We start from the raw sequence: 144,072 nt of genomic DNA, 5'->3' as shown, positions 1-144,072 counted from the left end.
GAAAGTAAAACTAGTAACAACATATTTTTTATTTTTTTATTAGATTTTATTAGATTGATCTATGAAAAAAAAATTAATAACATCAAACCCAATTAGTCCAGTCATTTTTTAAAGCATGTTGGATTTTAATGTTGGATTATATGATAGAAAATCAGATTATGATGTACTAATTTTTTTGTTGATATGCTAATATGTAACAATAAATGTTACTTAATTTGTCTATATCTGATTTTCTATTTATACATTTTTTATTTTTCTGTATATGTGTCATTTCTATAAATAACCTTTTCTGTTCATTTTTTACCCTCTGTAGGATTGACGCTTGTGAAAAATTAAATGTATGATTTAAATTAATCGAGTGGTCGGCTAACGCACAAGCTTGTGATTTATTTGTGTTAATATCACTTCTGTGAGATATTATTCTACTGTGCAATGTACGAGAAGTTTCTCCTATATAAACTTTATCACAGTCTGAGCAAGGAATTTGATAAACAACTTTTGAACTTTCTTTGGTCGTTAGAGGATCCTTAGTTTTAGTGTATAAATTTGCTATAGTTTTAACATTTCTAGTAGCAATTTGTATGTTTTCTAATCCTTTAAATAATTTTAGAAGTTTTGGTGTTAAGAATGGAATATAAGGTAAAGATCCAAATGTTTGTGATGTTGCTGGTACTAAGGTGTCAACTGGAGGGTTATTGTTTTGGCTATTATTTATTTCTTGGCTTGCCGTGATGGAAGGTGGAGAGGTTGCAGTACTAAAAATTAATTTATTAAGTAGGCCTACCGGATAAGAGTTTTCCATTAATATGGTTTTTAGTCTCTTCAAACTCTGTTCTCTATATGTTGGATGAGATATTTTTATTACTCTACTTTTTAGTCCCAAAATTAAGTTTATTTTCATTCTTGTAGGATGTTCTGAATAATAATTTATGAATCTATTGCTAGAAATCGGTTTTCGATACCATTCTGTTTTGAGACTATTATCTTCAGTGCGATGGACTATCATATCCAGAAAAGGGAGACTGTTATTTTGTTCTCTTTCAGCAGTGAACTGTAATTGGTTACATTGGTTGTTAAAAAGATTTAAAACCTCATTCATTTTGTCATTAGGTACTGCTAGGATTAAATCATCTACAAAACGTTTAACAAACGGAATATGAAAAGGTATTATTTTTAAACAATCTTCAATAAGATCGTCAAGAGCGTAGTTGCAGATGATTGGCGATAATGAGCTTCCCATAGGAGTGCCTGATGTTTGTTTGTAATAACTATTATTAAATTTGCAGATGTTGGTATCAAAGATGAAATGTAATATTTCTTTTAGTGTATTTAAATTTAATGTACAATGTGATTGGATCTCATTCCAGTGTTTTTCTATGCTGTTTAGAATTAAATATGATGGGATATTGGTAAATAGAGATACCAGCAACATCACAAACATTTGGATCTTTACCTTATATTCCATTCTTAACACCAAAACTTCTAAAATTATTTAAAGGATTAGAAAACATACAAATTGCTACTAGAAATGTTAAAACTATAGCAAATTTATACACTAAAACTAAGGATCCTCTAACGACCAAAGAAAGTTCAAAAGTTGTTTATCAAATTCCTTGCTCAGACTGTGATAAAGTTTATATAGGAGAAACTTCTCGTACATTGCACAGTAGAATAATATCTCACAGAAGTGATATTAACACAAATAAATCACAAGCTTGTGCGTTAGCCGACCACTCGATTAATTTAAATCATACATTTAATTTTTCACAAGCGTCAATCCTACAGAGGGTAAAAAATGAACAGAAAAGGTTATTTATAGAAATGACACATATACAGAAAAATAAAAAATGTATAAATAGAAAATCAGATATAGACAAATTAAGTAACATTTATTGTTACATATTAGCATATCAACAAAAAAATTAGTACATCATAATCTGATTTTCTATCATATAATCCAACATTAAAATCCAACATGCTTTAAAAAATGACTGGACTAATTGGGTTTGATGTTATTAATTTTTTTTTCATAGATCAATCTAATAAAATCTAATAAAAAAATAAAAAATATGTTGTTACTAGTTTTACTTTCCTCCTATATAAAGTGTATACACTTTACATATTTCATGACATATTTCAAACATGACAACATAACTGAAGTTTTTAAAAATAATTTTTCATACCTATGTGCATAATTGTCCTTTTAGTAAAGTTTCAAATTTTTTCAATGTAATCTCATGACTAGTAAGTAATTAAGAAAATTGTAAGTACCTACATAATTTTTATAATTGTATATTTTTGTCAACAGATGTCTTGAAAAAGAATTAAAATAAATTCGAAAGCTTGACAGTAAGTCAAAGAGTTTTCTTTGTCTTGTGGGCCAAAATAGACTGCATCCTCAAGAATCACTGCTTGATATTTGAATATACAGTCAAGAATACCATAATCTTATATATATATATATATATATATATATATATATATATATTTATTTTTAGCATCTCATGACGTCCCCCCATGTTAAACTGTAGTCTCTCGTGGCGTCCAGGTCTTCGTGGACTCCGATATACGGTTGCCACGAGGATTTTCTCTAAAATTTATCGCAGGTGAAAGGTACCACTTCCTACACTGCCTGAACAAAATATTGGCCGGATGTCCTCAGACACGTTATCTGTATAATAATATACACATTATTTGGGGCAGTTGCCGTCAGGCGCGCCACGTTCGCTTGCTGTATATATAAAATCACTTTAACGGTTTTGATGACGTCCAAATATATATTTATTCATTTTAAGGTTGTCGCGGAATCCGTATATTTCAGTTTATGTCCTCATGGCTTCTACTACGCTGTTGCCACCTCAAATGTTGGTATTTAGACTTCGGATATTTTTATAAATGATTATTGTAGTATTTTAAAACAATTATTGTGACAGATTAATGATATTCTCTTTGTATAATTAACAGTGTATTTCTTACTGCAAAAATAAAAACAAATGAGAAGTATGTTCATTAAAATTGATGAATTTATCATAACCAGTTGCCGAAACTGGTGGTCTAATTGCTCAATTGTAACATATTATAGAAGTGTTAGAATTTAATTCTTAATTCTTTATTAGAAGATCCAGATTTAGGAATTAGAACCACAAATACATTTAAAGAATATAAATAATTTGAATCTATATTATCTAAAGAAGGCAAAAGAGACATCGAAAACAGAACACAGCAGGGCAAAATAGCGGTAAACATTCTAAGCTCTCTACTATGGTCTAAAGAGATAAGACAAAAAACAACAATCTATCGTACCTTGGTAGAGCCTATTTTGACTTATGGAGCAGAAGTTTGGCAGATCGCAAAAAAAGATAAAAAGAGAATAGAAGTAGGTAGTAGAAATATATTATCTAAGGAGAGCGTGTGGTATATAAAAGATCGCATCAGGAAGGAGGACAAAAACTGTAGATTTCAGTGTAGATAGAATTAAAACGAGACAACTAGGGTGGTATGGTCACGTCAAACGAATGAATGAAGATAAATGGCCAAAGAAAGCTTTAAATTGCATACCACAACAAAGAAGAAGAAGGGAAAGGCCTTTAGTTACCTGGGAAGAACATGTAGAATACATCATGAGAGATAAAGCCATCAAACAAGACGAATGGATGGACAGAAAAAGATAGCGGTCGAAATGCGAGAAGTAGCAGAGGCTGTAGGAACCTCGCTTATAGATATATAGATAGAATTTTTTATTACAATATTTTTAATAATATAATTTTTCTATTCTCATATTATAATATATCAATTATAATGTCACCACCTGTATCATAGATAGAATCAGATAGATCATTAGGTAGAACTAAAAAAAGCAGGACGAACTTCTCCAGGAAGTACATAAAATAATCTCTATTCGTAACGGAACATCACAAGAAATATGGGAGACTTTTAAACATTGTGTAACAACACCAACTGATCATCCAAAGATAAATACTCCTGTGAAACGGAAACACTGGATAACAGATGAAACCTTTCAGATCATTGAGAATAGAAGAAATCTTTGTCAAAGTGGTATGCATAGTGAAAGGGAAGACCCTAGTTTAAGAAACCTCAATTAAAAAGTAAAGCGAAGATGCAAGGCAGAAAAAAACTGTACTATCAAAGTATATGCAAAGAAATTGAGAGACATGATCAGAATAATCAGCCGAGAGATCTATTTAGAAAAATACGCTACTTAACAAAATAATTCAAAGCCAGAACTTGGGCCATAGAAGACAACACTCGAACACTGAGAACAATCAGAGAAAATATAGCAGAGACATGGAGATCGAATTGCAGGGACCTATATAAACATGATTAACCCCAAGAACCTATTAACCAAATCTTTGGTGAGGAAGAAGAAGAACCTGATATACCTACTTGAAAATAAAGTAAGACTAGCGATCATTAAGCTCAAATATAATAAAGCACCAGGTCCAGATATGATAACAGCAGAAATACTCAAAGCCACAGAAGAAACTGGCGTAAAATTACTTCATCTACTCTGTAACCAAATATGGCAATTATGGCATTCTAAACAATGGCCTGAAGACTGGACAAAATCTACAATAACAACAATTCATAAAAAAGGCAGCTTCCATAAATGCGACAATTATAGAACTATTTCTCTTATATCACATGCCAGTAAAATAATACTACATATAATCAATGAGAGACTAAAAACATTCCTTCAAAGAGAAATTCCACAAGAACAAACTGGATTTACCAAAGGTAGAGATACTCGAGAACACCTGTTGAATATAAGACAGATAATCGAAAAATCTAGGGAATTCAATATTCCACTGTACATATGCTTTATAGACTATCGTTAGGCGTTCTACAGGGTCAAGTGGAGACACTTATTATACTAAAAGAAGTAGGCGTACCCCAACACCTTATTTCGCTTATAACTGAACTATTCGAACACACTATTGGATCAGTTAAAGTGCTTGACACACTTTCAAACGAATTTCATCCAGAACAGGGTATCAGACAGGGATGTATACTATCTCCACGATTATTCAATATATATGAAGAGCATATTATGAGAGGAGCACTTGTAGGATGGGAAAAAAGCATCTCAATAAATAATCATAAAATAGACAACCTACGTTTCGCAGATGACACATCCCTTCTTGCAAATAGTCAATCAGAGCTGATTGATCTTATACGACTGGTTGAAAACAAAAGTCAAATATTTGGTCTGCAATTAAACATATCAAAGACATGCGAGTAAGGGCCAAAATAAAGGTGAAATTAGCCAAAGACAAAAACCGAAAAGTAAACACAAGAAGAAGATACAACGTGGGAGCTCTTAAACAAGAAAACACAAGAATCGAATTCACAAAAAGACTGAAATTAAACCGAACAGCAGTTTCCCAACATGAGGAAACAGTGGAAAAAATATGGAAGAACTTCAAGGACATTATGCAAAAACTGCAAACGAAATTATAGGGATGAAAAAAAAAGTGAATAAAAATGGATAACCGGAGACACATTGTTCTCCAGGGAAATAAGGCAAAAATATACGTTCGGAACACTTGACCGGCCAGGTTGCAAATGGATTTTTTGGATAGGTACTATAGACCTATTACATTATAAATACAAAAATGTCCGTTACAGTTCGGACGATAATTTTAGTTATTAACAAATAAGGGTCAAAAATGTCAGTTTTTGAATTTTGGTACGATTATTTGTTGCTTCGGAAGTTGCAAAATAAAACTTAAATTTCGAAAATAAAAAATTTGCTATAACTTTTGCAAAAATAAACTTAAGACTGATATTACATGAAATATTGGGTCAAATAGTCTATGTCCAGTCCAGATAATACACAAAAAAATTCAAGTCGATTCGTCAATTAGTTTACATTTTATTCAATTTGTTTATAAAAAAAAGCTTTTCTTTACAATGATGAAGCATGCTTTCTTCATCAAATAATAATGATATAGCCATTTTGTGGAAACAGCATGAAAAAAGAATACTTATGTTTTCAAAGTTTTTAAAAAAATAATATAAAGTCATTTTTATCATTCCGAAAATATTTTAGTAGTCATTTTTGGCTTATAAACAATTTGAATAACTTTGTTAGTATTGGCTGCAAACTAAATTAATCGACTTAGGGATGGGAAAAACCTACCGGTTATAACCTAAAACCGGTTTTTTTAATTCGAAACAATCGGTTTTACCGGTTTTTTTTCCCGGTTATAACCGGTTTTTTCTTTTTAAAGTAATAACCGGCGAAAAACCGAATAAGTTACCTGTGGAAAAAAAATTTATTTAGAGAAAAATTAAGAAATTTCTATCTATCTTCGATCTCAATCATGTGTATTATAAATAATATGCGAAGTAATAAGTAATTAACCCAAACAACCGTAATTCAACTTTTATTTACTAATAGAGAACTGGACGAAATTGTAACATCAGCTTTTATGAAACAATTTTGGGAATAGGTATATAGTTTCAGATGTTAATATATTTACATAAAAAAGTAAGTGATCTGCTTGAAATCGATATTCCAACCATCATCTAAAAAATTGTTTATATTTGAGTACTTGAGACTTGAGACTCTTGTATGAAATGTGAATATGTACCGAAATACGATTAGGAATCTCCAATATGTAATTTTTAAATATTAGGAAATAAAAGGTAGGTACAGTGGCGTAGCTAGGGTGGGGCGGGGGGGGCGGTCCGCCCCGGGTGTCACCCCTTCAGGGGTGACACCCGAGAGACCCGATCACAAAAGAATAATGATTTAAATCATTAATGATTTAAATAATTAATTTGTGACTTTACTCACGTATCAATCTAAAGTTCGATATTATTTTGTGAACACACGAAACCACAGTATAAATAGGGACACTAGAACTGCTCTGAGAAAAATTGGAAGTAAAATCGTAAAAAGAAGTAAAGAAGTAAGAAGTAAAAAAGGCGCATGGCGAACGCGCAAGGTTCCCAGTCGCTAGACCGCTAGAGTACCACTCTCGCATTGCTACGTACCGGTTAACTTTCGGTAGTACTTCTTGAGATCAAAGTGCCTACATGTAGAAGAAATTTTACTGTTCCTCTGTTACTGTTCCTCTACTGTTATTCTGTGACGAAACCGAGAGAAGTCGAGGTCTAAGAAGCATTTCTTGGATTTTTTTCAGTTAAAAGGAAAAAAGCAGTTAATCTAAGTAACGAAATTCTCAAGAAGCTTGAAATTGATGGTGTAGAAATATTATGAAATACCGTTCACTGGGATACGATAATGCAGCTGTTATGAGCGGCGTACATGGAGGAATACAAGCTATTATTAAAGCAAAAATCAAAAAGGCCATTTTCCTCGGATCTATTGATCATTTAATTCATTTATGTGGTCAGCACTCTTTTGCACAAAACACATCTTGTGTAACATTTTCCAGAACTGAAGAAGCAATTTTTAAGTTTTTTATGTGTTTCCATTAGCTGCTAGGAAGTGCTTATTAAACACAGCAAAACATCTGTTAAGCGACTTTCCACAACGCGTTGGAGTTCTCAGTCACTGCGCACTATGCTGGCTGCAGTTAAAGTATTGGCAGAACATTTTATAGTGTTGTTCCTTCAATTTACAAATTCTCTCATCAACAAGAAAATTTATACACCAGAGGTGCTGCACATAGCCTTATGCCCGCTTTGTATAATTAAAGGCATTGATCAATCAGCGACCAAAATAGGGGCACTTCGTCTTAATATTGAAAAAAAAACGTAATCATATTATAAAATAAAGTAATACATAGATTTTGCAACGACAAAATATGAGGACGACGACATTTCTACCTAAAAACTCTACACTTCGAGCCGAACTTCAAAAAGATAATATTATGTTGAAATGTTTTGACATTCAATGTTGAACTCGAAACCAGATCAGTACATTCATATGGCTTCATTGTTCGAGGCTGTGCAGACACACACTTTGCTTTTCCACGAACAGTAAACAGTTGAAATCAGCTGTTTCAACATTTTGTGACTTTTACCATGAAGAGGTATCAGAAGAAGACCTCCTTCTAGAAATACCAAGGCTTAGAAGACTTTTACAAGCGGCCAATATTACAGCATCTAAAAGGTTAGCTGTAGACTTTTTAAAATTCATTGTGGAATGCGATTTTATGGAATCTCTCCCAAATTTGGTCGCCTTAAAATTGTTTATGACCATTTTTGCATCGGTTGCTTCATGTGAGAGAAGTTTTGGGAAGCTAAAATCAATCAAGAATTACTTGCGAGAAACAATGACGTCAACAAGGCTAAATAACCTCGGTTTATTAACTATCGAACGGAGCAATTAATGTTAGGAGAATGGAGCGGTCAATGTTAGGAATAACAATGCGAGACAAAATCAAAAACGAAGAAATTAGCAGAAGAACAAAGGTGACTAACGTCATCGAAAGGATAGCCAGGTTGAAGTGGAGATGGGCAGGACACATAGCCAGAACGACAGATGGGCGATGGACGAAGAGGTTACTGGAATGGAGGTCAAGAGAAGACAAGAGAAGCGTCGGTCGACCGCCTATAAGATGGACTGACGACTTAAGAAAGCTAAAAAAAACTGGATCAGAGCGGCGCAGGATAGATGGAGATGGAAACGAGGGGAGGAGGCCTATGTTCAGCAGTGGACTTTTGAGGCTGGATGATGATGATTAACTATCGAACATGAAGCAACACAAAACATAAATATAGAAAATGTGATTTCAGAACTTTTCGCTAGTAAAGCTAAAAAAATATTTTAATTCATTCACATAGTGTAAAACAAAAAAGAAAATAAACTATTATATAGAACTGCCGGGAACTAGGTAGTGGTAGCTCGAGATAGGAGACATGCAGAAACTTAAAAGAGGCCTATGTTCAGCAGTGGACGATAGCGGTTAGACGACGACGATGATATACTATTTACTGCAGTTTCGTTAACTATAATTCTTAATTTTTTCATTATTCAAAACATACGGTTATCGGATTTTCGTTGATTTTAACAATCTTTATTTTTAGGATTTGGGGTGACACCATCGATTACCGCCCCGGGTGTCACCCACGCTAGCTACGCCACTGGGTAGGTATTATACAAACGTATTAAAAAATATTACCTACTGAAATTTTTTGATGGCAATAGAGAAGTAAATAATGAATTGGTTTATCGAATTAATTTTTAAGTAAAATATAAGTCATTTGAATATTTTTCTAAACTTGATAGTTGATAGATCCAAGGGACATTCCGGTAGATCGGTCGGATCATCATTTTTGAGAATATCCCAATTATTCACAACGCAATATACGCCGAAGCCGTCTACAACGAGCGACGAATCAGAGATTGGGGTACTTTGGCCCATTTTTAGGGTAATTTGAAAGCGCCTGGGAAAATTTTTATAGGTTGAATTGGTTGGGGAATTTTTCTGGAGGAAAATTGAGCAAACTAAAGTGCAATATAAATGTAACATTATAACCTATTGAGTATTTGCTTTTGATTAAAAAAACGAAAACCGGTTTTTGGAACAACCGGTTATTTGACCGATTATAACCGCCAGGTTAAACCGTAAGTAAAAAAAACGGTATAACCGAAACCCGGTTTTTTGTTCAACAACCGCCATGCACCATCCCTAGACTTTAAGATTTAAAAACCTGGTACTTTTACATTATTATTGTATTATCGGTTTATAACCTTCTCCGTCTTCCGATACCCGTTCTCCATTCCTCTCTGTCCGCACATTGATCTACTTGCAGACCTCGTTCATCCATGGCTTTGTTTATTCCTGCCTGCCAAATTTTTCGCGGTCTACCTCTTCTTCTTCTACCTTGCGGTTTCTAGTTTTGCACTTGTTTTGTGATTCTGTCTTCATGCATTCTTTGTACGTGACCAAACCATTGTAGTTGTATTTCGTTGATTTCGTCATTTATTGTATGTGTATCTGTGACCTTCATTATTTCTCGTATCCGTTCATTGGTGACATGTTCTCTTCTTGATATTCCTGCAGCTCTGCTCGAGAAATCCATTTCAGTGACATCTAACATTTGTTTTGATTTTTCCTTCATATGCCATACTTCGCAGCTGTATGTTATAATGCTTTTCACGACGGCGTTATAGATTTTTTTCTTGTTTTGGTTGTTTATCTGCTTGTCCCAGATTACTGAGTTTAGGAGCCTAATTGCTTTCCTGCCCTGAGTATTTCGTTCTTTAATGGCTCCGTCCAGTATTCCATCATTCGTGATTTTCATACCCAGGTATTTATATTCGTTACATTTACTGATTGTTTCTCCTCCTTCTATAGTCGAGAAAATGAAGCATTTTGGCTCGCAATTTTTTCGTCCAGCATGGATTTACTTGAAATTTTCACAGAAGGTAGGGAATAGTCCAAGGATCATTTTCTATACCATGCGGCTGTACGCTAAATGCTTGGGGTGGTTGCCACCCCATCTCGGGGACGGGAATGTTTTATTATATTTTAACCATGTAAATCGATGTAAAAATGAATTCTAAAAAAAATGTTTTTTACATTTTCTTCGTAAAACTAGTATTTTCCGAGTTAATCGCGCTTGAAAGTAACAGTCTTTCGACGAAAAAATCGACTTTTTTAGATGGTTTTTTGAGAATACCTCGAAAAATATGCATTTAATCAAAAAAACTGTAGATATCAAAAATGCATCTTTTAGCAACACAAATTAAATTAAACTTAAATAATATTTTTAAGTAGGTATACTGTTAGACCTATCAAAAAATAGTAATATGAACCTGCTAGAATGACAATTAAGCGACTTGTGATCAAAAAAAGGTTTGTACCTGCTATTCTCTATGAAAAAATCATCAGTGAAAACAACCCCCTAACTACCCTACTGATTAAAAATTGGTCTTCACCTTTCTGTAATTCCCTTTATATTCGTATTATCAATACACCCAAGAAGTTTGACCCATTTAAAAGGCCTAATTTTAGAAAAATTTGACTTGAAGAAAAATTAATTTTTTGCAATTTCCTATTTGTCACCATTTATTTCAAAATATCTCCGAAAATACTGGAGATACGAAAAAAATTTTGGACTACTAAATTTTCGCTTATTATTTAATAAGTAAAATTCTCTTGTGCATAGATTTTCATTGCAGTGAACATTTAGCGAGATACTATAGTTATTTAAAGCCTCTATTTACGAGCAAACACCCCCTTATTCGAGTCTTTTAAACTCACCCAAATTAAAAACTAAGGGATCTTACAGAATTTAGTTTTCACGGTCTTAGAACTCGTCAAAAATCCTACAGAATTATTATTGAAAAAACTTTTTATCGTCAAAAATGAAGGAGCCATGTTCAAAAAACGATTTTTTTTTGAAATATCGAATAGTCCGCTCATGGATAATTTTCAATGTATGTATAATACCACAGAATCGGTTGATATACTGGAAGATGACTAAAAAATTATTTGTATTTGTACATATTTGTAAATTCGTATTTTTGTGTAAATAAATGTTTTTGTAATTCTTTAATTCTACTTTTTTTCTGTATAGATCTATTAAATTATCTACTTATAAAAATTGTGATGTTATTAAGGGTGGTTTTTAAGGGTTGAAATATGATATTTTATCCTAAAGTATAAAACAATCATTATTTAACCCATCAAAACCAAAGTTTACCCATATTAAAATTTACAATGTTTTTATAAAATTTTTGTCAATAAGAGGTAGGTTACACCCCTAAAATAATCAACGCCCTTAAGCATGATATAGAATATGAAGTACAGGGTGATATGATCCTAATCCCAAATTTTTATGTAAATCGATGCAAGCTGAAATGATTCTTTTAGGATAAGTAAATTTTTTATATATAGCTCTAACAAGGGTGGTTTTAAGTATATCTTAAAGCATACAACAATCATTATGTACCTAATAAAAACCAAATGTAGACATTATTAAAGTTAGAAATGTTGTTTTATAATTTTTTACAGTTAGGGGTAGTTTTCACTTTTCACATTTCGTTTTCACATGTTTATATTTGTATCCTCCATTGCCTCCCATAACTTTACCGAAGGTACACTGTCGTATGCCTTTTTCAGATCAATATAATATACGAAATGAATCTCTTGGTTAATCGCTGTTTTCTTTTCCATGACTTGTGCGATTGCAAAAAGGTGATCAAGTGAGATCTTCCAGATCTAAATCCTGCTTGTTCTTCTTCTTCCATTTTCTTGTATTCGTCTTCTATTCGGTTTTTTAAGGTTCTTCCGTATATTTTGCTGATTGTTGGTGTACAGGAAATACCCCTGTAGTAAATACAGTGTAGTTATCACATTGTTTTCGATGTGTACTTTTACATATATGTAAAAAAACTTTCACCTTGGTTAATTACGGTCAAAGTTCGCTACTTTTTTTATTTAATTCACAGCTAGTTTGTTCCTAACAATTAAGAAAGCTAACTAGCACTATTTTGAAGTTCAAGGCATGTATACAGTTTATATCTAAAAGATTGAGTAAACTTGAACAGAGTGGTTAATATATCTTTAAAAATAACTCCACAGAATTCGACTCATGGTCGGTGGAGGGGAATTATTAAAATCCGTGCACTCAAAAAATGAAATTTATTTTTCAAAGATATGTTGCGCTTAATACAAAACGTTATGGGGCCGATAATTATGATTCTAAGACCTTCGAGTATACCTATATAATTTCATAAAAATCGTTCAAGCGGTATCGGAGGATTATGGTAACTAACACTACGACAGGAAAATTTTATAGATGTAAATAAATAGGGTATTAAAAAATAGGGTCTTGGTGATAGAAGGGTGAAAATTAAGGGTTGTATATATAGTTTTAATGGTACACACTATAAAATTAAGGTAGACAATGTTTTCTAAAACAATAAAAAAGTGGCAGAGGGTAACCCCCCTTATAACTTATAGGTATAAATAATAGATTACAATTTATTTTCAGTCCTACGGAATATATGTGTAAAATTTCATAAAAATCGGTCAAGCCGTTTCGGAGGAATATGATAACTAACACTGTTACAGGAGAATTTTATGTATATAGAAGTAACTGTAAATTAAATAAGTAATAAAAGTGGCTAAATTTCCTCGTAATTAACCTAGGCGAAAAGTTTTTTTTTAAATTCGTGTAAAAATATCGGCTTTTCAAATCCCAACGCAGATTTAGTCAATAAGTTAATATGGTTATTCAAATTCTTTATAAGCCAAAAATGATTCTACTTTCGTAAAATGTTTTCAGAATGGTAAATATGACTTTTTATTGATTTTTTAAATAAGTTGAAAATGTAAGTATTCTTCTTTCCTGTGGTTTCCACAGAATTACTGTATCATTATTATTTTCTGAACAATATTGCAAAAAAAGCTCGTTGTAATAAACAAATCGAATGCAATTTAAACTAATTGACAAATCGTCTTGCAATTTTTTGTGCATTATGTGGACTGTTTGACTCAACATTTCATGCAATATCAAAGTCTTAAGTTCATTTTTGCAAAAGTTATAGCAATTTCTTTATTTTCGAAATTTAGTTTTATTTTGCAATTTCTGAAATCACAAATAATCAGAACAAAACTCAAAAACTTCCATTTTAAACCTTTGCTTATCTACTAAAAGATGAATAATCTAAGTAAGATATTTAATTACGTTATCTTTATCTGTAGCCATTTAAACGAAAAAACTGTCATGTTTGACACTTATTTGTTAATAACTAAAATTCTCGTCCGAATTGTGACGGGCATTGTTGTATTTATAATGTAATAGGTATATCTCCAAAAAACCATTTGCAACCTGGCTGGCATGTGTCCTGACAAAAACCTTATTTTTCTGGACTATTGCAACTAAGAGAAGAAAGAAAGAAACTTAAAGAAAAAATGTTAGAAAAAGAAGCAACCGAAGAAGGAAAAGCAGTAGAAAGGAAATACAAAGAAAAATATAGCGGTTAAAAAGCAAGCCAGAAAAGACAAAAGATACTACGTAAATCATATGGTAAAAATTTCAGAAAAAGTTGCGCAAGAAAACGACCTGAAAATACAGTACAATATCATCCGAAATTTGACAGGGAAAACATTAAACAATAATAAACAAATCAAAGATAAACAAGGAAATAATATAATTAAATCAGAACATAAAATAATACAAATATGAAAAGAACACAGCGAGGAAATATACTCCAAACACCAGATATAGACGGAGATAATGTAATACAGGAAATAAACATTAGAACAGTTGAAATTACGAAAGAAGAAATACAAAACACACTAAATCAACTAAAAAAATGGCAAAGCCGCTGAAAGCGACAAACTACCGATAGATTTAATAAAGGCGGACGCAAACGAATCAGTAGAAATGTTACACAAACTCTTTAACAAGATATAGGCCGACCAGGAGCTCCCACAGAAATGGAACGTGGGTTTAACTATTAAGATACCAAAAAAGGGCGATTTCAATAAATGCGAGAATTGGCGAGCAATAACACCGACAATATTTATAATAATAACGGACTGGATCATGCAGAAAATAAGTGGTAATAAAACAGGTATTAGATAGAAATTGCATAACTAGTTGGACGATTTGTAGTTCGCAGATGACATTTGTCCCCTAACCGAACATAGTAGCCATAAGCAAAAGAAGATCGACAAGCTTGCAAAATACTCCAAGATAATGGGTCTGAAGATAAAGACAAAAAAACCAAACTTAAAAAAAACAGCAACCAAGAAACTAAAATTAAAATACAAGGAAGGCAAATACAGGCAAATCGATTATGGAAAAAAAGGCGCTAGTAGAGCAGATGTAGAAAAAAAGATAGTAAAGGCACAATATGCACTCATTATATAATCATATAATGCATTAAGGTGATACAGTAGCGATCAACAGGTAGCCAAAACGCGTTCCAAGATTTCGGCTGTAATTTTGAATATTTTTTCGAGATATTTGGCACACGTATTCGTAATATAATAACGAATGGCGGTACAGAGCCCAATTTGAAAAATATATTAATATGTGGAAATTACTCTGTAATTAAATACAATATTAAAAAAACGAGCCTGTACCGCCATTAAGAAGAACAAAAAAATACACTTTCTTCAAATAAACTTTTTTATCCAATGCCTAGATTTTGTGTCATTTAGGAACTACTAATGAAATAAAAAATTTTAGTAGTTCCAAACTTACACAAAATCTAGGCATCGGATAAAAAAGTTTATTTGAAGAAAGTGTATTTTTTGTTCTTCTTAATGGCGATACAGGCTCGTTTTTTTAATATTGTATTTAATAACCGAGTAATTTCCACATATTAATATATTTTTCAAATTGGCTCTGTACCGTCATTCTTTATTATATTACGAATAGGTGTGCCAAATATTTCGAAAAAATATTCAAAATTACAGCCGCAATCTTGGAACGCGTTTTCGCTACCTGTTGATCGCTACTGTTTCCTCTTAAGGAAAATCTGGAACACACGCGATATATCAGAATTAACCAAAATCAAAATATTAATAGCTGGAGAAGAACTGTAACAAGAGATCATGTAAGAATTGGCGTTTAGATGGAGAGAAGTCAAACAGAGAGCAATGGAAAATACTTGTACAGCAAATTTCGAAAGAATAAAACAGAAAAGGATGCGCTAATCCTGCGAATCAGTCATCTTTGATTTTTGGCTAAGAAACGCAAGAGCGCCCAATACTTCATAATAAGGGAAAGTATTACAGGGAGAGAAAGATAGGGAGAGAGAGAAAGAGAGAAAGAGAGAGAGAGAGAGAGAGAGAGAGAGAAACAACACCGATAATTTATCAAAATAAAATTTAAGAATAAACCTAACCTATCGAAAGGCTCATCAAACAATTATTAACTCAAAAAACAAAACATTTGTCAAGGGTATATAATGGTATTGTTAGGTATATTACATTATAACTTATTCCATCGAAATCTTCCGAAATCCATAATCTTCTTCCATCAAAATAAATAGAAAATTTTAAAGTCTAGAAAATACATTATTCATAACTACACCCAAGAAATAATAAGTTTTTCTAACCTGATTTAAGAGTATAAAAACGAAAACAAAGAATTTACAGCAAATCCTTATCGTATATCCGAGCAAACCACCTAGTTGGCAAAAGTTATAAATAGAATTTGTCTGGGTTCTTCAACTAAATTCTCACGTAAACACAACCAAGGTTAAATATTTTACTTGATACCATAAGTACATTGTTGCCAGTATAACGGATGCCAAAGCGAGCGCTAACTGTATGAAATTAATCTTGTTAATATACACGATGTATATTGATCGGAAGTCACGAAGAGTCAAAACTATACGGAAGCCACGAGGGACGCAAATGCAATATATATATATATATATATATATATATATATATATATATATATATATATATATATATATATATATATATGCCAAAATATCAAAGTTTAAAAATAAAAATCGACCTGTTTCGGGATGTTTCTTTAAAGTCGCAGGTTTACGAAATAACGAATTTATTCCAAACATTTGCACCATACTGTATTTATATTAAATAACAATTATTGTTTTAATTAAATAAGAATTTACATCCCTAAATTCATTGTGAATATCTAGTGACAATCCATTGGATTGTCACTAGTATTCTCGTTGGTATCACATTCAAACGGTCGCCAAAAAGCCATATTTAATAAGTATTTACAACAACTTATTCCTACTGTATAACTTAAAACACAAGCCTGCCTTTTGCAAAAAAAAAAATTAAAAATATACGTGCGCTTACTGTCGCATTACGACGATACTGGTTATATCGCTGAGAAACCCGAGATCGCATTTTTTGCCAGATAACGATAAAGCACTTCCGAAGAATTTGACTAATTACACTTCAGCAATGCCCAATAAGATAAGTTAGACAGCAATATGTCACAGCTGCGTCCATCTGGATAATACCTGTAGTGATCAATTACAAAAATGTTTATATTTATTTCTATGCTCGTCGTAGAATCAATGACTGGACCCCAAAAAATTCGTCTGTTCCAGTTGACATCGTATTAACTTTTATTAAAATTTAAAATTAATAATTAAAAGTACACAATACAAATGACATTTAATGTATTTATTAATTTGAAAACTAAAAAATAAAATACAATTTTAATATAAAAACAAAATAATTATAAGTATATCACGACGGACGACGACACTGTTTATTTGTGTTTATATTGCATGCTGGCTTTGAAAAATGAGAAGGCATTTTTGAGAGATAACGATATGCTTTAAGCCTAAAGTATATCCGAAAAATTTGACCAATTACATTTCAGTATTGTCCAATAAGATGCGTTAGAAAGTAATAAGCCACACCAGTGTCCATGTGGACAATGTACGGGGAATGATCAATTACAAAAATGTTTATCTTACACATTACACATTACAAATCTCTATGCTCGCGTAGAATTATTGACCGGACCCCAAAAATTCGTCTGGTCCAATTCAGATCGTATGAACAGTACTGTATAAACATTTAAACTTTTTTTGCCTTTCAGAGAGATTCATTTGTAACCCATAATACTTATATAATAGTTATTTATGTGATATACGCTCTGAGCTTCGCTAGTGTTGCTCCTGGCGGATTACTAATTCAACTTTCACCGGTAATTTTTAAATTTATTATTTAATTGTTATCGCTTAATATTTACAACGCTAAAAAGTAATTAAATTGTAATTTATTTTTAAGATTTTGCTAATCATTTTGACGTTCTATTGATGAAATATTAATTTCTTACTTCGGATACTTTCACAATTATCGTGTAGATGGCGCTAAGATTAATAGATTAATTTATAATTACATATTACGGAACATTAAAAAAACGTAAATTCAGTATTTAAAACGTAAGTATATTTAAGGTAAAAATATATACCACAGCTTTGACCAACTAATATTTTTTATAATTAATGTTTTTAATTTTCGATTAATCACTTTGACATTTATGTCAAATTTCCGGTAAACGTTTACAGACTTGCCACTACTGGCGCTCGCGAATTTATAAATATCCCCTTTACGTACGAGCTCACAGCGTATAAGTGTTAAAAGTACAATTTTAAGGCACGCATGTGAAAGTTTCACATGCAATTCACATGAGTGCCTTAAAAATGTACCTTTTAACACGTATATCATACAGTATTTTTTCTACAAACGTCTTATGTATCAACAATTATAATTTATTTATTATGTATACAAATAAATCTAAATATAATATCTACAAAAACTTTTACTTGAACTTGACTGACATTCCATTTTTATATTTTTCTTGACATTACATCAAAACTGCCTATACTGTCACTACGTAAATCATAACAACTATAGAATAACATCTTACTTTTATTGTTGTATATTCTAACAAATTTTAATAGTGTTTTTTTTCTACAAATGCGTTAAAAAACCTTTTAAACCACCTTTTTCAAATTGCGCAAGTTGTACTATTAATATTAATGTTAATAAATGAAATATAAATATTTTGACGTTTCACAATTTGACAATTCACTTTTAACTGCAGTGCCTTAAAAAAATTTTAAAGCACTAGTGCTTTAAAGTAGCATTTTTAACGCTCCTATAGAGTGCTAAAAAGTGCATTTTTAACACGGTTGTAGAAAAAATATAGTATTATCTCGGAATATCCAACTACTAATGAAAAGATTTTTACGTTTCCTGAAAAATTTACACATTGTAACATGTATTGTTTTCGCAATGACCGATTCCATTATACTTATTTTGTAAAATGGATTCGTCCGTGAATAAATAAATAAACAAATTTTCAGCATGCTATTAATCAACTTTTTTTTGGTACGCGGGATCCAGACCCATTAGTGTTAAATTTGTTTTATGTAGTTTAGTGTAACATGCGATTTGAAAATTCATTCGAGAGTGTACATTGGGGAAAAGCCTTACCTAGTCTAAGATTTTTTTGTTAGCAATTTATTCAGACAAAGCTGAAATCACATTTAAGATTGAATAGCACACTAAGGAAAATTCTTACAAGTATGAAATTTGTTTTAAGCAGTTTTGTTAGGTAAGTTGTTTGAAAGAAAAGCATTTGAGAATATGCACTAGAGATAAGCTGTATCAGTGTGAAATTTGTTTTAAGTAGTTTACTGAAAATGATAAATTATCAAAGCATTGAAGTATGCAAACTAGAAATTAATAGTTAAAATATAAAGTAATTATAAAATAAATAATGTGCATTTATTTATGAAATTGATAGTGACTTGATAGTTCAATAATAAAACAAAATATAAAAAATACAACAGTGTATTAATTTCCACAGAATATGGCCAACTTAACATATTTGCTATAGAAACAGCTTCATTAGTGCGTTGTGTTGCGATGCCGCAACGGTCAACACAGGGGTGAGGCCCCATTAGTGCGTTGCCCACTACCATCGAAGAACACCCTTGTCCGTCGATCCGCTGAAACATCGCAACTTATCGACGCGACGCAGCACAATGCACTCTGATGGGGCCTCGTCCCGATGCGTTGTCGCAACGCACTAATGGGACCTCGCCCTTAGAGGATAAATTTTAATGCATACTGTAACGTGATTAGTGTAATTACTTCTAATTACAATAAAACTAGCGGTTCGTGTATTTATATACGACTTTATTATTTATTTATACAAGTTTACTTTACAAACTTTAGCTTAAGACTAACTCTATTCACAAAAATTATGCCTTATATATCCTAGTCGTTATTCTCGATCATTCCGGGCTAAGCCAGCTCTCCGACTATCGTGTGACCTTCCAACAACCGCGCATCGGTTCCACGTATAGCGTGCTTCGATCTAGACTTTTCTCGGCTTACGCCTTGCGGCTGGTGGCTCATTGTTTTGCTACATTGCTCCCCTCTTAAGATCTGAGCGTCCCGATCAGCAACTCTAGATGAAGGCCCAGGATGGCGGAATCTACACGACTCTCCAGCTTTGCATACACCCTTCAAGAAGAAATAACAGTCTACTGTCTTTGAAGGATCCGACATCTTCGGGTTCATGCAACACACAGTAATTCGTACGCCAGTTTCTCTGAAGACCACTTCAAGCATGCTTCTCACAATCTTCCAATCCAGATTTTCTACTGCATGGCCTATTTTTGGTAAAGCCAAATCTTTGATGTCATAATTACACACGATTTTCTTCAAATTACATAGAGCACGCCATATGTTCTCATAGCTTGGCGTGTCCGTATAAGACTTCCTGGTCACCATATACAGCAAAGATCGAGGACCATCTTCCAATCGCAGTACTCTTCCAATTTTAGGCTGCTGATTTCTTAACTCGTCCAGGCGGCCGAACTTTCTATTGAATACGGACGAGATTCCTTTAGTCATCTCGAGGTCTTGGGCAACACAGTGGGCTAGAGAGACGTTTTCTGGAACACCAAACAGATCTTGCTGAACTTCTGTGGTCACGCCGAATCTAGCACTCTTTCTTTCTGCGTAATTTGACATAAATTCCTTAAAACTTGGCTGTGCGGCATCTTTCATTTCCTGTTGGAGGACTCGGGCTTCTTCTGTTTCATTGGAGCCAGCATATGGTGCAAGACGATTTATGTGAATAACTTTTGGTTTACCGTTTGGTAACTTCTTAATTCTGTATATTACGTCATTTATTTTCTTCTTAACTTCATACGGACCTTCCCATTGTCTTTGCAGTTTAGGACACAGGCCTCGACGACGTTGTGGATTATAAAGCCAGACAAGATCACCTACTTCGAAGCTTTCATTCTTGCAGCGAGAATCATATTGATCTTTCATTCTGTCACTGGCTATCTGGATGTGTTGTCGGGCAAGTTCATGAATGTTGTTCATTCGTAACTTCAGGCGGTCTACGTATTCTTCGCCTGCAACATATTCCTCGGAAGGTCTGCAGCCAAACTCTAGGTCGCAGGGCAAACGAACTTCACGACCCAACATCAGGCAGGTTGGTGTTTGACCTGTAGTTTCATTCACGGCCGAGCGGTAGGCCATCAGGAATAAATGAATGTGTTGATCCCAATCTCGCTGATGTTCAGATACAACTTTGGACAAGTGTTTACCCATCGTTCGGTTCATCCTCTCGACCATTCCATCTGATTGAGGATGCAGGGGTGTTGTTCTGGTCTTATTGGCACCAATCAATTTACAAACGTTTTGGAAAAGAGCTGACTCAAAGTTTCGCCCTTGGTCGGAGTGGATCTCCAAGGGAACACCAAATCGGCTGAAGAATTCTTTAACAAGTACCTCTGCAACGGTAGCAGCTTCTTGATTCGGTAATGCATAGGCCTCGGTCCATTTCGTAAAATAGTTCATGGCTACCAGAATGTATTTATTTCCAGCATCGGTTTCTGGAAATGGACCTGCAATGTCGATTGCTACTCTTTCCATAGGACTTCCAACATTGTACTGTCTCATGGGTGCTCTCTTTTTACCAACTGGACCATTACCGGATGCACACAGTTCACATTTCCGGCACCATCTTCTTACATCATCTTTACAGTTCACCCAATAGAACCGTTCTCGAACCTTTTGCAGAGTCTTCGTAACACCAAAGTGTCCACCTGATGTACCGTCATGCAACTGACGCAATACTTCTGACACTTTACTTTTAGGTACAATCAACTGAAGCTTTGATTCTGTACCATCATCGTTCTCAAAGGTTCTGTACAGAAGATTATCTTTTAGTACCAGGCAATTCCATTGGCTCCAGTAGGCCTTGACTTCTGGACTACATGCACTAATGTTCTGCCAACTAGGTCTCTCACCTTGCCGCATCCAATCCAATACTCTTTTTATACATGGGTCATCTTCTTGGGCGTCTTGTAACTGTTCGGGCTGCCATTGCTCATTAACGACGGTGGTTCGTCTCACAGGGCAAAGCTGCTCCTCTACTTTAAGCCGGTGATTACAACTTTCACCGCATGGCCGTATTGAGGAAGCATCTGTATTTGAACCAACTCTTCCAGCCCTCTTCACGCGTCTCTTCGGGATCGTGTCACGAATCACCCTCCGTACCATTTCCACCAAACGTTCATCTATTCTCTTATCGCCTTTTTCCACGGTTATTACTCGATTGTTTCGTGAAGCTTGGCTAGCTGCTTCGTGTTCCAAGGCAATAGCAAGTGCTTCATCTAAAACTTTCGGTCTTGCTAGTCGTAAAGCTTTCTGTAGTTCACTATCTTTCAGCCCATTGACGAAGGTATCTACCGCAATTTCTTCTAAAACGCTGTCTGGCACCTCTGGATAAGCCAACCGCACCACACGAGCCACATCTGCTTCAAATTCTTGCAGATTCTCACTTGCTCGTTGACTTCTACTTCTCAGTTGTGCTTTGTATACTTGTTGTAGATGAGCATCTCCATAGCGTTTTTCTAGACGAGTGAACAAGGTCTGGTAACATTTTTCTTGACCCTTAGGAATTGACCTTAGTATATCTGCAGCATCACCTCGCAAAGCAGCAGTCAAGGAAACAGCCTTTTCCTGTTCGGTCCAATGATTGGCGGTCGCAATAGCTTCAAATTGTCTAAGATATATGGACCAAGAGGACTTTCCATCGAATGGTGGTAATTTGAATCTCATATTATGCGACGTTTCGTCTCTCGGTAGTTCATCTTTCACTACAGGATCTAACGCTGCTGCATTAACTGATGGTTGTACTTTTGTATCGGTTGTATCATGCTCTCTAGTTGTTTGATCTTTTCTTCTACGGTCTCTACACTTTTCTGCATCTTATCGAATGTTCTAGAAACTTCTTCAAATTTCTCGTCATTCTGTCTACAAACGTCTTTAATTACTTGAGAAACACTTTCAAATTTCTCGTCGCTTTTTCTAGAAGTTTCATCGATCTTTTGAGAAACACTTTCAAATTTCTCGTTGTTCTGTCTACTAACTTCCTCAAGTTTCTCGTTGTTCTGTCTACTAACTTCCTCAAGTTTCTCGTTGTTCTGTCTACTAACTTCTTCAAGTTTTTCGTTGTTCTTTCTAGAAGTTTCATCGATCTTTTGAGAAATGGTTTCGAATTTCTCATTATTTATCTTAGAAGTATCATCGATCGTTTCAGAAACAGTTTTTAATTTCGATAAGATTGCTTGTTCTGCTGACTGGAAGTGGAACGTCTTTGGGTCTTCTCCGTTCTTCGTGAGGACATCCTTGAGTCGTGCTTGTAGGACTATCTTGAGCCCACTGCTGTCCAGATCCCGTTCCTCTAGCTGTTCACGGAGCTGTTTTACTGTAAGTTCTTGTAGCAACATCTTTGGTCGGCACACACGTACTTTCCAAAATGTCTTTTAACAGTCTTTCCGAATACCGAACAATCAACGCACTTTAACTATTCCCGACGAATAAAGTCCAAAAGTATTTTAAAGTCTTTCCGAATACCGAACAATTAACGCACTCCGGTTATTCCCGACGAATAAAGTTCAAAAGTCTTTTAAAGTCTCTCTGTAATTCACTTATTTATATCGCACTAAGTTAACCGAACACCGACACCAACTGTAACGAAAACGAGCGTTCGGGTATTTATATACGACTTTATTATTTATTTATACAAGTTTACTTTACAAACTTTAGCTTAAGACTAACTCTATTCACAAAAATTATGCCTTATATATCCTAGTCGTTATTCTCGATCATTCCGGGCTAAGCCAGCTCTCCGACTATCGTGTGACCTTCCAACAACCGCGCATCGGTTCCACGTATAGCGTGCTTCGATCTAGACTTTTCTCGGCTTACGCCTTGCGGCTGGTGACTCATTGTTTTGCTACAATACCTTTAATAGAAGAGCGGCACACCCAAAAAGACTGTTATTTCTCGGGATACTGATCACGTGTGGTGAATGGCCAATTTTGGTCTTACTTTATATTTTTGAGAGTGATGAAAATGAGGTAATTTTAAGTGGTCAAAAACGCAATTTTACCTTAAAAATAAAAAAAAAGGAAATCACGTTTTTTTCATTTAACTGGTTTTAACTCTTCGTTTTTAATATTTTTTCTGAAATATTTATAGCATACATATATGTCTCACCTTTCTGAAGACTATGAGACTTGTTGCAAGTCGTCAGTCTTATTCTAGTAACAGTTATGAATTTTTTAAAGTAATAGATGCAAATTCGTGAATTGCAAAATTAAATCGCAAAAGCTGAACGACAAAAATTACAAAGAAGTTTTCTGGGGAGTTGTAGATCAAAATGTTTTATAGAAAAAAAATGGTCCAACTTTAAATATCGAGGTTATACGCCCCCAAAATAAGGCTTATTTCTCTAGATACTTACCACGGGTGGAAATGGCTAATTTTGGTCTTACTTTATGTTCTTGATGGTGTTGAAAACGAAGATGGAGTTTATTTTTAATTTTAAGTGGGGAAACATTGTCAAAAACGCAGTTTTACTCTCAATATAAAAAAGAAATCACGTTTTTTGCGTTTAACTCGCAAGAACTCTGTTCGTTTTTAATATTTTTTCTGAATTTTTTATAGCATACTACATATGTCTCACCTTTCTCAAAACTATGGGACTTGTTGCAAGCCTTCAATGTTACTCTAGTAAACGTTTTTGAAATGATTTTTTTAAAGTGAAAGGTCGTAAAGTTACATTGCAAAAGTTTTGTGACAAAATTTGAAATTTAGCTTTTTAATCACGTTTATGTTAAAATATAGGGAACGGAGAAGTTTTCTGGGGAGTTGTATATCAAAATGTTTTATATTATAGCAAAAAAATAGTTCATATCTTAATTCATTAAGGAGATTGATATGACAGTCTTTATGCGTAAATAACGTTCCTCCTATTTTCAATTGGTACATACCACACAGTTCCTGTATGAGTTCACCATTCTCATTCCGTGTAGTCATTCCTTCTTTACCCATTATGTCCTCAAATCCTGTATTTTCTGTTCCTACTTTCGCATCAGAATAGTAATCAGCCAAATATGAAAAGATTATTACAGTATAACCCTTTTATTTGCAATTTGGTATAAAAACAAATCAATCCTGTTTATTGCATTTATAAAAAGGTATGTTCTTTAATTTGTATAATCGTATAAATTATAGTCGTATAGATAATGCGTTAATCATTTTTTTTATTATAGCACCATCTATCAACAACTAGAATAAATGTTATAAATGAGTATAATTACGGACCTACCTTTTTTCTGTCACATCCAACTTAATGCGCTAGAAATAAATCGAAAAACTGTGACGCACTGAAAGAAGACTCTGAGAAAAAGTATACACCGGACAGGTCTACCTGTTCAGGTGTACCTGATAGTGAGTGGCCGGCCTTACATCCGCGACGATCTAAACGAAAGTAAAGATGTTATCTTACTGCGGTGCGTATTCCACCGAATGATTGCCGGTATAAGCAATCCCCCACTTACTGACCAACGGCTTCGGGCGGATGAGTTGGTGAGTGGCAGGGCACTCTGTTGTCCTGAGACCGAGAATCGGTCTCAAAGGCGGAGGAACCAGGAAATGGTCAACGGCATCAGGATGTAGAAGGCCAGGAGAAACCACTACATTAAAGATCCTTGTGGATATCTCTAGTACAGCTTCCCATGACAGATAAGGAAACTATACATACATTTAATGATAATGAACTTCGGAATCCAAGATCCGGCAGGAGAGGAAGATCACAACCAGACCACGGGGCCTCTCAGGTCGTCAACACACGAAAACCTCGTGTCCTGGAAATCCACAAGATAGCTACGTGGAATGTAACAACTATGTTTGAAGGTGCGAAATTACAAAATATTCAGCTAGAAATGGCCAGACTAGACATTCCTATCCTAGGTATATGCGAGACGAAATGGCTAGGGTCAAACATATTTGAGAGTAATGGATACATTGTATACCACTCGGGAAAGGCAGAAGGACCCAGACGTAACGGAGTCGCAATCATTGTCAAAGAAGAAATTCGTAACTGTATCCGAAATTTCGTCCCCTTCAATGATCGTATCATGATGATTCAGCTGCAAAATAAACTACTGAATATTAATATAATGCAAGTCTATGCACCAACAGCTGACAAACCTGATGAAGAAATTGAGCAATTCTACAGCCAAATTAAACAAATTCTCCGGAACACAAAAAAACATGAAGCTACAATTATTATGGGAGACTTCAACCCAAAAGTCGCTGCCGAAATCACACAAGATATAACCGGAAAGTATGGACTTGGAGAAAGGAACGAAAGAGGGCAAAGACTAATACAGTTCTGCCAAGAAGAGAAATGCATTATAGCAAATACTTTGTTTCAGCAACCTAAAAGACGACTATATACCTGGAAATCTTCAGCTGATCAAGAGGGAAAGATAGTCAGAAATCAAATTGACTACATTATCATTAATAGAAGGTTTAGAAATAGTATTACATCTGCAAAAACATACCCAAGTGCAGACGCAGCAACTAACCATAATCTGCTCTGTGCTGGATTCAAACTAAAACTAAAAAGAATAAAAGCCCCCACAACGCAGAAGAAACCTAATACTCGACTCCTAAGAAATGCCGTAATAGCAGATGAGTTCGGAAATAAGATAAATCGTGAGATTAAAAAACAGTTAGAAAGATCTGAACAAGAAAATATCGGTCAAAATCTAGATATCATGAATTCCGCCATGGTCACCATAGCAAACGAAGTTTTGAAACCAGAAAAAGACCCAATAAAGAAAAAGGATTGGATGACCGATAAAATACTAGACCTTATTCAACAAAGAAGAAATTGGAAAAACAAAGACGAGATTCGGTATAGAGAGATATATCGACAAATAAGATACGAGGTTAAGCGAGCAAAAGAGAACTGGATGGAACAAAGATGTCGTGAAATGGAAGAACTACAAAGAAAACATGAGTTTAATATACATAAAAAGCTTAAAGAAATTACCTACACTCAGAGAAAAAGAACTCCTCACTTTATGAGAAACTCCAAAGGTAAAATAATTCTCGGCTTGGATGAAAAAAAGGAAGAATGGACTAACTATATAAAAGAGCTCTTCCTGGATACGAGGCCACCACTTAACACCACAAAGTATACGAATACTGGTCCTAGTATTTTAAAAGCGGAAGTAGAGAAAGCCATCAAACAGACCAAAAGTGGGAAATCTCCAGGCCCTGATCAAATACCATCGGGCTGGCTCAAACTTCTGGATGACGACAATGTCTCAGAACTAACAAACATTTATAACCATATATACGAGACTGGAATGATGCCACAGATATGGTTAGAGGCTACATTTATTCCACTCCCAAAAAAACCTAATACATCATCATGTAAAGACTTTAGACTAATTAGTCTCATGAGCCACTCTCTCAAGCTACTTCTTAATAGAATAAAGCAGAAATGTGAAGAGACAATGGGAAACAAACAATTCGGTTTCAGAGAAGGATTGGGAACAAGGGAAGCTTTGTTCTCAATGTTAACATTACTTCAACGATCATGGAAAGTACAGAAACCAATTTACGTCTGCTTTATAGATTTTGAGAAGGCGTTTGATAGAGTTCAACATGATAGGTTGTTTCAATATCTAGAAATGATTGGAATAGATGATAAAGATCTGAGACTTTTACAACATCTATATTGGAATCAAGAAGCTTCTATTCTGGTAGACGGCAAAGAAACAGACAAAATTTGCATTCAAAGAGGTGTCAGACAGGGTTGTGTGTTATCCCCAACTTTGTTTAACGTATACTCAGAAATAATTTTTAATGAAGCCTTGGAAGGACAATGTGGAGTTCGAATCGGGGGTGAAAGTATTAACAACATCAGATATGCAGACGACACCGCGATCATGGCTGAAAACATCGAAGATCTTCAATTCCTTATAGATCGAGTCACTAGAGAATGCTCCATTAACGGACTTAACATAAATGCAACAAAGACAAAGTTACTTGTGGTTAGTAAACAAGACGTCGGCCCTATGCAACTAATTGTCAGTGATGAATCAATAACAAAAGTTAACCATTTTAAATACCTAGGATGTTGGATAAACGAGACACTAAATCCGGATGAAGAAATTAAAACTCGTATAGAAATTGCAAGAGGAGCATTTATGAAACAGATCTATTCTGAGCAACTGAACTTACAACTAAGAATCAAGTTCCTAAAATGTTATGTGTATCCTGTATTACTATATGGATGTGAAACCTGGATCATGAAGGTTAACATGATGAACAAATTAGAAGCCTTTGAGATGTGGTCGTATCGTAGAATGCTCAGAATATCTTGGGTTCAACGCATTTCTAACAGAGAAGTCTTAAACAGAGTAGGTCAAGGCGAAGGTGACTTAATGAAGATGATAAAAAAGAGAAAACTTGAATATCTGGGGCATATAATGAGAGGTAGCAGATACAGGATGCTGCAGTTAATACTCAATGGAAAGATCGACGGAAAAAGAGGAATTGGTCGAAAGAAATATTCATGGCTCCGAAACCTTCGTCAATGGACTGGCTTATCAGCAGATCAATTGTTACATGCCGCACAAGATCGAGAACGATATCGGCAAATTGTTATGGAAGCTACCCACGCCTAAAAATTTGGGTACGGTACTTAAAGAAGAAGGTGCGTATTCCCTCAAACGGGATCTTTTGGTGAGGAACCTGTCGTCATTTAGGTATCTGAGGTGACCTAGATTTCAATTCCCGATATTTCTAACGTATGTTTTAGTTAAAAAAAAATCAGATAATTATTTTAACTTTGTGTGAGATGGACCGAAAGGCGTGGGATTAAAAAGTGATGATAACACTTGATCTCACTAGCAGCAATTTACCAGTGTAAATAAATAATCGGATTATGTTTATACTTGGTCGAAAATCTAAAATGCAATTCCAAAGTGTTAAATAAAATAAAAACCTTATGAAATATTTACGATCTATATAGGGGATAGAAAAAACTTAACTGCTAAACCGCAAGAAAAAGGAGAGTGAAATAAAACTTCTTATATAAAAAGAAAATATTAAATATATTTAAAATTCGTTATACACTGTAACACAGAAAAGTATAGCACTAATAGCAAATTCTCTAATTTGCTCAAAAAACAATAATTTTCAGATCTTACAAAATATTACAAGTACACATTATCACTTCAAAATTTTTATATATTGTAAGTATTTCTATCTAGAACAGTTCTTATAGAAAAATATTAAGATAAAGTGCCCACCAGCACAGGACTTTATTTCATGCCCAAACGTCGGTAGCTTCTGAATAACCGAGAAGATTAAAATGTTAAGAGCCTCTATAAAGATTGAATAGGAGAGACGTACGATATATTTTTTTTAATATTATTGCAATTTTAAAATCTACTCCACACTAACATTTAGAGTAATAAGTAAACAGTTTATATTTTGTAGTATGCATGTGCCGGGTCATGAGATTCGGATAGGAGAAGATAACCAAACCGTTGAGCTTCTCCGTCGTAGATTACTGACTTGGGCAGCCTTCGGCAAGCTGAACCATATTTTTAAATCGTCTAACATACCAATATGTCTTAAAAGAAAAACCTTTAATCAGTGTATTTTGCCAGTGTTGACTTAAGGAGTGGAAACGTTGACCATGACAAGGAGAGCAGTGCAACAGATCCGTGTGTCTCAAAGGCTGATGGGGCGTTTCACTATGAGACAGGATCCCAAACCGCCAGCTACGACAAACATCAGGAGTGGCTGATGCAGTAGAGAGAATAGCAACAGTGAAATGGAACTGGACAAGCCACGTGGTTCGAATGACAAGTAACAGATGGACATAGCGGATACTGGAATGGAGTCCAAGAGATAATACCTACCGAAGCAGAGATCGTCCACCAACACGTTGGACTGATGATCTAAAACGTTGTAATAGGAATTGGATGAAAGAGGCACAAGATCGAAACAGATGGAAAATTTTGAGGGAGATCATGTCCAGCAGTGGACAGGCGAAGATTGAATGATCATGTGCCGGGTACCATTCAGCAATGGCTCTCCTTACAGTTACTCAAGTAGGTCTTCTGACCAGATCCGTTTTAATCTTCTAGCTTCCAAGGGTTGATCCAATAGTTTTCTTACGAACAGATTGTCATGATCTGATGTTCGTTCTTTGTATTTATTAAGTCTAGACGATATTACATCTTTAATTAAGGGAATTTTTAGACCGCGGTGTAAGGATAGATTTGTTACATACTAAGGTACTCCAGATATCATACGAAGTGTCTTGGACTCAAATGACTGTAATATTTTGGTATTTGATAGCTTGGTCCATCCCCAGAGCTCAATCCCATAATATGTCCAAATTGGCGTTAGTATATATTTGTAGATGGTCAGTTTGTTTTCAAGTGATAGTTTGGACTTTCTATTGAGTAGCCAGTACATATTTTTAATTTTCAGATTAAGTTGGCTTCTTTTTGCTTTTATATATGTGTCTTCCATGTCAGTTTCTCATCCAGGTGAAGTCCAAGATATTTTACCACAGTTTTTACGGAAGCTAGAACAAATAATCCCCGAACAAAAAATCCCTACAAATTATCCCTGGACAAAAAATCCCCACAAAAAATTCCGGACAAATAATCCCCACACATTTTTTTGGTCAAAATATCCCCACAAAAAATCACCAAGAAATATTTGCTGCCGAATGAATAGATCTCTAAAATTTTTCCCAAAATTTTACCAAATTTCGAATTCCTATTCCATGCTGAAACCTTCAAATTTTACATGAGAAAGGATTGTTTTTTCAAAAATCGTGTAAGATATGGGTCATGAGCTAAGGCCCCATTCTCATGACAGGCGCTTAACGCGCGTTTTGATAAGGCGAGATTACAACTACATACATTTTACTTGAGACCGTTCACATGCCAACGCGCGTTTTAATGACCTAAATGTAAATGATACGCGCCTGTCATGAGAACGGGGCCTTAGCTCATTCCCCAATCTTCCACGATTTTTGAAATAACTCGCTCTTTTGTCACGTAAGTTTTTGAAGTTTTCAGCATGGAATTGAAATTCGAAATTTGGTAAAATTTTGGGAAAAGTTTTAGAGATCTATTCATTCGGCAGCAAATATTTCTTGGGGATTTTTTGTCCGGGATTTTTTGTGGGGATATTTTGTCCAAAAAAATTTGTGGGGATTATTTCTCCGGGATTTTTTGTGGGGATATTTTGTCCAAAAAAATTTGTGGGGATTATTTCTCCGGGATTTTTTGTGGGGATTCTTTGTCCGGGGATTTTTTGTCCGGGTATTTTTTGTCCAGGGATAATTTGTGGGGATTTTTTGTCCGGACCCCTTTTTACGGGGATAGGGTTGTTATTTATGGCAACTGGAAGTGATCTGCTTCTTCTTACACTTATTTTCCATTTATATAGCCATCTAGAAACAATATCCAAGTGGTATTGCAGCTTCTCAGATGCTCTCGACGGGTCCACGTCTGAAGTTATTATTGCAGTATCATCTGCAAATCTAGCTATTATAATATTGTCGGTTTGTGGGACGTCTGTAATAAAAATTAGATAAAGGAAAGGGCCAAGTAACGCTACCCTGTGGAACTCTTGATTTAATATGTTTATATCTTTATTGATCATCATCTATTTTCACTTGAGTATCTATCATTTAAATACGATTTCAAGATAATGTCAAATCGATCAGGTAAGAAAGTTTTTAATTTATAAAGTAGTCTATTGTGCCTTCTTAACTAGTTTTGATTTTATTAAGGTACGTATGCGCGCCGAACACTTCGCGCCGTGTGTGCTGTACGCGTTCGTGGCGGATTCGTTAGATTAGTACGAGTTAGTACGTGTTTTCAAGTGCCACACAAACGGTGCGTACACGATCCAACTTCTGTCTTTAACTATTCGATGGTACTGCTGTATTGTTGAATATTTCCTTCTAAATCCAAATTGATGATCCGGTATAATCTCGTTTAGAGGCACCGTTTCTTCTATTCTTTTAAGTAAGAGTCTTTCAAATGTTTTTGACATTAGTGGTAACAAAGTGATCGGCCGATAAGAGTTGGTTTCGGTTGGCGGTTTACCAGGTTTAGCCACAATGATGACTTATGCCATTTTCCATTGGATGGGGTAATATCCCATTCTTAGTATATTATTGTATATGATAGTCAGCAGGACTACTGATTTTCGTGGCCTTCAGTCCTTCAAAATATCTCCTACTATTAAATCGTGTCCAGGTGCCTTACGTGGGTTTAATTTTATTTCTTGTAGTACTTCTGTGGGGGGAGAAGGGCTTTATAGGAGTTGATAATAGGTAGAGAGCATTTGAGAACTTTTCGACGTCAGGATCATCATTGTTTTGTTGGACCATGGTACTGAAAACCGGCGTTATCGAAATGCCTCCTACTTTTTCAGGTAAATATTTTCATACATGAAATGCCTCCCAGGTACAATCGAAATGCCTCCGTTTCGTTAAATCGTTTAGGCTGATATTTTGTCTATTTAATCTCTGTATAATGACAGAATGTTGCCAAATCATAATTTAAATAGGTAGTATCTATTTATTTTGATTTTTCTAATTCTTATTGCAGTGTATTTACATAAAATTTGTTTCACATAAATATTTCACAGTACGACATACACATTTCTTTTTAGAAAAGAAAGTTGTTACCCGACAATCTAATATCCAGCTTTTCTGGGTAATTCCAATTCCGATTCTAATCTCTTCCATATTTATAATTCAATTTTATAATTCCATAAATAGGTACTTTTACCTTAATCTTTTTGTTTGTTTATATTCTCCGGGTATTTTCTGGGTAATTCCAATTGCGATTCTAATCTCTTCTTAACGATTCCTTGAATATGTACTTTTACCTTAATCTTTTTAAATGTTGGCCAAAGATACAGTAAAACGGTGGACATGTACTAAAAAATCCTGCAAAGCATTTTTGTGAAAACACAGGGATGTGAAAATACGATAATTGAATCAATATTAGATCATAACCACGAGAAGTTGTCTGCCGAAGTTTACAATAGAAAAGCCGTAAGCAATTCAATAAAAAGAGCAGCCGTGAAAGATCTCAGCGAAAAACCAATGAAGCTCATCTGTAAAGAACTTAAGAAGACAAATATAGAGACATTTACTAACTATCAATGATATCAACAGGGTGAGACAAAATTTATATTATGCTAGAACCACAAATTCTTTAATTAAACTTCCCAAAAATATATCTGAATTTCATAAAGCTCTCGATTCATCTTCTATTATTACAAATAGAAATGAAAATTTTATAATTAAAAATGACAAAGATAATCATATTGTTATATTAACATGTTTTTCAAATCTTCGTTTTCTTTCGACTGTTTCCAATTGATATGTTGACGGAACTTTTGAATACTGTCCTCGTTTTTTCACTCAATTGTTTAGTATGCATGGCTTGAAAAATGGACATTATATTCCTCTTTTCTTTTGTTTACTTCAAGATAAATATATCATAGAAGAATGTTTTAAAATTAATTGTCCTGTATCCCCTAAAATAATAACTTCAGACTTTGAAATTTCCATTCATAATGGTATTCGTACGGGATTTCCTGAAGCAGATCTTCATGGATGTCGTTTTCATTTGGGTCAGGCATGGTATAGAAAGGTTCAAGCACTGGGATTAGCTCCAGAATACCAGAAAGAAGGTGATGACTCAACCGAAATTACGCATTTTCTTATTTATATTTTTGGTCTTTCATTCTTACATCCTAAAGATGGTAGCGATTTTTTTGATATAGATTTGGCAGAAATGAAACCAGTCGATGAAAGTCACCCAGCTTTGTGATTATCTTGTTGATAATTACATATCTGAAAATTCGACATTTTCTCCACATCTTTGGGCTGAGCACTCTTCATCCTTTCAAAGAACCACAAACCCATGCGAAAGTTTTCATTCCAAGTATAATACTTCTTTCTACTGCCCTCATCCTAACATTAATCATTTATTGATGTAATTTTACAATTTCAAATAAATACCTACATTAAAATGAATTCTGTTTCGACACCAAAAAAAAATTGTTGCGGAAAGTACAGGAAAAATAAATTTTCTAAATGAAAAAATTTTAGAATTAAGAGAATGTAAAATATATAGATTAGAATTTGTCAAAGTAGTATCAGTAGTAATTGCACAAGAGCTCTAAAATTCTATATTAATTTTAGAGATCGAGTGCAATTTGTTGCGATTATTTCATGAATAAAACTGTTCAAAACCAAAATTTTATTGTAATTTATTTATGTAAGTACAAATTAGGACAATTAATTTTACGGTTGAAAGTCATCACTTTTATAATTTTTAAAACATTAATTGTCATTAATGTCACTGGATGTATTTTTTTCGTAGCAACGAAGGGCATCTGACGTAATATACTTGACGACGGGAAATTATCAAAAATTATCGATTTAATTTAGATTTCTGTAGCTTTCTATTGGTCAGAATCTCCTATGAATGAAATAATCATATAAATTTAGGAAAAATATTTTGTAATTTTATATTTCCATACACATTTTTTTATTATTTTCCAAATAAGTTTTTTTGTTATGTTATTTTTAATAAATCTATAAAATACTTAATATGTTTTTGTATTTGTTGTTAAATTATTAATTATAAAAAATAATGGTTGTAATAAAATATATATTATAATGGTTATAAAACTAGTTATATATGTATAAGTTAGTTAAAGTTTATAAATACCGCCTAGTTTCCATAATGTTTAATACATAAAGGTTAAAAATAAAATAAACTAAATAACAAAATACCAATTTTGACAAAAATTTACAAAGGGACGAAGATGCGGCAACGTCTCACCTTCACATAAAGATTAGAACCATGTAATTTATTTGGCCGCATATGAAATGCCTCCCGAAAAAGGGTTTCTTACCTGTCGCTAAAATGGTCACATACGAATTGCCTCCCAAGCTTTAAATAAATTACATGCTTCTAATCTTTATGTGAAGGTGAGACGTTGCCACATCTTCGTCCCTTTGTAAGTTTTTGGCAAAATTGGTATTTTGTTATTTAATTTATTTTAGTTTCAACCTTTATGTATTAAACATTATTGACACTAGGCGGTATTTATAAATTTCTACTAACTTATACATATGCAATTAGTTTTATAACCATTATAATATATTTTATAATAACCATTATTTTTGGTTAGTAATAATTTAACAAAAAATACAAAAACATAATAAGTATTTTATAGATTTATTAACCCGCGAGTAGTCGCGCGGTGAGATAGAATCTCAATTTTTATCCTTTTTCGCGATAACTTGATGATAAATTTTGCAATTTTGAAAAAATTTCGTAAGTGCCTCGAGGAAGGGTGTAGTAATGCGTAGGATTTTTTTTTTCTTTTCTTCTTCTTTTTTTTTGTGGAATTTATGGCTTTGGTTAGAGCCAATTAGCTTTAACCCGCGAGTAGTCGCGCCGTTAGATAGAATCTCACATTTCATCCTTTTTCGTAATACAGTAAAACCTGTCGGTAACGGCCACTAAAAATAAAAGAACTATTGGCCGATATAGAAAGGCGGCCGCTATTGCCAGTTTTTGTAGTCTACATATAGTTGGTTTGGGAAATTTTTAAACTGGCCGTTATTACAGGTGGCCGATGTTGGCAGATGGCCGTTAACATACGTTTTACTGTACATTAAAATTTGTCAGTAACGGCCACTAAAAATTAAAGAACTATTGTCCGATATAGAAAGGTGGACGGTATTGCCAGTTTTCATAGTCTACATATACAGTAGAACGTCGATAATCCGGACGTCAAAAATCCGGACCGTCAATAATCCGGATTTGTATCTAGCAAAAATATCTGATTCCTTTAAAATAAATTAAGAACTTAGGTGCGAAAAACGAACCTCTACCGCAGTTCAAAAATATTTTACATATTTTTTAAAAGCCCAAATAATGTCTGATGTTTTTTACTGTACACATGCTGCTATTATAAATTAATTACAATACAGTGTTTAAACATAAAAAAAATGTTTTGATTAATTTCACCTCTATTTTTAGACACTTTACTGTACAAGAGAAAACATACCTACAATTTTAAAACGTTTGTTGTACTTTAATGTGTATACTGGCTTTTTCTAGGTAATTTCGGTATTCCGGATAATTTGATAATCCGGATGGGTCCGGTCCCAACTAATCCGGTTTATTGACGTTCTACTGTAATTGGTTTGGGAAGTTTTTAAACTGGCCGTTAGACCAGGTGGCCGATGTTGGCAGGTGGCCGTTAACACAGGTTCTTTTAATAAAATTGTTAGAAATATATATTTTCAATATAAAAAGTAGATAAAAATAGTACAAAATAAAAATTTGTTTTAAATTCGTATTTTGAGATAGAATCTCACACGCGACTATCGACGTTACAGAAGTGAGCGCTACTACTCCCGGGTTAAAAATAACATCACAAAAAACTTATTTGGAAAATATTACAAAATGTGTATAGAAATATAAAATTACAAAATATTTTTCCTAAATTTATATGATACTACTTTGACAAATTCTAATCTATTTATTTTACATTCTCTTAATTCTAAAATTTTTTCACTTAGAAAACGTTTCACTTATTTTTGCTGTACTTTCCGCCACAATTTTTTTTTGGTCGAAACACAATTCTTTTTAATGTAGGTATTTATTTGAAATTGTAAAATTATATCAATAAAATTATTAATGTTAGGATGAGGGCAGTAGAAAGAAGAATCATACTTGGAAAGGAAACTTTCGCATGGGTTTGTGGTTCTTTGTAAGGATGAAGAGTGTTCAGCCCAAACTTCATCCCTTTTTCACATTCCTGTGTTTTCACAAATGCTTTGCAGGTTTTTTTAGTACATGTCCACCGTTTTACTGTATCTTTGGCCAACATTTTTTGAAAACCGAATGTAAAACCATCAATTGATAGTAAAGTTTTGCCCTTTTGACTAACTCTTATCGTTGATTCCATTATTTCGGATGTTATGACAAACACAATTTGATCTTGAAATCGACGAACTGACAAGCTTGAAATAGACAAACTGACTGATGCTGGAACTAATAAACTTTCAAGAATTTATACAACATTTATGCCTGGTTGCACCAACAACTCTTAAGCTCCAGCTTAGCCCAGCTCTGCTTCTAGATAGGGCCGCTTTAAGTCTAACTTTTTGCACCATAATTTTCGATTTTTATCGATCCAATCTACGTAAGAATCCATTGTGACAAGCTGAAAATTAATCTCAGACTCAATGGTGTAACGCTTATATTTCGTAAGCTGAGCTTAAATCACCTCTTAAGCTTAAGATTTGTTGGTGCAACCAAGCATTAACCCATTAGCACAATTTACAAAAGAGAATATAAACAAACAAAAAGATTAAGGTAAAAGTACCTATTCATGGAATCGTGAATTGGAATTAGCCAGAGAATATAAATAAACAAAAAGATTAAGGTAAAAGTACCTATTTATGGAATTATAAAATGGACTTATAAAAAATATGGAAGAGATTAGAATCGGAATTGGAATTTTCCAGAAAAGGTGGATATTAGATTGTCGGGTAACAACTTTTTTTTCTACAAAGAAATATGTCGTACTGTGAAATATTTACGTGAAACAAATTTGATGTACACTGCATTAAGAATTAGAAAAATCAAAATAGATAGATATGTACTACCTATTTAAGTTATGATTTGGCAACATTGTGTCATTATATAGAGATTAAATAGATAAAATATCAGCGTAAATGATTAACGAAACGGAGGAATTTCGATTGTACCTGGGAGGCATTTCATGTATGAAAATATTTACCTGAAAAAGTGGGAGGCATTTCGATAACGCCGATTTATTTAAACCTTGGGAGGCAATTCGTATGTGACCATTTTAGCGACAGGTAAGAAATCCTATTTCGGGAGGCATTTCATATGCGGCCCTGAAAACATCTGTTAGGTATTCTGCGAAAACTTCAGATTTTTCAAGGTTAGATTGTGCCCAAGTTCTATCAGTTTTTCTTACGGGAGGGATGCTCATGATTGGTCGTTTAAATTTTTTTGTTGCTTTCCATAATGAGTGATCGTCTGGGGCTAACTGCGTGATATATGAGTGGAAGCTCTCGTTTTTTACCTGTTGTGACTCTCGTAAGTCTGTGAGTTTTAGGTTTCTTTTGTCTATCGGATTTGTGGTTCTTTGCAAGGTTCGTCTAGCTCTTTTCTCATAATTATTTGCCTAACATGAAGTGGTATGTTTATTTTGTTTTACGATATGATAACATAAAAACAAATCGTACGAACAAGACATTAAGTTTAAAAAATATACGTACTTCTGTTTGAATGAAAGAAGTAAATTCCGAATATTTCTAGTCATTTACCCTTTTTGCGTTAAATGTGTTAATACAAAGATGCAAAGACATGGATGTAGATTTATATGCATGTTTTATTGATTACCGAAAAACATTTGACTGCGTTAAGCATCAAAAGATTATCTAAATTTTAAGAACAACTGGAATTGACGAACAAGACTTGCGAATTATCTCAGAACTATACTGGCACCAAACGGCAACAATTGAAATATAGCAATTACACACACACACACATATATATATATATATATATATATATATATATATATATATATATATATATATATATATATATATAAACTAGAAATGATCACAGCTGATTAGTAATTATCAATTAACAAATTATTGGGTTAACAGCTGAAATGGAAGACTCAGTGTACTCTTTTCTACGATTCCAATATTTCGTTAACAGTCGTTAACATCATCAGGGACGCTGAAATAATATTAAAGGTATAATAGTGAAACTGGGTATTAAAAAATAACTCACCAGTTTGAGATTTTAGTCAACGATGTTATAAATGTGTAAAAAAGCGGCATTAACAAAAAGAATTGCAGTCAATGTTATTAAAAATTAAAAATATAACAAATAAAAAAGATAAAAATGGAACTATAATATAAATAACTATGCTAAAAACCACTAATTATTAAAATCTTTTAAATTTGTCGCACAGAAAGGTATTAGAGACAATTATGTCAATATACTGTCAATTATGACAGAATTAGGTAGTATATTATGAACTAGAATCTAAACTAAAATCTTTATTGACATTTAAGTTTTTATCAAGTTCAAGAAGGAAAGAATAGATCTCTGTTAATTGCTTAATATCTGTTCTTTCATTAATTGTCTGTTCATTCTGATAAATAAATGCCATTTCAAGAAAAGTTCTTTTGTGATAGTTCTTTTCATTTGTTAAAATTTTTACAGATTCAAAGTCCATATTATGGCTTTCATTTACAACATGTGTAGCTAAAGAGCACCTGTCTGGATATAATCTACAATCACTTTTATGACTTATCATACGATCTTTGACTCGTCTAGTTGTCTGGCCTATGTACTGTTTGTCACAATCAATACATGGTATACTGTAAACTACATCAGTTAATAGCTCTTTAGCTACACATGTTGTAAATGAAAGCCATAATATGGACTTTGAATCTGTAAAAATTTTAACAAATGAAAAGAACTATCACAAAAGAACTTTTCTTGAAATGGCATTTATTTATCAGAATGAACAGACAATTAATAAAAGAACAGATATTAAGCAATTAACAGAGATCTATTCTTTCCTTCTTGAACTTGATAAAAACTTAAATGTCAATAAAGATTTTAGTTTAGATTCTAGTTCATAATATACTACCTAATTCTGTCATAATTGACAGTATATTGACATAATTGTCTCTAATACCTTTCTGTGCGACAAATTTAAAAGATTTTAATAATTAGTGGTTTTTAGCATAGTTATTTATATTATAGTTCCATTTTTATCTTTTTTATTTGTTATATTTTTAATTTTTAATAACATTGACTGCAATTATTTTTGTTAATGCCGCTTTTTTACACATTTATAACATCGTTGACTAAAATCTCAAACTGGTGAGTTATTTTTTAATACCCAGTTTCACTATTATACCTTTAATATTATTTCAGCGTCCCTGATGATGTTAACGACTGTTAACGAAATATTGGAATCGTAGAAAAGAGTACACTGAGTCTTCCATTTCAGCTGTTAACCCAATAATTTGTTAATTGATATATATATATATATATATATATATATATATATATATATATATATATACATATATATATATCAAATGAAATAGAGAATGTGGAGAGATCCCCTTACGAATAATTCACACATCCACCATTTTGGGTTGGGAAAATTTTTTGAATAGAATTAAAAATCCAAACACTAGTTCTTAGAAATGTGTTTCGCCCTCTTCAACCTCTCTGGGCTCATCGGTAAGGATGAGAGGTTGAATATCCTTAGACACATTCCACTCAAAAACAACATTCGAGACCAAGATATATACACCCTGTATATATATATATATATATATATATATATACAGGGTGTAACGAAAATACAGGTCATAAATTTAACCACATATTCTGGGACCAAAAATAGTTTGATTGAACCTAACTTACCTTAGTACAAATGTGCATATAAAAAAAGTTACAACCCTTTGAAGATACAAAATGAAAATCGATTTTTTTCAATATATCGAAAACTATTAAGGTTTTTTTATTGAAAATGGACATATAACATTCTTATGACAGTAGCATCTCAAGAAAAAATTATAGGGAAATTTGGACACCCTATAAAAATTTTATGGGGGTTTAGTTCCTTTAAACCCCCCAAACTTTTGTGTACGTTCCAATTAAATTATTATTGTAGTACCATTACTTAAACACAATATTTCTAAAACTTTTTTGGCTCTTAGTACTTTTTCGAAAAGTCAGTTTTTATCGAGATATTTTGAATATTTGTCAAATCCACCACATATTTGTATATGGTTAAGTACGATTATGGATACTTGGTAATAATATGAAAAATTATTGTATGATTTACATTTTTAGGTATATTTTGAGCCGTATTAAAAAAGAAGCCATATCTCGATAAAAGGTGCCTTCTCGAAAAAATACAAAGAGGCAAAAAAGTTTTAAAAACGTTTTGTTTAACTAATGGTATCGCAGTAATAGTTTAATTGGAGCGTACACAAACATTTGGGGGGTATAAAGGAACAAAACCCCCATAAAATTTTTATGTAAACATATTAAAAAAGAAACTGCAACTCGATAAAAACTGCCTTATCGAAAAAATACGAAGAGCCAAAAAAGTTTTAAAAATATTGAATTTAACTAATGGTATCACAATAATAATTTAATTGAAACGTACAGAAAAGTTTGGGGGGGTTTAAGGGAACAAAACCCCCATAAATTTTTTATGGGGAGCACAAATTGAACTATAATTTTTCTTTAAGATCATCCTGTCATAAGAATGCCACATATCTATTTTCGATAAAGAATCTCTAATAATTCTCGATATATTCGAAAAAATCGATTTTTATTTTGTAAATTCAAAGGGCTATAACTTTTTTTCTGTGCATATTTATACTAAGGTAAGTTAGGTTCATTCGAACTATTTTGGGTCCCAGAATATGTGATTTAATTTATGACCTGTATTTTTGTTACACCCTGTATATATATATATATATATATATATATATATATATATATATATATATATATATATATATTCAACATCCGAAGATATACGATTCCGACGAGGAGTGCGTCTTATCACCGAGAACTACAAACTATAATAAATGCGGTAGTAAGTCATAGCGAAATGTTAGTAATAGCAGTTTTAGTATTTTCAAAGACACCAATAAACGTACATTTATATGCCATGGGACAAATAATAGAGCAGGTAAACCAGAATAAAAGTCGAGAATGAACTAACATCGGAAGTAGAAATCAACTCGGGAATCAGACAAGGGGATAGCTTGAGCCCATTGCTTTTTAATTTAGTAATGGAAAAAGATCATAGAAAACATTACAGGTACTGGAAAAGGATATAAGATGGCAGAAAAGCAAATAAAAATCCTCTGTTATGCTGACGACGCAATCTTAATATCCGATATCGAGGATAACCTACAGCGAATGGCACAAACTTTCAATACAGTGGCGAAGACTACAACATGAAAATATCAACACCTAAGACAAAATCCCTGGTAGTATCAAGGGAACCCATAAGATGCAAATTAGTAATTATCAACGAAATAATTGAACAAGTCTCGAGATTTGAATATCTGGGAGTCGAAATATGTAGTTATGGAGATGTTAAAGACAGCGTCCGAAAGCAAGAAAAATAAAGTCAATTACGTGTCAGGATGTCTGTGAGATGTCATCTGGAGAAAAAAAGATATGAGGCTGAAAGGGAAAGTACGCATATACAAATCATGTGTAAGACCGATCATGACGTACGCGATAGAAACAAGATGTGACACAGCAGAAGCCAAGAGGATACTGAGAACGTTGAGGTCAATAACTGGGAAAACACTGAGAGACAGAATACCGAACGACAGAATAAGAGATCTCTGTAACATACAAGATATAGTACGGTGGGGAAGACAGAGAAGACGAGAATGGAATCAGCATGTGACGAGAATGGACAGCGAGAGAATAGCCCGTATAGGCAGGGATTCGAAGCCAACAGGCAAGAAACCAATAGGAAAGCCCTTTAAAAGGTGGAGAAATAGCTGGCAGTCAACATCACAGCTACGAATACAAGCTCAAAATCGGTTAATAACAGGAAAAGAATCCTAATATAAGAAGAAGAACTTCCATAAGATATTTGGAAGCAAATACCAATAGCCAGTAAAACTCAAAAAAGAAATCCTATCAAGAATCGAACAAGCGAGGAAAACACTCTTGAACATAAAAACATTTTTTACAAGAACAGACCTTACGTCTGGAGCTCAGAATCCGAATGATCAGATGTTACGTTTTTTTTTTGTCTTGTATGGCTGTGAAAGTTAGACAATGCACTCTGAAACAGAAAAAGAATAGATACCTTTGAGATGCATGCAGACCGATGCTGAGAATTTCATGGATAGAAAAAGGTACTAACAGAGAGGTACTTTGGCGCATGAGTAAACAAACAGAATTACTAAGATCAATTAAAGAGGGAAAAATACAATTCTTGGCTCATGCGTTGAGAGGTGAAAGATTACTTCACATCAAATTGGAACGTAAAGTCCAGGGCAAAAGATCAGTAGGAAGACACCAGAACTCGTGGCTGAAAGACCTGAGGAGATAATTTCACCGCTCATCCGCAAAAATATTTTATAGAGCAGTTTCCAAAGCTACAACTGCCATTTCGATCGCCAACCATCGAAAGGAGACGGTGCAATAAGATGAAGAAGCAATGTTATAAGTAATACCGTTGATTACGACTAATTTTGCACCATTCCGAAATTTGTTTTCTAAGATCAATGTTTCTACACTCATCGGCACAAAATTCCGCCACCCAAAATTTTTGATTAAGTTTGACAATTTATAACTTTATTATTTGTGCTCCGATTTTCACGATTCTTGCACCAGTGTGTAGGTACATGTGTTGATATCGTTTGGAATTATTCCGGTAACACAAAAATTTTGCTTGCATGGCATTATACAGAGGTGAATGGAAGCGTTGTATTCCCTCCTAACTTTAAAAACTTCTGTGGAAAAATGGAATAGCTGATTTTGTTTCATAGTCCTGTCATATTATCCCGGAGGTATCAGTAAAATTTTGTTTTTTTTTTTAATTATTCGAATATCTCTTTTCTTGTAAGAGCTGTGCCATTTTTTGTAAATAAAAACACTGATGGACTCATAAAATAGAGTTTAGATTGATAAGATTAGAATGGCCCGCATGCAGCCCAGATCTCAATCCTATTGAGCATTTATGGGATGAATTAAAAAAGCTATTCGCCGTCATCCTAGGCCCCCAGAAAATTTAGTACAGTTATGGCCCTGGTAGAGGAATATCGGGCTATTCCCCAGGCAAGGATAACACATCTTTATTCGATGCCAAACAGATCGCGAGCAGTCGTTGCTGCAAGAGGTGGACATACCCGCTATTGAATTGTTTTGTTTTGTTGTTAATTTTGTTTTGTTTTGTTAATTTTACTGCGTTTGATTAATTAAAAAAAAGAAACCTTAGTGATACCTTCAGGATAATACAAAAGGAGTATGAAACAGAATCAGCTCTCCAAATTTTCCACAGAATTTTTTAAAGTTAGGAGAAAATACAAAGCTTCCATTTACCCCCGTATAATGTCATCTGAGCAAAAAATTTTTGTTAACGGAATAATAAAAAACGACATCAATATAATGTACCTACAAACTGATGCAAGAATCTTGAAAATCGGAGTACAAATAATAAAGTTATAGATTCTCAAACTTAATCAAATATTTTGTGGCGGTGAGTGTATATAATCATATCATAATTCTACATTCTATTGACCTTTATAAATTATTTTTCTGTCGAGATTGTGATATCAGATAGTGAAATAAAAATTTTAATGGATAATACTAAAAGATCTAAACCGTTCTAGATAGTTTACTTATTTGTGCTAACAAACTGGAAGCTAATCTCTAGTGTTTCCACAACCACATATCAAAGGCATTGCAATTTGATTCCAAGTCTTTAAAAATACAGATAAGTAAAATAAATAATATTTCAAAAATGACTCAAAACTTAGTCTTTTTAAATAATATTTCGTTGATAAATCATCTCTTAGGCAAGCCGCACACCAAAGAAACATGAAACGAAAAACATGTTTCATGAAAAGAAAACACTGCTAAACAAATCTCAAAGTCCGCCTACCAATGAAACGAGTGTGATTCATGCTTATAAAACATTTTTATTTTCTGAGAGTTTCATAAATGGCCGGACGTTTATTTATTTAGCAGTGGTTTATTTCCATGAAACGTAATTTATGTTTCATGTTTCTTTGATGTGCGGCCTTAGCCAAGCCGCACACCAAAGAAACATGAAACCAAAAACATGAAACATGAAACGAAAAACATGTTTCATGAAAAGAAAACACTGCTAAACAAATCTCAAAGTCCGCCTACCAATGAAACGAGTGTGATTCATGCTCATGACACATTTTTATTTTCGAAGAGTTTCATAAATGGCCAGACATATATTTGTTTAGCAGTGGTTTATTTCCATGAAACGTAATTTACGTTTCATGTTTCTTTGATGTGCGGCCTGCCAAGGCCGCACATCAAATAAACATGAAACATGAAACAAATAAATTGTAAAAAAAGTAACCGTTTCATGTGATAAGCTAATCGATAAAACAAAAATAAAATTTGTATAGTCGGCAATGGATAGTGACGTGGTCGTTGCTGTCGGCGTAGGTCTCTAATTGCTTTTTAATATCCAAGAAACGTGAAACATGAAACAAAAATAAGTTGTAAAGAACGAAACCGTTTCATGTTATATAGTGTAGGAAACGAAGGTTGAACTTCGCAAATAAGTCCGGTTATATATTTTTTCAGTATATCAAGAAGTGCTTTTAATGAGACTAACGTTTTCTTAAAAGATTTCGCCCCGGAACACCCATTTTCATCCCTTTAAAGGAGGTAGTTTGTCGTTTTTGCGAAACGTAGCCCTTCCTGTACGTCATTATATTGCAAAAAATTCCTCAATAGAAATATGAAGAGGACATATTTCCTACAATTTATTCCGCGACAGCATATATCTATCACACCGTTTAGCGGAGGTGGCGCCCCAAAGTTGACAAGTTTTTAAAAAAGATGTTTTAAAAAAATATTTTTCCCTAACCGTAATGGGAATCAAGAAGCAACCCAGCGGCAATTAATCACAAATAAATGTCTGATTTTTTGGTATAGGTTTCATTTAAGGGCAATTGTCCATTTTTTAATTACAGGGTGTTAAATTTTAAAAAGCCCCTTTTTATATATACCGTCTGAACCGCTTATGCTAGCGTAAAAAAACTTTCAGCGATTATCCATGTACAAGTATTATTTACAAATTTGTATAATTCACCCCCATATTTTCCCCGAAACCACCCCCAAGAAAAATGGAAAATGAATAAAGAAAATATGCAAGAATTGACTCTGGGCCACCATTATGGCTTTAAGGCACAAAGAAAGTTAAAATATAGGTCATAGTATGTAGCAGACAGTGTGTTCTTTTATTTGTTATAAGTATATTAATACTAAAATGAATAGGCGACGAAAAAAAACCAAAACTGGAGCCCGCCAAAGCATTTCTGAGGTTTGCGGCGCCACTGTGCCGTTACGGTTGCTTATACGAAAAAAATTCATACGACCTTATTTGTAGAGCAAATAGTGGTCTTTAATTCTGTATAAGCGTTGTTTCAAAAAAATATATAGGTAATGAGATAATCGTAAAAACATGCTCGCCAAACTTATTTTCAGGGATAAGGGTAGTTTCCGCAGGGATGTTACAATAACCATAATATATAAATGTATTTATAAAAAACCTATAAAGGAATAACCTAGGTTTTCCCTACCCCCTTTAAAGGAATGAAAATGGGTGTTCCGGGGCAAATCTTTTAAAAAAAGTTAGTCTCATAATAAGCACCCCTTGATATACCAGAAAAAAAAAATAATACCGGACTTGTGTCAAGTTTGCGAAGTTTAATCTCTGTTTCCTACACTAATATACTAATCAAAGAAACAAAAAAGTACCAGCAAAACTCTTTACTCTTGGAAAAAATGGTGAATAATAGACTAAGGTGGTTTTTGGAAAATAATAAATTAATAATCAATGAACAAAGCGGCTTTCGCAGGAACAGATCCACTATAGATAATTTAATTGACTTAGAATCCGAGATAAATGAATCGTTTGCAATTGGACAGGAATGTCTTGCGGTTTTTTTCGATATAACAAAAGCGTTTGACATGGCTTGGAGATACGACATTCTTAACACACTAAGTCAGTGGGGCGTCAAAGGTAACATGCTATATTTCATTCAAAATTTTCTTAGTAAGAGACAATTTAAGGTTAAGATAAATGGTACACTATCCAGCACTAAAGACCAAACAAATGGAACACCTCAAGGATCTGTTATTAGTTCAACACTATTCTTAGTAGCAATAAACAAAATCTTAGAAAACTTTCCACAACTTGTTAAAGCGAGATTATACGCTGACGATTTAGTTATATATTCAAGAGGAAAAAATATTCTTTCTATACAGAAAAATTTACAATGTGCATTAAATCACCTTGAAAACTGGTCGAAAGCTGTAGGATTGCAATTCTCTACAACCAAAACTAAATGTATTTTATTTTCAAAAAAACGGCAGTCTACAACTCCAGATCTTCAGTTATATGGAAACAACTTAACTTATGTGGAACACTTAAAATTCCTAGGAATGATCTTTGATAAAAAACTATCTTGGAAGTACCACATTATGCACATTAAACAATCCTGTCAATCTGGTCTCAATTTAATGCGTACACTGTGCAATCGTAATTGGGGTTCAGATTGTAAAAGTTTGATTCTTATTTACAAATCTCTAGTACGATCCAAACTCGATTATGGATCAATTGTATACTCATCTGCAAAGAAGACACTTCTTGCTCAACTAGAAGTCATACAAAATACAGCATTAAGAATAGCCACAGGAGCATTCTGTACTAGCCCCATTAATAGTTTACAATGTTTAACCGGAGAACCACCTTTAAATTTCCGAAGAATGTACTTGTCATTAGCCTACGCATCATCCATATATGCAATAGAATCGCATCCCACTTTCCACCACACTATTGCAGAACGTTTCAAAGAAACTTATGTAAATAAAAAAAGAACTAACCCCCCTTTTACGAGAGAATCAGAAAATATCTCTCTCTCAATAATATTCAATTCCCAAAATTTTTTAATCAGACAAATACAGTTACTCCTCCGCCCTGGACCTTTCCTCCTGCAATATGTGATCTAACTCTTTCTAAATACAATAAGCTTGATACCCCCCATGCAACAATTAATCAATCTTTTCTCAACATACTTGCTTCTTTCCCAGATCATTGTTATATTTATACAGATTCATCTAAGACTGCTGATGGTGTGGGATCGGCAGTTGTAGATTCAAACACTATATTACAATTTAAATTATCTTCCACTTGCAGTATTTACTCTGGAGAACTATATTCAATTCTGCAAGCCCTCATTCACATTTGTACTCAAAAAATTCCAAAATCTGTCATAATTACCGACTCACTCAGTGCATTACATACGGTAGAACAGTTATATACAAGTAATCCTATAAGTATTTTAATAAAAGAACAATTACATTTACTGAAGAACATGATGCAGCAGTAAGCTTTATATGGGTTCCATCACACATTGGACTTCAAGGAAACGAAAAAGCAGATTTCCATGCCAGAGAAGCAATACACAGTGCGTCTTCAGTGTTAGTGAACTTAGTGCCTGTTTCCGATTACAAACCATTCCTTAAAGAAAAAGTGTTAAACAAATGGGAAAACGAATGGAATCTTTCACAATCATCTCTACACACAATAAAGCCCTCAATTGAACCTTGGTGTGAGATAGACCTAAATCGCCAGCTGTTTGTGAAGCTAAATCGTTTACGCATAGGGCATAGCAGACTTACTCACAGCTACCTAATCTCTAAGTCAAATCGCCCTATTTGTGACCTGTGTAATTGCGACATCAATGTAACACATATATTAATAGAGTGTCCTAAATATCTTAATGAAAGACAAAAACACTCCATACCTCTCAATATAAAAGCAGTCTTAGGATCACACTGTAAGCTTACACATTTGTTTAATTATTTGAAAGACATTAATGTTTTAAGCAAACTATAACCACTGTTAACATTTTATAATTCTTAATTTGTAAATTATATTGTTACCTAAATGTGAACTTATGTAATAGTCAAAATGTTATTAGATTTAAGTAACCATGTATTAATGACAGTACAGCTAATAACCCAAAGTGGTTGATGCTGATAATAAAATAAAAAAAAAAAAAGAAACAAAAATAAAATTTGTATAGTAAATAATGGAAAGTGATGATGACGAGGTCGTTGCTGTTGTGGCAACTCTTTTATTACTGTCCAAAAATCATAACCATAGTACATAATATTTGGTTGCAAACGAATTAAATAATCATCTTGCTAAATTTCAATCATTTTATAGAATGAGTATTCAAACATTTACATTGTTTTATTGTGGGTCCTGGTTTAAAAAAAAAAACGATATTTTTTTGTTATTGTCTATTCGAGTACCACTTCAGGTTATAATTATTGTACAACTCTTCGTTCTACTCCAGCACAGAATCCAATACAATATTAAATTCTTGGCCGGCATTCATTTTATGCATGTAATTAATTAGTTAAAACAATGAAACTGATATCGAAAAATAGAACACGTCCTATTTCATGAAACACGTTTCAAGAAGATAAAAATGTTTCATGGGCATGTTTCACGTTTCATGTATCTTTGGTGTGCGCCTTCCGAAGATAAAAATGTTTCACACGCATGAATCACACTCGTTTCATTGGTATGCCGACTTCTATTACTTTAGCATTGTTTTATTTTCATGAAACGTGTTTCACGTTTTATGTTTCATGTTTTACGTTTCATGTTTCATTGATGTGCGGCCTGCCCTAGAGCACAAAAAACAACGGCATTATATAAGAGCTATCTTAAGTTTTTATACCCAAAAAACGAAATATTTGTCAGTGACGTTAATAATTAACTTAAGGGGATGGGTACGTATTTTCGGCTGCAATGCTATTCAAATGGGGATTCATTTTTTCGAATCCTGAAAAAACTAATAAGTATTTTTGAAAAATTTAAACACAGAACGAAAGATTACGTTCTTACCGAGGGCAAACTTCTATAATGTTTATTTTAATAAATTACAGGGGTGAAAATCTAAGAGAAAATGTAGTGTGATTTTTAATTTCAAACATCTCATTCAAAAGAAACTTTTTATTTATTCTAAGGGACTTTCGGCCCTCGGTAATAATTTAGTCTTTCATTCTGCGTTTAAATTTTTAAAACAAATTTATTGGTTTTTTTCAGGATTCGAAACAAATGGACACCATGGGTGATATTTTCCAAATCGAACATTCGTTATCTTTGTCATACAACGCACTGAGTCAAATAGAATATGATGACAAGACAGTGACAGTTTTAAATATTTGACATGGCATCGAGAATATTTTGAGTTGTTGATTAAATAATATTGATAGTGTATTTGATAAATAATTGATTAAGACGCGACTTAATAAAAAGTTATTTGTTTATTATTTATGGAAGATCCAAGCATAGAATAAATACATCAGGATATATTCTGTGATCTAAGTATTTTTTTGTTAAAGATGTTCAAAATTGTAAGTGTTCCATAGTAACAATAAATTATTAAAAAATCACTTTAACACTTTTCCTTTTTTCTCGATTGAGTATTAGTTATTGTTGTACATATAAATTATTACAATCACTGAATACATAGTTAGCGAAAAAATTATCACATTTATTAACTGAATTAATAATTTGCAATTATACAAATAACAGTTATCCAGGAACATTCAAAAGCCATCTCTTTAAAGTTAATGATGATATTGTCAAGTAGAATGACATTCTAGTAATGTTTACATATCCATACCAGTGTGAATTTTACTACACGTAATTTGCCGTGTAAAGACAGAAAAGGTAGGGATAGCTGTAAAATATTTGCGAATTATGTACCGATGGCCTTTTTCTGCCTGGTTGACATCACAGGGTGGCAGGCGAAGGTAGACCAATACGTACATGTGACTTCCTATTCGAGTAGCGATTATTACTAGGGCTGTCCGATAAGTTCTTAGCCTTCAAAAGAAAAACGAAAATTTTGGAAAAGTGGCCATTTATTTCTGGACGTAGTCTCTTTTTAGCCGATACACTTGACCCAGCGATGCTCCAACTTCTTTAATCCGTCTGAAGAATACCTTTTTTTCGAGGTCTGCAAAGTAGATTGCCGTGGCGGTGATGAACTGCTTATTCGACTTAAATTTCTGCCCGACGAGTGACTTTTTCGTTTTGAAACAAAAAGAAGTCGTATGGGCCCAAATCTGGAGAATACGTTGGATGTAACAGCAGTTTGTAGCCCAATTCGACCAATTTGGCCATGGCGATGGCGTAGGTGTGAATCGGAGCGTTGTCATGGTGGAAGAGAATTTTTTTTTCTCAATTGGGGCCGTTTTTTCTGAAATTCGGCTTCGAATCTGGTAATAATGCGGCATAGTAATCGTTTTGCCCTTTTTCAGGAAGTGAATGTATATTCATATAGTGGATGTAGAAATGTGATAGTGGCCATCACCTTTCCGGTCGATTCGTCGATTGGACAGTCTTCACCCTCCTCGGAGCACGTTCGTGGGGGGTCGTCCACTGTATCCACTGTTCCTTGGTCTTTGGTGTATAGCAGTGGAACCATGTTTCGTCGACGGTTACGAAGAAATAAGCCGTCAATGGAGAAAGTATTTTGAGCAACTACCAAATACAGAAAACTAAACAACGACAGGGTAACAAAGACAGTACCAGTTAGCCGAACCTGAAATAGTAAGGCCCACACTATGTAACGGGTAGCTCTTTCAGGACGACAGACTCAGTAAAGCACAGGTTAAAGTAAATATATTATATACAGTTTAAAACAAATAAAATAAAATATAATTCCATCTTCTGCAAAGGAAAAACAATATTAAACTTTATTATAGTCATCCGATCATAATAGCAACATTCAAATGATACGATAAACAGCAAAATATATACAATAACAATCTCGCTACGTTAAATCAACGTAGCCATATGCGGAGACACCGCATTTCACTTTAATGCGGCACGGCTGAACAGCGACACGCAGTCGCTCGTTCCTCGCTACTACGGTGGACGCCACTTCATCACGGTGGCATCCGCCTAGGCAAAGTTCCACCTCAAGATACGGTGCATCTCTGCCAATCGAGCTATTGCTAGTTCAACACGCTAGCAACAGCTGATTTTCTCGTTCTCCTGGCTCGTCTTAAATATGCTCTCGATGCCCTCTCCTTCGGTTTCCCCCAGCAGTGCTATGAAGAAGGAATGCGCCAACACGGACACTCCTCCGGTCGTCTCTGGTAGATCAGCTCATCGCTTGACGTGGCATCATATCGTTACAACTAGGTGAAGTAAAGTCCGAAATTTCGTTCCTAAAAAACCATAAAGCCTCAGGCCCAGACGGCATACAGGCGGAACTACTAAAAAAATGGGGAGAAAACTCCGCCTTGAGATATATAATCTTATAAGAGAAGTCTGGGAAAGAGAAGAGATACCGAAACACTGGCATGAAAGCCATATAGTACCTATCCACAAGAAGCGAGACAAACAAATATGTCGGAACTATAGAGGAATATCGTTAGTCAATACAACGTACAAAATTAGATCCATAATACTGCTTAGAAGACTAACTCCATACGCAGAGGAAATAATAGGCGACTACCAAAGCGGATTCAGAGCGGGAAGGTCGGCCATATACCAGATCTTCGTCCTACGCCAGGTATTAGAAAAAAAATGGGAATTTAACCGCAATGTACACCAAATCTTCGTGGACTTTAAACAAGCTTACGATTCTTTTAGCAGGGAGGCATTGTGGGAGACCATGGTAGAAATGGAAGTACCTGGAAAGCAATTGGCAACGGTGAGCACGGAGAACGCTTCCGCACGGATCATAATTGGCAGCACCACGTCGGAGGAATTCCACATTGACACCGGGCTTAGACAAAGAGATCCTCTCGCCCCCCTGCTGTTTAACTTTGCACTGGAACATGCAGTAAGGAAAGCTCAGCCACAACTGACAAACGGATTTGCCGCCCAAGGATCAAAAATACTATTGGCCTTTGCGGATGATGTGGACACAATTTCACAATCCACCAGATGCAAAAGAAGTTTTCACCCTATTCGAGAACGGAGCCAAGGAAGTTGGTCTTGAGGTCAACGAGGATAAGACCAAGTACATGGTGGTTACGAAGAACCCAAGACCAAGGGTTAGACAAAACGTAACAATTAATGAATACAACTTTGAAGTCGTCAAAGAATTCAAGTACCTGGGAGCGATCATAACATCTGAAAATAAATATGAAAAGGACGTGGCAGCCAGGATCATTGCAGGAAACAGGGCATATTACTCATTAATGACCGTACTTAAATCAAAAATACTCTCAAGACCATCCAAAATACGAGTATATAAGACAATAATTCGTCCCACAATAACGTATGAAAGCGAGACATGGACTCTGAACCAGCGAGAAACGTCAAAATTACTGGTACTTGAAAGAAAGATACTGCGGACTATCTATGGGTCTTACAGAGACGAGACAACAGGAGAATGGAGAAGAAGACACAATGATGAACTCCAGACAGTATACGGAGATGAAAACATAGTATTATTTGTCAAATATAGGAAAGAGTTTGAGAATCTCACAATCGCCATAACACCGCATGGCGATTGTAAGATTTTCAAACTCTTTCCTATATTTGACAAGTAATACACTATATTAAAGCAAACCGAATAAGATGGGCGGGCCACGTACTAAGATCGAGTGACGAAAGACTTCCGAACGCCACATTCTGGGAAAGGCCCGATGGCAAAAGGTCAGTTGGTCACCCAAGAAAGAGATGGAAGGACGCAGTAGCCAGTGATCTACGAAAAATGGGAGTACAGCAATGGGAAATAGCTGCCCAGGACGGACAACAATGGAGGGAAATAGTAAACGCGGCCAAAACTCACATAGAGTTGTAGAGCCAAATAATGATGATGCTGTTATGAAAAAACGTATAAACTCATTCGGATTACGCTTAAACAGCATCAGACACTGCTCTGAAGTGTTATTGTTTGTAAATTATGTCGAGTGGTCGTCTCTGTAAAAATTTGCCATCGTTGGCTTATTTTTCAATATTTTTCCTTGAAATTTTTTTTAATATTCTTTGAATTGTACTTAATATGCTTATTTAATTAAAAAAAGTATGCTTCAAACCATACCCTCTCCCCCTTAAGTGAAGCTAAATACAACGGTAAAATATTTGCATTTTATGTATAAAATAATTCTACTCCATCAAGATAAAAATATTTTTAGTAATTTAAAGTTTTTCGAAACGAAAGTAAATTTTGATCAGTATGTCATTATATTTTTAAAGTTGATTGGTACGATTTACTTTATACAAGGCCAGGAAAGGTGTTATTTTTCGACTAAGATAACGTAACTCCGCACAAACTAGGGATAACGTCACTGACAATTATTTTGCACTTTGTGTATAGATGCGGCAACACTGGGTTGGTAACGTCGAATTTGACATGTCTTCACCATGCACGAAGAAGTTTGAGATGCAATAAATACGTATGTTTTGGATTCCCTCTTTCGTACTAGACAAATTACGAGGCTTGCTCAATTAAAAAACATCTTTGGCCCAGAAAAACTTTATTGGCAAATATATCTACAAATAATTACCACTCCCAATAAGGCACATATCCCATTGTTTCATCAACCTACTTAAAGAATTCTCGTGCCTATTGCTTGAAGAATTCTTTTACGCAATTGTATACTTCTTCGTTCGACTGAAATTGATTACCTTTTAACGCCTTTTCAACGGCCCAAAGATGTGAAAGTCGCAAGGAGATAAATCGGGACCAAAAAGTTGATGCTCTAATATCCCCCATTTCTTTTTTTAGCATTTCTTTCACTGATTTGGCAACATGAGGCAGAGCATTGTCGTGCAGAAGAATGACACAAGGTGAAAGTTTCCATGTGGACGTGTTCGTTTTATTGCTTGATGTAGCTTGTTCAACATTTCACTATACAGGTTTGCGTTGATATGTACTCTAGATTCTGTAAACTTTACGAGCAAGGGTCCTTCATGGTCGAAAAAAAATGTTTTGCCCACAAAAGGTTGGACTTTAAACTTCTTTGGTAGAGGATAACTTGCGTGTTTCCATTAAATCGATGACAGATTACTAAATGATTAAAAATAATGACACCAAGATTAGTCGCTAGCAATTATTAGCGAAAGAAAGTAATCACTGTACTGCCTGTATTCCCTGAGATATTGCAAAGACAAACCCATTTGCAAGATGTTGTGTAACGTCTTAATCAACCGATTGAACGCTACACCAAGCTCCGCTTGGCATTTGTCCTCGTACTATATATTTTTACAAGCGACCCTACTATCGTCAAATTAATTTGTTCAATTCTTCTAAGGTATTTAAGCCGATACAAATTTGTACTCGCTCTTTGTCCATTACCACGTAAATGAACAACAATATCGGCATAAATTATTGTGTTTGTCTTTAGGCCGTTAGACATACGGGTAAGTTTGATTATCTAGTTTAAGCCTCAGTTTATTTTACTGATTTCTTTTGCACGCAGATACTTTATTTCTTCCTTGGAATTATTCCTGAAAACTTTTCTAATTTTATTTCTTTTTCTTTGGTATATAATATATTACTTTGTATGAAAACGGATCTTTGTATGAATTTTTCTAGCCCCTACCTCGGGAAGAAAGCTATAGTCAAATACTGCCTAGGAAAGAAAACTGTAGCCCACACTACCTTGGAGAGCAGAACTAGCTCGCAACCGCTCACAGTATCCTGATGCATCAGAAGAATGAGTTATACAAGATAGCCCTAGACTTCCCATAACTACTGGCAGCAACAAGTTCTGCAGAGATTGGGGACCTCCCTTGAGAACTGTGTGACAGGAAGATTTAAAGCTGATTACTATTTTATCTTAATAATTTTATACCGGTAACCAGCAGGGTCTCTATCGCAGTTTACGAAAATTAGTTTTGTTGCCTGTACCTAATAGTATAATGATTTTGGTTATTTTTTTTTTATTTCAATAAATATAGTCCGTCCGCTATAACTTTTCCCATGCGGTACGATTCATTTTCAATCAAATTAAGTCAAAACATAAATTGAAACGAACGTCGATGTGTATATACATTTTGTATACTGTATACTATATACTACACACATCGGCGTACGTTTCACTTTCTGTTTTGACTTAATTTGATTGAAAATGTATCATACCGCATGGGAAAAGTTATAGAGGACGGACTATATAGTGTATTTAACATGATTTGGTAGACTTTTTATTTCCTGTACCTTTCTGGGGTGGGTGTGAAGGAAGAACGAACAGGGAACGAACCCAGGGCTGAGCAGTCGGGCAGAGCACCATTCTGATGGATGGAACGGTGGACGTTTTTCTTTTGAATATTCTAAGGGTGTGCTCACGCTAACATTTTCTGAAATTGCTCTGACTGAAATTCGACGATTTTATAATCAAGCCTTCCACACATGCCTGATTCCTGTCTGTTGATTTAGTACTTAATACACTTCGCGGCTTATCGTTCGTCTATTCTCTTCCACTATTAAATTTTTAACACCATTGCTTGACAGTTGGGCACGCAAAACATTCGTTTCCATACACTGCTTGTATTCATTTGCAATTGTTGCAAACTTTCAGCACAGCAAAATTGAATAAATGCACGCTGATTATACATATGTATTTGGACGGATTTTTAAGGCAAGCACAATTTTTAAAGTCACAATACTTCAAATTCCAGTAAAAAACAGGAACTGATCAGTGTGACGTTTACAAACATAACTAACATTACAGAGCGTCAGTCAAGTGAGCACAATTATTTCCAATGCCTACCTGACCAAAGATGACTTTCAATTGAACAAGCGTATATGGTTCTTCAGAGGCTTTTTTCAGTGTGACGCAAGTGACAGGAAAAAAGGCACGTCCGTGATACATACACATATATAACAGTTATTCCAGTTGTAAATAAATGGCGCTAGAATAGAAAAAAAAAAGATTTAGGTTTACCGATTTACTGATTATTTACCTATTACTTACATATGTATACTACTATAATTTAAAGTTCTTTTCAGTCTTTCAGTGTGTCGTTAATGATATAATATATGATTTTAATAATGTAGAGAATCATATCATAGCATGACATTTTAATTAAAACTGACAGTTGTCCGAATCGTAATCGTAATTTGGTATAAAAACAAATCAATTGTGTTTATTTTATTTATAAAAAGGTATGTTTCTTGATTTGTATAGTTTTATAAATTGTACAAATTGTAGTCGTATAGATAATACATAAACATTTTTTTTTCGATTATAGCGCCATCCATCAACAGCTAGAATAAATGTTAGAAAGACTGTAATCACGGAAGTACGTTTTTTTCTGTTACTTCCAACTTAATGCGTTAGAAAGAAATCGAAAAACTGTGGCGCACTGAAAGATGCCTATGAAAAGGAGAATACTTCTAAAATTTGTTTAAATGCATACAAAAGTGGATTGATCTTTATGTGTAGAATATTTAGAAAAACAGAAACTCGACGATACATATTTTTATATAATCTTTTTACCAATTTCCCTCGTAAGTACAAATTTCAGTACATGTAAAACTACTCTCACTGATTTTAAAAATACAAATTTTATATAAATTTATAAAAGGCACATTTATAACGACTAAAATGTTAAACAGTAATCGTCACGCTACTAAACACACGGGTACATTGAATTAATACAGTTCTGGACCCTCCACTTGTTGCACTGTTTACTTTTATGTCTAGTGACGTCTAGAACGTCAGAAAATGTATGGTACATTCCATGTCAAATCCCTCAGGCAAAAACTTTTGGGTCTCCGATTTTTCTGAAACTTGGTGTATAGCTTCTGCGGAACGTAAAAATAAGATATTAAGGTCAAAAATTCAAACACCTCAACTACCTTGTAGTACTTCTAATCCATATATTTTTTTTAATAAAAAAAATCTTATTTGAAATTAATAAACACACCCCAAAAATAAAACTTATGTGGATCAAAGCACATTCAGGACTTACACATAATGAGCATGTAGACCAATTAGCTAAAAATTCCTTCATCCACGGAACAATAACCAAATATCAGCCCTGCATTCTAGATGCATTTGCTTGTTTAAGAACTGAACAGAAGAAGAGCTGGAAAACACACTGGGAAAGGTACTATAACATATCAACAACACAATACAGTTTGATACAACCGATTATTCCGGAAAAACCTTGGTATAAGAATTTCACCCTCCCTCGTAAATACATATCCACCATCAGTAGAATTAGATTTGGACATGCATGTTATCCTGCACATTTATTTAAAATAAACATATTAGATTCGAATATTTGTCAAGAAAAGTCGCTTCTTTGCCGAATAAAGTATACTATTTTTTCTTCAAACGTAGCAATTTTCAACCATAAATAGTACAATTTATACGCTATTTTTACTCGAAATTAACTGTGACAACTATCAAAGTCGTCTAGATGTTAGAAATTAAAATAATTAAGTCGTCGGTGGGATTTGCGTCTCCCTGGTTACAGTTGTTTGACAGTTGTTTGCAATTATTAAAGACAGCTTATTGTTGTTGCAACCGCAAGCGCAAATTTAGTGCGAAAATGGAAAACCTAAACAAAATTGAGCCCGCGGCTAATGATGCAGTAGCACGTTTGGGGCCCTCCAAGTCCGGAATAAAGTATCGGTTAGCGTAAAAGCACTTCCAAGAGTGGTGCGATACAACAGGAGTACGGCAAGTTACCGAAGACGTTTTACTGGCATATTTTAATATAATGGAAAATGAAAATAAACGGAATCTTCTACAATGTGGTCACGATACTCTATGATAAAATCCGAGTTAGTTATTAGAAAAAATGTGGATATAAGCAAATTTTTAAAGTTACGTGCCTTTCTGAAAAAGACAAGCGAAGGATATACTGCAAAGAAGTCTAAAGTTTTCACTAAAGACGAGTTTGATAAATTTTTGTTTGAAGCGCCAGATAAGTTGTATTTAGGATTAAAGGTAAAAAAAATTATATTGCAAAGCATGTAGTATACTCTACTAAATTATAAAAATATTTCAGATTGTTTTGTTAATTGGGGTTACCGGCGCCTGTCGATGCGACGAAATGGTAAAAATGAAGACTGTGGACATTGAGGATAAAGAAAATGTAATAATTATCAAAAGCCCAGACAGTAAAACACGACAAATTAGATCTTTTACGATAATTGGTCAAAACTACATTAAACTGTATAAAAAGTATGCATCACTGCGGCCTGAAAATTTCACAGAAAACCGATTTTTTATCAAGTACCAAAATGGAAAGTGTTACCGAAGCGTCATGGGAATACATTCGATCAGCGCAGTAGCCCAAAAAGTACCTAGTTATTTAAATTTAAACGATGCAAGCGCATACACGGGTCACTCTTTACGACGAACTTCAGCAACACTTTTAATTGATGGAGGCGGAAATCTAGAACGCCTCAAACGACATGGGGGCTGGAAATCAAGCACGGTTGCCGAAGGATATATATAGAGGATTCAATGAGAAATAAGAACAATAATGCTCAAAAAATTTTAAACCCTCATGATTCGCTAACATCGGGAATGATTGCTGAAAGTTGTGCTCGACCATCAGTATCATCAACAATTACCAATGCGTATCAAGAGTCGGGAACATTTTTGCACGGTTTCAATTTTGAAAATGCCTCATTAACTAATTGTACTTTTAATATTACTATAAATAAAAATGATGTTTAATTGTTGTTAATGACATTTGTATTGTTGCTTTGTGACATGTTTCATATTGTTGCCATGACAACATTTTCCCCTTCGCCGTAAAGAAATGGGAAAAAAAACTGCTGCCGGCGGAGACATCAAACTTTGACAGGATCAAGTTAGATAAGTAATGTCATCATTATTTGACGTTTGAAGAAAAAATATTATTGTAATTAGTTATAGGTATTTGTAAAATATGTTAAAATATGTCAAAAATCTTCTTCTTTTTTTTCTCATAATCTTATTTTATGCGATTTTACAGTGATTTGATGCTTATTTAAACAAATTGGCATTTTCTATCGTAAAGTATCAATGGAAAACATAATATTTTAATAGAAGGGACACAAAAATGTCATTATATGGCATTATAACAAGATATTTTGATTCAAAACGAGTTCTTGATCAAATTTTATAGTGTAGAAAAGTTTACCGTTTATACATTTTCCTCCATTCCCAAAATACATCATAAACGATTTGGCTGAAAATTTGCCCACACATAGCCAAAACATAGGACTTTAAGTGGTTCGAAGGATTTGAATTATATTACAATACCAAAAAAGTTACATGCAATAATATCAGACTTAAAAGTGTCGGGATAGCATTTGACCTTGCCGAACTGCTAAATTTTATTTTTATACAAATTGAAGAGTCTCAGATGCAGAATCCACCATTAAAATGGTAAATAGTTATTTAAATTTGAGACTTTTCATGTTGAAAGTTCTTTCTGGTACAGGTAAGAGGAACTTTCTAGTACTCAAATCTGAGTAAAGATAGAAAAGTAAATGATGGTTTTGCTTGTTTTTGATTCAGAGGGATGCACAATCGCCGGACAGCTGTTTCCACCGTTTCAGGCTTTTTCAACAGCGCTAGCGTGCACTCCTCTGAATCAAAAAATAACTCAACCATCAATTTAAGGGGAATTTGAAAGATCATTCAAATTACCATTGGGACGCGATCCAGCGACATCTCTTAACAAATTGAAGAGTCTCAGATGCAAAATCCACCATTAAATGGTTGAGCTGTTTTTCGATTCAGAGGAGTGCACGCTAGCGCTGTTGAAAAAGCCTGAAACGGTGGAAACAGGTGGAAATATATAATAGATAGAAATAGAAATATGCTTTATTGCCATAAAAAATTGTATAATTTTATCGACAAAGCTTATAAAAGGTCAAGAAAACAAAACAATAACAATCCAATTTACTAAAATTACATAAATCGTCAATATATTTACAATAATAACAATAATAATGAAGTTAAACAGAAGTAATCAATTGCAAAATTTAAGTAAATAGCAAATGCATAATGCCATAAAATGACATTTTTGAGTCCATTCTATTAAAATATTATGTTTTCCATTTATACCTTACGATAGAAAATGCAAATTTGTTTAAATAAACACAAAATCACTGCAAAATTGCATAAAATAACATTTTGAAAAAAAAAAGAATGTGTGTGTACTTTGTACACACGAAAGAAGTTATACTTCTATTATATGATTTCAACGAAATAAATATACTTAAAAGTTTATTTGTATTTTATTTAATTAATAAACTAATTTTGATATTACCACTTTCAAATTTTTTTATTAAAACAACACCAAAAATTAAAAAAAAAGGATAACAATCGTCCGTGTCAGGATTTGAACATGGGACCTTCGCGTTATGTAGTGGAATGCTCTACCAATAACCCATCAGGGTTTTGTTTTTAAGGCTTCTGGGACGTAATTACAAACGACGGTGACAAATAGATCAAGTGAAGTATTAAATATAAAAATGTTTAAAATACTTATTATCTTACTCCCAAGGAAGACAAATCCAAAGACACAAAAATTATAATAAATATATTTACTAAAAACACTAATATAATATTTTCAAACCTTAGTTGCGCTGATACATAAATTGGATGATTTAGCAACTAACAACATACTGTCGGTGTGCGCATGCGCCAGGGAATGTAAAAAGTTACCCTCGTGACTAAAGAAGTATAACTTCAAAAGAACAGTTTTGACCTTAAATATCTTATTTTTACGTCCCGCAAAAGCTATATATACCAATTTTCAGACAAATCGGAGATCCAAAAGTTTTTTTGATCCAACATTGAGTGATTTGAAATAATGGAATCACCCGTATAGAAACCAATATAAACATAGAAAGTTGTGAGTTTATAGAACAGTAGTTGTATGTGAAGATCATAGTTACCATTGTGTGTAAGTTGTAAAAGTTATAAAATGTTGTAATATTGTTGGTTTTTAAATAGTTTTTTAAAGCAGAGTAACAATACTATTATGTATATTTAATGTATTTTTTGTATGGAAAAACAATTATTTTGAATACTTTCATGACAGCCACATGACATGATACGACATGAAAGTCACAGGTGAGAACGGGCCGGATTAGCCCAAGCCTACGAATTAGGTACCCGTGTGTCTACTAGCGTGGCGCTTACTGTATCTAAATCTGTACGTTTGCATGCTCGTATAATGTCGAGTATAAAAGCTAAAAAATGTATATATTATATGTTGTATAAATATATAAATATCAATGTAAAAATAATAAATATACAATATACAGTTGAGTCCCCGAGTCTTTACCCGTGCGTCATCATTTAAAGCATACGAAATAAGTCGGAAATTTACTAAACGCAACAGCAAGTGACAGAAAGTGGGTATTATTTCGATCACGGGTTATAGTATAAAATTTGACGTTATCAAATAAATAGAATGTCAAATTTAAGTTTTGCTTTAAAATTTTGGCGCATAATTACAGCTAGATTTGAAGTAGCTTAATAAATTCTTTTATTATCATTGATTAATAAATAAATAAACAATTTATAAAAAAATTCGATAACATATTTTCTTTTTGTTATTTTATTCACTTTGGCGGAACATTAAACACAAGCATTCCTTAACTGTGTCAACAATGAGGTTATTTGTAGGTTGTCAAAATTTATCGTAAAATAACATAAATTTATCATAAAATTTCTAACTCCAATATAAAATTAGTTGTGAAAACAACTGTTTGTATACTATAAAAAATTTCAAAATGCAAAAATTCGACAAAATAACAGCAAAAAATTCAACAAACTGACAGCCACAAAAGTAAACAAACCAAAACGTCAGAAATTGTACTTAAAATATGTGAAAATATCCCCAATCGTTTTTCTTTGTACCTATCTCTTTTCAATGCACTGAGTCTAGATCGTTCATAAAAATAACATGTGTTTTTACTTAATAACAGGCGGCAGCTGGTTTGTCATTAGTTTCATGCGTGGAAGAGAATGATGCTAGATAAAACGTATGTGTTTTATCTCGCCAGGTCTTAATGACGCACGGGTAAAGACTCGCGGACTCAACTGTATAAACCTACGCACACAACAATAAACATAATATATAATCTCAGCAGGTATCAAGTCAGCCTAAAACTTACAATCTATATTAAAAAAAAACTATTGTTGCACATGTTTCAATAATCTTATGAAAAAAAAACTATACAGTATGAGTCTAAAGTCGGCGACTCACCTATTTTTTGCCTCGTAAAACTTAAATTAATTTCGTTAAACTTAAACTAAAATTAAACTTTTAGAGTAACTAAACTGAGGCACTTATATATTGTTTTTAATATTTTGTTGACACAATCATTCAAAATGGCGGAGAGTTGCCTTTTTGTATGAACATTTTGAATAGGGCAAGTAATATATCATTTGAATGATCAACCAATATAAGAAAAATCATAATATAGGTTTTCGGGGCATTATGTCGTGCAGTTCCAAAATGGCAACAGTAAAATATTCAAATGAGGTGGAAAATAAATTGAAAAGGTTCGAAAATGAACATATACTGAACGGCAATCAAGATAAAAATAATACTGTTGTATCAGGATGAAAAAAAAAAACGTAATAGTCCATTTACTCACGGTTTTTGCTCTGAATTTTAAACAACCGCTTGGATTGACATGCAATTTGGCGTACACATAGTAATATTATTTATAGCTAACATTTCAAAGGAAAAAAGTGATATTGTGCCGATGCGTGCTTTTGCCCTGGGGTGAGTTTCACCACTTCTCGGAGGTGAAAATATATACGTTCAGAATAAGTCCGGAAGTGGATAAACTGACTAATTCTAAGTAACTTTTGTTCTATAGAGTTTTTTCATTAAGCCAATACTTTTCGAGTTATTTGCGAGTGAATATGTTCATTTTTCAACAAAAAAAAAACACGTTTTTAGACGGTTTTTCGCAAATAACTCGATACGTAAGTATGTTATCGAAAAAATATTCTTAGAAAAGATATACCTGACAAAAAATGAAAAAAAAATGGTGAATGTATGAAGTCTGTAGATCCAGTAGAAGCAGAGTTTTAGCTAATGAAAAGTAGGTTTTTATTAGTCAAATTCCAAATCGAATATTTTAACGCGAAACAACCAAAAAATGAAGCACTGTTCGGGGAAAGTCCATCACAACTTTTTTAAATTGTTTAAAAAGGCTTTATTTTTGTTTTTTTTTAAGTTTTTCTAACAACAAAATGAAAGTTACACTTCAAATAAGGTTGGTCTCTTTTCTTTTTGTAAAAAAAATATCGTGAAAATCACCCACTAATCAGCATCCCAAATGAAATTAATCGTTAGCGCTTCACAAGTTATTTTATTTATGTATTGTTTATATATGATCTGTTCGCATGTTTTTCAAAATAACTTGGAAGTTTTGTTTTTCTGTTAGACAAAAATTGATTAAGCTGTTCAAAATTTGAATACACTCGTGATTGATGACTCTTTCAAGCCCTTTCAACTACAGCCCTTACAAAAATAAGCACTTTGAACAAATTTAACTTACATATCATATAAATAAACAATACATAAATAAAGTAATTTGTGAAGTGGTACCGATTAAGTTCATTTGGAATGATAATTAGGGGGTGATTTTCACATTTTTTTACCAAACAAAAAAAAGGACCAACTTCATATTGAGCGTAACTTGCTTACTTTTGATGTTGAAACTTTTTAAAAAAATAAAAAAAGTTTTTTTAAACGCTTTAAAAATGTTGTGATGAGTTTTCCCCGAAAAGAAGTTTCCCTTAATGTTTTGGTTATTTCACGTTGAAATATTCGATTTGGAATTTGGCGAATAAGAACCTACTTTTCATTAGCTACCAGTCTACTTCTACTGGATCTACAGACTTGACATATACACAATTTTTTTCACTTTTTATAAGCTATATTTTTGCTAAAAATGTTTTTTCAATAAAATACTTACTTTTTGAGTTATTTGCGAAAAACCCTCTAAAAACGTGTTTTTTTAGTCAAAAACTTAGTTAAAAAACTCTCTTAGTCAGATATTTTGAACGTATATTTTTTCACCCTCGAGAAGGGGTGATATTCACCCCAGGGCAAAAGGACACATCGGGGCAATATTACTTTTGTTTTTGACATGTTAGCTATGTGTATGTCAAATTTCATGTCAATCCAAGCGGTTCTTTAAAATTTAGAGCAAAAACCGTGAGGAAATGGACTAAAACGTTTGAACTAAGTGGTTAAAAATAACCCAATGAATTTCATTTTGAACCAAAAACTACCATAAAATGTTTGAATATTTTACCGTGTGAATGGACGATAAAGTATAGATATAAACATAATAATTAGATTCGAGGTTTTATTTCCGGAGGAATAAAACTTTTAATGAGACCAAGTTTCTCATTACGCCTTCGTGAGATCTATTACTTGAAAACCAAGCGAATGTTGAGTTAAAGAAGACACGGGGAGGTCTATAATTTGCACCTCACTTCCTGTCTCATCGTAGCAAAATTCCAACGAAAACATGGTCTCGATACTCACTTAGGAGTAAAACTAATAAAAAATAATTCGCCGTGAAACGAAATCAAGAGACGTATTATATTTCAGTTTATTCAGAGAACGCCATAAACACCCTTACTAGTTTCATTCTCATTAGAAATATTCAGATAGTGTATATATGTATCTATGTAGTGAGTGTATGTAAAATAACTCGATAGATGCCGTAGCGACATCTGCCTAAAACAATTCGAAGTTTTATTTCCCGAGAAATAAACATAATACTAAATCTTAAGTGAATCTTTTTTGCGGCAACAATACTTTTTTTATAATTACCCCTGACATTTCTACTAGTGACGTGTAGTAAGTAATCTTACTATCGATGATATCTTTCGTCTGGAAAATAACTACTCCACGCCAAGTTCCAAATAATACAAATACCCATCAGCAGTCCAAACGTAATCATGGAAATCCACCATATGATCCTTTCTGTCCTTGTGACGCTCAGATTCCTTAACACGTTGATACCCACCAACAGGCCTGCCAACCCGCCAGCAAAATGTGCGGCGTATCCGATGTGTTCGTTAATGTCTAACACGTAACGATTGTAGATGGAAGTTCCTATGTCGGTACCCGCTATCACTAAGAAGACGAGCAGCTGAGCTATGGGAAATGACATCTCCTTCCAATTCTAAAAATAAAAAATTAAATCTGTTTGCAAACTGTAATGTTACAAAGGTTGCATTTTTATTTATTATCTTCAGAGGGTTATTCTATTAAAAAGGGGTAGTTCCCTAGGTTGGCTGTGTACCATATAGTTAAAAAACTCTAACATGAAGTAAAAAACACTTCTATGTAATAGGTATATTTACTAACATTTTAAAACTCCCAATGAATTGAATAAAATATGTCCAATTTAGAACGTTTTCGGACCTATCAGTCCATCATCAGTGAATTCGAATACTTGCTAAATAGCCCCAGAACCAAACAATGGTTGTAAATATAATTCAATCTACATTATTTTGAAGTAAAATTGAAAAGGCTAAAAGCCGATGTTGAAAGATAAAACCTCCGGGAACATGGTGAAACCCTATCACGAAAGTTACTTGGTAGTCAACGTTGGCCTAAGATGGTTGATTGAGTTTCGTGATAGGGTTTCACCATTAGTCCAGAGAAATAAGATTTTTCTCGTGACACATCCCCCTCCAGACCGAAACCACATTTTTTGAATAGTATGGACATCTATATTATTAACCTATATGTTTCCTGCAGCCGATTTTGATGATATACATAGTTATAAATAAATGAAGCTCAAAAAACGCTAAATTTTCGCTTTTTTCGTCTATTACCAAAAAGTTAAGCACTTTAAACAAATATGAGTATAAGAAACTCATAAATCGCATAAAAAACTTCAATATGGCGTTCGCTGAATATGTCCATCCTTATTGGTTGCTTAGAAAATTGCAAAATAAATCATAAATTTTGAGTTTTTATAAATATTCATAACTTATGTAAAAATTAACTTAGAACCTTCTTATTACACGGAATGCTGATACTTCTTGTACTTAAATTATATTTTAAATTTCAAAGCAATTGGTCAAATAATTTAAAAGTTATTTAATTTGTTTATCCCAAACTCATTTTTTTTGCAACATTACAAGTCAGAAAATTATGAGGCTACAATCATACTTCGGAAAGTTTATGAAAGAAAAACATTTATACTATTACCATTATTAAAAATAAATGACAAAAAATAATTTTAAACGGTGTAAAATTATTTTGAAAAAACATGTCGATTTTTTGCTTACTTATAAACAATTAGAATAACTTTTTAACCGTTACCTGTAGAAAAATTATTTTTTCATATTTAGAAAGACTGAATTCTTATATACATTTAGAAAGAAAAACAACTGTCCTAGAACAATTAGGGACAAAGTTAGCCCCCCCCCCCCATTTATTTAATTCACATGTTTTTGCAAAATAATTTTGCAATATTTATAATTATTTTTTGTAATTTTTTTTTTAATTAAATTAATACTGTAAATTTCCTTCTTCCACAAACTATCCAAAGTATTACTGTAGCTTCATCATTTTCTGACTTACAGTGTTGCAAAAAAATAAATTTGGGAAAAACAAATTAAATAACTTTTAAACTATTTGACCAATTTCTTCGAAATTTAGGGTATGAATTAAGCACCATAAGTCTCAGCATTCTGTGTAATAAGAAGGTTCTAAGTTAATTTTTACATAAGTTATGAATATTTATAAAAACTCAAAATTTATGATTTATTTTGCAATTTTCTAAGCAACCAATAAGGATAGACATATTAAGCGAACGCCATATTGAAGTTTTTTATACCGTTTATGAGTTTCTTACTCTCAAATTTGTTAAAAATGCCTATTTTCTTAGTAATAGACGAAAAAAGCGAAAATTTACCGTTTTTTGATCTTCATTTGTTTATAACTATGTATATCATCAAAATCGGCTGCAGGAAATATATAGGTTATTATTATAGATGTCCATATTACTCAAAAAATTTGGTTTCGGCCTGGAGGGGGTTGTGTCACCAACAGGCTATTTTTTTCCTTATTTCTCTGAACTACATGTTCCCGGAGGTCCCAAGTTACTTGGTAGTCAACGTTGGCCTAAGATGGTTGATTGAGTTTCGTGATAGGGTTTCACCATGTTCCCGGAGGTTTTATCTTTCAACATCGGCTTTTAGCCTTTTTAATTTTACTTCAAAGTAATGTAGATTGAATTATATTTACCAACATTGTTTGGTTCTGGGCCTATTTAGCAAATATTCGAATTCACTGATGATGGACTGATAGGTCCGAAAACGTTCTGAATTGGACATATTTTATTCAATCCATTGGAATTTTTAAAATTTTAGTAAATATACCTATTACATAGAAGTGGTTTTTACTTCATGTTAAGGTAGAATTCCGCATCAAGCGACCGAGACAGGAGACCGCGACAGGCGAGGTCTCCCCACGACTGCTCTCAATGCAATTATATCAGGGTAGTTCTGCAGACCGAGACCAGCGACCAACTATCGCCTATCGCGACCTATCTGTCGCCTGTCGCGGTCTCCTGTCTCGGTCGCTTGGTGCGGAATTCTACCTTTAGAGTTGGTTATTCTATTATTTGTCAACTTTCTGTTTTGTTTCACTATTTTTTTTAAATAGGTAAAGACAAAACTGAAAACTTTTGTTTTCACTATTTCCTCAAATGTCCATCAAGATCTGTCCATACGTTAAAGTCTCTAACTGAATAGGTTGAGGAGTTGGGAGCTGTTTGTCTTAAGTTGGTCATTCAGAATTATGTCTGTGTTTTTTAATTTATTAATTTCCATAGATACCAGGCACGTAGCCAAGGGAGGGGTCCATGGGATACGGGCCCCTCCCAAAACTACCTCGGCTTTGGTACCAAGGCAGCAAGTTTATCCTTAATAGGCTATTGATTATGTTCAAAATAAGAGAGCTAAAAGGAACTACAACGTTAACGGGATTTTATTGTCTGATATTGTCAATGGACCTCTAAATTTAAAAAAACCGCGGAGTGCTACCATTTAAATGAGTGCGTTTTTGAGAAAGGGGTGAATTAGTCCCTAGGCACAAGGTGAATAAGGCTGATTTCTATGCACTTTTGGTACAAACACGTTATAATGGGATTTATCTCAATATTAAGATCTTTTAAAAATCCTTAAATTAACTAAAGTATTCGTTAGATATTTATTTATAAAAGAATAAACATCACGCATATTTGTTATAATAATTGCAAAGTAGAACACCTTAGCTAAAGTCCACGTTTTGCTTGGATCAACAAGGTTGACTATTCATTTGACACAGTAACGAGAATATATACAAACATATTTACATAACGAAGTATTTGATAAATATGGGAACACGGTCAGATTTGATCATTAGTGGGGCAGTCGAATTAGTTAGTTAGGTTTGGGAGGTTGCTGCCGTTAGAGCAGAATAATGTAATCACCTATCAACTGAATACATTTATATGGTATTACTTCAATCAAATAAAGTAGTTATAAGTACATAGTGCGTTCCTGTTAATCAAACCCCGCTTACCACCATAACGTCTACAGGAAAATTGTTCCAGGTTAAATTTACTATAGAAATATTACATTTTAAAGTCAAAAATATTTTTTTTGTACAAAAATATACTCAAAAGAAAAGCAAGAAAAAAACACGAAAGAAAGCAATTCTGTTTTTTGCCCCATAACTTGTTTCCATTGGGATATAGGTATAGGCATTGCTTCAGCGAAAAATAACTTCCATCCTTCCTCTTTAAAATGACTTTTGGTAGAAGTCTCTAGGATTTATAGTTTCATAAATATGATTTTTCAAAATTCGCCGCTTACAGCATTTTTGGGCTATTTTCCCCATTATTTCATAAACATTGTTCTGTAACTTTTTTTCTACGCATTTCTAGGTATATGCAATTGTACATTTAGTAGAAAGAGAAGTCAATTACTTTTAAAATGGTCTACTGCATAAGGTTGTACGACTATTTTTAAGCAAGTTATGCTTTTTCAAGGTTTTATACTTTTAATGATTTTTAATATTTTTTATGATTATTTTTAAAATTTTCATTATATCTTTTTTTCTTGTACATTTAGGGATATACATTGTGAAATAAAAAAAATCATATTTTCTTTACTTTAAAATGGTGTATTGCAAAAAATTCTAGGACTATTTTTAAACAAGATATCCGTAGGATATCCAAGGGTATCTGTAATTTGAGAAACATTAAAATTTTTTCAATTAGAAGAATATTATTGCATATTATAACATAATTTTTAATTCCAAATAACTTTTCTTAATAACACTTTTCGATATTGTGAAATATAAAGGTACTTTACTCTTGAGCGAAATTCATATTTCTTAACCTACCTCGTACACTATTGATAAAATTTTATATCTGATGATTGCATCTTAGGTTTTAGACTATACAGAACGTTTTATAAAGAATAGCTTCTTTGAATAAAGTTAATAATAAAAAAGTTTTCCATATGGTTCCAACTTGGAATTAATAGTGAAACCTATTGAATGTGTATTTGTCACATTTTGAAAAAGCATATCTTGTTTAAAAATAGTCCTAGAATTTTTTACAATACACTATTATAAAGTAAAGAAAATAATAATTATTTCTATTGCACAATGTATATTATACCATACCTAAATATACAATAAAACAAGTTTTAATGAGAAACTTAAAAATAATCTTAAAATATATCAAAAATCATTAAAAGTATAAAACTTTGAAAAACCATATCTTGCTTAAAAATAGTCTGCAAAATAGTACAATAGACCATTTTAAAGGTAATTGACTTTTCTTCCTATTAAATGCCATATTGCATATACCTAAAGCTGCGTAGAAAAAAGTTACAGAACAATGTTTGCGAAGTAACAAGGAAAATGTCCCAAAATCGCTGTGAGTGGCGAAATTTTAAAAATCATATTTTGGAAACTATAAACCACAGGGACTTCTACCAAACGTCATTTTAAAGAGGAAGGATGGAAGTTTTTTTTCTATGAAGCAATGCCTGTACCTATATCCCGGTGGAAAAAAAGTTATGGGGCAAAAAACAAAATGGCTCTTTCGTGTTTGTTTCTTGCTTTTCTTTGAATATATTTTTGTAATAAAAAATATTTTTGACTTTAAAATGTGATATTTCGAAAGTAAATTCAACCTGGAACAATTTTTCTGTAGACGTGTTTGCACCAAAAGTGCATAGAACTCACCCTAATTCGCCCTGTGCCTAGGGACTAATTCACCCCTTTCTCAAAAACTCACCCCTTTAAATGGTAGCACTCCGCGGTTTTTTTTATATTTAGAGGTCCATTGACTATATGAAACAATAAAACCCTGTTAACGTTGTAGTTCCTTTCTAAAATACATAATCGATAGCCTATAAGTTATTATTATTTTTTTGAAAAAGTGAACGAAATTATTATTATTTTTTACTAGGATTATTTATGTTTTTTTTTTTCAGTATACGGATCAACTTATATCCAATTTAAACATCAGATTTAACAAAAACACAAGTATTCTATCAGAAATTCAAATTCTTCTACCTTTTTTACTTTTTATAGAAGACCAGGTGTACTCTATTCTACGGAATCCTATATTTCGTTAGTAGTCACTAACATCAACTGGGACGCTAAAATAATAAAGATGCAATGGTGAAATTAGGTACTAAAAACAACTTAGAGCGAGGCCCCATTAGTGCATTGCGCTGCGTTGACGCAGCGTCATTTTCATGTAATTTTTTCACTATTTCTTAATGCTATCAAAGGAGATATTCCTAATCTTCTATAGTTTCTACGTTTATTTCGGCGGTGGAGTAACAATCAGATCATATATGCAGATGTTATATCTCACCCTAGTAAGTTGTTTTTAATACCTAATTTCACGATTGTATCTTTAATATCATTTTAGCGTCCCTGATGATGTTAGTGACCACTAATAAAATATAGAATTCCGCCTTTTACATTATATCTGGCACTTAGTAAAAGTAATTTGAATTTTTTTAAATGTAAGTTTTACATGGTTAAACAGCTTACATGGTTACATAGCTTTGTATTAGTAGTTTAAATATTATTTTGATTATTTATTAATAGTTTTTATTATTATGTGTCTTAACTTACTGATAGATATTAATGAACTATCCAATTTCCTGCAAAATAAATTAATTTTTTAATTATCTATGAATGTTTGTTGCTGTTGATTCAAATAAATATTTCAGCAGTTTTCACTGATTTAGTTGAATATAATTATTTTGTTAGAGTCCGGCAGTATTGGAAGTAGCGCTTGACTAAAATATCACGCTAGAAAAAGAACCACAACAGTGTAAGACCAATAATGAAATATGCATCAGAAAACAGGATCCGATACAGCCACAACACAAATACTACTGGAAACGGCAGAGATGAGAGTACTGAGAACAATTACAGGAAATACACTGAGAGATCGACAGAGGAGTGCAGATATCAGAAGACATTGTAACGTAGTGTATAAACGAATGGACACTAAATCAATAAAAATAAAACGAATGGAACAGCCACATAACCAGAATGGGGGAGACACGTGTGGTCAAAATAGCACGAGATAAACCACCAATCGGCAGAAGAAGTATCGGCCGACCGCGCAAAAGATGGAGTGACAAACTTCCATAGAGGTATCAATCCGCCAATGAACAAGCAGAATTGCTTATAAAGAGGAAGAAGAAAAAAAAATTAAGGCACTCGTGGGAGTGCCGACAGAAGTGAAAACGTCTAGCGAACCAAGCGCTTTCGTGTACACACTCTATCAACTTATAGTAGGTATGTAAATTACTAATATCTCGCCGTAGCGATGACGGTCGCGAGCTCAATGTTTTCCCCATCCAAAAAGAAGTGCTATACCTATATTATATACGCTTTGCTTACGTCTTATGCTATTTATGTAGGTACATAATATACAGGGTGTTTCATTAATAATTGTCCATACAGAAACTGGAGAAACCTTAGCACAAAATACGAAGATTTAACCTAAAACACTTAAATAAAATGTGGTTCCTTACGGAGTTACAGGGTGTTTTATCTAAAAATTTAAAAACTATTTTTGCTCATCATTTCAAAACTATTCGACGTATGCTTTTAACACTTGGCAGGAAGTATAGGTACTGTACAAATGACTAAATTATGTTAAACAAACGTTTCTGGCTATTACCAGAGGCGTACGACGGGGGAAAGTGAATGGTTGACCCTTTCCAAATTCTACGCCACTGGCGGAATTCCTATTTTAGTTCAATTTTTGGATTCTCCAATACTTTCTATGAAAATAATATACTCTTAACTCGTAACGATAAAGTTATTAGTTTTCGAGATCTTTGAAGTTAAAAATGAAACGAGACGGTTATTTTGATTAATGTATTGTGTCGCTTCATTTTTAATTTCAAATATCTCGAAAACTAATCATTTTATCGTTCCAAATGAAGAGTATATTATTTACATAAAAAGTATTGAAAAATCAAAAAATAACACTAAAGTCAAGCGTCCACAGACCCGCATCGTACACAACGGATTTTAGTTTGACAATCGATAATGCGATCCGTACGATGCGGATCAGTGGACGCGGTTACATAAGTTTCTGTACAAGGCAAACTAAAATCCGTTGCGTACGATGCGTACGATGCGGGTCTGTGGACGCTTGCCTTAAAATGGCAATTTCGTCATTGGCGTAGAATTTGGGAAGGGTCAACCAGTCACTATCCCCTGTCGTACGCCTCTGGTAGTAGCTAAAAACCTTTATTTATCTTAATTTAGTAGGATGTACAGTACTTACACTGTCTGCCAAGTATGATAAGGATACGCCAAATAGTTTTAAAGTACTGGGTACAAATAATTTTTAAGTTTTAATCATATGAATGATATTTATAAATTAATCAAAATAACTTTGCCGTTTCATACTTAACTTCAAATATCTCGAAAACTAATGACTTTATCGTTACCAATGAAGAGTATATTATTTACGTAGAAAGTATTAAGGAATGTAAAAATGGCACTAAAATAGTGATTCTTCCAGTGGCGTAGAATTTGAGAAGGGTCAACCATTCACTATCCCCTGTCGTACGCCTCTGGTAGTAGCTAGAAACGTTTGTTTATCATAATCTAGTAGGGTGTATAGTAGTTGCACTTTCTGCCAAGTATAAAAAGGATACGTTGAATACTTTTAAAATTCTGAGCAAAAATAGTTTTTAAATTTTTAGAGAAAACACCCTGAACTCAGTAAGGAACCACATTTTATTTAAGTGTTTTAGGTTAAATCTTCGTATTTTGTGCTAAGGTTTCTCCAGTTACTATATGGACAATTATTAATGAAACACCCTGTATAGGGTGAGGCAGATAAAGGGCCTATTAGAAATATCTCGAGAACTAAAGGTAAGAGAATCATGAAAATTGGAATACAGGGGTTTTCAGGTATGAACTATTTAATGAAAATATTTTGGGCTCTTTGCTACTTCCGGTTATACCGGAAGTTGATTGTAACTTCGTTTTTTTAACTATATATTTTTACATTTTTGGATTCTGCTCGATGTCTTCTTTCTTAAAATATAGGTTTTGTAATATTATACAGGGTAGTTTAAAAGATAATTACGGTTTTTTTATAAATTTTGTAGCAAACTTCACACCCTGTAGAATTGTACTGATTTAATATCAAAAACTCCATTTATGTTAAAGTGATTTTTAATATACATAGTCTATTATTATTAAAAATTATTAATATAGCGAAATGTTTAATTTTAGTATAGAGGGTTGGTCGAAACTCGGAATGAGTATTATCTGAGTTTTCTTAAATGGAACATCCTGTATTTTAGTATTGTAATGAAATGATATTTTATATTACTTTTTTATTTCTTAAGCATGGCTTATACCTAACTGCTTTAATTTGTAAGGTATTCGTAGTTATTTAAGCCAAACATTAATTTCAACAAAAATTACGTGAAATTTTATTAGGTTTGCCGTGAAAATATTCAATCATAAATATTTTTTTGAAAATAAGTACATGTTAATCTAGAATGATCCTTAATTTATTAATATTGGATGAGATACCAAAATGCCTACGTTGTTAAGATTGTTGGTGCATAAAATATTAATAAAAACAAACCATATTCTACCGAGTTGGCTATGGCTTGGACACTAAAGTTGATTAAACATTAGACATTATATTATTTTTATAGTTCCAGTTGCTTTGTTACCATTACTAATATAAATTTTTGTAATGGGGAACTGATTAGTAAAGTTTTTGTTCTAGGAGAGTAAGTATAACAAAAATGTACTACTAGCAATAAGAATTTATCATCTGCAACTCCCTGATACACGACAGCCAAGAAGAATACTTTTCAAAGTTTAGAAGAGAAACTTTTCAAAGTTTACTAGAGTAGTTTCGACGTACTAGATACTTTACGAGAACGTTCATACTAATATGCAGATTCTCAGTGACACTAACAATTAATTCATTTTAATCATTTAAAATAATTTTTCTTCGATCAGATTTCTCGTAATCTAAATTTCCAGTTCGTTGAAACCGCTCTAGTAAATTTTGAAAAGTTTCTCTTTTTGGTGGTCATCTATCATGGAATTGCTGATGATAAACTCTTATTGCTAGTAGCACATTTTTATTTGTTATACTCTCCTAGAACAAAAAAACATCTGAATCAGTTCCTCGTTAAAAAAATTCATCTTATTAATGGTAGCAAAGCAACTGGAACTTCAAAAATGGTAGAATGTTTAAGCTTAAGCAAAGCAAATGTTTAAGCATATTTAGTGTCAGTCATAGCCAACTAGATAGAATATTGTATGTTTTTATTAATATTAAACACACCAACAATCTTAACTACATAGGTATTTTGATATATCAACCAGTATTAACAAATTAAGGGTCAGTCGAGATTAATATGTGTTTATTTTCGAAAAATTATTTGTGATTGAATATTTTCACGGCAAACCTAATAAAAGTTCACGTAATATTTGTTGCAATATTGTTAGGCTTAAAAAACTACGAATAACTTACAAATTAAAGCAGTTAGGTATAGGGAATGCTTAAGAAATAAAAAAGTACTATAAAATTTAATTTCATTACAATACCAAAATACAGGGTGTTCCATTTAAGAAAACTCAGATAATACTCATTCCGAGTTTCGACCAACCTTGTACACTAAAATTAAACACTTCGCCATATTAATAATTTTTAATAATAATAAACTATACTAAAAATCACTTTAACATAAATGGAGTTCTTCATATCAAATCAGTACAATTCTACAGGGTGTGAAGTTTGCTACAAAATTTATAAAAAACCGTAATTATCTTTTAAACTACCCTGTATAATATTACAAAACCTATATTTTAAGAAAGAAGACATCGAGCAGAATCCAAAAATGTAAAAATATATAGGGTGTCCTATTTGAAACAACGAAGTTACAATCAACTTCCGGTATAACCGGAAGTAGTAAAGAGACCAAAATATTTTCATTAAATAGTTCATACTTCAAAACCCCTGTCTTCCAATTTTCATGATTCTCTTACCTTTAGTTTTTGAGATATTTCTAATAGGCCCTTTATCTGCCTCACCCTGTATATACGTACACAATTTATTTCTGCGAAGTGATGACGGTCGCAAATTCAATGTTTTTCCCCATCCAAAAAGTGCACATCCCTAAAGAAGTACTCACTTCAAAAATTTATTTCGCCGAAGAGAAGACAGTCGCTAATTCAGTACTTTTTCCTCATCTAAAAAGTGCACAACGTCCCTAAAGAAGTTTTCACTTCAAAAATTTATTTCGCCGAAGCGATGACGGTCGCTTCAATGCTTTTTCCCCATCTAAAAAGTGCACAGCTCCTTAAAGAAGTTTTTACTTCAAAAATTTATTTCGCCAACGAGATTACGGTCGCTAATTCAATACTTTTTCCCCATCTAAAAAGTGCAGAACAACCCTGAAGAAGATTTCACTTCAAAGACTTATTTCTCCCAAGAGATGAAATATCGAATTCAATACTTTTCCCCATCTAAAAAACGCACAACGTCCTAAAAAAGTTTTCACTTCAAAAATTTATTTCGCCAAAGAGATGACGGTCGCTAATTCAATATTTTTCCCCATCTAAAAAGTGCACAACGTCCCTAAAAAAGTTTTCACTTAAAAAAATTATTTCGCCAAAGAGATGACGGTCGCTAATTCAATACTTTTTCCCCATCTAAAAACTGCACAACGTCCCTAAAGAAGTTTTCAAAAAAATTTTTCTCCGAAGAGATCACGGTCGCGATGACGGACGCTAATTCAATACTTTTTCCCATCTAAAAAATGCACAACGTTTCTAAAGAAGTTTTCACTTCAAAAATATCGTTTTTTCGTTCCCATATCCGAAAATAATCGCATTTCGAATTAATTTGAATTTAAATTAATTTATATCCCAAACGGTCGAGAAATTTCAGGAATTTTGGTCAGCCACAGGCGGAGAGTTATAAAAATAAGCCGAATTGTATTAACTGTATGTTTAAAAGCTAAAAATATTTTACTTAACAATACTAGGTCTAAGTACGCGCTGTGTAGCGTTGTGTACGGTAGCCGCTAACGTTATGATATGTAAACAATACGAGCTCTGTTTTGTTAGGATAAAGCGGTAAACATACCAACGCGATCTCGACGCGATGGCGTTCACGATGGCGATCGCGATTCAGCTCGTCTATTTGTTTGCTTCAGACGAGTTGGATCGCGATCGCGAACGCTATCGCGCCGTTATCGCTTCGATGTGTTTTTCGCTTTACTCGTTACTCTACACCTCCCCAACCACATATTGATATGGTTTAGGTGATTTTGAGCGTACTTTTCGAGGATATATATGTATCTCATGCTGTGGTTACGGAAGGTATGGTCCTTTTCATGAGCATTTTTCAGTGCGTCACAAATGATAGAAAAAAAGGTAAGTCGGTGATAATATACATTTATATCATTTATTCTAACATGATATTTTAGTTAAATCTGACAGTTGTCACATTTTATTTGCAATTTGGCATAAAAAGAAAACAATTGTGTTTATTGCATTTATAAAATGGCATTTTCTTTGATTTGTATAGTCTTATAAATTGTACAGATTATATTCGTAGATATATTATATAATTCGTAAATAATTTTTTTTTTCGATTATAGCGCCATCCATCGACAACTAGAATAAATTTTATAAATGTCTGTAATCACAGACGTGCCTTTTTTTCTGTCACATACAATTTAATGCGTTAGAAAGAAATCGAAAAACTGTGACGCACTGAAAGATGCCTATGAGAAAAAGAATAACGACATATTTTTAAGAACTTTCAACCGGCTTAAAAGAACCTTCGGGTAAAGGAGGACGTTTTATTATTACCCACATAGGAAGTGAATCAGGTTTTTAACCAGGTGGTTTAAACTCATTTACCCCAATAAATAGGGGGGATGATCGTTAGGAAATGAACTCAAAAATTTTTGAAAAGTGGTTTTCGTTCCATTTTATAAACTTATAATTTTATATGGGTTGTAGAAATAACATTCAGAATTACTCACAATATGTTTCATTAAGTTAAAAGAACTCGTTTCGGACACTACAATTTTCGATAAGCCAGTGTTTATCAAGGCATTTTTAATATTTGTCGAATCCACATCATATTTGTATATGGTTAAGTACGATTATAGAAACTTGTTAATAATCTGAACATTTATTTATAATGTACATTTATAGATATATTTTGAAACATGTTAAAAAATAACCACATCTCGATAAAAGGTAACTTATCGAAAAAAATACTAAGGGGCAAAAAAGTTTTAAAAACAATTATTTAACTAATGGTACCACAATAATAGTTTAATTGGAACGTACACAAACATTTGGAAGGTTTAAAAAAACAAAAATCCCATAAATATTTGTATGTAAACATATTAAAAAATAAGCCGCATCTCGATAAAAACTGGCTTATCGAAAAAATACTATACTAAAATCACAATAAAGATGCACTAGAAATAAGCAAACCAAGAGTAAATACTTATTTGATAAATAAATTAATAAAATGTTATTTGACGTCAGTGAAACGTAGATGTGTCAGTTTATTGGTCGAATAACTTTATTAGTCGGAGAGATAGAAGCGGATTTTGTGCGTGATAAGTAATATGGAAAAACTACACGGGGATATGCTGAATTAGTTGTGTACATTACTTTCATCAACTACCGGAAACCAGAGTTGGGGCCGAGGGTAGTTATAAGGGGTCAAAGTCGCGGAATTTATAATTTTTTTTATGACGCTCATGATAGAGATAGTGCACCAAAATTTGGGAATAAGTAGGTCATGACATAACTAAGTAAAATCTCTAGGGGCGGAACGCTGCGTGACCAACAAAGGGGTGGGGGTAGGGGTGAATATAAAAAATATAAAGGGTTTTTTGCGACGTTCGTGATTGAGATAGTGGACCAAAATTTGGAAATAAGTAGACCATGACATTACTAAGTAAAATCCCCAGAGCCGGAAACCAGAGTTGGGGGTGAGGGTAGTTATAAGGGGTCAAAGTCGCCGTTTTTATTATTTTTTTTTGTGACGCTCATGATCGAGAGAGTGCACCAAAATTTGGGAAATAAGTAGGTCATGACGTAACTAAGTAAAATCTCCAGGCGTGGCACGCTGCGTGGCCGACAAAGGGGTGGGGCAGGGGTGAATACAAAAAATATAAGGGGTTTTTTTGCGACGTTCGTGATTGAGAGAGTGTACCAAAATTTGGCAGTAAGCAGACCATGACATAACTAAGTAAAATCCTCAGAGCCGGAAACCAGAGTTGGGCATGAGGGTAGTTATAAGGGGTCAAAATCGCCGTTTTTATTATTTTTTTTGTGACGCTCCTGATCGAGATAGTGCACCAAAATTTGGGAATAAGTAGGTCATGAGGTAACTAAATACAATTTCCAGGGGTGGAACGCTGCGTGGCCGATAAAGGGGTGGGGGTAGGTGTGAATATAAAAAATATAAGGGGTTTTTTGCGACGTGCTAGATTGTGATAGTGCACCAAAATTTGGGAATAAGTAGACCATGACTTAGCTAAGTAAAACCCCCAGAGCCGGAAACCAGAGTTGCGGATGAGGGTAGTTTTAAGGGGTCAAAGTCGCAGTGTGTATTATTTCTTTTGTGACCCGGCACAACATTTGCCCCCACGCAGCGTTCCGCCCCTGGAGATTTTACTTAGTAATGTCATGATCTACTTATTCCCAAATTTTGGTGCACTATCTCGATCACGAACGGCAAAAAACCCCGATTTATTTTTATACTCACCCCTGCCTACCACCCCTTTGTACCCCAAGCAGCGTTCCGCCCCTGAAGATTTTACTTAGTTACGTCATAACCTACTTACTCCCAAATTTTGGTACACTATCTCCATCATGAGCGCCACAAAAAAAATAATAAAAACCGCGACTTTTACCCCTTATAACTACCCTCGTCCGCCACTCTGGTTTCCGCCTCTGGGAATATTACTTACTTATGTCATGGTCTACTTATTCCCAAATTTTGGTGCACTATCTCAATCACGAACGTCGCAAAAAAACCCTTACATTTTTTTATATTCACCCCTGCCCCACCCCTTTGTCGCCCACGCAGCGTTCCACTCCTGGAGATTTTACTTAGTTACGTCATGACCTACTTATTCCGAAATTTTGGCGCGCTATCTCGATCATAAGCGTTACAAAAAAAAAAATAATAAAAAACGGAATTTTAACCCCTTATAACTACCTTCCTTCCCCACTCTGGTTTCCGGCTCTGGGGATTTTAATTATTTATGTCATGGTCTACTTATACCCAAATTTTGGTGTACTATCTCAATCACGAACGTCGCAAAAAACCCCTTATATTTTTTATATTCACCCCTACCCCCACCCCTTTGTCGGCCCCGCAGCGTTGAGCCCCTAGGGATTTTACTTAGGTACGTCATGACCTACTTATTCCCAAATTTTGGTGCACTATCTTGATCATGAGCGTCATAAAAAAAATAATAAATTCCTGGATTTTGACCCCTTATAACTACCCTCGGCCCCAACTCTGGTTTCCGGCCGTTGGTGAAAGTCATGTACACAACTAATTCAACATATCCCCGAATAGTTTTTCCATATTACTTATCACGCACAAAATCCGCTCGCAGCTCTTAGACTATATTCATCTAATAAACTACTATTTGTCGTTAGTGATGTTGTTTTATAAAATTAGTTTTATTTATTGCAGAGATATATTTTAGAGATATGTGTTATACATTTATTGAATTTTTTTAAATGACCGTGATATAGTCACTAGTGGAAAAGAAACATACCAGATGTGGATAGTGTCTAAAGGCGGTTTTATAAATAAATAAAATAGCATTAAAGCCACCGGTTATTAATATGCTGTAACAGAATTGAGAGGTCGTTTATACAAAATAGGAACAGACACAAACAGATATAACCACCGAAAAAGAGACTTTTTATGGTGTCTTAATTTATTATAATTTTATATTTTTAATTATAAATTGTTAATTTTGCTAATCCAACACCGTGTAGCTCAGAAACTAGTGATCTTATATTCAGTAATCTCAAGGAAAATATTATTTTTGGTTTCTGATTATAGTTACACTTTAGCCGATTCTTATTGACTCACTCCTCTGTATATCCTTTCCATATTGACCTTTATACGTTACATTGTTTACTGACACAGTTAGAACATCCGTTGGAAGCTAAAAAGAACTCCGTCTTCGACAGTCACAATATTTATTTAGTCGAATAAGCAAACAGATGATTAACTGAAGTTACGCTTTGACAAAACAAAGCAGGCTAATTTTTACGCTTTTTCTAAAGTGTGCATTTACTTTATTATAATAAGTTTATTTCTCTGAAATGTGTATTAGTATTATAGCCCAGTAAATGAACGGAAAATACGGCAATACCGTGTAATTTTCAGGGTCTACTCCGAATTGCATGAAAATTTGGATTTAGGTTCTACTTACCGTCCACTTCAACTGTGCCTTGTGCCGTTGGTTGCTTTTACTTGGTGGGTGACAGTTACCCCTTACCGAAGGTGAAAACCGAGCGTTTAAAATAAGTACGGAAATGGATAAATTCACTAAGCATCTTTCTAAGAATTCTAGCAACTTTCGTTCTATAGAATTTTTTAACTTAGTAAATATTTTTCGACAGAGTTATTTGCGATTGAAAATGTTTATTTTTCGACAAAAAAAAACAGGGTTTCAGGCGGTTTTTCACAAATAACTCAAAAAGTAAGTATTTTATCGAAAAATATATTATTGGCAAAAACGAAGCATATAAAGAAAAATTAACAAAAAATTTGAATTCATAAAGTCTATAGACCAAATAACAAAAAAATGAACCACTTTTCGGGAAAAGCCCATTAAAACTTTTTTAAAGTGTTCAAAAAAAGCTTTATTTTTATTTTTTTAAAAAGTTTTTTTGCATCAAAACTAAGCGAGTTAAGCTCAAAATAAAGTTTACCCCTTTATCTTTTTGGTAAGAAAAATCGTGAAAATCTTCCCAAATTAATCGTTACAGATTTACGAATAAGTCATTTACTTATGTATTTTTTATAGTTTCGCCGGTTTAAAGGGCTTATTTTTGAAAGGGTTATAGTTGAAAGGGCCTGAAGGAGTCACCAATCACGAGTGTATGCAAAATATGAACAGCCGTATCTTAACCAATTTTTGTCTTACAGAAAAACAAGATAAAACTAGCATATTTATAAAAGAAAAACCTACATTTTTACGCCCTTGATATTTTTCGTATCACTAATACTTTTTAAGTTATTTTGAAAAAAGGGTATTTTTCTAATATTTTAGAAAAAAATTTTTACGACAAAACCATTTTTTTTTTCAAAAATAAGCACTTCTAACCTGTCAAACTTACAGATCGTATAAACAATACACATATACAGTAAATGGTAAAGCGGTAACGATTAATTTTATTTAGGGTGCTAAATAAGGAAAGATTTTCACGATTTTTTACCAAAAAAAGGAGCTAACTTTATTTTGAGCGTAACTAGATTAGTTTTAATGTTAGAGACTTTTATATAAAACAAAAATAAAGCTTTTTTAAACACTTTCTTCATTTTTGGTTATTTCACACTGAAATATTCGATTTAGAATTTGACGAATAAAAACGTATTATTCGTGAGCTACAACTCTGCTTTTACTGGATTTATAGACTTCCTGAACACATATTTTTTTTGTTTTTTTATAAGCTACACTTTTGCTAAAAATATATCTTTTTGAATAAAATATTTCTTGAGTTATTTGCGAAAAACCGCTTGAAAAAATGTTTTTTTTTGTCGAAAAATAAACATTTTCAATCGCATATAACTCGAAAAGTATTGACTTAGTTAAAAAATTCTATAGAACAAAAGTTGCTTAGAATTAGTCAATTTATCCATTTCCGGACTTATTTTAAAGGCACGTTTTTTCACCCCCGAGAAGGGGTAACTGCCACCCCCAAGTAAAAGCAACCAACGGTACAAGTTCAACGTTGAAGTGGACGGTACGTAGAACCTAAGACCAAATTTTCATGCAATTCGGAGTTGCCCCTCAAAAATTACTCCATATTACTCCAAAACGGTCATGGACAAAACTGGGCTATCATAATATTTATTATTTTATTCAAAATGGATTATGCTTGAACAGTCCATATTATCTTACCATTACTATAGATGCAATATGAGCAGTCACCAGAGAATACACACCGCCACTAGCTCCGGCCAATTTTACTGTTGGATCCATGATAGACGTACCCAAAGAACCAGCCAAAACCCCTGACAGGTATACTATAAGGACTCTCCACCATTGGTGTACCATTTCCAGCGGTATCCCCAGAAGCACTTGGACCAAAAGGTTGACCAGCAAATGAAACACACTAAAAAATTAGGTAGTATCATTTAATTTTATTTGATTTCAGACATTTTGTTATTTTCAGACGTTCAGATATTTTGTTAGGACCTGGACTGCGACGATTGTCCCGGAAGTACCTGACCCGACAAAAAAAATACACAAAAATTTTGGAAAAAAATATATTTATTTTGCAACGTAATCTTTCAGCACACTAAATAGTGTTGCCCAAAATCAGTGTTGGTCTTGTTCTTGCGTTTTCGCAAGGCCAAGACCGCCTAATTTTAGCAAGACCAAGACCAAGACTGACCGTGCAAGATTTGAGCAAGAACACGACTAAGCCTGCGAGACTCTTGCGTCTGGCATAGGGGTCGCCAACTTCTTGAAAATTTCAAGATCTTGTCTTGATTTCAAGACAAGATCAAGACAAGAAGTAATTTTCAATAAGTAATGTAATACCAAGATTTCTTGTCAAGAAAACAAGAAGTCTTGAAATATCTTGACTAATAATGAAAACTCTAAAACGTATTTATTTGTGAAAAAGATAACATTATTTTAATATAACATAACATATTTTAATTCGTTGAACATTTTTTTTTTGCTAAAACGATTTACAAAAATGTAAATTAAAAATAATAATTACTAATACTTCGGTACCTCATCCTGTTGAAAATAAAATTGCAAACTAGATTTTATGTCAAATAACAAATTTAGCACATTTTTAAATCGGAATTGATAAGCCATGAATTAAGGTAGATAACACTTATCATGGAGTCAACGCCTAGCCGATTTCTTGGCTTTGTTATTGTTAAAGCTGCGCTTGAAAATAGGCTTTCCGCAAATACAGATGTTGCTGGCGTTCCGAGAAAATCCTTGGCCATTTTCGATAATAACGGGTAGATATTTTCGTGTCTTCTCCACCAATCAAATATATTCTCAGAATCTTCTGACCTAGACTTATTTATTTATTTTTCAGTCTCATACTTCCAACATTGTAAGTCATCATTTTATCATTATCAGCTTTCTTAAAAAGGTAAGTAACATCTAAATCAAATTCGTTATCTTCGTTTTTCAGACTAAGTGGTATTGGACTTCTGTATTGGATTCTGTATTGGTCTGGTATTGGATTCTGTAGATTATTCTGAGATTTATTAAAGTAGTTATCTTTAAATATTTCTTCAAATTTTTGTACTGCTTCTGATTGTAGAAGCTTTCCCCAAGATGAAGATGAAAATGCCACTAATTTATGCCGAGAATCCAAAATAAGAACTATACAGTATATCCAATTAGTTTTGTTATGTTTCATCGGTTGCGCCTCTATCAATTTTATTATCAAATTCATGAGCCCAATATTTTCAGTTTGTCTAAAAGTAAGCTTACTCCAATTACCACCAATGGGAGTGTGCAATATTTTTCCCCTTGCGAAACATACAAATTGCTTATTTTAAGCATGCAACTACACATCAATTTTGCGTTCGTCAGGAAACAAATTCAGATCGGGTACTCCCTCAAGTGGCAGTGGAGGCCGTGTACCACGCAACGCAATAAAAAAGGTCGCCTTTGAATCACCGGACCGAGTAATCAAGAAATTTCAAGATCTTGAAATTTCTTGAGTCAAGACAAGATATAAGATGTTAAGAAAACGTCAAGACAAGATTTTTTAAGATTTCTTGATTTTTTCTCAAGACAAGACAAGAAGTTGTTGTCAAGACAAGAATTCTTGTTTTGTCGACCCCTAGTCTTGCAGTTAGGACTTAGTGTCGTTTTAGGGAGTATAGGAGTTCAGGTATATACTTAGAGACTTTATGAGACGCTAAAAAATATGTAACAAAAATTTGTAAAATTGGACAGCTCATTACTAAGAATACCTACCCTAAACATATACACAGCGAATCAAAATATGCATTAAAAGAACACTTGATACATTGGACATGTAATCAGAGTCATAATTACATTGTAAAAATAAAATATTTTGTACATTATTTCCCAGCAGACGAATTCTTCGCTTTGAAATTATTATCCAGATTTTGAGAATTCCCGCCCTCTAATCATAAAATAATCTTCTTGCGTTGTGATGCCGGCAGTAATGTTGAATCGAAACTTTTTTAAAATATGTCACCTTACCTGATAAAAATTGTAATAAAGTTAGCATATTATCTACTCCCACTCAATAATTATTTTTTTTTTCAATATTAGTAGGAATCTAAATACCACAAATCTTATCGGCCAAATACTGAACACCGTTTCTACTGAGTGTGCGATGTGATCATTCGGTTAAACAAAATTCGCTGAAAGAGCGCGGCTAATATTCAAAAGTAACGAGACAAATAATTAATAACAGATAATGCCAGCTACGGTGTTAACAAAATACCAAAATATTTAAACTAACGAAGTAATTTATATAGTATGTATATAATTCTCGGTTTGGTATTCGGTACTTAGGGTATTGGATAGTATCGAGTATAAAGTAACGAGTAGTTACTTTTTCGACATCACTAAACTTCATTCCCAATTGAGCTTTCAATCGAGTCTAATGTAATAATTGGAATTGTCTTGGAATGGAACAATGATCAACTCCACTGATCATTACTTCTAGGAAATCAAAATCAGAATAGAAAAGGCTGGAGCAAATTTTAATAAAATGAGAACAGTGGTCTGCACAAAAGATTTGAAGTTGGAGCTAAAAATTAGGTTGGCTAGGTGTAGGTGCTACGTTTTCTCGACTTTGTTTTATGGAATGGAAGCTTGGACCTTGAATGAAGCATCAATGAAAAAACTGGAATCATTCGAGCTGTGGGTGCACAGAATAATTCTGAAAATATTGTGGACAGAACACGTCACAAACAAAGAGGTTCTGAGAAAAAAGTGCACAAAGAAATGGAAATTTTAAATACCATCAAAACAAGAAAATTAGAATATCTCGGACATATTACATGTGGAGAGAGATACAACTTGCTCCAATTGATTACGCAGGGAAAAATTCAAGGAAAAAGAAGCATGGGGGACACAGAATATGGTGGCTACGCAACCTTAAGGAATGGTACGAATGTACATCAAATGAACTTTTCAGAGCAGCGGTCTCTAAAGTCCGAATAGCTATGATGATTGCCGATCTCCGTTGCGGAGATGGCACTTGAAGGAGAAGAAGAATGTAATAATTGTTTTTAATCTAATCTTTGTTGTTCTCAAAGTGATAAGTTCGCAATTTAACATGAGTGACGAAGGTTCAAATAGTGTAAGTAAGAGTAATGAGAGTTGAGTCATAGATCTAAAAGACCTAAAAGCAAAGATGAGTTTTTCGAAATAATTCATGCATCCCAAATTGCTTTGTGTAAATTGTGACAACATAGAAAGGTTCAAACCCCACCCAATGTCTGTTGTTTAGACATTTATTCATTTGGTTGGTCTTTAATATGGCTATGTTAATTCAAGCTTAAAATCTACCTACTCTGTCACGTAACTGCGAGACTTGCAAGACTCTTGCTGCACGACCAAGACCAAGACCGGTAGCCGGGACCAATATCAAACCCAGGTGTATTGGCGGAACACCAAGACCAATACTGTGTAAGTCTCGTCTTGTTTTTGTACTTGGGCAACACTATTATACACTGTTCAATAAATTCGATCCCCTTTTTATGATAAAAACTATCTTGCTCCTTAAAATAGTCACTAATTGCCGACATCACTTCTTTAGATTGTGATCATTGAGCAATTTTTTTCTAGTTTTTAAACAGAAAATAATTCGAGGAGGCTAAATATGGCGAATGGGATGCATAAGGTAGCACTTCAACTTTAATTCATGAATTTAGGACGCTATTTTTGCTTGAGTGCTTTGTTCAAACGTTGCTATAAATTAGCATAATACTCAATGTTTATAGTTTTTCCTTCTTCACTACATAGTCAATGAAAATTATCCTACGCGCATTCAACAAACCGTCGTCACGCCACCACCTTACCTGCAGATGAAACGGTCTTCGCCTTCTTTGTAGCCGGTTCTCATACTTGAGTCCATTGTTTTGAATGTTATTTTGTCTCAGGTATGAAGTGACTGACTCATGTTTCACACATGATTATGAAACGGCGAAAAGACTGTGCTTTGTTGACGTGAAACATTGCTAAATAGATCCTAGGAATTACCACAACACCAAGAGCAATAATTGTGCGGTCATTAAGTGACAAATGAATACATGTTATCCATTCTATCTGTGTCGCTGTTTGGAATTCGGAAAAATGACCATCTAATTGGTGTACCTCAATTTATATTCAATTAATTATACAAGGGATTATCCAGGGCAAAAGAAGTGTAGAAAGGAGAAGGATCTCATGGTTGCGTAACTTGAAGGAATGGTACGGATGCACATCAAGAGAAGAATTTATATTCCACTTTACAAAAAGGGGTCACTACTAGAAGTGAAAACTACCGTACATTATCACATAACACATGCCAGTAAAATCTTGTTGCATATCATCAAAAAGAGATTAAAATCTTCCTAATTTTTCAATACCGAAGAAAAAAGCGAGGTTTGTAAAGGGAAAATGTACACGGGAGCAAATACTGAACCTGAAATAACTAATTGAAAAGTCGAGGGAATTTCAAGTACCTACCTATGATAATATGAATGTGATGCTGTGTTGATTACTAGAAGGCATTTAATTGTGTAAGCTAGAGCAATTGTGGTCCATTTTAGTACGGCTGGGTGCACGGATATAGCTGTTCACACTTATTAAAAATATTTAGCAATACGGCAACAGTACGACTAGATCAGAGGTTCTTAAGCCAATTAAGACCAGAGAGAGGTGTTAGACAAGGATGCGTTTTATCACCTGATTTATTCAATATCTATGGGGAATATGTCATGAAGAGGGCTTTAGAAGGATCGTAGGCAGAGTAACGGTGGCTGGCAGATTCAACTGTCTCGGATCTAGGATAACTAACAGATCTATAAGTTCGGAGACGCATTGTTATGGCAAAATAGGGATGAATCGTACTAAAATTTGGAGAGACAAATCTATATCCGACAACATACCGGCTGAGTTCCTCAAGTACGGAGGAGAAACTTTACATAGACAAATACACAAACTAATAACACTTATATGGAAAGAAGAGAAAATACCAACAAAATGGCACAAAAGTGTAATAATCCCCATCCATAAAAAGGGAGACAAAACCAAGGTGCTCTAATTATAGAGGCATCTCCTTATTTAATAAGGCCTATAAAATCTTATCGAACATCCCGTAGGCTAACACTGTTTGTAGAAGATTTGATAGGGGAATACCAAGCCGGCTTCAGAAAAAATAGATTGACCATAGATCAGATTTTTACTCTAAGACAGCTGCTTGAAAAAGGATGGGAATTCAATAGAACTATCCATATCTCTTACTATAAACCCTCCAGGCACAAGCAGTGGCCTGAAACAAGGAGATGCGCTGTCACCTCCTTTTTAATATAATTCTGGAGAAAGTAGTAAGAACAGCACAAATTAGATTAGAGTTAATGACAGTAAATGGACCAAAATTACAACTAGCATACGCGGATGAGATTGACATTGTGAGAAACACAGTCGCCAAGGAGACTTTCAATAAATTGGAGGTAGAGGCAAAGAAAACGGGTTTAAAGGTAAATGAAGAGAACATCAAATACATGTGCATCAACAGACAAAAGGGACGAGATAGAATAGGCAAAATGTTACGATAGACCCATATAACTTTTAAATACCTCGGAGCAACAATCACTGCAGATAACGATATCACGGAAGAGATTAAAGGGAGAAATCAGACAGCAAACAGATGTATGTATAGTCTCCACAATACTATTAAATCTAAGAGCCTAACACGAGCATCAAAGATCAGAAATAAAACAGTGATTAGACCGGTGCTCATGTATGGGTGTGAGACGTGGACTCTGACCAAAGAAATTGAAAAAAAAAACTTAAATGTATTGAGAAAAAAATCCTCAGAAGAATCTTTGGACCTTATCACGACCCTAATAGCAATCCATACCGAATGAGAACAAATGCTGAGGTTAAGCAAATGTATAAAGCGAGCGACGTAGTCCAAGAAATTAAATATCAACGTCTAAGATGGGCTGGCCATGTCCATAGACTCCCTAATAACCGCCTTGACAAACTGATCTGGGAGGAAGCCCCCACAGGAAGAAGGCCCTTAGGACGCCAATGAATCCGATGGAGCGACAATTTAAGGTCAGATTGAAGAACAATGGGGCTACCCACTGACCCAACTATCATGGACGACCGTTCGAGATGGAAGCGAGTGGTGCACTCAGCCAAGACCCACCCCGGGTTGTAGTGTTACCAGAAGAAGAAGAAGAAAGCTATATCTCAAAAAATTAAGAAAAGATTGGTGAATGTACTTGTACTCCCATTATTTCTATACTACGCGGGACATAAATTTGAACCTTTTGCTCACAAGAACGCCAAAAACTTGATACCTTAGAGATGTTGCGTTGGAAAAGAATGCTGCACATACCTTGGCCAGATCATCGGACAAACGTTTCTATTCTTAACCAATTTGACATTAAAAAAAGTCTCTCCACAACATGTCTTCGACGAATTCTACAGTTCTTTGGTCACGTGGTTCGTAGAGGTGATGATAATTTAGAGAGATTAATTGTTTCTGGAAACGTTTCGGGGAGAAAACAAGGCCGTCCGCACATAGGTCGATCGAAGACACGTCTCGAAGTTCGCGTGTCTTGCTCGTCTTGTACGAACCCTGCGACACAAGCGATTGCCCTCCGCACACTAGTCGATTCTGTTTTTATAAATTAACGCATTTTTTATATAGTAACCAAAACGACTATTTCGATCTGTGAAAAGTACGGTATTATTACATTTTTATACAGTTGCATTATACAGTTGAGGGTATGTTTCTACTTCCTCAACGAATTTTATAAGAAACACCTAGAACAGAAGTTTAATGTTTTCAGAATTTTACATTGCAAACAATATACTTCCCCAAAGCTAATAGTATTACAATCAACAAACATAACATTCACCGATCTTTAAAAAGACTAAAATTTATTTTAGGGCAGAAATCAAAAAAGGGCACAAAAACGAAGAAAACAAATAAAATAATGACTAAACGTGCGTCTCACTCGAACTTTCTCATGCGCTTCAGATCGCACGGAACGAGAGTTGTACAAGACGAGGAGATTTGCAATCCTAAACGCTCCGTGTACGGAGCTCAATGCCACAACGAAGGAACTTAAATAACGGGGAGAGATCTACGCGATTGGAATCGAGTCGATTACTTCGAGCGTCGCTCCATGTGCGGACGACCTAAGAGGACGGTCACCAATCAGATGGTCCCACCAAATTAAGAATTCAGCGGACCATTCATTCAGCAAAGCTCTTAGAGCAGCTGAAACTAGGGACCAATGGAGAAATTAAGCAAGATACAGTGGAACCTCGATAACTCGGATTAATCGGGACCGCGGCCGATCCGGTTAGCCGGAGAGCATGGTAAAAATTAATAAAACAAGGTATACTTATAGATAAAGTCCGTTATAATTAAAATAACATGAAATATATATGCACAGTACAGATCTAACTTACCTATTATAGTTGTATATTGTATAGTATAGAGTATAGTATACACAGTATAGAGTATTGTACATTTCTAGGTAAAAAAAGCTCAGTCAGTTTCGGTTGTGTCAATTTCGTCTGCCATCGGAACGATGTTATGTTATTTAAGAACAGTGGCTCTTTCATTGTTTAAAGTTTAAAACATCATTGTTCTAAAAATAATTTTTTAAAAGACAGTTGGAAATAAATAAAGGAATAAAAGGTGCCTGTTGTTTGCGATAGCCCGAGATAATGGATAATGAACGTCGCTCTGCCGCCGCCGCCGTGTGCCATGAGTCAATTTTACTATCGTATAGTTCAAATTACACAAATACCCATTATCTCTCAAATATTATATTATGGTCGAAGCCAAGTTTTATCAATGAAACTCGATATTTTTAAGACATTCCAGAAGCGGCTACAGATAAAATGTTTTAACATAATACATACATTTTTATTGATGAAATGTTTGTCTGATGAAAATCGGTCCGGGTTAGCCGGACTTCCGGGTTATCGGGGCCGACTTATCGAGGTTCCACTGTACATATGATTAAAGTTGCCAAACAAACTTAATAAAGAACAAAATAAAACAGTACTTACCCAACATGAACAAACATATAGGTCATATATCTCCACACTTCCCTTCTTCTGGAGGGCTCATAAATAAAAAGCGTCGCACATGGCCCACTGGCGTATTTTGTGGATTCATATTCGGTTGCTTCGTCTACGCAGAAAAATATTATTTCTATCAACGAAATAATTATCATTCCCACAGCGGGAGGGTAACATGAGTATTCCTCTTCGTATAAACCATCGGTAACTGTGGTGGGAATTCTAGGTAGCTGCCGTCTGGGTACTACCCAGTTTATATACCTAAAAATGATGTATAACAACTTTAAAAAATTTGAAGATCTAGGATTTTATTAAGCGATACGATTAGTATTCCCCTTTTAATAAAAGATACCTAAATTTTTCTTTCTAAATACATACGTATGTATATAGTGCATTATTAGCATAACCTGGAGCCTTATGAGGGTTTATTTTATTTATCGCCTTCCAGATCTCTGTTGGTGTACATGGTTTCAGTGGTAGTGATAATTGACAAGGAGCGTCGAGAAATGTGTATACTTCTTCATCTTCAGCATTGACTTCTGTATGTAGACTAAATACCTGGGCGAGGTGTTGTGCTAATGTGTTTGATTTGTAAGAACAGAACAAGTGGGTCAAGGTGGATGCTACTAGTTAAGTCGCGGTCGATGTCGACAGCACATAGCAAGGAGGTCACCTGCGCTGTCAGTCGAGCTAGAACCACTATCAAGTGAAGTAGTTTAATGAAATTTGAATGACAAAAATACTGTGCTTTTGCGATGTTGTGTCAGTCAAGTGATGATAGTGTTGAAATGTCAGCTGTAAATAATCAGATCCTCCTTCATATTTCAAAAATTTACTGAATTTAATTACTTTAGAAATTCAAAAATAAACTGAATACAAAAAAGGGATTATATAAAAAGTATCAACTCAGATAGCGCAGGTAATGACAACTTGGCTTCGAACGGACCAATCACAGGGAAGCATCCTTGTAATACCCCAGGCTGTGGGTAAAAAAACGTGATATAATTCAGGAATTTTTGAAACCTATCAGGTGTTGTAAAGGACGATGCCAGGAATAACTTATACTAAAATGCGACCAAAAATATTGTGAGCTTTTTTTTATTGCGATTTTCATTTGTTAAATTTGCAATTTTTAAAGATTTTTAATTTTGCAGCTTATGATATTGATTTTGGAGAAAAACTTTTTAATAGAAAGTTGTAGTAAATTAAAAAAACTACAATTTGAGCTATAGTAAGTTTAATTTCGTTTAATGGTTTTTGCAAAACAGCCTGCGAAAGGTCCAAAATGGCCGTTTTTTACAATTGCGTTATTTATTGTACAAATAATTTTTTTTTATTTTTTTAAACTTTAAAATGAAGATCTTTCAATTCCAAACATAAAAAAAAAATTGTAAGGCCGGATTAACGAATTTGTTGCTTAGATATTATAAATTGTTTATCCCAAGAGGTCAAATATCGAAGGCTATAACTTTTTGAAAAAAAATCGTAGAGAGTTGGTGAAACATCCAATCTCCTTCTAAAGAGTTATATTTTCATATTCTGATGTAAATAAATGCGTAAATCATTTTTAAACCTCTAATTGTTGGGTTTGAAAATAAGGGGGCAAATTTTGTTATAAACATGTAGAGTTGAAGCGGCCCTGTACATCCTATGAGTTTTTAACTTACAGATTATTGTTGCTGAAGGCAAAACAAAGATTTATAAAAAAATAAAAAATTTCTACGACCAACTGAAGCCGAGCTAAATGTTGGGTTTGAAAATAAGGGGGCAAATTCGTTATAAACATTTAGAGCTAAAGCGGCCCTGTACATCCTATGAGTTTCTAACTTACAGATTATTGTTGCTGAAGACGAAACGAAGATTTATAAAAAAATAATTTTCTGCAACCAACTGAAGCCGAGATAATTGTTTCTTTTTTCTTAAATCGTAGTGCCTTTGTTTATAACAATTAAGAAATTATTTTACAGTCATTGACTAAAGAAAGACTTATATTATCTTAAAATAAAAATTATTATAAAATATAGTTACATTTAATTATTAAAAATTATTTTTAAAATCGGTGCTTTTGCGAGCGGCCGAATTTTGCAAATCGCCCTGCTCGCTTCAAATCCGCGCGCCCGGAAAATTTTTAAGTAACTTGTACTAAATTTTGACCGAAAACAATTTAATAATATTACCATTATAATATACAGTCCATTTGCCACTGTATTTGTTTTTCTTGATAAACTTTTATATGTGAAATCTCATTTCTGAAGAAATAATATTACAAAAATGATACATATATATGAAATAATATATATAACTATATTTTTAATTTTTTCATTGTTATATAAATATAATAATAATAATGTTACTTCTTATTATACAATATAAAACTTTTTCTTCTTGTAGTCACTACCCGTTTTGGATGTTGACGACCATCATGGCAATTTGGCAAACCCCATTTGGAAACTGAGAACCAGGAAGGCGAAGGATTGCCTTGCTAGAAAATTTACGTACGTCGTTCAACACAACAACTACAAATCTATTTAGAGCAGCAGTACCGATTTAGTGTGCAAGTACAGATTGCCATGATGGTCGCCAACATCCAAAACGGATAGTCACTACAAGACGAAAAAGTTTTATATTGTATAATAAGAAGTAACATTATTATTAATATATTTATATAACAATGAAAAAATTAAAAATATAGTTATATATTTCATATATATGTATCATTTTTGTAATATTATTTCTTCAGAAATGAGATTTCACATATAAAAGTTTATCAAGAAAAACAAATACAGTGGTAAATAGACTGTATATTATAATGGTAATATTAAATTGTTTTCGGTCAAAATTTAATACAAGTTACGTAAAAATTTTCCGAGCGCGCGGATTTGAAGCGAGCCGGGCGATTTGCAAAATTCGGCCGCTCGCAAAAGCACCGATTTTAAAAATAATTTTTGATAATTAAATGTAACTATATTTTATAATAATTTTTATTTTAAGATAATATAAGTCTTTCTTTAGTCAATGACGTTAAATTAATTTCTTAATTGTTATAAATAAAGGCACTACAATTTAAGAAAAAAGAAACAATTATCTCGGCTTCAGTTGGTTGTAGAAAATTTTTATTTTTTTATAAATCTTCGTTTCGTCTTCAGCAACAATAATCTGTAAGTTAGAAACTCATAGGATGTACAGGGCCGCTTCAGCTTTAAATGTTTATAACGAAATTTGCCCCCTTATTTTCAAACCCAACATTTAGCTCGGCTTCAGTTGGTCGTAGAAATTTTTTATTTTTTTTATAAATATTTGTTTCGTCTTCAGCAACAATAATCTGTAAGTTAAAAACTCATAGAATGTACAGGGCCGCTTCAGCTCTAAATTATTATAACAAAATATGCCCCCATATTTTCAAACCCAAAAATTAGAGGTTTAAAAATGTTTTACGCATTTATTTACATCAGAATATGAAAATATAACTCTTTAGAAGGAGATTGGATGTTTCACCAACTGTTATAGCCTTCGACATTTGACCTCTTGGGATAAACAATTTATAATATCTAAGCAACAAATTCGTTAATCCGGCCTTACAATTTTTTTTTATGTTTGGAATTGAAAGATCTTCATTTTAAAGCTTTAAAAAATAAAAAATAATTATTAGTACAATAAATAACGCAATTGTAAAAAACGGCCATTTTGGACCTTTCTCAGGCTGTTTTGCAATAACCAATAAACGAAATTAAACTTACTATAGCTCAAATTGTAGGTTTTTTAATTTACTACAGCTTTCTATTAAAAAGTTTTTCTCTAGAATCAATAGCCTAAGCTGCAAAATTAAAAATCTTTAAAAATTGCAAATTTAACAAATGAAAATCGCAATAAAAAAACCTCGCAATATTTTTGGTCACATTTTAGTATAAGTTATTCCTGGCATCGTCCTTTACACTTTACAACACCTGATAGGTTTCAAAAATTCCTGAATTATATCCTGAAATCGACCTATTTTTCACCCACAGCCTGGGGTATAAGCCGCGCAGTAGATATAGATGTAAAACAAACTCTATTTATTTTCAAAAGCATCGATGTAAACCTCCTGGATGGCATCGCGCTAAACCTCCACCGCGACTAACCTGCTCTGTTCTCTTCCATTCACTACAATGTGTTTGTTTTACATGGATGTCGACATCGACCGCGACCTCCACCTCCACCTCCACCGAGACCCACTTATTCTGTTCTTACCCTTACACGGCATGGAAGCTTGGACGTTAACAGTCAGCACTCAAAGTTTCAGAGCATTTGACAGAGAGCCATTTCCCATAAGGTTTCTGCGGAGTCCTTTACAATAGAATTTTACTTTATCTTGAATTCTAATTATTGGATTTAAGTTACGTAATTTTAAGTAATAAATTTAAGGAATACATTTTATTTGAAAACAATTTAATCTCTCTTAGTTTACGAGCTTGGCTAGTGCTTTATAAATAATTTATAAACAATTAAATTGTTTATAACAATTTTTTGACTACTTTGATCGAAATCCACCCTCTAACGTCCATTCATTTTACATATTCCCAACTGTAAACAAACGCACATGGAAGCAGTGGCGGCCCGTGAGGTAGTGCCATAGAGCCATGGCACTACCTTGCTAACTATCCATAAACATATTTTTTATCTTCAAAACTTTTTAATTCCTATTAATTTTTTTGTGTGTATTTCTTTTGATCTTCATAAATTATATAAAATATGGCAACTATGGGCGCAATACAATCCCTGCCGACAGCGGAGAGTATTCGACAGGAGAATCTCCTTCGCGCCGAAGTCAGTACTGGCACGAGTAAAGAGAGAAAGATTTTACGAGCATTATATGTAAGTGACAGAGAAAGAGCTATATTGGACTATTAGTATACCTTAACATTAGAATCTCTGTGCCAGGCACGAGGGTATGAAGCCAGGTCTATTTATTTTGAGTTTCTTTACGTGCTGGTTTGTCGCTTTTATTATGTATATTTTCTGTTAAAAAGTTTTTGTATAAATAATTAAACTTTTGGTGCATCATGATCGTGGGTATTTTGATAATATTTTGATTATTTCTTAAGTTTAATTTATTAATTGACAATAAAGATTAGTATTTTAAAAATTTTTTTGGTGGTTTTTCGCTAGAAAAAAAACTACAAATGTTATAAGGTGTTGTGGAGCTTTCGAGTTAGCTTTAAGAGGTCACGACGAAAAAGAAAATTCAGAAAATAGAGGCATATTTAAGGAGCTGGTCAATTTTAGCGCCGAATTAGACAACGACTTAAAGGTTCATATTATTCAAAGTACCAGATCTTTCAAAGGTCTACCTTCTCCGGACATTTAGTTGCTTCTAATTTATTTATGTCGGAGAAGTTTTCTGCTTATAAGCATCAGTTCTCCGAATCATTTCTTAATGAACCATGAAGACTGGAGACAATTTTAATTTTTAAGCAAAACTCGGTTTAAAACTGAATTAGAAGTAGGTACTGTATTAGCGAGACGAATTAAGTACTACCTCTGGGGCTGTTTCGCTATCGGTTTTATTGTAGAGGGAAGGTTCAAAAAGTACATTTGAAGAAACTATTAAACTTTTAAGTATTTTAGTTACCATTCCTATATCAACATCTGAAGCAGAACGCTGTTTTTCGATGTTTACATCGAAACCTAGTGCTTTAGGTATGCTATCTGCAGAAAAGCATTTTGTAAATTGTATTGATAATTTTAATTATAAAGTCATTGAAAACTTTGCAACCAAAAAATAGAAGAATGAACTTCATATATCGTAAACTTTAAAAGTGGCATTACAAAAATGTGTGCATGTGTGTGAATAATGAAATAGTATTATTTTTATAAATTGGTAAATAGAGACTAAATCGTAATAACAATTTTCAAGCACTATCAGCAGTAAATGCTGGTGGTAGGTTAAGAGGTTTTTATTATTAATTAATTTACGGAACTGTTTTGATCAATGTTGGACAATTGCTTGGCACCTCAGATCAATAAACTTAAGATATGTACATAAGATAAAAGTATCCGCGCATATTTTTTTTAGTTTTTGTTGTCAGTATACCTTTTTTTGACAATATCGTGAATCCGTCACTAAAAATTTTGGCGGCTGCCCGAGTTGTGGCACTACCTTCTTAAAGTGGTACGAGCCGCCACTGCATGGAAGCTAAACAGGGTCGTCCTGAAGTGTATCTTAAAAACTAACACGCTACCTACAATTTGAATTTGCAGACTGACCAGTTTGGACCTGTAAAATGAGAATCCGCCTCGTTTAGGGCAATAAATTACATTTAACAGCCTGTTGACGAATGAGACGGCGAATACTAACACGTGCGTTTGTTTATAGTTGGGAATTTGCTATGTGAATGTGGTGTAAATGCGTAATCAGCAGCCAAAAATCCATAAGAAACCGTTGAGTTTGCCCATCAGAATTGAAAGGGCCACAGTGACCTAGCTGGAGCCTAGACTAGTACCTACCAACCTAGTAGATACCTGTGTACGAAATTTATTGTCGATCTCCCCGGTTAGGCTTTACCAACTTAAAAATTGAAATATGAATGACTGAATGAGTAACTTCAAATTTTGGAGAATTTCTAATCTAAATGAGTCTCATTATACAGGGTGTAACAAAAATACAAGTCATAAATTAAATCACATATTCTGGCACCAAAAATAGTTCGAATGAACCTAACTTACCTTAGTACAAATATGCACATAAAAAAAGTTACAGCCCTTTGAAGTTACAAAATGAAAATCGATTTTTTCGAATATATCAAAAACTGTTAGAGATTTTTTATTGAAAATGGACATGTGGCATTCTTATGGCAGGAACATCTTAAAGAAAAATTATAGTTAAATTTGTGCACCCCATAAAAATTTTATGGGGGTTTGGTTCCCTTAAGCCCCCCCAAACTTTTGTGTACGTTCCAATTTAATTAATATTGTGGTACCATTAGTTAAATTCAATATTTTTAAAACTTTTTTAGCTCTTAGTATTTTTTCGATAAGGTAGTGTTTATCGAGTTGCGGCTTCTTTTTAATATGTTTACATAAAATTATTATGGGGGTTTTGTTCCTTTAAACCCCCCAAATGTTTGTGTACGTTCCAATTAAACTATTACTGCGATACCATTAGTTAAACACAGTGTTTTTAAAACTTTTTTGCCTCTTTGTATTTTTTAGATAAGGCACCTTTTATAGAGATGTGGCTTCTTTTTTAATATGGTTCAAAATCTACCTAAAAATGTAAATCATTAATAAATTTTCATATTATTACCAAGTCTTCATAATCGTACTTAACCATATACAAATACACACACCAAACAATCTAGGGGACACCTATATTAACAGCTTTAAATCAATGTTAGCTACAAATACAAAAATAAATTTATGATTTTAATATTTATTGTTGTTTTTTCGATTAGGGTAATGCTGAAGAAGAACTTGGACGGTAATGCTGAGAAGAATGGCTATATAAAAATAAAACAAAACTTCAGTATGGGTTTTTGTCTATAAGCTAAAAAGTAATATTTCTTTATTGGTACTTGATTTTCGATGTCTATGTGGATTTTTATTAAGTTTTGCAATTGCCAATAATGCAGAGACACCGTTTAAATCGCGAAATGCAGTGCCGTGCTATCGAGATGCTTAGACCTGGCAGTCGTCAAAGAGACGTTGCTGAGGTCCTCCACACGAACAGTAATGTCACTAATAGTTTGTGGTTAAAGTTTCATGAAACTGATGACGTTACTGAACGTCATACAGGCCGTACAAGGATAACCAACTAGATTGAAGACCGTTTTATTAAGTGGCAGGCTTTGCGAGATCTCACTATAACTGCATCACAATTACAAATGAGGCTGCAAGAGACCCATCAGGTGTTTGTAAGTTGCCAAACTATTAGAAATAACTGCATGAAGTAGCTTTAGATGCTCGTAGACCTGTGAGAGTGTCTGTGTTATCCAGAGGAAATCGTCGACTTCAGTGGGCACAAGAACACGCAAATTGGGTTAGACGTGAGTGGGTCTCTACTTTGTTCACAGATGAGTCTCGATTTGGATTTGCATCAGATTCGAGACTGACAAGAATTTCGAGACGATCTGGCAATACTAAACGCTTAGTCGCCGCGCAGGAGGTTCATAGTCAGCAAGGCGGCAGCATAATGGTATGGGGTGGCATTACTCTTGGTGTAATAACCAATCTCGTTTGTCTGGAACAGTTTATAAATGCAACAGACTACCACGATATTATCACAGTATAAAGAGGGACAGTAGAACTACTCCCCGAAAAATTGGAAGTAAAATCTTTAGTAGCGCATGGCGACCGCGCAATGTTTCCAGTCGCTTTTGCCCCACTCTCGCATTGCTAGTCGCATAGAAACGTACGGGTTTTAACAGGGAAAACCCGCATCCACCACTGGTGAATTACCAATTGCGTACTGCCGGTATTACTTCTTGAGATCAAAGTGCCGACATGGAAGAGATTTTACTGTCCGTCTTTATACTGTGATATTATCTCGAACATATTGTTGTACCCTTTGCATAACAAGCTGGTTCCCAATTTCAATTAGTGCACGGCAATGCGTGTCCACATAATGCCAGGGTCTTGCATTCATTCCTCGAAGATAATTAAATTGAGGTTTTATCATTACCTACACAATCGCCAGATTTAAACCCAATTGAGCATGTATGGGACATATTACAATGGGACAAATTTTTCGTTCAGTAAAAGACAGTAACTGTTTTGAGGCCTTTCAATGGAGTGGAGCAAAATACCGCAGAAAGACACTGACCATCTGATCATAAGTTAGAGTAACATATGTAGGGCAGTAATCAACAACCGTGGAGGTCATACACTATACTAACTTAACCTAAAGACTACTTTGTTGGGAGTTGAGGGGCAATCAATTAGTTTTTTAATTTTTTTATGTATGCATTTTTTGACTTATTTTTTGACTAATTTTTCTAAGAGCTATTGTGATAATTCTAAGAAAAAATGTTTATTTTATATTCGGGACACTTGTCCTCTTTTTTAAATATTTGAAATAAATTATTTGAAATCCGTCTGTAATCTCGCATTTTGTTTTTGTCCCCTAGATTATTTTGATGTGTGTATGTGGTGGATTTGACAAATTAATAATATTCAAAATATCTCGATAAAAACTCGGCTTTTCGAAAAAGTACTAACGAGGCAAAAAAGTTTTTAAAACGTTGTGTTTAACTAATTAACTAATGGTACTACAGTAATAATTAAATTGGAGCGTACACAAAAGTTTGGGTGGGTTTAAAGGAACAAAACCCCCATACAATTTTTATGGGTAGTCTAAATTTCACAATAATTTTTTCTTAAGATACTACTGCCATAATAATGCCACTTGTCCATTTTCAATAAAATATCTCTAATAGTTTTCGATATATTGGAAAAAATCGATTTTCATTTTGTAACTTCAAAAGGCTGTAACTTTTTTATGTGCACATTTGTACTAAGGTAAGTTAGGTTCAATGGAACTATTTTTGGTCCCAGAATATTTGATTAAATTTATGACCTGTATTTTCGTTACACCCTGTATAATGTTCATCCTTGGAACAACTGTCTTTACAATTTTAACTATTTAGAATGGGAAATAAGCCACAATATTATTAAAAAATGATTTTTATTAACGTTTCGACGCCCAAATCGGGTGCCGTTGTCAAAATACAAAATACTATAACTGTCTTTGTTATATAACATACTGTAGCAAAACAATGAGTCACCGGCCGCAAGACGTAAGCCAAGAAAAGTCTAGATCGAAGCACGCTATACTAGTCTAGGGCGCATCTGTTTTGAGATGGACGTTGAGAGGTGACTCAAATTTTTTTGCAGAAATGGCTTGAAAATAAATCAAATAATAATATTTGAGTTATCCTCCCTCTCAAAAAGGTCCGGAACATTGTTTAAATAATCAAAATGTCAAAAATTGAAGGAAAAATTCGATTTTTTTTTTGGTTTTTTGATTATAACTTTAAAAGTATCCATTTCCGAGAAAAGTTGTACTGACATTAAAGTTGCGTAATTAAATTTCCTATAACAAAGAATTGGTTAAAAATTTAAAAAAGAGTCACCCTAGTTGCAAAATAGCAATAATTGCGAAAACACCATACAAAAACAAGTATTCGCATTTTACGTTTTTCAACCATTTATGCTACACTTAGGACCTTCATATTTCACCCAGAAAAACGTCATGAGACAGTAAAACAATACTGTAAATTTCATTAAGATCGGTTCAATAGATTTTGCAAAATAAATTTTGCAATCCAGCTTTCGCAAAAAAATTCATTTTTTCAAAATGTTACAGGACTGAAAATAAAGCAGTTGGCAAGTTGAAATTGTTTTTGCTTATAGAAGTGTACTGTACCTTTCATTTGCAATTTTCAAAATTAAAATCGATTAATTACCACGGCGTCAGAAAATTTTTGAAATAAACAATACTTTTTGGTGCTACGCGCAGGACAGCGGTGTTCGATCACACAAGTTGATTTCCACCAAAATTTCTTCCAATCATTATCTAATATATTATTATCTTACTCTATATTTTGTTGTATTTTAATATTTTAATTCCACAAAAATCAAACTAATTTTATTATTGTTTGTGAAATATTGTTTAAACAATTGCATATGTTTAAAAATAATAAACTTTTATTATTTAAGTTAAAATATATGAACAAAGAAAGTTTTTGCTAATAAAAGTGTTATTTCAAAGGATAGAGTATGTGTTTTTATTTTGCAATAAACAAATTTATTTATTTATATCGAAATGTAATAAAAATTAAAATGTATCAGTCATTATCAAAGGTCATTGGAATGCCCAATCAGAGCAAACTATCCGCTGTCCTGCGCGTAGCACCAATAATTAATGTTTATTTAAAAAAATTCCTGACGCCGTGGTGTTAATCGATTTTAATTTTGCAGAATTGCAAATGAAAGTTACAGTACACTTCTATATGCAAAAAAATTTTTAACTTGCTATCTGCTTTATTTTCAGTCCTGTAACATTTTGAAAAAATGAATTTTTTTTACGAAAGCTGGATTGCAAAATTTATTTTGCAAAATCTATTGAACCGATCTTAATGAAATTTAAAGTATTGTTTTAATGTATCATAAAGTTTCTCAAAGTGAAATATGAAGGTCCTAAATGTAGCATAAGTGGTTGAAAAACGTAAAATGCTAATACTTGTTTTTGTATGTTTTTTTCAAAATTATTGCTATTTTGCAACAAGGGTGACTATTTTTTAAATTTTTAACCAATTCTATATTGTAGGAAATTTAATTAAGCAACTTTTATGTCAGTACAACTTTTCTCGGAAATGAACACTTTTAAAGTTATAATCAAAAAATCAAGAAAAAAATCGAATTTTTCCTTAATTTTTTGACATTTTGATTATTTAAACAATGTTCCGGACCTTTTTGAGAGGGAGGATAACTCAAATATTATTATTTGATTTATTTTAAAGCAATTTCTGCAAAAAAATTTGAGTCACCTCTCAACGTCCAAATGTACTAATATTTTTACAGATGCGCCCTGGTCTATACGTGGAACCGACGCGCGGTTGTTGGAAGGTCACACGATAGTCGGAGAGCTGGCTTAGCCCGGAATGATCGAGAATAACGACTAGGATATATAAGGCATAATTTTTGTAAATAGAGTTTAAGCTAGAGTCTTAAGCTAAAGTTTGTAAAGTAAACTTGTATAAATAAATAATAAAGTCGTAAATAAATACCCGAACGCTCGTTTTTGTTACAGTGGTGTTAACGGTGTGGAGTGTAAATAAATGAAAAGTGAAAAAAAAGACTTTTGAACTTTATTCGTCGGGAATAATCGGAGTGCGTTAATTGTTCGGTATTCGGAAAGACTTTTAAAAGACTTTTGAACTTTATTCGTCGGGAATAATTGAAGTGCGTTGATTGTTCGGTATTCGGAAAGACTTAAGACATTTTGAAAAGTACGTGTATGCCGACCAAAGATGTTGCTACAAGAACTGACCATAAAACAGCTCCGTGAACAATTAGAAGAGTACGAATTAGACAGCAGTGGGTGCGTGCACGATAGTCCTACAAGCACGACTCAAGGATGTCCTCACGAAGAACGGAGATGACCCAGAGACGTTCCACTTCCAGTCAGCAGAACAAGTAATCTTATCGAAATTAAAAACTGTTTCTGAAACGATCGATGAAACTTCTAGAAAAAGCGACGATAAATTCGAAAATGTTGCTAAAAGATTCGATGAGACTTCTCAAATAATTAAAGACGTATGTAGTCAAAACAATGAGAAATTCGAAAGTGTTTCTCAAAAGATTGATGAAACTTTTAAAGAGGTCTGTAGGCAAAACAACGAAAAACTTGAAGAAGTTTGTAAACAAAACAATGAGAAATTTGAAGAAGTTTCTAGAACATTCGATAAGATACAGAAAAGTGTAGACGACAATAAAGAAATGTTAGAAGAGAAGATCAAACAACTAGAGACTATGGTAACCAATACGAAAGTTCTACCTTCAGTTAATGCAGTAGTTTTGGCCGTAGAAGAGAAGATCAAAGAATTAGAGAGCATGATAACCGATACAAAAGTGCAACTGTCAGTTAATGCAGTAGCTTTAGATCCTGTAGTGAAAGATGAACTACCGAGAGACGAAATGTCGCATAATATGAGATTCAAATTACCACCATTTGATGGAAAGTCCTCTTGGTCCATATACCTTAGACAATTCGAAGCTATTGCGACCGCCAATCATTGGACCGAACAGGAAAAGGCTGTTTCCTTGACTGCTGCTTTACGAGGTGATGCTGCAGATATATGATGCACGACAAATTAGATACATGTGATGTACATAAACTTGAAAAAAATTCGTGCTACATAATTTAAAATCGCACCGGCGGCTCTAATCATCAAGAGATTTTAGGGTGTGAGTTCATACAACAATATTTAAGCTAAAGAAAAGAAATTATTAATTTTTTGGGCGCCATTAATAGATCAGAATCTATTGCTATTTATCTATATAAAAATTACAAAAATGTTACGAAAAAAATGGTATCCCTTTGACTACTAATGGTACTTACCCTTGTTGTCTGTGGTAGGCTGCGTTTCCTAATACAATAAGGATACATAGATGGATTGTGCGAACAGAAAAAGACGAAATAAGTTTTAACATAGTTACCATTTATTTAGATAGAAAATTGTCATTAAACTGATTTGATTAAAAAAATAAAAAAATAAGTCTTTCGCGTTTCATCTTAAAAGTTCAAAAAAAAGAAAAAGGAACGAAACAGTTTATTGCAAATACCTGGTGATGATCCGTTGTTGTTGAATTGCTGGAATCGGTTAGCTCGCCAGAGTTGTGGGTACGACGAAATCACTTTCACTTTTCACTTTCATTTTTAGAGTTAAAGTACTGTTACATAGTTGTTATTATATTATACGAAAAATAAAAATTCCATAGTTCTTTTTGTTTTATGAAAAGAAAATAACTGCATTCATGATTATTAGTGATACTTCTCACTGACTTGATAATTAAACATATTTTATTTAGACCATTGTCTTTAAAAAAATGGAACTGCGTTCCACGAAGATTGAATTAAGTGCAGTTTATATGAGACATATTAAACGGACATCTTATCCGTAAAAGTTGAACTAAGTTCTGTTTGCACGAACATATTACACGCCGTACTAAGAAAACTATTCTGTTATCGTACCGGACACAACACAGAGAATATACCGGTATGGTATTTAAGACAACATATCGCACTTGCGATTTTCACGACAGAATCTTTAAGATTCCATTTTGCCTATCTAGGCACAGACAAGAAAAAATGCAGGTCTTCACTGCATGACCGCTAGAACTTAATTCCTTTTTTCTTGTCCTAATCTCGGACAAGATTCCTCTCTGCTCTCTATATTCACCTCCCTTTTTCACAGCTATCACCTAATTTGACCAATAATCATCATTCCGAAATTTTCGTACCAATCACATAGCTGGAAAATAATGTTTAGACCAGCCTTATTATGATCATACGTTTCTTTTTCGGCCAATCACCACGAGTGTCCTTTTTGTAACCGTTTAAGGATTCCCACGAAAGTTACTGCGTTGTAATTTTGTGGAATTCCTAGATTTCTATCACTCAAACATTTAGCAATCTTTCCTATTCTTCTTTTTATGAGGCATATCCTGTGCAAAGTAAATACTTTTAGGAAAGCTGTCTCCGAGCTCTAAAGTCTCTTTGTATTTTTACTGCCTGCAATATCTAAATTACCAGCTTAGGCGTCTAGAATTTCTTAAAATATTAATCCTTCCGCTTTCTTGTGGGTGGCCTAAAAGAACGCGCTGGGAAGTACATTTCGTCTTACTTCTATCTATAACGACAGAGACGGACTTTTGCGATATTTAGATTGTGATTCTTCGAGCCTGTTTCAAGGTCAATTCCCAAGGGTCAAGAAAATTGTTACCAGACCTTGTTCACTCGTCTAGAAAAACGCTATGGAGATGCCCATCTACAACAAGTATACAAAGCACAACTGCGAAGTAGAAGTCAACGAGCAAGTGAGAATCTGCAAGAATTTGAAGCAGATGTGGCTCGTGTGGTGCGGTTGGCTTATCCAGAGGTGCCAGACAGCGTTTTAGAAGAAATTGCAGTAGATACCTTCGTCAATGGGCTGAAAGATAATGAACTACAGAAAGCTTTACGACTAGCAAGACCGAAAGTTTTAGATGAAGCACTTGCTATTGCATTGGAACACGAAACGGCTAGTCAAACTTCACGAGGCCATAGAGTAAGAACCATTGAAGAAAGTGACGAACACAACGATGAACGTCTGGAGGAAATGATACGGAGTATCAGATGCCAAAGTATGCATAAGTAATCAGATGCATCAGATGCATAAGTAATCAGATGCCAAAGAGACGCGAGCCTAGATGTTGGAATTGTGGAGACGTAGGCCACATTCGTCGTAATTGTAAGAAGATCGTACAGCCGTCGGAAAACTAGAGCGGGTCGACACCAAGGGGCAACTGCCGACCTCGAGAACTAGAGCCCCATAGTAACTGTCAACCTTACGTCCTCCGGTGGAATCCACAACTTATACATCGAAGGTCGTATCAGTAATAGATGTAGATCATTTTTGGTGGATACAGGTGCAACGAGAACTATCGCACGTCCAGATGTAGTACGAGACCATAATAAATTATCACCTGCGACAGTAAAGCTTAGAACAGCGACTGGTGAGCTAATTAATACATATGGCGAGGCTAATATGTCAGTATCCATTGGCCAGACCACAGATGAACATCAAGTATTAATTGCCGAGATCTCCGACGAATTCATATTGGGAATGGACGTACTAAGGAAAGTGGGGGCAATATTGGATGTTCAAAATGGAGTTCTCAAGATCAATGGTGAAGAGTTGCCCTTTCACGACGACAAAGAAGATGTCATCCGCTTACTTACTACATGCGACGTAACCATACCCGGGAATAGTGAGAAAATTCTGATGACCATGCTTGATGGACACTGCCGTGAGGGAAGTTTAAGGATGGTCGAAGATGTGGATAATGTCGAGTTCCTAACGGCGAAAACTTTGGTAAAAGTTCGAGATGTCATCCCTGTAAGAGTTATGAATTTAAGGGAAACTGCTATCAAGTTAAGTAGAGGAGCTTTGATCGGACAGTGTGTTCCCGTGGCTTCAATTTGCTCTGTGAATACCAATGAGAAATCATCGAAGGCGAAGTATCCAAAGGAGCTTGTTGAGATGATCATTGAAAGATGCCAAGATCTTGATCATGAACGAACGGAAAAAGTGACGTCTATGCTGATAGAGTATCAAGATGTTTTTGCTATTGATAAGAAGGATAAGGGCAAAACAAGCATAGTAACGCATAAAATAAATACCGGAGACGCTCAGCCAATCAGACAACGGCCTAGACGACTTCCATTTGCGAAAAGAGATGAAGCCGAAGAGATTATCAAGGATATGGACAAACAAGGGGTAATTGAACCATCGAACAGTCCATGGACATCACCAGTAGTTCTGGTAAAGAAGAAAGATGGTTCAACGCGTTTTTGTATCGACTACCGCCAGCTCAATGCGGTAACAAAAAAAGATAGTTATCCTTTGCCCAGAATAGACGATACATTGGATACTCTCTCCGGTTCTCGTTGGTTTTCCACACTCGATTTAAAAAGAGGATATTGGCAAGTAGACATGGAGCCAGCCGATCGGGAGAAAACCGCATTTTCGATAGGATCAGGGCTTTGGCAGTTTACGGCTATGCCGTTTGGTTTATGTAATGCCCCTGCCACATTTGAAAGATTAATGGAGGCAGTTTTAAGAGGTCTAACATGGAAAACATGCCTGGTTTACTTAGATGATGTAATCGTGGTTGGAAGGTCCTTTGATGAACATGCCAAGAATCTAATAGAAGTCTTTCAACGATTGAGGGCAGCGAACTTGAAGTTAAGTCCGAAGAAATGTCACATGTTTCGACGAGAAGTTAAGTACCTAGGACATATTGTATCGAGTAATGGTGTAACAGCTGATCCTGAAAAGATTGAAGCAATTAAAGATTGGCCAGTACCAAAAGATAAACATGAAATTAGAAGTTTCCTTGGCTTATGTACATATTACCGACGATTCGTCAAAGGATTTGCCAATATCTCCAAGCCCCTAACAAAGTTGACGGAGGAGGGCAAAGAATATACATGGAGTGAAGAATGCCAAACAGCTTTCGAACAGCTACAAATGGCTCTGATCAGTGCACCGATATTAAGCTACCCGGGACAGGCAGGAAAATTTGTTTTGGATACCGATGCTAGCAACAGTGCCATAGGAGCTGTTCTCTCCCAAATCCAGGATGGACAGGAAAAAGTCATCGCTTATTTCAGCAAAGTCCTGTCGAAACCAGAAAGAAACTATTGCGTTACCAGAAGAGAACTGCTGGGTGTAGTGAAGGCTTGCGAACATTTCCATAAATACTTGTATGGCAGAAAGTTCCTTCTTCGCACCGATCACGCTGCTCTAAAATGGCTCATACAATTCCGTAATCCAGAGGGCCAGATGGCAAGATGGTTAGAACGATTACAAGAATATGATTACGATATAGAACACAGGGCCGGAAGAGTTCATTCAAATGCTGATGCCCTTTCGAGACGACCATGCAGTGCAAATTGTAATCACTGTGCCAAATTAGAGGAACGATTTTGCCCCGTGAGACGAACCACCGTAATTAATGAGCAATGGCAGCCCCAACAGTTACAAGACGCCCAGAAGGATGATCCATGTATAAAAAGAGAATTGGATTGGATGCGGCAAGGTGAGAGACCTAGTTGGCAGAACATTAGTGCATGTAGTACAGAAGTCAAGGCCTACTGGAGCCAATGGAATTGCCTGGTACTAAAAGATGATCTTCTGTACAGAACCTTTGAGAACGATGATGGTACAGAATCGAAGCTTCAGTTCATCATCATCATTTGGCTCTACAACTCTATGTGAGTCTTGGCCGCGTTTACTATTTCCCTCCATTGTTGTAGGTCCTGAGCAGCTATTTCCCATTGCTGTACTCCCATTTTGCGTAGATCGCTGGCTACTGCGTCCTTCCCTCTCTTTCTTGGGCGACCAACTGACCTTTTTCCATCGGGCCTTTCCCAGAATGTGGCGTTTAGAAGTCTTTCGTCACTTGATCTTAGTACGTGACCCGCCCATCGTATTCTGTTTGATTTAATGTAGCGTACTATGTTTTCATCTCCGTATATTGTCTGGAGTTCATCATTGTGTCTTCTTCTCCATTCTCCTGTTGTGTCTTCTCTGCAAGGCCCATAGATAGTCCGCAGTATCTTTCTTTCAAGTACCAGTAATTTTGTTGTTTCCCGCTGATTCAGAGTCCATGTTTCGCTTCCATACGTTATTGTGGGACGAATTATTGTCTTATATACTCTTATTTTTGCTGGTCTTGAGAGTATTTTTGATTTAAGTAGGGTCCTTAATGAGTAATATGCCCTGTTTCCTGCAATAATCCTGGCTGCCACGTCCTTTTCATAGTTATTTTCAGATGTTATGATCGCTCCCAGGTACTTAAATTCTTTGACGACTTCAAAATTGTATTCATTAATTGTTACGTTTTGTCTAACCCTTGGTCTTGGGTTCTTCGTAACCACCATGTACTTGGTCTTGTCCTCGTTGACCTTAAGACCAACTTCCTTGGCTCCGTTCTCGAATAGGGTGAAAACTTCTTTTGCATCTCTGGTGGATTGTGCAATTGTGTCCACGTCATCCGCAAAGGCTAATAGTATTTTTGATCCTTGGGCGGCAAATCCGTTTGTCAGTTGTGGCTGAGCTTTCCTTACTGCATGTTCCAGTGCGAAGTTAAACAGCAGGGGGGCGAGAGGATCTCCTTGTCTAAGTCCGGTGTCAATGAGAAATTCCTCCGACGTGGTGCTGCCAATTCTGATTCGTGCGGAAGCGTTCTCCGTGCTCACTTTTGCTAATCGTACCAGTTTTCCAGGTACTCCCATTTCTACCATAGTCTCCCACAATGCTTCTCTGCTAAAGCTTCAGTTGATTGTACCTAAAAGTAAAGTGTCAGAAGTATTGCGTCAGTTGCATGACGGTACATCAGGTGGACACTTTGGTATTACGAAGACTCTGCAAAAGGTTCGAGAACGGTTCTATTGGGTGAACTGTAAAGATGATGTAAGAAGATGGTGCCGGAAATGTGAACTGTGTGCATCCGGTAATGGTCCAGTTGGTAAAAAGAGAGCACCCATGAGACAGTACAATGTTGGCAGTCCTATGGAAAGAGTAGCAATCGACATTGCAGGTCCATTTCCAGAAACCGATGCTGGAAATAAATACATCCTGGTAGCCATGGATTATTTTACGAAATGGACCGAGGCCTATGCATTACCGAATCAAGAAGCTGCTACCGTTGCAGAGGTACTTGTTAGAGAATTCTTCAGCCGATTTGGTGTTCCCTTGGAGATCCACTCTGACCAAGGGCGAAACTTTGAGTCAGCTCTTTTCCAAAACGTTTGTAAATTGATTGGTGCCAATAAGACCAGAACAACACCCCTGCATCCTCAATCAGATGGAATGGTCGAGAGGATGAACCGAACGATGGGTAAACACTTGTCCAAAGTTGTGTCTGAACATCAGCGAGATTGGGACCAACACATTCATTTATTCCTGATGGCATACCGCTCGGCCGTAAATGAAACTACAGGTCAAACACCAACCTGCCTGATGTTGGGTCGTGAAGTTCGTTTGCCCTGCGACCTAGAGCTTGGCTGCAGACCTTCCGAGGAACATGTTGCAGGCGAAGAATACGTCGACCGCCTGAAGTTACGAATGAACAACATTCATGAATTTGCCCGACAACACATCCAGATAGCCAGTGACAGAATGAAAGATAAATATGATTCTCGATGCAAGAATGAAAGCTTCGAAGTAGGTGATCTTGTCTGGCTTTATAATCCACAACGTCGTCGCGGCTTGTGTCCTAAACTGCAAAGACAATGGGAAGGTCCGTATGAAGTTAAGAAGAAAATAAATGACGTAATATACAGAATTAAGAAGTTGCCAAACGGTAAACCAAAAGTTATTCACATAAATCGTCTTGCACCATATGCTGGTTCAAATGAAACAGAAGAAGCCCGAGTCCTCTAACAGGAGATGAAAGACGCCGCACAGCCAAGTTTTAATCAATTTATGTCAAATTACGCAGCGAGAAAGAGTGCTAGATTCGGCGTGACCACAGAAGTTCAGCAAGATCTGTTTGGTGTTCCAGAAAACGTCTCTCTAGCCCACTGTGTTGCCCAAGACCTCGAGATGACTAAAGGAATCTCGTCCGTATTCAATAGAAAGTTCGGCCGCCTGGACGAGTTAAGAAATCAACAACCTAAAATTGGAAGAGTACTGAGATTGGAAGATGGTCCTCGATCTTTGCTGTATATGGTGACCAGGAAGTCTTATACGGACACGCCAAGCTACGAGAACATATGGCGTGCTCTAACTAATTTGAAGAAAATCGTGTGTAATTATGACATCAAAGATTTGGCTTTACCAAAAATAGGCCATGCAGTAGAAAATCTGGATTGGAAGATTGTGAGAAGCATGCTTGAAGTGGTCTTCAGAGAAACTGGCGTACGAATTACTGTGTGTTGCATGAACCCGAAGATGTCGGATCCTTCAAAGACAGTAGACTGTTATTTCTTCTTGAAGGGTGTATGCAAAGCTGGAGAGTCGTGTAGATTCCGCCATCCTGGGCCTTCATCTAGAGTTGCTGATCGGGACGCTCAGATCTTAAGAGGGGAGCAATGTAGCAAAACAATGAGTCACCGGCCGCAAGACGTAAGCCGAGAAAAGTCTAGATCGAAGCACGCTATACGTGGAACCGACGCGCGGTTGTTGGAAGGTCACACGATAGTCGGAGAGCTGGCTTAGCCCGGAATGATCGAGAATAACGACTAGGATATATAAGGCATACTTTTTGTAAATAGAGTTTAGTCTTAAGCTAAAGTTTGTAAAGTAAACTTGTATAAATAAATAATAAAGTCGTAAATAAATACCCGAACGCTCGTTTTTGTTACAATACAAATATTTTTTAAACGTTATGTTGTCTACAGCTATTCATTATCAAGCTCATTATATTTTCAAAACTTAAAATTTTATTAGCAATAGTTAAAATGGAAATGAGAATGAATGTTTACATATTTAAACAAGTTTCATAGTTAAAAACTTTTTGAAGACACAATAAAACTAGTGAATTATAACCGCTTTGTTAAAAAAACTGACAAGATATTAAATGGAAATGACATTATTCTGGTAATTTTATCTACATCATCAATTTAAAACAATGTTAAATTTCTAAGAATAGGTACATCAAAATGTAAAATGTGTGTGGCAAACGTCTAGATAGGTTTTTCATCAAAAATTAATGAATATACTCATATTTTCATGATTATTTTCTTTTTATTTCAATTATAGAAGTCTGTTACAGTAAGTTTATTTCAGATAATCGTAAGCGCAAAATTTCGGGCTAATGCTTTTTAAATGCATTAATTTTTTTCGAATCCTGAAAAAAACTAATATTGAAATATTTTTGAAAATTTTAAATGCTGAATGAAAGATTTCCTTATTACCGAGGGCCGAATATCCCTTAGAACAGTGTTTTTCAATCTGTGGGTCGCGACCCCCTGGGGGTCTTACAAAGCCTTACTCGGGGGGTCGCCGACTGAAAGAAAAAGTTGAAGTTCTTAAAACACAATTTTAGTGGGAAGGATGTGCTTGTTTGTTTTTTAAAAGTTTATCAAATTGTGCCACTATTTTTGAAAAGTTACTAATCAAATCATTTTCTAATTGCAGTCTATTTCTCGTTTTAGTTTTAATGTCTACCATTGAAGAAAATGTCAGTTCACACAAGTATGAAGTTGCGAATTGCACTAATGATTTAAGAGCTTCCCTTACCAGCTCTGGATATTGGTGTTTTATTTTTATCCAAAATACGTCGACACTTTGCGAATAAAAGGTTTGTTCCAACATGAACTTTTGGACGGTCCAGAAACCGTCACGAAACTACTTGTACCGTTTGTTGTGCGCATGTTCGTAATTGTATCGCCCAGTTATCGTCCCATGACGGTAATTTGGAAACCGATGTTGGAACGGTTATCTGACTGATAACCGATTTATCTATCATTATCATTTGTCATTTTTGTTGGTGACAGCTTGTGTGCTTTTAGTCGATCACGATTCCCGCTTTCGATTTGCAAAAAGGCTCAAAAAATTTAAAGAATTAAATCCTACTGCGCAAGTCAGTCCAACCAGCACATGCATTTGCCCGATTATGGCCCGATTACTAAAATGATCATCACGAAACCGTCACCGAAAGATTACAATTCCTGTTTGGAACAGTGGGAAGGACGATCCGATGACGATCATATTTTTGTTGGAACGGATTTTGTTTACTGCGCAGGAGCGTTACCGTTTCGTGACGGTTCTCGGCCGTGTTGTAACTAAAATTATATTTTAAGCATGCCATCAGCATCTAAATCTACATTCTTTCATTTTTTTTGTTGACATCAGGCAGATCTACTGATGTTTCCAACAAAGAGTTTAGAATCCATCTACGCCTATCGTCAGCTTCAGAGTGCAACTCTGGAAAGTATGTCAAAAGTTGCTCTTGTAAATTATGCTCTGTCATTAAGCTCGGTATAATGCAAGGAATGTGAGCCGATACTGCAAAACGTTGGTCTGTTGCATTATCTTCATCAATCATTATCTTCATAATCTTCTGAACAAATGGAAAAGACTCAAACATTTTGTTTTGTAGAGAGGTTGACCACAAACGAAGTTTTGCGTGACATGCTTTTACTTTATCTTTAGCTGTTAAAATATTCTCTTCTCTTCCTTGAAGGTTCCTGTCCAAATTGTTAAAGTGACTAAAAAGATCTGCCAAAATGCTAATTTCAACAGCCAATAGGGCCAGAAAAACCGTAAGCATATTTAGATTTTGCATCTTGTAAGAACATTAACAATTTCAGCTCTCAGTTTCAGAACTCTTATCAATAACTTTTTTTTTAATAGCCAACTGACCTCTGTGTGATAAAGGAGATTTTGATAAGGCGAGTCCATATCTTCACAAACGATTCTGAATAGCCGAGTTTGCAAAGCTTTACCTTTGATAGAATTTACAATTTTTATTAGCTCCTTGAGCACGTTATTTATATCAGAAGGTACTACCTTAGAGCCTGTCGATGAAGAAAACAGTGTGTCCAGCTAAAAATATATCGTACAAATACTGGTCAGTAGTGTTTGCAGGAAGTGCTTTGCAAAATAAGATTTCTTCCATGATATTGTCATCTGCTTCAAAGCGCACAAATACTGCAAACTGTGCACACTCGGAAAAACCTGTAGATTCGTCAAATTGCAAAGCAAAATGTTGGCTGTTCTTTAATTTTTGGCACGCGTGAATAAAAGATAAATGTACCAAAATAGGAAAAAATTATTACCTAACGTATTTAGTTTTTAATTAAATTATTTCTTTGGCTTGCTATGACAACAGGGGGTCGCCAGAATATTTCAACCTGTAAAGGGGTCGCAAAATCAAAAAGATTGAAAAACATTGCCTTAGAATAAACAAAAGAATTTCTTTTGAATGAGATATTTGTAATTAAAAATCAGACTCCACTCTCTCTCCTTTTTCACCCATGTAACTTGTTAAAATAAACATATCGGATTAAATTAAAACTTTGCAAGTATTAATTGTTGGGAATTCCTTTTTTGCTGCAAGCGTGCAAAAAACTTACTTTTCCGCACATACATATTGCGCGTTTAATGCCCAATTCAATTTATATTGACATTTTTTTCAATTTTTAATACTGTCTTGAGCATGGAATAGCGTGATCACAAACTATTTGGTTTGCAGATTTTGGATAGACTAATAAAATAAGCTAAAAACACTTCTTCTTTTAAGCTATTTATACTTTTTTACACCAACTCAGAAAAATGTTGTATTCTTTCTTGTATCTGTTTGCTGATTTTTCCGGTAACAGATCAAGATTATTGACAACGTTGAGAATAGATGGGGGTAGTTCTTCGTCACTTGATGCCATATAAATCACTGAATTATTTTAAAATTTGTAAGTAAAGATTTTTTTATTTAATTATGTTTATTTACAATCTACATCATTAAAAGAGTATTAAGTAAATTGTAAGTAAAGTAAGTAAAGATGCGTGGAAATTTTAAAGTGTGTGACGTGCTTTTTGACAATAATTGCTTTGTTTGACATCGTTGGTATGACTTTAAAATATTACAACCTGTATTGATATACACCATTCATTACTGCATAACAGGTATTTAGGCACCGCATTGACTTTAATTCGGGATTATTATAACTTATTAGCGTTATTTTTTAATTCAATTAATTGATTAAGATTTGGTCATTTTTTAAAAGCTCGTAGAAAAAATATTGTTCCTAACTCTTGCGGAAAGTCTCTTTTCCGCACTCGACTGCTTGTCGAACTCCGCTTCGCGTCGTTCGGCAAACTGCAATCGCGTGCGGAAAATTATGACTTTCCGCACTAGTTAGGAAAATAACTATATCAAATGATGTTATTTGTTACCATTGAATCAATTCGTTCCCGATTTGGTTCAATGGTATGGATTAAGGAAGTTGGTATATTAAAAAAGAAAATACATAAGCAATACAAATCATTTGGTATAAGGGATGTTTACTTAAGATTTTCTTAATTAAGAAATGAATGTAAACAGGTCTTCTCTACATGTTATAGTAACTATTTGAATAATAATCTTCTTCTTCTTCTTCTTTTATGTAGGCAGTACTGCCTGTTTTTCTTCAACGGTGCCTTTCATTCTGCCACTAAGTTGTCATTCCATCTTTTCCTTGGGCGTCCTATACTTCTCCTGCCTAACGGTGACTTGGCCCTGGCTATTCTTACTATCCTTGATTCAGACATCCTGCTTATGTGCTAATTCCACTCCTTTTTTCTGTTCTTTACCCAGGTATTTATATTGTCTACCCCACATATGCGTCTGATTTCCTTACTTTTTACCCTATCATGTAGTCCTTTTCCAGCAATCCTTCTTAAGATCTTCATTCCGTTGGTCTCCAGATGTCTTCGTGTTTTGCTTGTATCTGGTCTTGTTTCGGCCATGTAAGTCATAACTGGCCTAATAACTGACTTATATATTCGGGCCTTTGTTTCCAATCTTAGGTGTTTGTTTTTCCAAATTGTGTCGTTTAGGCATCCGGTCGTTCTACTTCAAATGAAGCAATAATATTGAGAATAAGATTCTATCTAATCCTCACATTTTTGCAAATATATTAATAACAAACGTAAAAGTTATAATCTACCATCTAGTATGTTTTATGGTAATAAAAGTACAGGTGATAATGCTCAAGACATAGTTAATTTATTTGGTAATTTTTTCTCAACTACATATTCTACTTCTAAAACTAATCAGATCCTATAAGATAAAATCCTATCCTATCAGATAAAACCTAAAGCAGAGTGTAAATGTGAATAATTATAGTAGTGAACTCTCTGACATAATTGATACGGTTTTAAAGATGCCTTGGAAATTAGTTAGTAATTAAAAGTAATTGGTTAGAAAGTAGTTAGTGGGTTGTTTTCACTGATTTTTTCGTAGAGAAGAGCAGGTACCGATCTTTTTTTAACCATAAGTCGCTCAATTTTTATGCAAGAAACTTTTTATTATTTTTTTTTAAAAGTCTAATTGTATACTTGAAAAAATATTATCTAAGTTATTCTTAACAAATGCAAAGTTTTCCCGTTCTTTGGCTTTAAATATTTCAAATTATGCATTTGACGAAAAAAGCTAACCTTTAACATGCCGCATCTCGGTTTGTATTGGTCGTAAAAATATTATAGAAAAACAATTTGGTTTGTGTTAAATACACAATTTTAATACTTTTTCGAGTTATTCTCAAAAAACCTCTAATAAAGTCGATTTTTTTCTCGAAATACTGTTACTTTCAACAGCGAATAACTCGAAAAATATTAGTTTTACGAAGAAAATAAGAAACATTTCTTTCTTAGAATTACTGTTTACGTCGATTTACATAGTTAAAATGTAATAAAAATCCCCGAGATGGGGTGGCAACCACCCCCAAGGTTCTAGCTTACAGCGGCATGATATAGAACATGATCCTTAGACTATTCCCTACCTTTTGTGAAAATTTCAAGTAAATCCATGCTGGACTAAAAAATTGCGAGCCAAAATGCTTCATTTGCTGGCCTATATGTATTCAAGCATTGCAATTTAATTCGTCATTGAGTACTGGCATCTTTCCTGATTTTTGGAAGACTAGTTATTTAACACCAATTTTAAAGGCTGCTAATAAAAATGATATTGAAAATTATCGGGCTGTTTGTAACCAATCTGTATTACCCAAACTATTTGAATGTCTTGTAAATAACTTTTTAACATGGAATTGTAAGGATTTAATAATTTATGTTCAACAACATGACCTTTCTAAAGGTAAGTAAATACACGAACTTAATATTGTACACTAATTTTAGTGCTAATTCAGATGAACAGAAGGGTCAGGTTGATACTATCTACACAGACTTCTCTATCGGGACCGAGCAAGTTTGGAAAAGCGACACCTGGTTTCATAGCTCAGCAACTTTTTTCGCACTTTTAATTATATTGGCCAATTATATTAGTCCCGGTTGCTGGACAATTGTCAAGGCCGTAGCACAAAAAAAATTATAAGAAGAAAAGTAAGATGAGGTTATGTTATTAAAAGGTAAACAATTGTATGTAGTAAATAAAAGTAGTTATTAAAAGGCAGTATTGCAAGCAAAATAAAATTAATTAAATTTATTTTATATAATAATTGCATATCATATCAATATTGTGGAGCAACATATAATTTTTCTTCTTCAATGACAGTAGGTACGCAATATACGTCAATTTGATAATTTCAATTGACAATATGAATTATTTAAGAAAGTTGCAAGATTTCTCCGCTATTCGCGCACGATCGTTTCTCGCATCCCCTCCAAGTACTTGAACGCCGCGAATAGCCTTCGATGAAGTTAACCATGATCTGCTTATTGCTAAATTACAAGGCTATGGATTTAGAGGTAAAATACTTGAGTGGACAGGTAGTTATGTATCTGGTAGATGTCAGTATGTAAAATATGGAAATTGTTTATCTCAGCGAGTATCTGTGACCTCAGGAGTTCCTCAGGGGTCTCATACTGGGCCTCTCTTATTTAATATACACTGACCGACACGAAAAACGGGCATCCCACAAAATAGGTCATTTTTTATGTCTTAAATCTCCTAATCCTGTTGTCCGATTTAGGTGATTTTTTTAATATGTTATAGCCTTATTCTTTAACAATATCGTCATTGTATACCGGGTGTACCAATGAAACTGTTTTTTTTTCTCAAAGTTCACCACACCCTGTGGAATATTCTAGCATTTATAAAATACTGAAATTAATACCCAACTATAGCCTCAGGTTTTCTTAACATTCTGTTTTTTGATTCATTCACTTATATTGGATTATAAAAAAGTTAGGTACTTTAACAACTAGCCATGTTCTTCATCAATACAGGGTGTTTCTAAATAAGTGCGACAAACTTTAAGGGGTAATTCTGCATGAAAAAATAATGACCGTTTGCTTTATAAAACTAGGTCCGCAAATGCTTCGTTTGCGAGATACGTGATGTTGAATTTTTTCTAACAAACTGACGATTGAGATATGCAAATGAAATTTGGTAGATTTTAAGAGGTAGTTATTGCGAATTTATACAATTAAGAATTTAATATTCACCACTGGCGTGCATATGGGTCATATTACGCGTATGCACGCCAATGGTGAATATAAAATTCATAATTGTATGTCAAAAAATGCGCAATAACTACCTCTTACAACCTACCAAATTTCATTTGCATATCTCAACCGGCTTTAGAGCAATACATAAATCGTCAGTTTATAGGAAAAATTTCAACACCTCTATCTCAGAAACGAAGCATTTGCGGACATACATTTATGAAGCAAACTGCCATTATTTTTTATGCAGAATTACCCCTTAAAGTTTTCCATGCCTTTTTAAAAACACCCTGTATTGATGAAAAACATGACTAGTTGTTAAAGTACCTAACTTTTTTATTATCCAACATAAGCGAATGAATGGAAAAACATAATGTTAAGAAAACTTGAGGCTATAGTTGGGTTTTAATTTCAGTATTTTATAAATGCTATTCCACAGGGTGATGTGAACTTTAAGAAAAAAACACAGTTTGATTCGTACACCCGGTATACAATAAAAATTGACCTGTTTAGCAACAATACTATTACAGCGATATTGTTAAAGAATAAGGCTATAACATATTAAAAAAATCACTTAAATCGGACAACAGGTTTAGGAAATTCGAGACATCAAAAATGACCCATTTTGTGGGGTGCCCGTTTTTCGTGCCCGTCAGTGTATTTATTTATATCCTCAGTCATTAAAAGTAGTAAATTTCTAATCAAACTGGAACATGAAGTAAAAACCACTTCTATGTAAAAGGTATATTTACTAAAAAAATTTAAAAATCCCAATGGATTCAATAAAATGTGTTCATCAGAACGTTTTTAAACCTATCGGTCCATCATCAGTGAATCTAAAATCAAATAAGTAATCCCACTATTAAAATTGAAAAGATGGTTGAAATTTTGAAAGTTAAAAAGTGTGGTTATGATTACTTACTTGGATACTGGCAAAATAGCCCCAGAACCAAACAATGGTTGTGATTATAAATAAATCTACATTATGTTAAAATAAAATTAAAAAGGCTAAACGCCGATGTTCAGGGATTAAACCTCTGGGAACATGGTGAAACTCTACCCGAGGACCCAATCAACCATCTTAGGTCAACGATGACTACTAAGTGTCAAAGCTGTGTAAGGAAATCCTTGATGTGACATTGACAGTTGAGGAAGAAGGTAGTCGATTTTCAAAGGAATTTAAAAACAAAGTCATGATATAAGACGAAGATATGGTAAAGATTTTAATATCTGAAAATGTCTGTTATTTAAATTTATTGTTTTTAAAATTAAAAGAAAATGTGTTTTACAAAATAAAAATTATTTTAACTGTAGGTAACTACAAATTGACTGTATCAAATAAAATTAACCTGATCAAAATAATCAAAATGAAAAAGTGAGCTGATTAGTAGTAATGACAGAAATAAAAATAAATAAGTAGGTGGTGATATAGAAGAAGTTTTAAATTTTGAAATGGGATATTATTATATCAAGAAATTTATATGTCAACAGTATGTATATTGATATTGTATTGGTGGTTGTATAGGTAGAAGGGAAATGTTTTACAAAATAAAAATTATTTTAACAGTAGGTAACTACAAATTGACTGTATCAAATAAAATTAACCTGATCAAAATAATCAAAATGAAAAAATGAAAAAGTGAGCTGATTAGTAGTAATGACAGAAATAAAAATAAATAAGTAGATGGTGATATAGAAGAAGTTTTAAATTTTGAAATGGGATATTATTATCAAGAAATTTATATGTCAACAGTATGTATAATGTATATTGATATTGTATTGGTGGTTGTATAGGTAGAAGGGAAATTTTTATTTGAATGTAGGTGAAAATTAAAAATTTAAATAAATTGGAGTTAAGATATAGTCAATCTGATAGTAGAAAGTATGATTCAGGAATGCAATTATTATGGAACAATTTTTATAAAATTGAGAAAACTCTTGTGACACAATGGAGAATATGTAAAATTGAAAATAAATAATTGTAGGATAATAGGTGGCCCAATTGATACAAAATAAAATTAAGATCAAATTAGTATAGAAAACAATAGGTGTAATGAATAAAATAGAATTAATAAAACAAAATTAAGAGAGTGAATATTGTTATAATTTGATTGCAATAATGACTGAGTATAAATGTGATAACTGAAATAAAGTGATGTGAAGTGATTGTTTAACTATAAGGTATACAGCCAACCCAGGGAACTACCCCTTTTTAGTTTAAATTTCTAATGTTCGATCATGACCATGACCTTAAAACATTTCGAATAATTAATAACCTAGTTGATGCCTCTTTGTTACAAAATGATCTTAATAAAAGCTTAGCTAGTTCGTATGAGGTAAATATGCTGTACTTAAATATATAAAAATGTTTGAAAATTACTTTTGGAAGATCAAGGGAGTTTGTAAATTATGATTATTGTATAATAGTACGTTGTTTAAAGGTAATATATTGCAAAACCTCTAAATTTTAAAGAACCGCTTGGATTGACATGAAATTTGGCATTCACATAGCTAACAAGTCAAAGAAAAAAAGTGATATTGTGCCGATGTGTGCTTTTGCCCTCGGTGAGTTTCACTCCCTTTTGGGGGTGAAAAATATATGTTCGAAATAAGTCCGGACATGGATAAAATGACTAATTATAAGCAACTTTTGTTCTATAAAGTTTTTTCACCAAGTTAATACTTTTCGAGTTATTTGCGAGTGAATATGTTAATTTTTCAACAAAATAACCACGTTTTTAGACGGTTTTTCGCAAATAACTCAAAACGTAAGCATTTCGTCGAAAAAAAAAATTTTTTATCAAAAATATAGCACGTAAAAAAGTGAAAAAAAATGGTGTATATATTAGGTCACTATACCTAGTAGAAGCAGATGTATAGCTAATGAAAAATAGGTTCGTATTCGTCAAATTCCAAATCGAATATTTTAACGTGCCATAACCGAAAAACGAAGCACTTTTTTGGGGAAAACTCATTTTAACTTTTTTAAAGTGTTTAAAAAATGCTTATTTTTGTTTTTAAAAAAACTTTTTTAGTATCAAAAGTAAACAAGTTACGCTCAAAATAAAGTTAGACCCTTTTTTTTGGTTAAAAATCGGGAAAATTACCCCCTAATTAGCATTTCAAAAGAACTTAATTGTTACCACTTCACAAGTTTTTTACTCGCGTATGTATTAATCATATTATCTGTAAGTTTCATCGGTTCAAAGTCTTAATTTTTGAAAGAGCTGTAGTTAAAAGGGCTTGAACGAGTCACTTCTCACAAGTGTATGCAAGTTTAGAAACACCGAATCTTAACCAATTTTTGTCTTACAGAAAAAAAAATACAAGATATTCAGAAGAGTAAAGCTGACCTTTTTTATTGTTTAAAATTTTTGGTATCTCTAACAATTTTTAAGTTATTTTGAAAAAAAAGCATTTTTTTCAAAATTAAAATTTTTAAAAATTTTACTTTAAAACCAAATTTTTTCAAAAATAAGCACTTTGAATCGATGAAACTTACAAATCATATAAACACAACATAAGTAAAGATACTTGTGAACGTAACGATTAATTTCATTTAAATTGCTAACTGACAGGTGATCTTCCTGATTTTTTTTTGCCAAAACAAAAGGGACCATTTTTATTTTGAGTGTAACTTGCTTACATTTGATGCTAGAATTTTTTTATAAAAACAGAAATAAAGCTTTTTTTAAACACTTTAAGAAAGTTGTAATGTGTTTTCCCCAAGAGTGCTTCATTATTTGGATATTTCACATTGAATTATTCTATTTGGAACTTTTCGAATATGAACCTATTTTTTATTAGCTATAACTCTGCTTTTGCTAGGTATAGAGACCTAACATATAAACCATTTTTTCACTTTTTTATAGGCTATAGTTTTTCTAAGAATATTTTTTTCGACAAAATGCTTACGTTTTGAGTTATTTGCGAAAAACCGTCTAAAAACGTGGTTATTTTGTTGAAAAATTAACATATTCACTTGCAAATAACTCGAAAAGTATTGATTTGGTGAAAAAACTCTATAGAACATAAGTTGCTTAAAATTAGTCAGTTTATTCATTTCGGGACTTATCTTAGACTTATATTTTTTCACCCCCGACTTGGGGTGAAAGTCACCCCCAGGGCAAAAGCACAAATCGGCACCATATCAGTTTTTTTCTTTGGCATGTTAGCTATCATCATCATCAGTAGCTCGACAACCCTTTTTGGGTCCTGACTTGTTCTTGGATTTTCCGCCATTCTGTTCTGTTCCTTGCTTTGCTCTTCCAATGGGTAATCTCAAGTGTTTTAAGATCTTGTTCCACTTGTTCCATGTATCTAAGTTTGGGTCTTCCCTTTGACCTTCTCCCTACTGGTGTTTGCTTCATTATATGTTTTGGTGTTTCTGTCTCCAACATTCGTTCAACATGGCCCATCCAGCGCAGACGTCCGATCTTTATGGATGTTATGACGTCGGGTTCGTTGTATGCTGCGTATAGTTCAAAATTATATCTTCTGCGCCATACGTCATTTTCTTTCACCCCCTTATATATGTGTCTAAGGATTTTTCGTTCAAACGTACCTAATCAGTTCTCATCGCTTTTCGACAGTGTCCATGTCTCTGTTCCATATATAAGGACCGGTTTTATCAGGGTTTTGTATATTTTGCATTTGGTTTTTCTCGTGATGTTGTTAGATCTTAGATGTTTAATGAGTCCATTATATGTTTTATTAGCAATATGTATTCTTCTCTTAATTTCTTCGCTGACATTGTTATCTGCGGTAACTAGTGAACCTAGATATGTAGAATTTTTTACGCTTTCGATGTTATAGTCTCCTATTGTCAGATTCTGTAGGTTTCTTTGGCCTGTCGATTTGCTGGCCTTCATGTATTTGGTTTTTATTTCATTAATATTTAGGCCACTGTTTTGTGCCGCTCTTTCTATAGCATTAAATGCTTCTATCATTTCTCTTTTGCTTCTAGCTATGATATCAACATCATCTGCAAATGCCAATATTTGTACACTTTTTGTTATTATTGTTCCTCTGGTGTTGAGTTTTGACTCTCTAATTATTTTCTCTAATGTGATGTTGAATAGAATACAGGATATGGCATCTCCCTGTCGTAGGCCCGTTCTAACATGGATTGTATATGTTAGTGCGTTTTGAATTCGAACCCTGCTTTGTACTTTAAGTGTTTCTTTTACTATATCAATGAGATGAGTTGGAATATTAAACTCTTTCAGGGCGTTGATCAGAAATTCTCGATGGATACTATCATAGGCACTCTCAAAGTCAATGAAGAGATGATGTGTTTCTATATTAAATTCACTAGTCTTTTCCAAGATTTGTCTCAAAACGAAGATCTGATCTATTGTGGACTTCTGCCTGCAGAAACCACATTGATATCCCCCAACTATTTGTTCCGACATGTTAGCTATGCTTATGCCAAATTTCATGTCAATCCAAGCGGTTCTTTAAAATTTACAGCAAAAACCGTGAAAGAATGTACTATAAATAATGTACCTTTTGAGGCACGTAATAATATTAAAGATTTGGGTATAAATTTTGTTTCTAAATTAACTTTTAATATAATAGTCTCCCGTTTTAAACCACTAACGAGGCTTTGGGATTATAGCAGAGTAGTCTGCTATATCAAGGGCCTAGATAGATAGATAGATATTTATTTATTTATCATAATAGATAATACACAAAACAAAAACATTGCACTCCACACCTGTACAAATTACATAAGAATTGTCAAGGCAAGGAGCGCTGTATAATTATCATAAAGTATTACAAAAATTAAAAACATGAGACTAAACAAATAAAGAAATAAGCATTGACAAATTAAATTAATCAGTAACATTCAATATATAAACAAAAAAAGAGAAAATAAAATAAAAACACTGGAAGTACAACAAACATTGCCAATTGGTTTCTAGGTCTTAGTTTTAATATAATGGATTAATAATCTCTTAAAGATAGTTGCATTATGGCTATTTTTAATGTGACAGTATACAAGTTGCCTACAGTATACAAGGAAGGTAACAGGGTCAGTGCTACACTTCAACCGCCTATTATTACCCCCGGTTTTACCCAAGGTACTCATTTTATTCAGGCTGAGTCGACCTGGGGCCTATAGACATTTTTTAAAAATGTCTAGCTGTTCTCGCCGGCACCGGGATTCGAATCCCCGCCTACCCGCATAGAATATCGGCTGTCAAACATCCTACCGTCTGAGCTACTCGGTCCTAAATTAACTTTTAAATATCATATTAACACATTTGATGTGTATGTTGCTCCTAGGTGACAATTTGTTTCCCTCTCCAAGGCTGATGTCGCCATTATGATGCTCACTTACATTACATTACAAAAATTATTTCAGGTTCTGGGAGAAGTACTTAAAAAATTTATACAGCGAACATGTTAATGAAACTTTAACTAAAGCCTGATTTATTCTTAGAAACTGTATCAGTGTTCAGTACAAACGTTAAACATGTTGTACTTTAGTTTAGTTCGATCAGTTTTGAAGTATGGATCTTTCATTTGGTCTTCTTCATAATATAATAGTGACATCTACGGTATCAAGAGAGCTCAAAATAAATTGAGGGTATGTGCTTACAAAATTGGTTTTATTAGACAGTCATACACATACAGGGTGAGTCATGAGGAACTGTACATACTCCTACCTCGTATAGAGGCCCCTATGGGGAATAATAAATGACCATTAAAAAGTGTCTGCTCCCATTGTTTAATAATACAGTCGAACCCGCTTATTAGAATACCGGTTAAAGGAATATCTCGGTTTAAGGAATAGAAATTTGAGGTCCCAAAACGTTTTTACTACGCTTATAATATGATCGGTTATTAGAATATCCCTGTTATAGGAATACTTTCTCTTGGTACGACGGCTATTCCAATAAGCGGGTTCGACTGTATACACGAGTATATGCGAGTTTCGCATTTTTACAGAAATTTGTATTCGTCATAATTTTTGAACGGTCAGATCGATGTGTTTTGGTCAATCGTTACACTATTACCACCTAATCAACTGATTTATTCAAACTAGAAAAAAAACAGGTCCGGCTTTAAAAAATTAGTTTGTTTGGGTCTTAGAAAAAATTTCACCCTGTATATGCTTTATGAAAACTCTAATATTAATTTTACAAATTAGACAAATAGGCAATTAAAGTGACATATTTATTTTTTCCCCACACGATTACTTAATTTTTATAAAAAAAAATCAAATTTGACTATGAATTAAAAATTTGGTAAAGTGAACCATAGATTTAAAAAAAATTAACTTTTAATACAAAAATTAATTTTTTTAAACAAATATTTGATTTATGTTACCACCCAATCAACTGATTTATTCAAACTAGAAAAAAATCAGGTCCAGCTTTAAAAAATTAGTTCGTTTGGGTCTTAGAAAAAATTTCACCCTGTATACGCTTTTTGAAAACTCTAATACGAATTTTACAAATTAGAAAGATAGGCAATTAAAATGGCATATTTATTTTTTCCCCACACGATTACTTAATTTTTTATTAAAAAATCAAATTTGCAAAATCGCAATTTTACCATAAAAATAAAAAAAAATAAACAACGTTTTTCTTAAAATTAAAAGTTTCACCATTTTTTTTTTCTATAACATGTCTAGATCTAAAACTCCCCATAACACTTCTCTTTGGACTCTATAGTTTAACAAAGACGTGATCAAATACATAAATTTTAAATTTTTTCACTTAATTCTTGCCATTTAACTTTGCATCTCACGAAGCTGCACCTTTTATTTTTAAAAATTCTTAACTTTTACGAGAAGAAGACCGAAAGTCTACAACAATTCTGGCAGAGCAGAGCACTCCAGTGAGCTACAAGTACTTAGACTAACTGAGTACATAGCAGCTGGTTTCAACGATAAGCAATACACTGGAACAGCATTCCTGGAGGTAAGCAAAGCTTTCGACAGAGTATGGCATAAGGGACTCATATATAAAATGCGAGGCTATGGGTACAGCGGGGCGATGACGAGGCTGATCTCTTCGTACTTGGGCGACCGGAGCTTCAGGGTTCGGATAGGACAAGTCCTGTCCCAGCTCGGGAGCCCGGAAGCTGGGGTACTACAGGGAGCAGTCCTGTCACCCCTCCTGTACACAATATATACCGCAGACGTACCTAGAACTCCGGGTACCATTATGAGCCTCCACGCAGATGACACAGCGATAGCGGCCAAACATAGAAATGTAGACATAGCAGTGACCAACCTGCAAACAGCGTTAGAAGACATAGAAGAATGGAGCATAAAGTGGAAGATAGCCATCAACTCGGAGAAAACGCAAGCGGTACTATATAAGAAAGGAAGACAACAACCAGAAGAACAATTGACGGTGCAGAACACCCCCATCGAGTGGAAAGACGATGCCAAATATCTAGGAGTCATCATGGACAAAGGATTAACCTTCAAGAAACACGTAGAAGCCACAGTCCAAAAAACCAACATGGCAAGAGCAACACTAAGAGGATTAACAGGAAAAAGAAGTAAACTGAGACTGAAGACTAAAATAAAGCTCATAAACAGCATAATATTACTGATACTAACGTACGCATCTCTCGCATGGGGACACGTGTGTAACACAACAAAAAAGAAGATACAGGCGGTCCACAACAACAGCTTAAGAGAAGCAGCCAAAGTCCCAAAATACGTAGCCGAACGATTCCTCTTCAGAGAACTACAACAAGTAAGAGTCACGGAAATGATGACAGACAAGGCCAGGGTAAAATTTGCAGAACTGGAGCACCATCCAAGCCCAATACTGCGAGAGATGCTAAGGTACGACGTTTTCCACCGGTGGAAGCACAGACGTCCAAAACAACAAATATTGTAAAGAGGGATAAATAAATAAAATAGTGTAAACAGTGAACGGTTCGTAGCTCGAAAACAACAAGTGCCGAAGAAAACGTAACACACGTAGGTCCAATACCACGATCACCTTTAAGGTAAGTCAGAAATAGAAAAATACAGAAGGGCATAAGCCCCCAAAAAAATATAAAAAATACAAAAAAAAGGCGTAAGCCCCCAAAAAAATATAAAAGGGTACCACATGGAATCTTATTACCCAGCGTGCCCCCATCGCGCATCAGCGTGCTATGGGGGGAAAGGGATGGCCTGGGGCATTGGAGCGAGGTGGGGTGATCCCTGTTTGTACTCGGGTCAAAACACCTCGCCCCAATGAATTGTTACACCCGAATGTACTTTTTCGATAGGGTGGACATATCCCACAGGTCGGGTTGAATCAAATTGCTTGCTTACTTGCAAATGTGTCGGCCTGGGGTTTGATGGTTGCTCCACTATGTCGGGAAAGGAAGGCGGAGTTCAAGCAATTTTAAGGCAAAAATACAGCAAATCTTTTTTTCCACTGTGCATCACACAGATTAAATTTAGTTGTGAACGATTTGAATCATTTAACCCTCGCAGGACCAACCTTTTAGTAGAAACAGCGAGTACCAAGGAGGGTCAATAAATGTCCACACATAAATTAATCAACTTTTATATTATTCCTAGACGTTAATGGAACAGTTAAAAGATACGAATTTATAATTTATCCGGAGCCTTCGGCTTAAGTGGAATTGGCATCATCGTAGGATACAGAAACATTTTTCACTTCCTGCTGTGCTTACCGCATACATACTTGCATTTTAAACAAACTATGGTTGTTTTTACTCACTTATTGGCCTTTTTTCTTTTAGATTTTGCTAATTTGACACATGAATTTTATCGTCCCTTTCCCTTTTGGGATGGTGTTGAAGGTATTCAAGGGAATTATTTATAGTCCACTGTCAAGTTTTTATAAAAGTATGAGGAAATGAATTAAATTATAGACATGCTAATTATGCCATCTAATAGAGCAGTAGTACGCTGACAACTACTAATTATTTGAGATTTTTAGGAACAAAGGTATTTAGAAAATCGGATGTAATGCAATGTTGTTGTTACTTTTTAACCCTCCTTGGTCCTTCTAGGACAGGAAAAATATACTTTCGGTAGAGGTAGGTGGAAAACATCTTATCAGTTGCATTCTGTGGCACGCAAGTCAGGATTTATCGTCGCTGTCATTTTGATTGAGAAAATATTCTGAATACCTAGAGCCTATAGTCAACCACCTACAATCTGCGCAAACTACTGTTTTAAAGGTAGCGGAACCTATTCGTCAAATCATGGATACTTTTAAAAAAGCACAGACACAACGCAGAGAACGTAACAAACACTTTATTGCATGAAGCCAATAAAATAGCCGAAGAATGCGGTTTTGAATTATCTATCCCTAGAACTATAAACAAGCAACAGCATAGAATAAATCAACCAGCTGATACGCCTAGTGAATACTGGAGGCGATCCATGATTCTTCCGTATCTGGATTCTATGATATCTCCTCTAGAGACACGGTTTTCCGAAGAAAATATGCGAGCCTTCGCTCTGAGTCTTCTGCATCCCAAGCATTTTTCAAAAATTGATTTAAATTGCCTTAAATTAGAACTGAGACAATCCTTAAACCACTATGAAGTATGGGTAGAACATTGGAATAAAAAACGCCTTAATAATGAGTTAGACAACTTCAACACCCTTGGAATTTTTGAACTGGTTCGAGGATCCACTACTTTTTATCGGTTAACAAAAAAAATTGCTGGAAATTCTCGTAACATTGCCTTCCACTACGTGTAGTGTTGAATAAAATAAAAACATGGTTGCGGAATACAATGGTCGAAGATCGCCTTAATGGGTTAGCTCTAATGAGCTTTCATCGAAAACAAATATTACCAAAAAAGAAAGAGTTTGTAGAGAAAGTTTTACAAGAATTTACAATTGATCCGCGTAAATTGTTGTTTAAATAATAGTGTTTAGTAACAGACAATTTATCTTGCTTCACAAATCGAAGGCTTATCCGGGAGGAAATAAACTTGTTTTTGCATCACGTTTTTGTAAAAAGCATTAAAAACGTTTTTAAATATTTAAATTATATTTAGTTTGCTTCTTTTTTGTATGAAGGCGTTAGTTATAATTTTGGCTTCAAAAACGTTATTTTCAAAACTTTTCTGAGGGAAATCCCTCCCCTCTCCCCTCTCAGTGAAGACTATCAATTTATATCTATATTTATATTGCTTATCTAACCAATTTTTTTATTTCTCAAATCTGCCCCCCCTAGTTTTGATCCTGCGGACGCCCATGTTTAGATCCAGAGTTACTAAGTTTAATAAGTTTTAATGTTAATACTACAAGAACTAATAACACTGAGATTTTCAACATTCCATTTCATACTACAAATTATGGTCAAAATGAACCCATTAAAAGAATTTTACGAGCTGCCAATGAGCACAGCCATAGTTTAGAGCTGTTTGGAATACTACAACATTTAAGAAATCATTTGAGATTTTGAGCATTACTTAAGTACTTAATAACTTAATATTAATAATAATAGCTACTAATTTCAGTCAAGTTTCAACATTCTCAAATACAAGTGGAACAATTTGTCATGCCATGTTTTTGCTGAATTTAAGAGGTTTTTGTGAAGTAAATAACTTTATTTTATATGTAAATTTGCAGAAAAATCAAAGTGATTCAGTGATTTACCTAGTTTTGCTGAACCTGTGTTTGTTGTGCAATTAATTGACTAAATTGTGTTATAAATCCACAGTAAGTTGTTAATGAGCTGGTTTTTGCTTCCTTCTTTTTTGCTGACATCAATTAGTAGAGGCTAATTTAACTTGTTTCCAAATATAAGTTGGTTTTTAATAAGCCTTATAGTCCAGGAATTTAGTTCAAAGTATTATTATGAATGGAAATTGTGGAAATTGTAAAAATCCTGTGGGAGATAAATCTGTAGTGTGCGACAGCTGTCACATAATATTGCATAATTCTGAATAGTGCACCAGTCTCAGTGCTAGTGAGTTACGTGCAGTGGTTCTGCAGAAGAGATCTTTATACTTTTTCTGTACTGACTGTAGGCTTTCGTTTAAAAATGTGCCAAATCTTGTGAGGCAGATTGAAGCTCTTAAGGCAGAAATTGGGCAAATGAAAGTGGAAATTCAAAATCTAAAAGAAGAGAGGTCAAATCTTAGTGCCGAAGAAGTGATTACAGAAATACAGGAGAGGCAAAAACGAGCAAATAATCTCATGATTTTTAATTTTCCACAAACAAATCATAACTCTGATGTTCAAGAAGTTAAGAGTTTCATAACTCAAATCGTTGATAACCCATCCAGCGTTGAAGTTAAAAAAATAATCCGAGTGGGTAAGAAAAATAAAAATGGCAATCGACCACTAAAACTAACACTATCTTCTGCTCAAGAAGCTTTTATGGTGTTTAAAAATAGACACAATACCAACAAAAACAAAAAATTTTTTATAAGTCTCGATCAAACTCAAATGCAACGTGAGCTTTTTAGTAAAACTCGAAATGAATTATTAAAGAGACAAGACCAAGGTGAACTTAATTTAACCATTAAATATTTTAACAATATACCCAAAGTTGTTCAAAAAAACTAAGTCAGTCTCCACGTGGCACGCCTCATAATAACTTAAATGTTTATTACCAAAATACAAATGGGCTTCGAACTAAACTTCAGACTCTTTTATTAAATATTTCACATTGTTCCTATGATGTAATTATTCTAACTGAGACTTGGCTGACTGCTGATTTTCTAGACTCTGAACTTGGTATGGAGAGTTACATTGTGTACCGAAAAGATAGATCAAGTGAAACTAGCATCCACACTAGGGATGGCGGTGTTTTGATTGCGGTCAGGAAGTCAATCTCGAGTGCCCTATTTGTAAGCAGCAGTAATATTGAACAGGTGTTTATTACTATTGGCAGTCTATGGCAATATTTGGAACTGTCTATATTCCACCCAAAGCGGAACCAGCTGTATATACCGAATTCAGTGAAAGTGTTGATGAAGTTAGTGAGAAGTATCCAGCTTCCAAACTATTTTTGTTCGGAGACTTTAATCTGCCAAACATTATGTGGTCTAATGATGAACTGTCTTCCAATGTTACTTTTGGTCAATATTGTACTCCTAATGAAACTCAATCTGCTTGGATATTGTCAAATCTATGTAATTTTCACAATTTATTTCAAATCAACACAATATCCAATTCTCGTGGGGTTTTATTGGACTTGATATTTGCTAATGACAGTTCTATTCAAGTTATAGCTTCTGATGAGGAAATAGTTAAATTAGATAGGCATCATCCTGCCTTGAACATTGCCATAAAAGATTTTCTTTGCAGTAATGGCTGCTCAACAAACCTGAACAGCTCTTACTATTTGGATTTTAATAACACTGATTTTAATGCCTTGAATGATTACCTTTCTTGTGTTAACTGGGATCAAATTCGTAGCAACGAAGGGCATCTGACGTAATATACTTGACGACGGGATATTATCAAAAATTATCACCTTAATTTGCATTTCTGTAGCTTTCTATTGGTCAGAATCTCCTATGAATGAAATAATCAAGTAAATTTCATTGTACCGCACCATCAGTACCATATGAACTGTTTGAAAATTTTAATAAATTATGCTAATACTTGTTATGTTACGAAAAAAACGAATTTCTAAAATTTGGTCATTCCACATAAGATTTTTTGACTGCAAAAATTGGTTGGTAACCAATAATACTTCCAAGAGTAAGATTAATAATTGCATAGTGGCATATTGAAAATCTGTGAATTCTTAACCTCCGTGCATCGTTATTTCAGTCTAAACATAGACAGTAAGACGGTTGGATATTATTTTGCAAGGTGCTACAAACTTTAACGGTTTTCAGGTGACTTTGTCCCAGTTTGTTGATTGTTGGATTTTGGTCATTGGTTGCTTCTATATTAAATTAAAGTAAGTAAATGCTGATTTTAAATTTGCTTTTAGCCTTGTAACAACTGCAGGGTTTATTAACTTTATAGCATTAACGACGTAAGTAACCTTAATTTTTTTTAGATGCCCTCCAATTACAAACCTGTTGCTGCTGGTAGTAGAAATTATGGAAATTACACGGCAGACACATTTTCCAGGAAAATTCGATGGATTTGTAATAGGTAGTAATAACTGTTACGGTTGGGTGCAGGTAATGTTACTGGGTGAAAGAAGTTTATGGCAATGGCCCGAAGTCCGGTAAGAAAATACTACCACTTGGCTAATGTTGATTTCACTGAGCCATTGGAACTTGGAGATAACTGATATTTCTTTCCAGATTTAAAAAAAAAGCTTGTAAATCGTTTTATTGCTCATTTTTGTTAAGAAATTATGTTTTTTGTTAACCTAGGGTCCTATGTAAAGTTTCATGTTAGTTTTAGTTTTTCTTTGTTTGAAATTTAAATAAATTTTTTTTCACTTAACAAAATGTTTGATTCTGATTCATATGATAGGGTCACTTTATCCCAAACAATAATAATCACAGAGAATAAATATAAAATGTAGCTTGAGACAAAGTCACCCGACACTAGCGGGTGACTTTGCACACCACATTTTTATTTTTTTTATAATAAAGGAAGCGCTTCTTTGTGTTTTCATGTAATTTTTCTAAAAGAGTAGTTATAGACTCAAATATGCATAAATAAAGAAACATACTTTTATGTATTCAAAAACTGAAATCTACATTTAAACTTCGAAAGTGGTAGTAGAATAAGTAGGTGTTGAACATTTAGATGTGTTGGATTATTGCCATGACAAATATTTTGCTGTAAGTAGGTATTATACAAAACGAGATTACATTTATGAACATCATAGCCTTAAAATGAACTTCTTACCTTGTAATATAATGCCCAAATACATGATTTAAATCCGGATTATTAATCATTTCATAAAACTCTTCAAAATCCAATTTTTTATCCAAGTTTCTGTCATGCATCCCCAAAATTTTCTTAATACAATGCTGAGGTATATCTTCTTCATATTCCCGGCTTTCTATTATGTCTGTTAATTCTCTGATAGAAATGAAACCATCCCTGTTTCGGTCATACTAGAAAAGAAATGAGTCCTTAGTAATAAATAAATGTTAAAATAAAATTATGACTCCTTACCTTGTTAAATATTGCTTTGTAAAACTCCTTTGATTTAAGGGGAATTTGTACATTATCCCCCATTATTTAATAATTAAATAATAACAATAAAAATAACTTAATTCACTAGGAGAACTGGTTAAAACATAGAATAATAATTATGTTAAACAGGAAGTTTCTTATGAATCAGCTAAAAAGTATATTTTTTCCTGCTATTCACAATAGCAACAGCAACAAGTTTACAAGTTTACGTATTTACCATTAGTCATCCAATTAACCAATTCAGCTAAAATTCCGCAATGCAATAATTGTTAAAGTTTAAACTCCCCCCTATGTTTATATTTATACAAAAACAGTTATCAAGTTATCTTGGAAACAAATGTATGTCAACATTCTCACGACTGTAAATATCTGACCTATCACAACATTTACAATAGATAGATGGCGCAAGTTTGATTAAGGGGTTGTACCCAACTCATCGAATCCCAACTCCCATAATATACTGAAAACGAAGAGAATAGGCACCAAATCGTATACGACCCTATTCATATACACACCAACTCGCATACATATACGAGTAGGATGGAGGGCACTTTAGACCAGGACGCATCTGTAAAAATGTTAGTACATTTTGGACGTTGAGAGGTGACTCATATTTTTTTGCAGGAATTACTTGAAAATAACTCATACAATAATATTTGATAATTACGTATTTTTTATGGGAAATAAGCCACAATTTTACTAAAAAATGAATTTATTAACATTTTTTAGTAAAATTGTGGCTTATTTCCCATAAAAAATACGTAATTATAAAAATGCCACAAGGAAATAGCTTCAGAACAACAATAATATTTGAGTTATCCTCCCACTCAAAAAGGTCTGGAACATTGTTTAAATAATCAAAATGTCAAAAAATGAAGGAAAAATTGGATATTTTTCTTGGTTTTTGATTATAACTTTAAAAGTATTCATTTCCGAGAAAAGTTGTACTGACATAAATGTTGGGTATTTAAATTTTTTACAATATAGGATTCGTTAACCATTTTAAACCTTGTTGAAAATAGCAATAATTGCAAAAAACGTTAAAAAACAAGTATTCGCATTTTACGTTTTTCAACCATTTATGCTACACTTAGGACCTTCATATTTTACACAGAATAACTTTATGATATAAGAAAACAATACTGTGAATTTCATTAAGATCAGTTTAATAGATTTTGCAATCCAGCTTTCGCAAAAAAAATTCATTTTTTCAAAATGTTGCAGGACTGAAAATAAAACAGACAGAAAGTTGAATTATTTTTTACATATAGTAGAATACTGTGCCTTTCATTTGCAATTTGCAAAATTAAGATCGGTTAACCACTACTGCGTCAGGATTTTTTTATATAAACATTATTTTTTTGGTGCTACGCGCAGGACAGCGTATAGTTTTCTCTGATTGGGCATTCCAATGACCTTTGATAATGATTGATAAATTTTAATTTTTGGTACATTTCGATATAAATAAATAAATTTGTTTATTGCAAAATGAAAAATAACATACTCTGTCCTTTGAAATAATACTTTTTTTGGCAAAAACTTTCTTTGTTCATATATTTTAAGTTAGAGAATAAAAGTTTATTATTTTTAAACATATGCAATTGTTTAAACAATATTTCAAAAACAATAATCAAATTAGTTTGATTTTTGTGGAATTAAAATATTAAAATACAACAAAATATAGAGTAAGAAAATAATATATTAGATAAAGATTGGAAGAAATTTTGGTGGAAATCAACTTGTGTGAATCGCTGTCCTGCGCATAGCACCAAAAATTAATATTTATTTAAAAAAATTCCTGACACCGTGGTAATTAATGGATTTTAATTTTAAAAATAGCAAATGAGAGGTACTGTATTCTTCTATACGTAAAAAAATTTCAACTTGCTATCTGCTTTATTCTCAGTCCTGCAACATTTTGAAAAAATGAATTTTTTTTGCAAACGCTGGATTGTAAAATTTATTTTGCAAAATTTCTTAAACCGATCTTAATGAAATTTACTGTATGGTTTTATGATACCATAAAGATTTTCTTGGTAAAATATGAAGGTCCTAAGTATAGCATAAGTGGTTGAAAAACGTAAAATGCAAATACTTGTTTTTTTATGGTTTCTTCGCAATTATTGCTATTTTGCAACAAGGGTGACAATTTTTAAAATTTCTAACCAATGATACATTGTAGGAAATTAAATTACGCAACTTTTATGTCAGTACAAATTTTCTCGAAAGTGAATACTTTGAAAGTTATAATCAAAAAACGAAAAAAATAATCGAATTTTTCCTTTAATTTTTTGACATTTGGATTATTTAAATAATGTTCCGGACATTTTTGAGTGGGAGGATAACTTAATTATTATTATAGGAGTTAATTCCAAAAAATTTCTGCAAAAAAATATGAGTCACCTCTCAACGTCCATCTCAAAACAGATGCGCCCTGGACTATTATAGTGCAGTCACTGAAGGTTTTCACCTCCGATTTCGTTAAACCTTCATCGATTTTCATGAAAATTGGTGAGCAGTTAGCGGATACCAAAAGGAACAAAGGTGACATGATGCCAACTTGAGCATTTACTGTGGGGGTGGATGCCACCCCTTCTCGGGGGTAAAAATTATTTTAATAAAAATAATACCATAAGACAATAGAGAAACAAATTCTAAGCAAAATTTGTCATATAACGTTATTAATATAAATCAATACTTTTTGAGTTATTAAAGATCAAAAATTGTATTTTTTCCTAAAAAAAGAATGTGTGTGTACTTTGTACGCACGTAAGAAGTTATACTTCTATTATATGATTTCAACGAAATTAATATACTTTAAACAGTTTATTTATATTTTATTTAAATATTAAACTAATTTTAATACTTAGGTACTACTTCTCAAAAATTTTTATTAAAACAGTGCCAAAAATTAAAATAATAAAAGAATAAAACACACACAAACAAACACATTGAAAAATGCCACAAATGATTTCTGAACAATGTAGGAAAAAATTTTAACTAAATACGTATTTTCTGAAAAAAAAATTATATAATAAACTTACAATCATAAAATGTATAAAAAAGATAAAAAATAAAAGTTTCCATTGGGGTTCGAACCCGCTTATCAGCGCAGTTATTATTGAAATTCATTAACCTTAAACTTTTACCCGCGGAGACGATGTGTCACCATGTGCGAAGATCAACTAACTAAACGGATTAAACTTTTGACGGTTCTGAATTGAACCAAATTATTTTGAATTGAAAGAAATATTAGAATACAACAAAACATAGAATAAGAAAACAATATATTAGGTGAATATTGATAGAAATTTTGATGGTAATCAAATTATGTAAATCAAAGCATTACATACATACTATTTTAGTAGGTTCTTTTTAAATTTTCCAAATATAGGTAGGTCCTACCTATGAAATTTTTTATTAGGATACTGAAACATCTACAATTATTACGTACCTGTCGCTTTTAAAAACTATTTAAAAAGTCACTACAATATTATAAACTTGCATTTTTCTCTGCCATCACAACAATAAAAACTAATATACACAACATTAATTTGTTTATCCAAAATCTCCATATTGAACAATTATTGACAGATGATTTTAACACCCAATCAGATCCCGTATAACGTTTATAGTGTTTATACCATACTGTCTGTGTGCGTATGCGCGCAGATGAAATTTTACTCTCAATCGCGCCTAAAGAAGTATAACTTCAAAAAATGCATGTTTTAAAGCTGTTTTTCGCGTATAACTCAGAAACTATAAGCTTCTACAAAAGTTAGTATAGGTCTTTCTTTACTTGCACAAAAATAAATTGATTATTTGTTTATTAAGCTTAAACGAAATTAAAAATTAAAGCAAGTTAAATTAAATGAGCCAGTATAGTGTATGGGTATTATGCTTTAATTCAGAATTTAACTGAATCAAATAGATACTGAATGCAATAGGTACATACTACCTAACTACTGAACCCTATAAAGCTTACATATAGGCCTATAAAAAACCGCTCGTTATATCGCACCTCTGTTCAAACAGTGTCACAACTCAAAAAAAATTTAAAACGTTTTTATTGCACCAACAGTTTAATAAAACAACAAATTCCTATCTCAAAAAGTGTTACTTCTATGGCTCAAGTAATTATCCTTAGATGATACCTACTATAGTGTCATTATATGGTTAACAAAAATCAACGATGCCCCGAACATATACAGTGTCACATATCGACTTGTGCAAGGTATTTGTCCATCTAAGATCTGTATAAAGCGTCGTTTGTTAAGTTAAGACACTATATGAAATATGTGATTACTTTATTCAAAACAACTGCAAATATGCTCAAGGAAAGTAACACACTTATTTTTCTTTTTGCAGTATTTTTCGAGGAAAATTTTGTTTTATTTAACGATGTTACTTACATTTAAAATTAAATCATTAATAATTATAACTCTGTTAACCAGTTAATAATAATGATTTTATATTCTGTACCGCAAGAGCCACTTTTAATAAATAATATTTCGTAAATTTTTGGTGATTTGATCTGTATAGTGTCACAACTAAAATTTTTTTTAAATATTTTTAGCAAAATTAATAAGCTACACTGGGGTGCAAAATTAACCGGACACCTTAAAAATGGTTCATTTTTGATGCCTCGAATTTCCTAAACCTGTTGTCCGATTTAAGTGATTTTTTTAATATGTTATAGCCTTATTCTTTAACAATATCGCTGTAATAGCATTGTTGCTAAAGAGTTAAATTTTCATTGTATACCGGGTGTACCAATCAAACTGTGTTTTTTCTCAAAGTTCGCATCACCCTGTGGAATATTCTAGCATTTATAAAATACTGAAATTAAAATCCAACTATAGCCTCATGTTTTCTCAACATTTTGGTTTTTGATTCATTCGCTTACATTAGACCATAAAAAAGTTAGGTACTTTAACAACTAGCCATGATTTTCATCAATACAGGGTGTTTTTAAATAAGTATGGCAAACTTTAAGGGGTAATTGTGCATGAAAAATAATGATGACAGTCTGCTTTATAAACGGTATGTCCGCAATTGCTTCATTTCCTAGATAGGGGGTGTTGAAATTTTTCTTACAAACTGACGATTTATTTATTGTTTTAAAACCAGTTGAGATATGCAAATGAAATTTGGTGGGTTTTAAGACGCAGTTATTGCACATTTCTTGACATACAGTTAAGAATTTAATATTCACCATTGGCGCGCATACGGGTAATATGACGGCTCATATTACCTGCATGCGCGCCAATGGTGAATATTAAATTCTTACTTGTATGTCAAAAAATGTACAATAACTACGTCTTAAAACCCACCAAATTTCATTTGCATATCTCAACCGGTTTTAAAGCAATAAATAAATCGTCAATTTGTAAGAAAAATCTCAACACCCTATATTTCAGAAACGAAGCACTTGCGGACATAGGTTTATAAAGCAAACTGTAATTATTTTTTCATCAAGAATTACCCCCTGAAGTTTGCCATACTTATTTAAAAACACCCTGTATTGATGAAAACATGGCTAACTATGGTTGGGTTTTAATTTGATAATTTGATACATGCTAGAATATTCCACAGGGTGATGGGAAACTTAAGAAAAAAACACAGTTTCATTGGTACACCCTGTATACAATGAAAATTTAACTCTTTAGCAACAATGCTATTACAGCGATATTGTTAAAGAATAAAGCTATAACATATTAAAAAAATCACTTAAATCGGACAACAGGTCTAGGAAATTCGAGACATCAAAAATGACCCATTTTTAAGGTGTCCGGTTAATTTTGCACCCCAGTGTATTTTGTAAAGCTTTAAAAATCTTTGTAACTGACTAAATCAGTTATTGTTCTAATTTTAATAGTTTTTGAATTAAACCTGGAAAAGTTCTAGCACAAATTTCAAACGTCGTTTTCTCGATACTTATGCGTTTTTGACTTATGACACTCTTTGAGCGGAGGTGCGATATGCATTTATGTAATATATGAGTATGTATCTAGAAACGTACTTTTGTTGACATTTTAATTTTCAAAATTTTTAAACATGAAGTTAGATTCCCCTTTACACGTATCGTCAACATATCATTTACATTACATATTTAGTTTGCTTAAGATGTATGCGAGTTGGTGTATATATGAATAGGGTCGTCTACGGTTTGGTATGTATGTGTTTTGGGTGTATGGAAGTTGGAATACGATGAGTTGGGTACGACCCATTTATGTATTCATACAAAAGTGTTGCTTTTTACCAATAGATGGCACAGCAAACATTCTTGCAATTCTATGATATACTCGGTTCGCTGACCCACTCACGACTGTTGAAAATCTACTATTATAGTAAGTATAGTCCAGCGTTTCCCAAACCCCAAACGGTGGGTCGCGACCCGGTACCGGGCCACGAAAGCAAAATGCCGGATCGCCTCGTCTCGCCGTTTCACATGAACATCTTCTTTTACACTGCGAAGTGCGTTGGCTATCAAAAGGGAATGTTTTAAAAAAACTTTAATCTAATTAATTAAATTAAAGAAAGAAACTTCAGTTCTTAGAACAACATCCACCAACGGCTAGTGATGCAATATTTCAATTTAAATAAAGTTTTCATGATGTCAATTGGTTAATCAAGGCGCGGGCCCGCACTTAGGTAATAACCTACATGTTTGTCATATAGTCCTGTCACCAGGGTGGGGGGTACAACGGCCTCCTTAATTCAGATGGACTTATCCAAGTTTTTTTATTTATTTTGACCCGTAGAATACGAATTTTTTGGGTAACAGTCGATCCGGATGTCGATAAGATTGTTATAAACAAAGAACTTGAGGAATGACATAACAGCGATTTTTCGCAAAACAAAATATTTTTTTGTATTCTTTGGGTGATTCTCGGCAAAAAGTGGCCCTACAAGATTTTTCGTAAGATGCATAGTTTTCGAGATAAACGCGGTTGAACTTTCAAAAAATCAAAAAAGTGCAATTGTTGAACCCGAATAACTTTTGATTTAAAAATAAAGTAGCAATTCTGCTTACTGCATTTGAAAATTCAAGTTAAATTCTATCGGTTTTGATTATTTGCATTGCTAAAAATTAAGTTTTTATTTGTTAAACAAAGCCATAAACACATGGTGTTTCTCGTACCCAATGCATGCGTTTTAATGTACGTAATCTACGTAGAAATTGTATGTATGCGCGCCTACTCATTCGATTTCAAAAAATGAGAAATGCATTGAAAACATCATTCAATCACTATGTGTTTATAGCTTTGTTTAACAAGAAAAAAATTAATTTTTAGCAATGAAAGTAATCAAAACCGATAGAATTTGACTTGAACTTTCAAATGCGGTAAGCAGAATTGCTATTTTATTTTTCAATCAAAAGTTATTCGGGTTCAAAAATTGCAATTTTTCGATTTTTTTAAAGTTCAACCGCGTTTATGTCGAAAACTATACATCCTACGAAAAAACTTGTAAAAACATTTTTTGCTTAGAATGACCCAAAAAATACAAAAAAATGTTTAGTTTTGCGAAAAATCGCTGTTATGTGATTCCTCAAGTTCTTTGTTTATAACAATCTTATCGACATCCGCATCGACTGTTACCCAAAAAATTCGTGTTCTACGGGTCTAAATACATAAAAAAACTTGGGTAAGTCCATCTGAATTAAGGGGGCCGTTGTACCACCACTGGCGACAGGACTAATATTTTTGACTTCTTGAACAATTTAAATATGACATTACAAGGTAGCAATGTGTTACAAGAGAAGGTGGAAGCTCCAACAAAAAAACTTAATTTGATGGCACGTCTCGGGGAAGCAGGAAATTACACACCTAACAGAACTAAAAAAAGAGTATAATGTGAATTCATTGCCGGATGAGATTTCAGCGGCTTTCAAGAAATATCTGCTAAGACTGGAGGCAAATCTGAAGGAATATTTTCCTCCCATTCACAGCAACAAAGCAGGGATAAGGAATTCATTTACCATGGACCTAGAATCCGAGACAGGACTTCCGGATTTAAATGATTCAGTAATTGAACTATCGTGTGATAGTGCACTCAAAGTCATATTTGACATAATACCACTGATAGATTTTTGGCTGTCTTGCCGCCAGGAGTACAGGGTATGCAAAAAATTAGTGGGTCATGAAGGATAAACACAAAAATAACCGGGCCACGGAAAAATAAGTTTGGGAAACGCTGGTATAGTCGATTCGCTAAAAGCGGACACAAGTTGCTAATGTTTATTTTTTAACCAGGAGGAGTAAACTAAAAAGACAGATTCACACCCAAGAAAGTCACTAGAATAATAACCAAATACATCTTCTTTTTTGGTTGATCTAGTCGGCCCTCAACGGTAATCCATAAATATTATATTAAAATAATACGTCGCTAAAGAGTTCCAAAAACAACTGCTTTTTATATAAAAGCAGACTAACAATCTAAAAATTAAAGGAATAACACAGAAAATACAAATATCGCCGATATAATTTAATTAACCTATGAAATGTCACTAGTGTCAAAATTTGATAAATGTCATTAGTGTCAAAATTTTATAACAGTGGAGTAAACTTGCCTGCGGTTGGACCAATTACAAACAAGCAATACAGCGCGGTAAATTTGAATTGCTCCTCTTGGTAAAAAACAAACAATAGTGATTTTGTAGGTAATTTTTTTTGTTTTTTGTCAATTTTGCCAAAATTAGCAAAATTACTAACTATTTAGTAATTATTAACTATTTTTTTGTCAATTTTAACAAATTGGCAAAATTACTTGCTAAAATCACTAGCCAGTTGTGTCTGAGTTTAACGAACCGACTATAATTATTTTTTGCTAAGTTAGCTAAGATCTTATAGCAGATCCTAGCAGATCTTTGCCTTTGACAGATTTTATATAGAAAAATTGGTGACAGATTTTAGAAAACCAAAGATCATGTTTTGGCATTGGCCAGTCGTATTGATTAAGATTAAGATCAGAATAGCCATGATGATTGCCAACCTCCGTCGCGGAGATGGCACATGAAGAAGAAGAAGAGTCGTATTGATATGACAGATTCGTGCTAAGGCACGATAATGCACGTCCTCATGCAGCTAGAATAGTGAATACTTACCTAAGAGTCTTCAGTAGCGCGTCATCAATATAACTTCGGGAGATAGTATCATACCGTTTTTCGAAAGTTCTGCGAAACTTTGGCAATTGTGACAATATTTGACATTATCTCAGATCAATATTTTGACAATATACTCATAGGTGCGCTAATAATGGATGTAATAGAAAAAAATTTATTATTAGTAAATAAATATTTACAAAAATGAACCAAAATGGGTAAAAATTTTATGTTAACATAGGTATTTGCACGAAATAATAATAAAACAATAATAAATAATGTTTCATGGGAAACAACTTTTCACACTTTTTTTATTTATCACAACAGTAGATTACTTCTTATAGGTACTTACATTATTAAACTTTCTGGTGGATCTTTAAAGGTTTCACTTTATTTTTCGTTTGATGAACTTTGATAATTCTAAATAAAAAAAATCATCCTAAAACTTTTTATAGGTACTCGCATTAGAATTCGAAATATTTTTACGTAAATCTACTTACCTATAAGTAAAACTCACAATAATTAACAATAATCTATTTTTCGTACTTCCGGGCCTAAAGTGACAACTTCACTCCCTTGTGACAGGTACTAAAGTGTCACATTTAATCCCTCCGGGATTAAATATTGACGAAACTCCCGGAACGATTAAATCACAAACAAACGAATTTAAGGGATATTTTATTGAAAAATATAA

The 144,072-nt window shown here is 33.8% G+C and overlaps 1 protein-coding gene across 1 annotated transcript; it reads right to left on the bottom strand.

Annotated features, from left to right (window-relative positions):
- Nucleotides 1-56,327: 56,327 nt before the first annotated feature.
- Nucleotides 56,328-134,627, bottom strand: LOC126881476 (rhomboid-related protein 2-like). The gene is made up of 5 exons (XM_050645761.1): nucleotides 134,252-134,627; nucleotides 133,979-134,190; nucleotides 91,829-92,101; nucleotides 83,462-83,675; nucleotides 56,328-65,910 (listed from the first exon to the last, which is right to left on the bottom strand). Exons 1-5 carry the CDS (start codon nucleotides 134,312-134,314, stop codon nucleotides 65,596-65,598), a joined length of 1,077 nt encoding a protein of 358 aa, XP_050501718.1. The 5' UTR covers nucleotides 134,315-134,627; the 3' UTR covers nucleotides 56,328-65,595.
- Between the last annotated feature and the right edge of the window lie 9,445 nt (nucleotides 134,628-144,072).

Source organism: Diabrotica virgifera, chromosome 3 (genome assembly GCF_917563875.1).
Source record: "Diabrotica virgifera virgifera chromosome 3, PGI_DIABVI_V3a".
Classification (NCBI taxonomy): Eukaryota; Metazoa; Arthropoda; class Insecta; order Coleoptera; family Chrysomelidae; genus Diabrotica; species Diabrotica virgifera.
This window is presented reverse-complemented; position numbering and strand designations above follow the sequence as displayed.

Excerpts from the sequence above, each read along its gene's own strand:
- LOC126881476 (XM_050645761.1), bottom strand. The coding sequence starts at position 134,314 with ATGGGGGATAATGTACAAATTCCCCTTAAATCAAAGGAGTTTTACAAA. Across the intron at positions 134,191-134,251 it reads ACAAAGCAATATTTAACAAG|TATGACCGAAACAGGGATGG; the intron begins GTAAGGAGTCAT and ends TTTCTTTTCTAG. Across the intron at positions 65,911-83,461 it reads ATATTGCATCTATAGTAATG|AATTGGAAGGAGATGTCATT; the intron begins GTAAGATAATAT and ends TTTTATTTTTAG.